The 144,179-nt window shown below is 36.8% G+C and overlaps 5 protein-coding genes, 1 long non-coding RNA gene and 1 pseudogene across 9 annotated transcripts; 6 read left to right on the top strand and 1 right to left on the bottom strand.

Annotated features, from left to right (window-relative positions):
- The first annotated feature begins 7,580 nt into the window (after window positions 1–7,580).
- LOC136254818 (integrin beta-like protein C) lies at window positions 7,581–8,806 on the top strand. Its single transcript, XM_066047849.1, has 2 exons — window positions 7,581–8,732; window positions 8,786–8,806. Exons 1-2 carry the CDS (start codon window positions 7,581–7,583, stop codon window positions 8,804–8,806), a joined length of 1,173 nt encoding a protein of 390 aa, XP_065903921.1.
- Window positions 8,690–23,495, top strand: LOC136253370 (uncharacterized). Its single transcript, XM_066046027.1, has 7 exons — window positions 8,690–14,145; window positions 16,568–16,867; window positions 18,002–18,058; window positions 18,585–18,710; window positions 20,905–20,937; window positions 21,687–22,652; window positions 23,317–23,495. Exons 1-7 carry the CDS (start codon window positions 8,817–8,819, stop codon window positions 23,484–23,486), a joined length of 6,981 nt encoding a protein of 2,326 aa, XP_065902099.1. The 5' UTR covers window positions 8,690–8,816; the 3' UTR covers window positions 23,487–23,495.
- A 2,829-nt stretch (window positions 23,496–26,324) lies between these two features.
- LOC136253364 (inter-alpha-trypsin inhibitor heavy chain H5-like) lies at window positions 26,325–28,032 on the top strand. Its single transcript, XM_066046022.1, has 3 exons — window positions 26,325–26,344; window positions 26,584–27,099; window positions 27,664–28,032. Exons 2-3 carry the CDS (start codon window positions 26,592–26,594, stop codon window positions 27,903–27,905), a joined length of 750 nt encoding a protein of 249 aa, XP_065902094.1. The 5' UTR covers window positions 26,325–26,344; window positions 26,584–26,591; the 3' UTR covers window positions 27,906–28,032.
- A 20,107-nt stretch (window positions 28,033–48,139) lies between these two features.
- On the top strand, window positions 48,140–76,437 carry LOC136253181 (alpha-tectorin-like). Its single transcript, XM_066046137.1, has 14 exons — window positions 48,140–48,418; window positions 53,189–53,515; window positions 53,885–54,170; window positions 61,514–62,491; window positions 62,923–63,090; window positions 64,007–64,915; window positions 66,648–66,821; window positions 68,424–68,570; window positions 68,620–68,826; window positions 69,162–69,353; window positions 69,409–69,789; window positions 70,628–70,796; window positions 76,016–76,143; window positions 76,193–76,437. Exons 1-14 carry the CDS (start codon window positions 48,140–48,142, stop codon window positions 76,240–76,242), a joined length of 4,395 nt encoding a protein of 1,464 aa, XP_065902209.1. The 3' UTR covers window positions 76,243–76,437.
- Window positions 76,438–80,613: 4,176 nt separating this feature from the next.
- Window positions 80,614–95,335, bottom strand: LOC136253356 (uncharacterized). The gene is made up of 3 exons (XR_010700090.1): window positions 95,062–95,335; window positions 83,122–85,170; window positions 80,614–80,978 (listed from the first exon to the last, which is right to left on the bottom strand). It is a non-coding gene; the product is annotated as an uncharacterized lncRNA (long non-coding RNA).
- A 24,254-nt stretch (window positions 95,336–119,589) lies between these two features.
- LOC136247968 (uncharacterized) lies at window positions 119,590–126,632 on the top strand (annotated as a pseudogene).
- A 53-nt stretch (window positions 126,633–126,685) lies between these two features.
- LOC136248045 (muscle, skeletal receptor tyrosine protein kinase-like) lies at window positions 126,686–136,008 on the top strand. Of its 4 annotated transcripts, none has more exons than XM_066040047.1 (4): window positions 126,686–126,811; window positions 129,173–129,347; window positions 131,515–131,809; window positions 135,672–136,008. In XM_066040047.1, the coding sequence occupies exons 3-4, from the start codon at window positions 131,566–131,568 to the stop codon at window positions 135,821–135,823; spliced, it is 396 nt and encodes a 131-aa protein (XP_065896119.1). In that variant the 5' UTR covers window positions 126,686–126,811; window positions 129,173–129,347; window positions 131,515–131,565; the 3' UTR covers window positions 135,824–136,008. The 4 variants fall into 4 exon arrangements, with proteins under 4 accessions (XP_065896119.1, XP_065896013.1, XP_065895957.1 ...); XM_066039941.1 differs by lacking the exon at window positions 126,686–126,811 and adding an exon at window positions 126,919–127,923 and having other exon boundaries at window positions 129,097–129,347; XM_066039885.1 differs by lacking the exons at window positions 126,686–126,811; window positions 135,672–136,008 and adding an exon at window positions 126,919–127,923 and having other exon boundaries at window positions 129,097–129,347; window positions 131,515–131,810.
- The last annotated feature ends 8,171 nt before the right edge of the window (window positions 136,009–144,179 follow it).

Raw genomic sequence — 144,179 nt, 5'->3', positions numbered from 1 at the left:
AGGAGGAGTTCTACTCTGCAATTGCAACTTCTGCCTAGCTTTAAGTCGAAGCTTTAAAAAAGGTACCTACCTGCTGACAATAGCTCCCCTACATCTCTCCACCAACTACATCTCCTTATTTATGACTACATATGTAGCTTGCTACACTGCTCCTCAGAAGAATATTGTGACTGCTCTATTAGAGTATCTCGATCTTGACTGCTCTTGGAGTATCTCAAATTAGAGGCTCTTCCAAAAGGAGAATTCCATGGAACCCTTTGAACCCCCTGGATCTGCCTCTGTGTTGGCTGCTACCGTTGATCCACAATATTTTCACCCAGGCTTTTTAAGGCCACATCTACTTGGCTTTTTTGTGGATTACATTAATGTGTTGTACAATAGGTTCTATATATATATATAGGCCTCTGTAGTATTACAAAAGCACAGTTTGATGGATTGGAAGGTGTGTGTATATAGCACCATCTTGCTTCCAAGAAATTCGATTTTATAGTGCCTCTACATATCAGTCCATTTTTGGTCAGGAGCATGTCTGGTTTACTGAAATTGGTTTGGCAGAAACTGCGTGTCTGTCCAGCACCCACATGAGCAAACAGGCTTTAAGCTACAGAAATAAACTTTGTTCAATGCTGTTTACATACTGTATTAAAACCCAACTTTATGTTTTTGTCATGTTTACTTGAAGGGGGTGTGGTTGGTAACTGAACTGAACCTGTTGAAGTAGTCAATCTGAGGCTAGCTTATGTGCTGTAACAGGTGCACAATTACAACGTAACAGGCATAATAAGCTACCAGGAATGGCCTATCTTCTTGGGTACATCCCCTATGTACACAAATGAAGATTAAAAGCAGATTTGAGACTTTGTGTAGAGCATTTGCATATGAAAACACGATAAACAAACTATATAAAACAATAATCTTTTGTGTGTAATATATGGTTTAAGGTAGTTTTCTTGCTTTAGTGATGTATAGCAACATAATTGATGAATTACAAAATATGTTTAATTTTTAATGTACTGCATGTATTGATACAAAGCAAGGTGAGAAAAAAGCTACAGCGTGCTGTGTGGTTAATTTAATTTATAAAGAGTTGATTATTAACTGGGCACCTGGTTTTTAGAAGTAGTACAGCATCAACTTGTTCTCCCTACTTTTCTTTCCAAGAATTCTTTCATTTTTAGCCATTAGTATAAGTCACCAATTATCAGCACTATTTCATCATGCAATTATAATTCCTTAATTCAATGATGTATGAACCACCAGTTTGAAGCATTTAACAGAGCAGTCCTCTGTCTCTTAGCACACCAAATTTTAAGTATCTCATGTGAGTGAGCATCTTGGTATAAGGAAAATTGAAGTGCCTATATATCGTGCACCAATTATTGACATGGGGTACCTATTATTGGCAACTATATTTCCGTGATTGATTAATTATTGGCATAATGTGTGATTTTGTATGTAAATCCATGATGCCTTGTTGGTTCTTTATGAAATTTTTATGAGAGGTGCAGTTCTCCGTTTCACAGAAGCAGAAGTTTTACAAAGATGAGACTAGCCGTTCGAGAGATATTCAGGTTGGACGCAAAAGCATATTGGTTTCCGCTATAACCAGCGTAGCTTGTATAGCGATTTAATTACTGAATGAAAATGATAGAAAGAAATGTTCATCAGTATAACAGCCCACTGTGATACTGGGTAGCCTCCCTATACCCAGTAGCTTCTATTCTTTACAACTGCCAATAATTGGTACCTGCTGATAATCGGTGACTTACACTATTGTATTTAGCTTGGAATTTACTGACAAGCACATGCAGGTCTAAATTGACTATCATACAGTACGATAGTAACTGTATAGTAGGGACCACAAAGGAGTAGGCGTGGCCCACGAAATAATAGCACCCAAAAACCAGCCTCGATTTTCCCTTACGACGATGAGGCAGTATTGGTGAGGTAAAACTAAGCCCAAACAAACTTTCAGATCGACCCGAAATACTTTCAACAAGTTGCTACGGAATTTTAATTTTTTTTTATTCAACGGAATTTTCTACTGACTGACTAAGTATTTGACTGACTGACTGACTGACTGACTGACTGATGCCTTCAGATAAGCGTAACTTGATAACGGCTAAGGCTACGGGCTTGATTTTTTCACGTTTCGACGTCGCTTCGGCCAGACAGGTACCTTTTGGCATACCGCAGTACGTACAATGCATTCTTCATGGACTTACCAGCAGTGGCGATTCTAGACCTGACCTACAGGGGGGGCCCAGTAGGGAACAACATAACTATTGTTGTTTGGCTATACTATAAAGTAGAATTTTCAGGGGGGTCTGGGGGTGCAACCCCCAGAAGCTGCAGGATTTTTGCAATTTAAAGGCTTGAAAACAGTCTAAAATTTGTCTTAAAACATGAAAAATGCTAAAAATAACAATGCCAATCTATACAGCAACTTTTTCCCAAGATTTTTTAAAAGTTATTTTTTTAACAGGGGGCACTGCTTGAAGGTTCTTAGTTTACTTATTTGTTAAGATGCCTTACTGTAGTTATACTGATAGTAAAGTGTCAGTAAACTTAAGTATATGGAACATAATTATTTTACTAAGTTTTAAACTCTCAGTAAAACATCAGTGAATGCGGGTTTACTGAAAAACTACTAAAATAACAAACAATTAACTGTTCCATATACTGGGGATATACCACTGTAGTAAACTAAGATACTTCAAGCAGTGGGGGGGCTTGGCCCCCCCTTAGAATCGCCTATGCTTACCAGTGTCCTCCTTTGTGTCTCATTCATCTTTGCTGACAGGGAAAGGTGTCGATTTGGCTCGAGCATGTGATGGCTTTCCTTCGAAATGGAAATCGTCCGTAGTTTTCATCGTGGCTATTTCGATTGCAGAGGTACTTTTCAAACAGTTCTTGATTCGTACTGCTGTGTAACGGGTTGAACTAGAGATTTCCAACCTACCGATTTGTCACATATATATTTGTTAATCAAATTACACCCCTTCAACAAGTGTTTCACGAGCTGCTGTTCTAGTATGTAGTAGCCAATGCTTCGTACTTCGTAATGCACTTTACCGAATTGAATTTCATCCAGCATTTATTGAATACGCGAAATCAAAGTTTGAGAAATAAAATTCCCCAATGGGAGCCCATACAAAAATCTGTACGACGTAATGTATGGGAAAACACGGGATTTTACGGCACCACTTGTCAAATGTTATCGGGTTTTCCGCGAGTTTCTGTGACCTGTAAGGCTGAAAGAAGTACTCCTAGGCAAAGTAGATACGCTGATTCTGATTTTGGCATCAGTTTTCTGATGAAAAGATGTTTTGTGGTGGTCAACGACGAAAATTTGTCTTGTGAAAGGGTATAGCACCAACTAGGACACTTCAGAATTCTGCGTTACAACCATCCTTGCGTTCAAGACATCCATCCACATCAATCCAAGTATAGTTTGAAAGTGAGCAGTTTGTTGTGTTGTGTGGAATTGCTTTGTAGCATGCAAGGTGATGAATAACTTTTGAAAAAGTAGTGTTTGGCAATTGATACCAATCTTGTAAGGCTTCACAACTACCTGTTGTGATGTTCTGATATGCACACTACTGTTATTGTCCATTTTGTTGCAACTGCATGACTGCAATTCTATTCAGAGACAGTTTATTGTTTCTCTTTGTTGTACAATGATGTCATCATATTATATAATAATTACTATCTTCTGTACTTTTAGTGTGGCAAATAAAGTGAAGTAGTATCAAACAATTGTTGCCTTACAATAATATTGAAGGGCAGTGGTCATATATGTCAGAATCCAATATTGTTATATTTTGCAAAGTAATTGTTAATTGTGCCCTGTAATGTCAAAGGTCACTCTGTAATACAATGTCACTAGTTCATCATTTGTAAATATGTGTGGGGTACACCTGTATGTAATTTGATTTACAGAACTCATGCTATTCTTAGTAAATTACTGACTCAAACATTAAATATTACAAGTGGTCATTCTACAAAGAGTGGTCACTCTTGAGAAGTCTTACCTAGCTCATGCATTTTACTACATTAAGTGGTTTATGTGGTGAAAATTTCATGTCATTAGAAGATTCATATTCAAATTTATGGCACTTTGGATATTGTACTGGTGCCATGCTAATGTACAGAAAAGTCCTAAAAATGTCGTACACAAAAATCACCGCTCTGCTGACTTCTTTTGCATGTATCTTTTGGCAGGAGCCACCGATTGAGGTGCGGTTTGCGCTAAAATGATTCTAATAGATAACACAATATTTTCCATACCAAAGAATTTAAGGAATGTAAAATTTTAAATTTGGTTGGAAATCTCTAGTTGAACATAGCCTGCAGCAAAGCGTAATGGATACTTCACTTTTCAGACGATAATTAATGATTGGGGCGCGCGGCACGATTTCTTTCTTTTGGTATGCGTGGTCTGTAGAGGTGCTTTTCGAACAGTTCTTGATTCGAAATACTGTGTAACGGGTTGGACATAGCTGACAACGAAGCGTAATGGATACTTCACCTTTCAGACGATAATTGATATAGCTGGGGCGCGCGGTGCTTTTTCAGATGCGGTATGCGTGGGTTCACCAGTCATAATAAAATTATTTACAAAAAAGTTAACAAACAAGTACACGAAAAAATTTGGAATTTTCAACTAGAGTAGGGACCATAGCACATCGATAAAAAATACTGAAACAAGTTGGAGTTGTCCATGATATTAAATCACTGTAAAACAATAAGAAGTGTTATATCCCTACTGTGCTCAAGATACCATAACGGAAATGCACAGTAGGGATATAACACTTCTTATTGTTTTACAATGACTTAATATCATGGACGACTCCAACTTGTTTCAGTACTTTTTATCGATGTGCTATATGGTCCCTACTCTAGTTGAAAATTCCAAATTTTTTCGTGTACTTGTACTCATTATGGTTTGCGGTGATTGTTCAGTTAGAGTAAACGCAAATGGTGACTGCTCCATTGGAATATCCTGATATCCAATGACATTTCTTTATAAAAATTCTAAAGGGCTCGCATAATTAGTCATGTCTTGGCTCAATTTTTGTAATAACGTGATGTGTTTATGCCATATTAAGTACAAGTGCAACTTTGTTTGAGCTTTGTACTATTATACCAGTGTTTTGCTCCTTGATTTGCCATCCTACTATTCCAAAATGATTAATGCATCCGTACTAGATACTACAGCTGTTTCTTTCAATCAAAAGTGTTCTGAGATACTCACTTAGCAGAAAGAGTGTATGTGAGCATATATAGAACTACATAACTGTATACTTCATAGCACTGAATTAACTTGTTCACATGATTTAAATGCATTATCGTTAATGAACAATATCCCCAATGACAAAAATTGTCGTAGTGTGATATCATGATTGGAAAAATGTGTGTCTTAATGAGGGGACTTTAGAGACTTTGTTGCACAGAAATTGAACATTGTTTGTAGTTTTTTCAGCTGGAACTAACACATAATAAAAGTCCCACTCACTATGGCAGCTATTTTGTTTTGTGACATCAAGAAATGTAACTGCAACATCAAGAAACGGATATCACTCATTTTGCTGGTTGCAGAACCTATATATATACTACTTTGACACCTCAGATCAAAGGAAACCACAGGGTTATATATCACATATTTCCTCGACCACAGGGTGATATTCCATATCACCCTGTGGTTGGGGTGATATGATATAGCCCTGACCACAACTGCCTTCGATGCTGAGGCAGCTACAAAGCATTAGTTCCCTTTGATTGTTTATATAGAGATGCTTAAAGGTTTGCATTGTGGGTTTGAATTAGAGCTGCTTAAAGTTTTGTATTGTGGGTTTGAGTTAAACATGTTGGTTTAGTTAGGGGCATTGTTGTGAAGCAAAAGAATTGAGTGAGTTAGCATTGCATAGTTAAATAATCATTTTTGTAATGTAGGGATTGTTTTTCTATAGAGTACATTTCAACTGCATGAAAAAATACCTCAAACATTCACAACCTATATGTCTAAGTGTTTATTTTAGCACCTTAGGTTGCTTTATTCATCCACAATGTGGTTATTTGGTTTAAAATGGTATCATTACAACCAGTGAAACCCACAATCATTTCATTTTTGTGCCCACAATTTAAACCCACAATAGATGTTTGCAAACCTCTTTATAAAAGTAATGTGGTGAATGCAGGTTTGTCTTCCTTCACCTATTACGTGAGCATGCCAGAGTACTTATACCATGGCCACTCGGGATTTGCCTGATATATATGCCAGCACCCTCGGGCCTGTGGCCCTCCTCAGGCTTGGGCATATATATCAGGCAAATCCCTTGTGGCTATGGTATAACTATTAAATATAGACTTAATTGTGCGCTACCTTTACAGTATGGAATCAGTAGCTACAGTACCACATGTGTGACTGGGCCTGCGAAAATAGGGTATATGTATGAATTTTAGACACATAAATTTTTCTTACTTTTCACACTTCCGTCACTCATAATTTTTTATGCAGTTATAGTATGGCCATGCAATTTTCAACCCTTATTAAAATTTTAATAGACCAGTTCATTTAAAAACCTTAAAATGCAATTAGTGTTTATTGTGTGTCACATAAAATCTGGATGATGTGGATGCCCATAAAATGTATTGAAGCCATTGGGAAACATGATAATTGATGGTTAAATCTCTATTACTTACAACGTATATGGAATGTTTCAATTGTCTGTACATAGTTTAAAACTACTTTAATTTCTCTTTCATTTTGTGGTTGTCCACTGTGTATAGGGGGTAAAGGATGGGAGAAAGTTATAGAGCTATAATATTTATGGTTTTGCTGAACAACGCTTTCCATGGTGAGTCTATACTTGAAAACCACTCAGAACTGATTGGCAAGTAAAGCGTTTCACAGATTGTGTCAAAGATAAAGGTTACAATTGACATGATGGGCCAACAAGTGGACATCATGTTTAGTGAGTTAGCGACTCTATCCAGGTGATCCTAGTGCTTGTTTTAATGTTGTTATTCCTTATAAACATAGAAACAATCACCTAGCTGTTCACATGCTTGTCACAAGAGAGAGAGAGATGTCTTGTTTTGTTAAGAAAATATACAACTTAAGTACAGGGGTCTAGACTCAGGGGTACCAAGCACTGGATGGACAGTACAGAAGCCCTGGAAAGACTTACACTATTAAATTACAGTACAAAAATAATAATTATAACATGCAGAAGAGTTCAGTTTAGGCAAACCGATAGATCCCAGTCCGGGGAGGCCCTAGAATTAACAATTCTGTATGAGCAGGAGACAGCAATGCAAGCAGCCCTGTCTAGAAGCAGCAGACAACTACCGACAATAGGGAAAGTTTTAATGAATCAAAAGATTGAGGCTTTTGACGAGTAAAATTTGGATAAAATACTACAATATTGTGTAAGAGAATACACCAAATGTGAAATTGACTGCAATACACATTGTCAAGTTTGTCTAAATTTTCCCTATCAAACTTTTGCATTATGTGGTATATATTATTTTATTCAAGCATTTCGTTGACTGATTAATGTGTAAATTTCTTATAGATGGAGATTTCCTATCATGTCTCATGGAGAAGAAATTCGGGAGCAGGTGGTAGTTGTTCTTCTCTTACAGTTAGCAATGGCCTCCTGCTCAGTGGAGGAGGCGGAATGGTGTGCCAGTATGGTTGTTCAGGTACTATTACTACAATGTCATACATTTGTACTGACTTCAGTATTGATGAAAATTGGTCATTTGGAGAGAACCGTCTTGCTTTTAATTTTACTGATCGTACAGAAGATACTATTGCAATTGGCTTTACAGGAGGTTGTTGGATTTCCCCATTAGGCTGTAGCTGGAATATCTCCACAACATTTTCTCTGAACATAAGAAATGATACTGGTCAAATCAATTCATCCCCACGAGCCATAACCACTCCTGTTCTACGTTTACAACAAGGATGTAACCACACTATTCCTCTAGCAGTTAGTGATCCAGATGGTGACATCATCAGGTGTAGGTGGGCTGTAGGTAGGGAGTGTGCAAGTGTCTGTAATGTAACTGCCTTTCCTGGAGCACAGCTTGATAGTGACACATGTACTATACACTATGAAGCTAATAGGGGAGCTAGATATTGGGCTGCTGCAGTGATGATAGAAGACTTTATCCCTGGATCACTGCAACCTCTTAGTAGTGTTGCTTTTCAGTTTCTTGTGCTGGTAGTTGCTTCCACTGACCCATGTTCTCAACAACCAGAATTGATTGACCCAACACCGCCACAAGGATCATGTGTAGCAGTTCCACCAGGAACAACCTTCACTACACAATTGACAGCTACTAGTGGTAGTTCAAGTGCCTCAATAACTGAAATACAAACTGTCTCACCAATTGGAACTAGAAGAGGAGAATTAGAGCACAACACAGGCACTAGTATTTATTATATCAATATTACTTGGACACCAGCAGCTGATCAACAGAATGAAACACACTCATTTTGTTACATTGCAGTGAATTCTGAAGGATTAGCTAGTGAGCAAAGCTGTATACAACTTCTGGTTGGCTACCATCCACCAGCACTACTTCCAGACACTGCTACACCTAACCAACAGCTAGTTCATTCATCAAACACCACCTGGTATATTGAATTTGATAGAAATATTCAACGTCCAGTGATTCCTTCTTACATCATCTTCTATGAGTTTACATCAGAGTTAGAGGTGTACAGGATTGATGCATCATCATCACCTGAGGTGAACTTTGATCAATCTAGGGGGATCAGCATTGTACCTAGTTATTACTTTATGGAAAAAAGCCAATTTTACATTAATTTTAATAGAGGAGTTGTGAGAGGTATTGAAGGATGTGGACCAGGAAATGCGCCTATGATAGAAAAAACATTCTGGACATTTGAAACACTGGATTTGACCCCACCTGTTATAACATTTCTGGTAAATCCAGAAGTCAGTAATACCAACATTTCTTTGTCATGGGAGAGTAATGAGAATGTAATGTGGGAATGTAGTCTTGTAGTAAATTCCATAGCATCTTCAGTTGATTGTTCAGGAGCTAACTGGAGAGGATATAATCTCAGTGAGGGCAGGTATGAATTAATGATCACTGCAACTGATGATGCTGGTAATGTGGCAACATTAGTACACACATTTGATGTTGATCTGACACCACCTACTGTTACTATAATAAACGCTCAACAATTGTCCAACGATATAACACGAACTGTAAGATATGCTTGCAATGAGGTGTGCACTGCAGAATGTCAGTTGTCAAATGATATCTCTCAAGAAAATTCAACCCCTTGTAACAGTGGAAGATATTTTACATCTACCTTGCAACATAACATCAGTTACACACTCTCCATAGTGGCCACAGACCAAGTTGGTAACACTGCAGAACCTGTCACTTATACTTGGAGTACAGATTTTGTCAGTCCAAGTTTATTTGGAGTTACAAACACAAGTGCTCCTTGTGGTAATACATCTCCAAATTATGTTGGCTATGCTCAGGTTACTGACGACATTGGAGTATCCTCTTCACCAACACCTTTTGATGCACAATTTGGGTGTACGTTGAGACGGATATGGAGGGTAGAAGACAATGCAGGAAATAGAGCTGAATTAGTACAGTACATAGACATATTATACACTTCAACATTATCCTATCTGCCACAACTATCATTCTTATGTGAAAGTGCAACAAACTTGATTCAGGTACCATCAAACACTGCCACAGCACCAAATCCATGTAGACTACCACTGGAGCTTTCCTATACTGACTCTGTTAGTGAATATACTTGTCCTGGAGAGTTTGCGAGGAACTGGACTATAAGCGTTTGCAGCATGACCACATCATTTGTACAAGATATTGTGTTGTATGATGTTTGTCCACCGTATGCTTGTGGGAGGAATGAAAGTACCCCAAGAGGTATTTGTTCACTGGGAGAATGTCAATGTAACAGACCATGGTATGGTGATAACTGCAGTCTGCTCATTTATGAACCAATAGCTGCAGAAGTGAATGACTCTGTTTTGCAAGAAGCTGAACAATACTCAGTAATGTTAACATTATTGCAAGGTAGCCCTCCATTAACGTGGACTTTGGTCTCTGGACCTCGCCAGCTGAGGGTCGATTCATTTACTGGATTAACTCGTTGGAGCAGGGTGCAAGCTGGTAACCACACTGTCATTGTGCAAATTGAAAACCAAGTTGGACAATCAGAGTATATGTGGAATCTGCAGGTAATCCCAGGCTACACTACAATATTAAATCCTGTTTCTCCTAGCCTTTATCCTTACGCACAACCAATTGTATTCACTGGAAGTGTGGAATATGCAGCAAGCAATTTAGTGCAAAATTTTCTTGCAGGTATTGTACCTGTTTTTGTTGACATTACAGAAAATGGCATTACTAGGACAGTTCAAACATTCTCTAATGTAAATGGTGACTTTTTAGTAACATTTTATCCTACCATTTTGGAATATGGCTATTATCAAGCTGGGTCGAGACATCCAAGTCAGAATTTTGCTACATCTCAAACAGAGTGGGGATTTCAAGGGTTGAAAGCTACACCAAGAGTAGTATCATTAACAGGAGAAGCAGTTAATGAATTTGAAGAAACATTTTACAATGTAACAACTTTGTGCAATGATGGTCCAGGAACATTAAGTCATTTAATAGCAACTTCATCATTAGATAGCACAGAACTTGTCAGTATAGAGTTAATAATACCATCCAACGTTACACTACAGTCAGGTGATAAGGTATCTTTACATATTCAACTGATGACATCAAAGCCAGTGCGTGGCTTTTTTACAATTACTATACAAGCCAGCCAAGGAACATCTTTACAATTAAGTGTTAACTTTCAAATTACGCCTATTCTTCCTAACTTTGTGATTGAGCCATCTTCAATTAATACCAGAGTTCTCAGAGGTAGATCACACATTTTAGAATTCAACGTAACCAATACTGGCAGAATTACTGCTAATGCTGTTCAAGTATTACTACCAAACAGCGAATTCATCTCATTTGTAAGTTTTGGAAATCAATCACAAAACATAACTGGGCTTGACATACAAAGAGAAAACAGTGCCATTTTGTCAGTGTTAATTCAGATCCCATCCATGCAACAACTTGGTGACATTACTGCCTCAATAGCTGTTATTAGCACTAGGATATCAACATCTATTCCCATTAGGTTAACGGTATCTTCAAACCTGTTAATGAATTTGACAGTTATTGTGGAAGATGAGTTCACATATTTTGCATCTGGTGAGCCATTAGTCAATGATGCAGCTATTACACTGATTAACTATCAACGTGGTATTAGGATCACACTAACAACTAAGGCTGGTAATGGTACAGTAGCATTTATTAATATTCATGAAGATCGTTATGAAATGTTAGTAGAAGCTCCAGATCACCTATCAATCCGTCAGATAATAGTCACATCAGTGACTGATCCAGTGATGACAGTGTTTTTACAGAGAGAAACAGTGACAGTATCATTTTGCGTGATCCCTGTTGCAATTGAAGACAACTATGAGCTAAGTATTGAAGCAGATTTTGTTACTCATGTTCCAGTACCTGTATTAACTGTGAGTCCAGTGGAAATAGATCTCGAAGAGTTGGAACTTGGTTTTGTAACTTCATTTCAAATTAATATAACTAATCAAGGCCTTATTAGGGCAAATAACACTAGGCTAGAATTACCTGATAACCATCCATTTTTAAAGTTTACCAGTAGCACTAGCAATTTGGGATACATTGAGCCTCTGTCATCAGTTGTTGTAACCATTCACTCATCCCGTAGAGATATACAAAAACGTCAGTCCACCACTAGTCAACCTTCTACTCCTAGACCTTCCACTCCAAGACCTAGGTCATCATCAAATAGAGTTCAAACTAGTGTTGAGTACGTTTTGTATGTTGCCAACGTAATTTATGACTTCATATGTGGTGATTTACAAACTCGAATAGTGAACTTCATTTTAATTTTAAAAAGAATTGTAGAATTATCAATAAATGATATGCCACGGCAGCCAATTTCAAGTCGTATAAGTTGTATTGGTTGTGGAGGTGGCCTCACACCTGCAATTGGCTTCAATGGATACTCAGCTGAAACACCAGCTTTCTGCAATAAGTGTACTGAATCAGTTTTGAAGTGTTTGGAAGATATATTACCTCCAGCAATTGGATGTATATCAAATGTAGCTATAATTCCTATATTACCCTTAAAAGCTGTGGCATTCTTAGGTTGCGTAGTGATTAACAACTGGATGGACATTTTGAACTGTGGTTTTAACATATATGAGAACTGCTTCATGGAAAGTACAAATCGTAGGAAACGACAAAGTATTGACAGGAGTGTGAATGAACTAGCTGAAGCCATGTATCCTGTCCTTCAAAGTATTGACCTTGCTATTGAAGTGCTTGGAGATGAAGCTTGGTTATCTGTTGGAGATTTCTTGTGGGTATCAAATGTTTTACAGCCAACATTGGATGACAGCAGTGAAGCAGGTATACTAATATCTACCACAGAACTCTCTACTATTATGGCTGCACCTCTTCCTAATGGAACAACAACAGAAATTGTTCAAAGATTAGTGGAACGACTAAACAATACATTACATGGTTGGAATAGTGGTCAGTTAGAACCAGTAGAAGGAGCAAACATGGCTTCATTTAGTACTGTTGAGGAGTTGAGCAATACCATAAGCACCTACAATGATATAGCTGTTAACAAGGGGTTCTCATCATACATAGAGGCTTACAATTTTGCCAGATCTGAATTTAATCAAATTGATGACATAGAAGCTGAAGCTGGTGTATGTGCTGTTGTTAGGATTCGTATTGAACAAGAATTAGCAGTGACTAGAACAGCATTCCTAGCTAGACTGGAAATTGAAAATATGGATGAATCACCACTTGAGAGAGGAGATATGGAGATAATTATAATTGATTCTGGCACAAGGGAAGTAACTACTCACTTGTTTGCTATTGGTGATGGAAGTTATTCTGGTTCACTGACTGATGGTGATGGAGGGTGGACACTACCTAGTGAAACATCAGGAAGTATAGAGTGGCTCATAATACCATACTCTGAAGCAGCTCCAGAATCTGATAGATCTTATGATGTTGGTGGTACTCTAAGGTATTCTTTGGATGGTGAGAATATCACCATTCCTCTAGTTCCAACATTAATCACTGTTACACCTGACCCTTCTCTATTAGTTCATTACTTTTGGGAAAGATTTGTAGTTGGAGATGATCCCTTTACTGATGAGATAGAAGATTCTGTACCATTCACTCTTGGAGTTGCTGTGAAAAATGCTGGTCATGGAGTAGCCAGTAATCTTCAGATCACTTCAGGACAACCAGAAATAATTGAGAATGAGAGAGGACTGTTAATAAATTTTATGATAATTGGTGCAATGATTGGTAATGGAAGTATTGAGCCATCTTTAACAGTGATGTTTGGAGATGTTCCTCCAGACACAACCAAAGTAGCAAGATGGCAGATAATATCAAGTTTACAAGGAGAGTTTAGGAATTACTCTGCAACATTTGAGAACATCAATCCACTTGGTGATCCAAACCTCTCAATTCTTGATGAATTGGAAATCCATGAACTAATCAGAAATGTAAGAATATACAATTCACCAGAAGATGATGGAGTACTAGATTTCCTTGTTAATGAATTAGATGATCTTCTAGCATTCCCTGATGCTTTGTACAGTAGTAAAACACTTGAACGTTACAATGTCAGTGTTGGTACCATATTGTCTGTACGTAGTATAACAACAACATTACTGGAGGTGAGGACATTTACTAACACTACAGGATGGGTATACTATAGGTATGAGGATACACAAGGAATGCTAAGTAATACAGCATTTTCCATTAATGCAACAAAGCAGGAAGGAAATGACACTATTACAGCACCAGCTGAAAACTTGTGGATCACCAAAGATAGAGACACAAACAGTGATACAGACGCTTTCTGTCTTCATGTGGTAGATTATGTGACCACAGATGGTGAAGTTGTGTTTAACTTGAATTTGTGTGTATCAGACTGCAATATTGTTGAGAGATCATTTCTGAGATCTGTACCCAGTAAGTGGTAGAAACAATCTATAATGCATATACAATATCAATAATTGTGGGTGTTACTTTCCTACTGTGTATATTAGGGATCATGAATATCTGGGTTTTTCTGGCCAAAAATATCATTCCAAAGGTCAGCTTCACAATGCCATCCACACCTTGGCAGTATGATTAGGTATATATAACCCAGCCCAATAATGCCTTTATATAGTATGACCCTAAATGCTTCCAATAGATTGCTACAAAAGTTTTATTCAATGAAATTTACCCATGACTGACCAACTGTCTGCCTGATGCTTTAAACAAGCACAACTCAATAACAGCTAAGGCTACAGGCTAGATTTTTTCTCTGTTCAACATTGCTTCAACCCGACAGGTGTCTTTTGGCATACCACATTATGTATGTACATTGCATACATCTCTTTGTCCTCCTTTGTGTCCCATATCTTTTCGTTGGCTGCTCAAGGTGTCGATTTACAGTAGCATGATGGCTTCCTTATGTTTGTGAATAGGAATCGTCCATATTTTTTGTGATGATTGCGGAGATGCTTCATCTACCGTTGTAACGCAGTAAAATGGGCAGTTGGGGCACACATTTAGTCAAACATTATCTTTGACGCTATTCTTTCTTTTGATATGGTATGCACAGGTTCAGCATCATATATAATATTGTTACGAAAGTAAACACACAAAAATAATGAAAATTAAGAATTTAAGTTCGATTAAGGAACATAGAAAAAAGTTGGGAAACAAGGAGGTTGCCTACACCTACAGATACAAGTACGTGTATACAGACAGTAATTTACGTAAGTGGGTGTGGCTCATGAAAGAAGCAGGGCTACGCTATGACATATAGTAACACATCCACATTATAGAGCATTCAGCTGTGTTTTCCCGGGATTTTTCCAAATGTTCATAGTAGCATGCTCTAGAACAGTCAGCTGTATTTTTACAAGATTTCTCCACATCTTTGTCATATGATGCTTTGGTGCTTTCAGTGGATTTCATACGTGAACCTGTCACATGTTTGTAATATTCATCAAGATGGCGCTGTGGTCTGTCTTCACTGTTGTAGTTTTCCTTTTATTTAAGAGTATGTCATCTTTGTGAGCTTCATAATAGACGATATTTTTACTTTTCCTTCTATTTCTCTGTGCCGCTTCCTTTGAAGGCATTATCGCTCTGAATATTACCTCAGAAAAAAAACACAAAACAATAATGACAATAAAACCCTATTTTTTCACACACAATAATAACAACAGGGTTTAGCAAGACTAATACTGTAATAGCAAAGAATGTGCTAGCTAGTCGCAAAGAAATACGTTTAGAAATGCAAGCAGTTAAACCTATCCGCTTAACTTTGCTAACAACAAACACACTAATACTAAACAAGATGTCTTACGTGCGTATTTTGTCAACAACATATGATAGGTCCTGTATAAACCAAACATCAAAATCACAAACATATTCTAAAAGTTTGGTGCGATAACATTTGTATTCCAACATATTACTACGTAATGTACCGGTATGATTATGGAAGCCCTACTGATGAGCAATGGCCACAATAAAGAAGGATCAAAGGAAAATCAGTAAGACAATAGCACATACATTGTAGGATATTTAAAATACAAAGGTTTCATCTCCATGAAATTCTAAACATTTTCGTGAAAGAAGTAAGGTTGTAGCTGTAGCCAATTTTCTGTTACACTTGGCAGAACACATCAGGCAGGCAGTGAGGCAGTAGAAAATTCACGAAAATAATATTTTAAAGAAATTTCGTAGCACTTGGTTGAAGATGCTTTGGGTCATTTTGAAGACATGTTTGGGCTTGATTATACCTGACCAATACTGTCAATTAGACGTGAAGGATTTGCGAAGATGATTTTTGGCTTGATTTATTTTAGTGGACCATGCCCACACCTTCATCGCTCCTACTATACAGTACTATCGTACTGTATGATACTAGTGAACATTTACTCCCTAATTTAGACATGGGTATATATAGACTGAATTAGGGATTAATGGTCACTAGTAGTGTGGGACACCTCCCTTGTTTCCCCACTTTTTTTCTATGATCTCTAGTATTGTGAGTGTTACTTTCCTACTGTACACCTACGTAGCTCTATATAGACTAACACAAATTATACATCTAACTATTGCTAATTATTAGTAGCCAATTGAAACGTGAGTTGCATGACAATTCATTTCCTGAAAATTGATGGTTTACCTTTAATGGATGGTTTACTATGTCTATGTCATACATTTATATTGCAGAATTAGTTACAAACTAATACTCTATATGCACATATGAAACTACGTAGTTATGTAATATGTGATACTTGTGTGCTTAAAACTTTATAATTTATTTGATACATAGCCATGTATGCATACATCTATATGCTCACCTTTTACCATGTACTTGTTCCAACAGCCATATCATTCACTCTCACCATTGTGAGCAACTCATCAATCAGTACTGATAATCAAGATGAAAGTAGTTTGGAATATGTTGCTGGATCTGATGTTAACCTAACTTGTATGGTCACACCTCCTCCTCCACCTAATAGTGAGTTCACCTGGAATTGTTCCACTGGATGTTTGGAAGGTGTGGAGATGGAGCAAACTATTAGTTTAGCCAATATTAGTAGAATTGAGAGTGGTTTAATGAATTGTTCAATGATTATTAGTGGTAACAATTTCCAAAGCCAGTTATTCCAGTTAACAGTACTTGGTACGTAAGTTTTTCATTACCACTGCGTGACTGTATTTACTGTAATATACACCACTTAATGGATACACCTGCAACAACACAATAATGTTTTATAGATTTTGTAATGGTTTAAATATTGTCCTTGGCTTTTGTGCACATTATCATTTAATTATCATGGCTAACCAAACTTGCTAAAATTGACATGGAAAATTGCAATCAAAGAAGTATTTCTAAATTTATCTGTCCTGGAGTTTTAGTTAGTAGTTTTTCTTGATAACGTATATAATATAGTGCAAAAGGTAAATTTCCAAGGTTTGATCTTTTACCATGATTACTCTTTCTACTGGATTTAGCAAAATCAACCAGGTGGGTGTGAAAGCCTTAACTGAGTATGAAGTTGCTGCACCATCAGACAAACAATTTCTGTATCAAACATGCCTTCAACTTGTCATCATGTCTGGTGGTTTTCTTGCGGCCTGTATAATCATCATACCCATAGATAATATCTCTGTCACGTCACTCACCAGACATCTGTACAGGTCTGTGAATGCCAAGGACATGCTGTAGAGAGTTTAAACACTCCAGACAGATGAGCAGGGAGCTGAATGTTTGATAAATATGTATTGTGGATTTCAGCCTATTTGCTGCTGTTCTGTGGTCTGCAGCTGGTGCATTAAATTACTGTCCTCATGCATTTTGCAGTCTGTCACTCCACCACCCCTTCCTTGTGTCCCATTTTAGGACTGTGATATGGCAACACTGGATCTAAAACGGTGGGAAGCTACCTTGGCTAACAGATGTTCTTAATGGTTATATACAAATGACTTGCTCCATCATTAGTGAACAATCTATACACATACTAGTACTGTAGCTGCCAGGGCCAGTGAGTAACAATGCTTTAAAATATAAATACATTTTTCTATGAATCAGCAATGTGCCAATAAGGCCCAATATACTCCAATATTCAGTCACAAATTTCAAAATATACTTCTTATAATGCAGAAACAATATGTATATGTACAGTAACTATGCAACTATAAATGTGTTCATTCTGAAGTATTATATGACATTTACTTATGCCAGCATATTACATATTACAATTTTTAATATCGTTGTAACATAACAACTAAATCCCTTTTTTATGGTTGCTGACAGATACAACCGATCAAACTGAAGTTGTTAGTCCAACTGAACCAATCATCCAGACAACAGGTTAGTTGCTGCACATCATCACAGGCTACACTACAACGGGTGTATGTCCAGTATTGTACACGGTTGATGTGTACTGCAATTACAGACAGGATTGATTTCTGCATTATATATATATATATCTTACCCCATATAGAAATGTTATAAAATTTTAAGATGGTCCTGAAATGAGAGCACTTTAGTATGATTACCATAAACTGTATACATTGATTGAAGTGAAGTTGGGCATCTTACCATGCTATCAACATTACTTTTCTGGATTTTTTTTAATAAATTTGCCAAATTCATCAAACTATATTCTTGGCATACTTTGTCATTTATCTATTGTGTGCACATGTGAGTTAAGCAACACAGGAACTATGTGTAGGCCTATAGTTTAAGTTATATCTGACACATAATAATGCTCCACTGCTGCATGACATTTTAATGCACTTTGCAATGGTTGTGTAGACAACAAAAATACATACATCATAAGATATATTGTGTATTACTAATGTGGCTTTTTTGTCACAATACTATATCCATATAGCATCGTCAACAGCTGCTGCTACTACAGTGGACGCTTCAAGCACTACATCATCATTTGTTCATACCATTACTACTACAGGCAGTGATACTACATCCACCACTAGTGTAGCATCATCCACCACATCAAGTGTGTTAATACTGTACATAGAGTGTGTGTGTGTGTATATATATATAATATATATAAAGAACTTTGCGTGGGAGGATCAAAGCAAAAAAGTGTACTATATTTGCCATACAACCACAGGTGTTCTATATTGGGCAGTTATAGAACACTTTATAGACCCACAGCTCTATATTAGTAGTTATAGAACTGCCAGGCCTATTTGCAGCCTAATAGCCAGCTTTGAGTGAGTGATTACTTACTCTTGGCCAGTACAACAAATCAACCAAGCCAGTCTAGCCTGTACTGTGCTGGCTGACCAGTCAGCCCAACCAGTAAAAGGAGAACCACTGCATTTAATTTATAGACTATAGACACACTTGAAGATTTTGATGATGGTTGCTTGTGGTCAGCAGCAGTGAGCGTTTTTACTATGTTTTGTTCACATAAGCAGACGAGTCCTAGGAATACCATGGAAATTTGTTTATTAAAGTACCACAATCAAAAAAGTTTAGTTGTTGAGAAGACAGACTAGACTCACAAAATGACTAATGCAGGTACAGCACAGCGCAACACAGGCAAAACACAGGTGCAATACCTATTCTACAGATGATAACACTACTCCATGAGTTTCTAATTGTTTCGTGTGTCTTGTGTGTATCTTAAGTTGACGATTCTCTATACCAGATAAAGCACTGCCTTTGCTCATGCTGTACACAAAATATAGCACTCATGTACCAAGTCTGGTGTTACTCTGACAAATATTCATTTAATTATGAGTGATTATTTGTGAAGGAAAGGACCAATTTCTTTGTCACACCTGCAGAGTAAACGACCTTCTTGAAAATTGGTTTTGGCATAAGTTTTAACCATCATAGCTTTATCCTTTTCTAGTTTAAAAGAAACTACAAAAACAGCTACAGAGTTACAAGGAAAAGCTAACATAATGTAAAATCTCAAGCAGATATTAGGTAAAATACAAGTCCCAAAGCCATTTGTGGCTGACTGGCTATAAATTATAAAAAGTGGAAGTGAAATCCATACAGCTAAACTGTGAATGGTAACAGCCTTCAAAAGCTTGAGCAAAAAAAAGCTGTGAATTCAAAGGCAGTAGCCAAGAAATGATTTTAATGATGTTAATGCCAATCAATTTTTTTATTCAGGCTTCTGAATGCTGCATCTTTTTTACAGCTTTGTTGTTTTTGCATGGATAACAATAATAATAATAATAATAATAAGTACACAATAATGTGGAATTTTCATCTAGAGTAGGGACCATAACACATCGATAAAAGGGACTGAAACAAGCTGGAGTAGTGCACAGTATTAAATCACAGTAAAACAAAAAAAAAATTATATCCCTACTGTGCTCACAATACCATAATGGAAATGTACAGTAGGGATATAGCACTTCTTATTGTTTTACTGTGATTTAACGCTGTGCACTACTCTAGCTTGTTTAAATACTTTTCATCGATGAGCTATGGTCCCTACTGTAGTTGAAAATTTGATAATTGTAATATTTTGTGTACTTGTTTGTCAACTTTTTTTTGTAAAATAAATATTATTATGACTGGTGAATCCAAGCATACCGCATTAAAAGAAAGAAATGGTGTCATGCGCCTCAGCTACTGTACCAATTATTGTCTGAAAAGTGAAGTATCCATTACGAATCAAGCGCTGTTCGAAAAGCACCTCTGCAATTAAAGTAGCCACTCTGAAAATATGGATGATTTCCACATTACAAAGGGAAGCCATTACATGCTACTGCCGAATTGACACCTTTTGCTGTTAGCAAAAAAGATTGGGACACAAAGGAGGACACTGGTAAGTCCATGAAGAATGCATCGTATGTACTGTGGTATGCCAAAAGGCACATGTCTGGCTGAAGCGATGTTGAACAGTGAAAAAATCAAGTGCATAGCCTTAGCTGTTACCAATTTACGCTTGTCTGAAGACATCAGTCAGTCAGTTACTCAGTCACTAGAAAATTCTGTTTAATAAATTTTTAACTCTGTAAACTTGTTGAAAGCATTTTGGGTCAATCTGAAGGCTTGTGTTTGGGCTTCGTGTTATCTAACCAATGTATACTGCCTCATGGAAAAGTGGGCTGGTTTTTGGGTGATGTTTTTTCATGGGCCATACCTAAACCATTGTGGTCTCTACTGTATGATGATGCATTGTTGTGTGTAGACTTGTAATTGCTACATTATTTTTATAGCTCATATTATATCCACACCGACGTCTTCACCAGGTATGTATTATGTATCTTCATTCTTCTTTTGTTAAATTTGTGACCCACTCTGGGAAGACCGGTCTTATCACCCATGTCAGCAGATTCAATTTTTCACCAAGAACACAAAGCTACATGAATAAACTATCTAATTTCACAATCAAAAATCAGCTAGATTTGAGTGGTCTGGTTTTGCTGGCTGCTTTTCCCAAGCTCAGTGGCAATCCGTACATGTGGTGTCTCATGCAGTCTGGGACGTTAATGGAGCTTTGGTCAGCCTGGGGATGGCTGTATGTGGCTGTACAGTTCTGTCATGTTGAATAAATAAATATCTCTGATATGAAATTCCTTTTGTTTTAGCCAGTTCTGAGACCTGGATGGCCCATAACTTGGCCTAGTTCATCCTACACCTTCCTTTTCAATTTTTTAAACAGCCTCTTGCCCTCCTCCCTCCCCTTTTGGAGCTCGCCTGATACAGTCAACCTCACTACAAAAACTACCTAAGATGGCAGGAATCTTAGCTGTTGGCTACTTGCACAGTAGATGCTCTGGAAGGTAAGGAATTGGTGTAAAACGTGTGAAAATTTGGTACACATAGCTTCAACCATTGGCGAACTGCAACACACTAAATACTTAAAATCAGCATTTCTTGATACTTTTAAATAGGCGATAATACCGGTTTTCTCAGACTGGGTCATATTTATCAATACAGTAAGACGTACATATGGCTCTGTAACTGTAGCGTAACATTTTCTTTGTCATTTTAACAGAATGTGAACATGATGGTCACTACTATCAAATTGGGGATCAAATTCAGACTAACTGTTCCACTCGGTGCTACTGTTTAAATAGAGGAATATTTACTTGTAAAACTGAACCTTGTTTCTATGATGGGCCAACCTGTCAAGCTATTGGTGACCCTCATTATGAAACATTTGATGGAGTTTGGCATCACTTTCAAGGAAAATGTGAATATATTCTCACTAAACCATGTAGTGGTGATGACTTTGTGATCTCTGCTGGTAATGTTGGACAGTGTGGCAATTTAGCTACGTGTATTGGTCTTGTAAGAATTACAATTCCTGGAAATGACCTTGAAATAGTATTAAGACAGGATAATTTTGGAAAAATTACCATCAATGATGTATTAGAAGTGAACACAGGTGATGGAGTTGTCTACGAATCAGAAACTATTACAGTAGTTCGTACTGGTGGATACCCTAATGTACTCCTCAAGAGACATGGTGTCAGGTTATTTTGGGATGGAGTTTATCGTGTTAGTATTACTGTATCCAAGACTTTGCTGGGGAAACTTTGTGGGTTATGTGGTACATATAATGATGATGCTAGTGATGACTTCCAGACTTCAGATGGTGTGGTAGTTACTGTAGTAGATGAATTTGGTGATAGTTGGTTAGTACCAGATCCTAGCACTCCTGGGTGTACTGGAAGTGGGGTGAGGAAAAGAAGTGCACCAGAAACTCTTAACTGTACAACTGATTTAGATATAATATCAGAAGGACAAACTAGGTGTAGCATTTTGAGACAAGACCCTTTCAACGAATGTAATAATGTTGTTAATGTAACCCAGTACATTACGAATTGTGAATTTGACTACTGCTGTTGTAATGAGACACAACGTGAAGATTGCTACTGTGATGCACTGTCCAGCTATGCTAGTGCTTGTGCTGATGCTGGAGTATTGATATCCAATTGGAGATCACCAACCATATGTCGTAAGTGCACTATGCATTACCAAATATGGATTTATAAGTAGGGTAGTGTGGTGGACTTGGTTCTTTTAAAAGATTAAGTGCACTACATATAATGGAATGGGTGTGATGCTCTAATGATGCATTCAGCTATACAACCATTCAACAAAGAAATTTTACCAAATTATATCCTCTGTATTATATCACAAAGAAGTGTATACTTACTTCTGTAGCGTATCTCTATGTCAATCACATGATAGATAATAGTACCTGGTCATGCACAACAATCCTAATTTTACAAAATTTATTTCAGAGGTACTTATTGTGATTGGCATTCTGAAGTGCTGCTGTGGAGTCACAGGTAGTTTCATAAATGTTTATGGATTATTTGATTGATTAATAAGGTGAAATATAGGACAATCTGAAACATTGGTGATAGGAATACAGTTGAATATTTAAGAGACGACTTGAAAATGGCTAGTCAAATTATTGGGGGAGGTGCATGGCCCCTCTCACCATTTCCTATGCCTATACTGTGAAAATGCTTTACATGCAAGGTGTGCTTTGTATGCCCAAAACTTGAAATGTCCAATGTTTCTCTGAACCCCACTAAAAATTCTCTATGAAATATTTTGTAAGTACGTGATGACAATAGTATGCATACTAACATATACTTATCTTTCTCTAGCATTAACATGTCCAGATGGGATGACATATCAACAATGTGGTCCATTGTGTCCCCAAACTTGTGACAACCTTGATGAACCTTGTGAGGGTGGATGTGTTGAAGGTTGTTTCTGTCCTTTAGGACAATTACTGATTGGAGGAAGTTGTATAGATGAATCGTTATGTGGTTAGTAGTTAGTATTGGTAGCACCACTGGTGTTTGTTGACGATTATGTGCATCAGCCATAAAGCACTAAACCAAATGTTGTCTCTGGTGAAAGATAACCATATTTATGTACATAATTCAGAGGTGTCAGAGTAGGTCCCAGTCAGACCGAAATTGTTGTGGAAAGATCAATATACTCTAATAGAGCAGTCAGACACTTTTATAATGACAGTCAGTTATTCTAGTGCAATAACCAAACCATCATTTGTGACTGGATTTTGGAAAAGTGATCCAAATCGCACATTAGAAGTTTTGAGATAAACGGTTTAAAGAATTCAAGTAACTTGCCAAGGATAGCAAGCACGCGTATGTAATTTACACAAAAGATGCATCAATATATTACCTTTCAGGCCACTTCCAGTACTTGTAGCTGCTTGTAAAGTTTCCCACCAAATAAGATAGAAAATATGAGTAGTTGGATGAGCAAAGTAGTATCATGAGTGCTCACAAAGGGGTGGAGGGTGGGGGGTGGTGGGGTGGGCAAAGGATAGACTTCAAAATGGAGGCAGACCACGATTTGAGTCCAGACACGAGATTACAGGGCTGTGCTGGCTCCTTAGTGGCTGATATGTAGCAAAATCAACACAAAAAATGTCTGGCCAACATTACGAGGCTGCCCGCCAGTAAACCAGTGATTCTTGCCAAGCCAGGTCCTTCACAAGACCGGAAACCACCATTTGAGCTCTACACACCACCCAGAAAAAACATCTGTTGAAACCAGCCTCGAGTAGTTTGAGTAGTAGTGAGGGTCAAAACTATTAGTACAATAGTGTAGCTATCCGCTGGGGGTGTTAGTTTGATTTGGCCTGATGTGCAATTTGGATCGGTTTTGTAAAATCTGGTCACATTTATTTAGCAAAAGGAACTAATAATTAAATTAAAAGACAACCTAAGAATGTGGCACCTCACTGCAATCTGTTTGATGGTTTTAACTGCCTGATTGAGCCAAGCTTTCTGCTCTCATTCAATTAAAACCACAAACATGTTATTGTGGTTATGGAATCTCAACCTTCAGAAAGTTTGTTTACATACTAATCCTACTATATACAAACACTCTAAGCATTCTAACACTTGTTAAAAGACATATATCAGTATGCATAGCAAAATGTGTACTAAAGTTACATATCTACAAAGAAGGCATGAGTGTGAGCAAATAGGACCCATCAAAGGAATGGTGTTATAATAATTAGAATATTCAAACGGTTATTTGTGCTGGGCCTTGAAAGTTTGTAGAAATGCAGCAAGCTTTGAAGGGCACATACTATACATACACTGTGAGTACATCAATGTATCTATTTATAGCAGTCTACATATTGTGGTTTTGGCATACATATGTACTACTGTGATTGTTCATGTAAAATAAGCTTGGTCACATGCATATACAGTACATACTGTAAATATACAAATTGTTTTCTTTTTTCATGTTGTGTACATTGGATGATTTAGAAAGAGAATGTAAGTAAATATGCAGTATATTTGTACATAACTACGTAATGTACTGTATCTTAGTTACAAATGCAGGCACATAAACATGCATGGGCACACGTGCACAGACACACACAGACACACAGACATACACAGACACACAGACACACACAGGTTTGCGTCAATTATTCCAGCATAATTTCGAGCATAATAGGCTATCAAACGCATCAAGCATTATTCCAGCATAATAGGATGATTTTCAAGAATTTTAATTAAAATGTGCAATGTGCGCACCAAAAATACTACACAACATGAACACACTGCACATTATTACTGCATTTGCATATCAAAATTCTTGCAGTGATATTATTTTACTATTTCTTGACTGATTATTCACACTTTATGGAAATAAGATTGAGATAATCTAATAGAGCAGTCACTTACTCTAATACAGCAGTCAGGAAATGCAGATATACTATAACAAAACAGTCAGCTCTCAAGCATAATCTTGATTTGAGAGCATACTTTTGAGCATAATAGGCTGGATTTATGAGCACTGCTCAAAATCCATAATAGGCAATTTCAAAGCATAATTGGCTCAAGCCTACACACACACATCCACGAACACACACACACACACACACACACACACACACACACACACACACACACACACACACACACACACACACACACACACACACACACACACATGTACTAAACTGAAGTAGGCATACCATATTATAGTTGCAAAATGAAGCATTAATATTAGTTTACATGCTGTGCATTGATTTTCCAACCTTATTTTATTGGCACTTGATCTGTGTCTGGGAGAACCTGTTTTATTGCAGATTTGATTTTGCATGCCAAACACAAAGCTACATGAAAGCACTATCAATTTTACATCAAAATCAGCCAGGATTATGTAGGGTGTACAGTGTAATTTTACTGGCTGCTTTTTCCTAGCACAATAGTGAGTCATAGTATTATAGGCCTGTGCTGCAAACTTCTTTTCATTTCCGCAAGTTTTGAGCCCTGATAAGCCTACAACTCATCTTTACATATTCCTGAAAGCAACTCCTTCCACCCATCACTATTATTGGAGCTTGTCTGTGCTATAATCAACCTCACTAAATGGCAGAGAGCTGAGGAATTAGCATAAAATATACGTATGAAAATTTAGTACATAACAACCTCACCCATGTACTACATTCTATATACTTAAACTTGCATTTTTCACAAGTAGGTGGTTAGACCGGTTTTCCCATGCATTGATTTTTATTGTATTGAGTATTGTGGTAATTACATGTACATACTGCATATATTGTTTACTCATACCATTTCTCTTCCATATGTATATGATGTGATAACTGTGACCAATCACTGTAAACACCAGTTGGTAAGTTTAATACATGATATTTACTGTAAGGTTGTGTGGTTATATATTATACAGTGTGTATTGTACTATGCATCTCTGTGTGCATGCAACACACATATACCACAAACACTGCATACACACACGCACAAATGCGCACTATACACTTTTGTGCACACATACTGTACACTCATGTAGTGACATTTGTAGCAGCGATTATGGTAATAAGTATATGTTCATACATACATGCTTGCTTTATACAGGAGTTGGAATGGACCCACATTTTGCCATACCATTGGTGAATGGTCTTCAGTTATGCTATAGCTTACAAGGAATACCTTACTTTATATTCAATTTGATATCTGACCCACTGATCAATATTAATGCCTACTTCATTCCACCTAAAGAAGGAAAGAAACTACAAGAATATGCGACATTCCTGGGTGATATTGGTGTAATGATAAAATCCTCTAAGTGTTCCATAGCTAAATGTGAACAAGAAATTATTACTAAAGTGAAAATTTCTGCTGCTGACAGAAGTGTTTTTGTTGATGGGAGAAACATTGCTGTCAAAGACAAGGCTGTGCATGTTGTGACAGACATGGATGTTAGGGACACTACTATTGAGTTTGGAGAAACTTTTAAGAAGAAACGACCGTATGTTGTTATAGAGCTAAAGCAGTCTGGTTTGGCTTTTAAGTTTCAGTTCACAAATGAACATCTTGACCTCATCGTGTTAGACTATTCTGGAATAAGCAAACATTCTCATGGTATTATGGGTAGGTTTACTGTATTTCTGTAAATTGTACAGTACAAAGTTACAAAAACCTTCTTGCTTACAAAGGTGTGGAAAACAAGTAAACAAACATACATCTCACATCTATTCACAGAATAATCTCCGTAGCTGGCTTGTAGCCAGCTGTGAGCTCATACTTACTTTAAATATAGTTTGCTAGCTTTTGGTAACAGTCATGTATTAATTCACATTGACAATGTAGGTGTATGGTTTACTGCAATTTTATACACTACGTACATGACTAATTGATGGGTTTATTTGGTTATAAGTTGAAAGAAGAATTGAAAATAGCCCGTGGTTGTCTGTTTATTTGGGTGATTGAGTCTATCTAACATAAAGCAACATTAAAGCATCAAAGTAATGGATGTGGTCATTTAAGAGCTCTGAAATGTGACTGCAAAAAAGAAACTCAAAGCGTGATACAAGAGAAACTACCTGTAATATAAAATTACATAGCTAAGGGATATTTGATGTCTAGAGTCCATAGACCCTTGAAAGAGTATGCATTTAAATTATAATCTACTACTGAATTTGTAAATTTCTATAGGTCAGTTTTTACGTAGAGAAGTGACAATCAAAGATGAAACTCTCCAATTAAATGACAGGAGCTTGAAGTTCAAACGAAGACCAACCTGGGACTTCCTGACCTCTAACAAGCTATGCTTACATGCCATATCATCACATGGTTATCAAGCTGAGGGGATCATTGAAGGATCCTACACTGACTACATTATGGATACTTTGTTCTCTACTAATTTTAAGTATAGGCAGTTTTATCTCAGTGTGTAGGCAGTCCTTAGTCTAGTATTTGTTAAGTTTTATGCGCCTTGTACTGTGTATACAGTATCTTGTTGTACGTATTGATATATATCTTGTATGTTATAACTTTTGGAAGTTTTCTTATAATCTTATGATCTAAAATGTCTTCCCATGTTAAATCTCTTCACAAAATATCTTTGGTTTCTTGTTAGTGCTTGTGCACAACATACAATTTCTTAAAAATCAACTGACATGTTGATGATTATTACACCAGGAGTTAATAGTAGAGCTAGAAGAGGAGAGTGTCTCTATATAGGGTCGTCTCTACAAATTATTCCGAAGGGATTCTATCACATGTACACACTGGCAGAACAAGCTAAGAAATGTGATATAATTAAAACAATCTTCACCTATATACAGCATTACATATTGCAAAGAGAATGGCTTTGACTTGCACAGAATTCGAATCATTCGTAGAGACTCTACAAATATTCTCTATTGTCAATCCTTGTTATTTCTAAGGTGGCTAATGTGATACTTTATAAGAATTGACAGCTGTTTTAATGCCTCTGAATATATTGCACAGCTGCAGGTTAAGGTTTCCACTTGTGGATAGCTACTGTAGCTGTAGGCTATAACATCTCATTGTGCATAGGCGGCGGAAAGGGGGGGGGGGGGGGGGGTGCGCTAGGGGGCTTAGCTCAGAATGATATCACAACGAAATTATCTTTCTTGGAGTGGGGCTGAAAACCGTGATAAAGATCGAGATACTCTAATAGAGCAGTCACTCTAATAAAGTATAGTCAATGTGTAGCGAGCTATGTAAGGATTTTATGTAGTTTATCAGCTAGAAATGGTAGCTGGTGAGGTGGAAAGCTCTTGTCAGTTGGTTGTGACCTTTTTTTTTTTTTTTTTTGGTCTCACCTTACCAAACTATATAGAAATAAGTCTGGGCTAGCCCAGCCCCCCCTCATATCAACTACTTCCTCCGCCGCTGTCATTGTGTAAACACTCTGGTCATGCACATTAGTAATTTTTGTGACTGAATTTTGCCAATCCAAATTGCTTATTTTTAAACAACTCTATGCAAGATGGTGAGCATGTGTAAAAAAGTTTACACCAGAGACCAGAGCTAAATGCATTGATTTAATATCTTTAAGGGGATCCCTACACTATTATAGCTGCTAGTAGACTTCACTCCAGAAAAGCTTATCAGAATCACGAGCGAAAAAATTCAGCTATACTACTGTAAATTTTTAATTGGTTAGCTTTTCAGTATACATATATTTCGTACACCGTAAACTATTATGACTAAACAAACACACCGATATACCTTGTTGTAGATTGGTCTCTAGTGTACTGCTTGATACATAATATACAATGCAGCCAATGGCGGATCCAGGATGGGGCATTTGGGGCAAATGCCCCCCTCCCTTCAAGAAATTGATCAACAACATGGGTTTAGACAAGGTCGCTCATGTGAAACTCAGCTACTATTGACAATCAATGACTTTGCTGAAAGTTTAAATAACAATGATCAAACCGATGTCGTACTACTAGATTTTTCAAAGGCATTCGACAAAGTGTCCCATCAACACCTGTTCCATAAACTCCACCATTACGGTATCCGAGGTAATTTACTTGACTGGATTAAAGACTTTGTACTGCAGAGATCTCAGTGTGTGGTGGTTGAAGGTCAACAGAGCCACTTAACAGCAGTTACCTCTGGTGTTCCTCAAGGTACTGTCCTTGCTCCACTTTTGTTTCTCTGTTTCATAAATGATTTACCAAATAACATATCATCCAAAATCAAGTTATACGCTGACGATGTATTACTTTATGCCACCATTCGCACAGAACAGGACTGCAATCAGTTGCAGAAGGATTTAGATGTACTGGGAAAATGGGCAGACAATTGGAAAATGGTGTTTAACCCACAAAAATGCGAATTTCTTAGGATAGCTAACAAGAAACACACAATACTAGCTCAGTATAATGTTCAAAATAAACCAATCAAGGAAGTCAACCATGCCAAATACTTGGGTGTAACAATAAGCCAAAATCTATCCTGGTCAGAACACATAAAACAAATAACTTCCAAGGTTAACAGAACTAAAGGTTTTCTTCAGCGTAACCTCCACAATTGTACACCAACAATTAAGGACAGGTTGTACAAAGCAATGGTTAAGCCAACTAGAGTATGCAGCTGTTGTCTGGGCACCTCATACTAAGAGGGATATTGATATGATTGAGAGAACACAACGACAAGCAGCTAGATTTGTGACCAGCGGCAACTACTCCCGTTACGCTAGTGTCACGCAAATGCTTACAGACCTTAATTGGCCTACACTTGCACGATGCATTATTATTATTATTATTATTTATCTGATTTGTCAAAAAAGACAGGGTGACACCAAAAGGCAGAGCCTGTACGAGGGTGTTTCCCTAGAAGATACAAAACCAAAAACGGAGGGGACAAATACAGAGAAAACACAGCTACAAAAAAACAAGAAAGAACACATACACATATAAATTAATTACAACAAAACAAATTATACACAGCTTGGCGAAACTTAGATGAGCTGAGATCAAATACATCACACGATAGAGTGTTCCATAAGAAAACAGTGTTCACAAAGAAAGAATGTCTATAAGAATTGATAGAAGACTGTAGCGGAACAAGGGTGAGAGGATGCGCTCGGGTACAAGATGTATTGAAATTACAGTAATTTGATAGCTTCAAAGAATCGTACCTACCTTTTAGGATGTCATAAAGCATAGCCACGCTCAAATAATTCCTTCGAGATGACAGTGTTGGCCAGTGTAACTCTTGTAAACAAGCATTAGAAGATTTATTCCAACACTTATGTAATGGTGACCAACGACTTCCACAGGCCCAACGTGCAGCACGTCGTTGGACAGATTCCACTGTGGACTTATCAGAAACAGTGTGAGGATTCCATACAGTGCAAGCGTACTCTAGTGAAGGTCGCACTAAAGACTTATAGACCATGGATTTGGCCTCAGTTGTAGCTAGCACCCCATAAAGTGTGACGAAGAAAATTCAAGGACTTGCTGGCTTTGGCTGCAACATACTTGCAGTGGTGTGACCATGACAAATTCGATTGAAAGAAAACTCCCAAATATTTCACAGAGGATTTCCAGGATAGAAGAGAGCGGTTTATGAAATAATCATAAGATATTTTCTTACGTTTATTTGAAGTAAGAAAAGCGTCACACTTGGATGCATTCAATCGAAGTTGCCACTTATCTGCCCAATCACAAATGCGATCAAGGTCCTCTTGTAACAATTTACAGTCAGATTCACACTTAATTTCCTTGTACAAGGTGACATCATCTGCGTAGAGTTTCAATTTAGAGTGCTTGACAACACTGTGCAAATCGTCAATATATAGTAAAAACAACAAGGGGCCTAAAACAGACCCTTGAGGAACTCCTGATTTAACACTTAACCAATCCGAATAAGCACCATTCACAACAACACGTTGCCATCTGTGTGTTAAAAAGGAGCGTATCCATTGGTGGGGACTATTCTACGGAACGGAACGGAACGGAACGGAACGGAACGGAATGATGGACTAAACTACGGAACGGAATGCTTTCTCAGATTGAAGCTTGCAGCTTACCATTGCTGTACAAGTTATCAGTGGCACTTCCAGCAGGTAATCAAACGTACTCCAAGAAAGATAAAACGAATTTAAGGATCGATTGTGGGTTCTTGTTGGTTGTCATTAGTAACGAAGTACTAATTGTGGGAATAGCTGACTCAGTAATTTCATCTTCGGATATATCAAGTAGGGAACTTAATGCATGACTTTTTTTTACTAGTATGTGAGTTCTTTTTCCTTACTTGACTTTAGAATGTACAGTCTGAGGCCCAGCCTTTCTAATCGGCATAAATCAGTATGTGTATAGCTACACTACAAAGGAAACAAGTATGGTGACAAGCTGAATCAACTCAGTCTAAGTGGAATTTTGTGCAGTGTGTGAGGAGCAAACATTCAGATACCTCAAGGAGGCTATATTGTGTGAACATCAATGATTCATTAACAGAGTAGTGGACTATTGTCAGATATCTCAGCCTGAGTAATGAGTTGAATTCTGGATGGGGTTTATTTTACAGAATGGAGTGCTTTCTGAATCAACTTGCAGCTTGGCTAACTGCTATCATTGCTGAAATTGCATTTTATCAGTGGAACCTCCAGGAAAATGGAATAGGATAATTATAAAACATTAATTAAGTGATTGTTTAGGTAATCATGACTTTATTCAGTCTAATAAACAGAATATATGGTTGATTGAGTGAGGTATCACTTTCAGAATGATCAGACGACCAGTGATGAGATGCATGGATTCATTGAATTTTTGTTGTGGTTGGAGACATTAAATATCCAAAAGCGAACTGACTGTATAATATTAATTCACTTTCTTTATATTTTCTCAATTTTGAGCCTGTATACAAATAATTGAATTTTCCTTGTCAATAGAAATCCTAGAATAAGATGGGAGAGAAACTTATCTTTGTTTACCTATACTGTACAACCAAGAATTCGTAATACTGATTTGTATGGGGGAGAGTGTCTAACTCTCAGTATGGCCTGTACAAACACCCTGTGTAAAGTTCACCTTTCATCAAATCAACACCTTTACTGGGGGATAGAAAACTGTTGATTAGAGTTGCTGAAGAAGGTAAAGCCTTTGTTCTGAAATAAGGCCGAGGTGTTACTTTAAGCAGGGTGTTTGGTGAATGCATTCAAGTTAGACACTCCCCACCTTATTATGAACTCTTGGTACAACTTCAAAGGAAATGAAGAAAGCATACAGATGAATCAATAAAATCACTACAGTAAGGTGAATTACAGACTAGTGAGATCTTGGTTAATTAATGACAGTGGTTGGAGATTAAGTGTGGTAGCTTCTTGCTCTTGAATATGTTGCAAAGTGGAAGTACAAATCAAAATGGGATATCAATTTCATTATGAAAAATTTGTATACATAAATAATCTAGCATTACTATTTCATTTGTCCTCCACTTAAACATGCTACAACAGTACTAGTGTCAGCAAATTGGCAGTGAGTCTACCTTGAAATCTCAACTCTAGAGTAGATCCAACACAGGACAGCCTGCACTGTAACAAATACATGTGATCCCATTGTAATTTCATGGACCAGCTGGACTGGGAATCACTTGAAAATAGACGAACAAATTTAACCTGTTTTGTTTGAAGTGAAGCATGTGAAATGTTACACTTAAGAAATCCTAGGATTCTTAGGTGGTATGTAATTAATGTAAGTGTTCCATTTCAGGTCTGACTAGATACATTGAAATTACACACACATCCTGGTCCAAATCACGTTTGCCTGGTGGCTACGGGCATGGTTTCACATGCGGCTTATAATAGAGATTTGGCTGATTTGGCTGATCTTGGAGTTTTGACATTTAGCCTGATTCAAGGCTAGCAGTCAGACACATCCTTGAATTGTGCAACAGATAAAATCAGCTCACTATTGAATACGGCATTAGTCCACTGCACCAGCTGTTAATATATAAATAACTCCATGCATACACTGAATCAGTGATGTTTGCAGAATATACCCTCCTTGCAGTCTGCCAAAATATTTGCTCCTCACACACTGCACAAAATTCTTCAAGTTTTAATTCAGCTGGCTCTTTCCTGTTACCAGTATCTTCCTGCTTGCTTTATTTATACACTGACTTATGACTTGAAAGACCGGCCCAGACTGTTTTGTAAAGTCTAAATAAGAAAAACAGCTCACATAAAGTTCCCTTCCGTATGGATGAACATCACTGATACAGCTCATCCCACAATAATACTTCGTTACTAATGACAACCAACAAAAACCCACAATCGATCCGTTAATTCTTTTTATCTTAATATGTTTAACCACCCACTGGAGATGCCACTGCTAACTTATAAGGGAAGTTTCAGCAATGGTAAGTTGCAAGCTTCAGTTTGAGAAAGCGTTCCGTTCCGTGGTTTAGTCCATCATTCCGTTCCGTTCCGTTCCGTTCCGTTCCGTAGAATAGTCCCCACCTATCCATTGCAGTAGCTTACCATCAATACCCAATAACTGTAGTTTAAGAAGAAGATGCTCATGGGCCACGGAGTCAAAGGCCTTAGCAAAATCTAGCAAGACACAATGTACACTACTACGTAGTTCCAAACATAGACTCCAATCATGTACAGCAGACAAGAGTAATGATACTGTTGAACGATGGGAACGAAAACCAAACTGTGCATCACTTAAGCGATTTGATTTTTCCAGAACTTCTGTTAGTTTCCTACAAATAATTCTCTCCATAATCTTCACCACAATAGATGTTAAGCTGATGGGTCTGTAATTTGCTGCAACTCGACGATCTCCTTTTTTGTGATGCAGAGATGAACTGAAAGCCATAATGATGTTTAAAATAATTAACCACCTTGTTGACATCCCAGTAAATCCGTTTCTGACATCCATATCCACTGTACATAGTACCAGAGGTCATAATATGAGATTTATGCAACCAATGACACGGATTGATTCTTACATGTACTCCTTTTTCCCTTCGGCAATCAAAATCTGGAATGATCTACCCCAAAATGTGATTGACTCCAATGATATTGATCAGTTCAAACAAAAACTAGCAATTATTTAATTTGTATACTTGTATGTATGTTGTGACCTGTGTACTATACTCTAATAGAGGTCTGCACAGTATTACCAATAATAATAATAATAATAATTGCATACAAGATCGAGATACTCTAATAGAGCAGTCGATTACTCTAATAAAGCAGTCAAAATGTTCATGAGGCAGTGTATAGCTTACCTATGAAGCCATAAATAAGATTTTATTTTACATAACAGACGTGATGTATTTGGTAAATAACTAGCTATTATTGTTGTGACATTTTTTTTTTTTTTTTTTGTTGGTCTGCAACTGTTTTTCAGCAAGGTGCCCCCCCCCCCTTTCCAAACTCTGGATCCGCCCCTGGCAGTGACCCAAAGTAATCTAACCAGGCCAAATGGTAGACCCTCTACAACTTGTTCCTGTGGTCAGGGATGCATGTTAGATATCTTATAAGCACTTCTTTCACACTGAAGACAAACTGTTCATTGTTTCAGCTGCTTTCTCACTAGCTAAAGATCTGCCATGTAGTATCCAATATTCCAACCCGAGTTGGGCTAAGGTCTGAGCATGCATGAGTCATTCTTCCATGACAGCCTTCAACAACAATGCAAGTTTGATGTATAGTGCTCACCTTAGGCAGCAGGTTATAGGATATTCTGTAGTTTGATTCAAACTAGTAGCATATATCTTATGGCGTCATCACAAAAGATCAGACCATGCCAGTGTGCTGCTATGGAGTTTTTTTTGTCAATTTGGAACTGCAGTGGCGGATCCAGGATGGGGCATTTGGGGCAAATGCCCCCCCCCCCCCCCCCCCCCCCCCTTCAAGAAATTGCATGCAAGATCGAGATACTCTAATAGAGCAGTCAATTACTCTAATAAAGCAGTCACAATGTTCATGAGGCAGTGTAGCTTACCTATGAAGCTACAAATAGGATTTTATTTTACATAACAGACGTGATATAGTTGGTAAGGATAACTAGCTATTATTGTTGTGACCTTTTTTTTTTTTTTTTTTTGGTCTTCAACTGGTTTTCAGCAAGTTTTTTTGGTCTTCAACTGTTTTTCAGAAAGGTGCCCCCCCTCTTTCGAAACTCTGGATCCGCCCCTGAACTGTAATAGTATTCCCTAATAATTCTATCTCTCCTTATGTAGCTTCATTTCATCTGGCTCTGTACTGTCATTATTTTTATATTGTTTTAATTGTCATTATATTGCTTACTATCTTTTTTTTATGTAGTCATTGGCACATATATGCATCTGTAGTTTTGTTTATGTGTGTGTGTGTGTAGTGTGTGTGTTTCTTATTGCAATAGGAGAAACACCCTTGTGCAGGACTTGAGCCTTTCGTGAAACCCTGTCCTTGATAAATAATAACAGTGTCATCTTGTTGAAGGTTCAACTGGTTTGTTAAATTCCTCAAGGAGTAATATGTACATAGAAAGGATACTTTGATATTTCCTACAGGTGGAGACAGTTGGGAAGTAATTTCACGAATATTGTTATAATTATTTTTTACCTAATAGAGCAGTCACCATAATACAACAGTCAAATAATGAAATCACCCTCACATTCAGTCATAGAGAATCTAAATCCCTCTGTGTGTTGGGGGGAACCTCCAAACCTCCTAGATAGGCATGCTGCTTGTACAATGTATGCATTCCCAATACTACCTAGCTATAGTGTTAAGTAGCTAGGTCTTGGCATCACCAAAAATCTCCTAGAAAACGGTAGGAAATTGTCACCTTAACTTGTCCCTGGTTAATAGGTTGCAACTAGGGTGCTTACACCCTGTGAGTTTTAAAGAGATCAGAACAAGCTTATACACAATCAAGTTGCCAGACTACAGCTCAGAAATCACAAGTGATTTTGTGCACGATTTCAAGAAGTGAAAATCCTCTTGAATTTTAACAAACACAAAAGTATCATTGTGATTTCTAAGGTAATACATAATTGCCTCCAGGGTGCTGGGAAGCTTGGCACATACTCCCGTTCTATGATCTTTTAACTCATGTGTCCATAATTCTGTATGTTGTAAGCACATTGTCAGTTAGTTATAAATTGTTGTACCCTGAATTAATGATGACCCTTTGTCGCCTTCTCTACTGCATCAATTTTTTTTGCATCAGCAGTGGTTGGATATTATTAATTTTGTATGACAAAAGTGTTGGTTTGGAGGAGGGTATTTATGTACCTCTTGCACGTCCTTTTGATCTGTCACTGTAATCTACTTTGTAGCTACTTTACAAGTGCTTTAGTAAACTTACAAGAATATTCAAAAGCTCGTTCATTGCAATCATAATGTTTGGTTTCCAATGATATGTCCCAGCACAGGTCTGACGCTGCATATGTAGCTAACTCATTTGGGAAACAGGTCTCATCACTAACGTTATAACTCAAAAAATCCTATGCATGTTATAATTGTCTTGCAAAATCTCCTCTGAGTTGGCTCTGAGTCACCACATCCATAAATAGGTAAGGTTGTGACCACAGTAGAGCGGGTTTTACAGATAATTAAAATACCAGTAGGTATTGAATTGTTATTGTTAATTCAAAACAATAGCCTAACATAGCATAATTGAATTTAAAAGGTGCTTTAAATCATTTGTTTTAAAAGGAAACTGAGATAAGTACATACATACATATATGTCAAATTGTTGAGGATACTGGGGGAAATTCTGTCATATATAATGATAAACACAGTTGCATGTGTTCTATAGCCATTACAATCAGGAAACAGGTTTGAATAATTATGGTTAAGGTAGTGTTTATGTACAAAAATGATGTAGCTGGTGCATAAGATTTATACCTTGTTTATAGTAATGCTAACAGATGATGTCATATCAGATTATCAGAAAAAGTTTAGTAACCTTCAAACAAATTCCTATGAAGCAGCTTAGCATTGAGAACACGCCAAGAAACAGGTACAATACTGTATACATCACTGACTCAGATATCCAGACTTCATGTCATAGGAAAGTCTGAAATTATGCAGTGACTAACTGGTCTTCACTTACATGTGTTTGTGTGTGTTTGTGTGTGTGTGTGTGTGTGTGTGTGTGTGTGTGTGTGTGTGTGTGTGTGTGTGTGTGTGTGTGTGTGTGTGTGTGTGTGTGTGTGTGTGTTACAGTCACATATGTAATACACAAATCTAATCACAACTGACAGTTTAGATTCAGTTGTGCATCTTTCATCCTGCAACTAGAAGAAATTTTTGATACATTCTACAACATTACATGATCATGTTTGATGTACACATGGTTATAATTTCATTTAATGTTCCTGCAATTTTCACCAACAACTAATTACTAGTAGATAATATAAATATACTCACAAATCCCTTTTTTATTTACTAGCCATGCAACTTCCAAGTAGTCATAGGATCACTTTAACAATGGATATTTCAAACAAATAATAGTTAGCTAAATAGATGAAAAATACAATAAATTAATAAAACTGTTTACCCCCCCCCCACACACACACACACACACACACACACATACGTACATGCACATATACATACACTGCATGATAGCTACATATATCATAATCTTCCAATGTGGTCACATTCAGTACTGATGCAGCATTTTGTACCATGATTTGTCCCAGTTACTATAAATTTATGTGTTGTCGTAGTGATGAAAGGAAAAAAGATCGAGGATCAGAGACATCATGAACGAGGATCAGAGACATCATGAAATGGCATACACTGAAAGCAGACTATTAGCTACTAAAATTCCATTCATAGACAACAAATTTTTTTTTCTAGTTAGTGCTTGCACAATGGGCTAAACATATTGGAACTATAGTCAGTACATGTTCACTAGTTTCTCAGTTGTTATTAACTCTTGTTATATGAACCAGTTGCCAAACATTCAGTAGCACTGTGAAGCCCTTTAACAGTCTTAAAATCCCTTTGATATGGGAAAGAACAAGTGAATTATGAGGTTTTTCATAATATCCCATACATTTAGTGTGGACAATTCAGGCACGCAAATATGTTTACAACATAAGACACTTTGTTCCAATACAGAACCAACACATGTTTTGTCTGATTGTTCACTCTTTTGATATGCCTATGATTACATAGTGGGGAACGTGAACTGATCGAGAACAATGGATACACACATACTGTACCAGACACATATGCAAGTATTCATATACTGTAGCTACTGCAATACAGTAGAAGCCATTAATGGTTAAATCACTATTCACAACTCATGACTACATTTTGGTGGCTTGTAAATGTGTAGGTAGCAACAAAGATGGTAAACACTTTAATGGCTTGTAATACCTTATCTCCTTATAGAGGTACATAACTTATCACCATAGGGAGATGGCCTACATTCCAAACAAGCAATCAAGCAGCAACTCTATAAGTGATCACATCATTGTTTCACCATCCAATTTACCATCAGTAAGGTATTAAGGCAAAATAATATTACAGGAGCACCTCTCTTAAGAAATTCCCCAAATTAAGGAAGCAATAGTAACACCTTCATAATTAGGGCAACAATTTTGGCTTGATTCCATCTGAAAGAGGAAAACTCTATGTTGTAGCAAAAAAGTTCATTGAGCCAAGTATTCTGTGTCCAAAAGTTTTTGTGACAGAGAAGTTCAACTGTATAGAAGAATGTGTACCTAAAAGGAGTCAGAGGACTCAGATAGCTAATTTGTGAAACAAAAGTCAAGAGCATATGGGGAGTAAAGTTTTAAACTGACATTTTCTGCTAACATCTTACAGCTTCTGGGCTTGTACCTCTCCCATCACTGGATTTATGTTATCTTGTCACCTCAGATCAGGTTATATAAAAAAATTTCTCTGATCACAACAACAATACAAATGCCTTTGATATTGAGCAAAGCCATAATTAAGTTCCCTTTTAAGTTTTACCGCATTGTGGGTTTGAGTTTTGCATAGACTCTAGTTTTAAGTTAGTTAGGCCAAGTGTTCTCTCAAAGGAAAAAGTTGTTTATGATTTAATATCACATAGTTTTGCTACTTACAATACGAGGATCATTTTCCTACACGCCACATATCAACTGCCAGATTAGTCTCACATATCTTGACCACTTTTGTATTGGGCCAGGAAGAAAAAAACCCAATAACAAAAGAAGATGAAGTGGTCAGGCTATGCAAGACTACAGCCAGATGACAAGATGGCTCAGATGTTCTCAAGGCAAGTAACCTATACTCTAGAGCTAGCACTGTAACATCTCAGCTTACTTTAGTGGGGTTAGAAATGATACCATTAAACCATGCTGCAAAACCCATAATTGCTTCTTTAGAGAGGTACTGTGCAGGCTGTGTAGCATATGAAAATATAGCTAACAACGGTTTCATGATTATGATAGTCAATGCTGTAAACCCACAATCAATGTTAAATACCTTTATAAAACTAAATGATGTTCAGTTGGTTTGTTTTCTCCTTGTTAAGTGAGCACAGTGCAGCTACATGGCACTGAACATGGCGTAGTCTACTCCCTCTAACATAGACTGATCTAGGAGACACTGTCAGGGGGGTCCAAGGGGGGGGCAAGAAGTTTTAGTGCACAACAGTGTTTATTCCACTAAGAGGATAAGAATGGAATTCTAGTACACAAGTTATATTCATTTATATAACTTTATTCAACATGTAGCTGGATGACCTAAATATGTCATGTGGGATTTAAGCAAAGGGCCTAACATGGGATTTAAGCAAAAGAGACATATAGTTTTTAGATTGTAGTTGAAGAAAACGTTTAAAAATTAGGCCTCCTAGGGATGAATTTGAGACTGATAGCACTTAGCTAACAAGTGTATGCTTTGTAATGCATGCAAAGATTGGTCAGCCTATCTGAGATAAACCTGTTTGATGGTAAAGTGTATACTTAATCAAAATAAGGAGTAGCTAGTTTTGTTATGATATGTAAAAATTGTAAATTGATGTATTAGAATTGTGACTGTTCTATTAGAGTATCCCGATCTTTGCACAAAATTCAAAATTTATTGCCTCACTTTCTTTACAGCGTACAGGTGTACAGTTTAGCTATAGTCTACATTTAAACCGTTGTCTTCTATTTGCCTATTGGCTTTCTATACTTCTGAATACAGTGTAAATGTATGATTCTAGCTTCTGGTATCAATATAGTACTCTAGGTCCAAGGAGGGAAAGAGAAGGGCTGGGGGGAGGCACCAATTGGCTCCCTCCTCAGATCTGCCTATGCCCTCTAAAGTACTTCAATTTTTTTGTGGTGTGCAACTATCCTCAAGGGAAAGTGTTGATATGGAAAATTAATGGATTATTAGCCTGAGAGTAAATGCTTGTATTATGAAACAGCAGACCTATAGGCAGTGTTGGGCAAGTTACTTTGTAAAAGTAACTAGTTACATATTACATATTACTTGGAACTGAACTATTTAGTTACAGTTACATATTACCCATAAAATAAAGTAACTGTAATAATATTACATAATTATTATATTACTTTGTGTCCACAGTCTTAAGCTGTCACGTGTGAAACTACCACCTTATCACGTGACATGATTGCGTTGTTGGACAATATGCAAATCTTGGTTATAAGTAAGAAGCTGGTGAATAAGCTTCATTCAGTAGGCCTCGTTACTTCGTTGTGGCTAGGCGTTACTCAGAGGATAACTAACGAGATTAGTAACTTCGTTACTTGTAGTAATAATATTACGTAATATTAGACTCGTTACAGTAACTATATTACTTAGGTAACGTGTTACATTTGTAAGTAAAGTAGCTTGCGTTGTATTACCTGTTTTTATAGCGTATTTCGTTATATTACTTTGTTACCACAAAAGTAATAATATTACATAACGCGTTACATAAGTAACGCGTTACTCCCAACACTGCCTATAGGTATTACGAAACACATCACAATTTTTCCTTCATCAACCCACCTTTATGTGGCAAACATACCATGAAAATATGGGCTATAATACTGTACTTTCTCCATGCAGTCTTACTATACACAAAATTTATTACCTTGCTGAAAATTGAGATGAATTGCATATGTTTGCACCAGTATGCACTTTAGCTACATTTTATGCCTATGTGTACATTCTGGTAACTTGTAAATCTATTAAATGCCATTAGTTAATATAATTTCAATTATTTTGTAATTGAAATTAAACTCACCGATGTCTGTTGGCAGCATAGAATGGCATCGAAAGGAACATGGTTGTAATTATTACTATCATCAATGAGTTGAAACTATTGTAAGGAAGTGTTTTCTTTATTATTAATTTGATGTAGACTCATGTAGTGAACTACATTTAGTCTAAGGTGTCTCATAATTAGTCCCATAATTGACTGATTAGCATGTTGCTGCAGGTTTGAGGCTACCCAGGTCCAGTCATGGAATTTTTTTCTCCTTTCTCCACCATTTCAAACACATTTTCTGCAACAACTTTAAACAGGCTGTAGGATCAGGTGTCCTACAGACATTCAGCACTTGTGCTGTAAAGTTTTAATAAATAAATAAACATGGCACTTGTGAGTTCATGAAATGGTGGGAGTGCACTGCTTCATTTGGACATGAGCCTTGCAACTGTGATTTGGCAGGCAGGAAAGCAGTCAGACCAAAAGTCGAGTTTATAGGTGCCTTTTAAATTCAATATTCAGCTGCCTGTGCTTTTTTGTTTCAATACTGTATTTAAGATTATTCCACAGAGGGGATTTTCATCACATGTATATGTTGCGTACGAGGCATTTTGGGCGGCACCCATCATTTTAGGGAGAACCTACTAAACAGTATACTACCATACTATTTGATACAAAACCATACTATTACGTTCGCCACTACTGTCTAGTATTATCATTGATATATAATAGAGAATAATGATGTTATCAGTAATGGCTATAAGATAATCTAATGCCATGATACCAGTTTCAAATACAATTTCAAGTGTTAATTGACCAACAATTACAGCAGATTTTGCGAATTATATGTTTTCCAAGAGTTCTCTTGTCAGTGTGTGAATAATTTCCCAACTTTTGATCATGTTAAACCTACTTCGTTATATAGAATTAAGACAAACTGTGACTGGATTTAACAGCTTAATGACATAATTTTCCCATTTCCTTAAAGATTTGTCATATAAAGTATGTAGTTATACCAGTTTCCTTTTAAACAAGTAAGTTAAAGTACATAAAATTTTGAAGCTTCATATTATTATGACCGTAGTCATAATTCCTACATCAGATCTACTACTTACAATACTATGCATCTCCATATTTAGCAGTAGGCAGGTAAAACAATCTTATTACAGTAGAATTGATAGCCATATATATTGTAGCCAACAGGTTAATCACACATAGCTACTTTCTGTACAGCCACAAGTCTTTCTGGATATTGTAGTAAATTCACACCTATGATATAGTGCTGATTGAGTGAGTTAACACTTTAGGGGATGGTGACTTGAGTAGAAAATTACTGTATGCAAGCTAAGGCATATTAACACCATTCCTGTAAATTCATGGGAAGCCTGTGGACCTGTGGCTATCATTTTTGATGACCCATACTGGAGTTAGACACTCTCTTTTTTATTATTTACTCTTGGTAATATACACACTGCTGGTGAGCACACATTATCTATCAACATCTTAAAATTCATGCTGGTTATTCTTTAATGGTCAAAACGCATTGAACCATCCTTGAAATATTACTGAAATTCCATTTCACTCTCTCTCTTGATATTGTTTCAGAAAAGTATAACAAAAAACTAGTAGAAGTTAGCTGTTATGTTTAAACTGCTTTCCTTCAAAGTATTTTACCTCTAAATGTCTGTATTATATGAACGAAATAGTAATGTATACGTACTTTTACTAAAATAGTATAGCTATGGCCTTGACAATGCACTAACAGTGGGTCACTATACATTACTGCGCAACTGTGACCATACATAATTCACAGTTTATATGGTCACTGCTTGCATGTATTTCAATGAAGACTGTGCCAAAATTTTGAGAAATTCATTATTCACTATTTCATCATGTGATCTCTTAAATCATTTTAAGCTTATAACATGTACATCAGCACAGCAAAATGGGGAAATCCCCAGGAGATTTTACTGGAGTTCTAGCCCTATCTAAAGTTTCCTTTCCTAAGCCTTAATTCTCATAGGTCTCTAGTGGGATAGCATTCACAGAACAGAATAAAGATTAGCAGAGTGTATATATACTCTAATAAAGCAGTCCAACACAGTAGAACCATGGAAATAAGAAATCATGCATCTGTATCACTCCTTAGCAAATATATTCTGGAGTGATTAGTACATACTTAGAAACTTGTTATTCGTATTTTACAGAGATTTGGCTTCATCTGAGACTGAATAAGCGGTACAATTAAGCCAAGAGGAGAAAAATCCTCTTCTTTAATAGACTACACATACAATTGTGTCATGCATACTGTTAGTTATGGCTAACTAGTAGTACAAAAACTAATTAGTTATATATATCATTTTATGCACAGATTAGCTTAGCTACGTCAATCATAATGCTACTGTATAGTAGATATGATACATAGATGTTATTTATAGTGTATAATGTACAGACCTCAATCATGAGTATAATGTACATGATCAGATAGCAAACTGTATATTAAGCAATAGAAACTTTAAAGTATCAATATTGATAGTTTCCACAAGGTGAACATGTAGCTAAATGATTCCATAGCTTGGGGAAAAGTATATTATGAGGGTTAGTGATTTAATTCAGTTATTGTACATGCCTGTACTGGGCTGTAGACACTGGTTGCCTGCAGACCTTTGGTTTCTTGCCATAAAACAACAATAAATAAATAAATAATTGTAGATTTCTTGCAGCTACTAGTTACAGGTGAAGCTGACAACTTTATGAAGAATATCATGCACAAGGGATATCTATAATAATTAATTTTATGAAACATAACTAATACAGAATCATCTCATCACTTTTCCAATGATTGCCAATCAAATTGATTCAGCATAATATAACTGTTACACTAGAATAATCACTGAACACAAATCTGGCAGTCTTTCTTTGAATCATCAGATTTCTATTTGGTGGATGTTAGGGTGACCAGATGACTATGGCACATTCATTGATAGGATGGATATATGTTTGATAGCAATTAATTTTGACATCCTGTGGACACTGCCCAAGATTCCTTTTAAAATGCAAAGGAAGAATTTTCTCAATTCCTGAAATATGTGCTGCATGTTTAATAGCTAAGGCCTATGGCTAGCTATGAGCACTGCAGTATAAAAATTTAGTTTTGTAGTGTTTCTTTTTATTAAATAATGTGCAGCCCCAGTTTGAGGATAAATGCACATATCATTACGTATACAGTAACTAAGCTATGTATATGTATTACTTAATGAAAGAGTTCTATTGAAGTTACGTATTACACTATACTAGAGTTAACGTTGCTACTATGTTGTTAGTTTTAGCATACTGTAGCTAGGTAGCTATGTACCGTAAATCTTCAGCATGGAAAATGACTTCCCGCCCACACAGCAAAATGTGCAAAGAATTGCGCCTTGTAAAATTAATAGGCAGTGGATACTGAACTGAAAGTCGGTTCAATAAGCCATACTATTGAACCAACAGTAAAACTTGGACAAAAGGGATCACTAAAAAAGTTATAATTTGCCAGGGCTGGAACTCTGAACTACTGGAGCTTTAGGCAAATGTGCTAACCACTGCGCTGCTGCTGCTCGCTACCCACTTTCCCTACTTTTCTATCTTATAAATGCATGTTACTCAAGTAGTAGTCTTAGTATATAGTAAGAAGAATGTAATCTAAAGGTGAAGAAGAAACCAAAGCTCAACCCGACCCAAGGGGTCAGCAACTCTGAAAAATCCTGTATGAGATTTCAAATCTTTGTAATTTGGAAAGATTTCAAACAATTTATGGTAAGATTTCTAGATTTCAGAGCATTTAAAATCTTAGATATCTGGAATAGTAGCATCACACAATAAGTACACAGACATTTGCAGAATCCTTTCTTGAGTTCACTGCAAATTAAATTTGTGGGGATGCTGGATATAGCATACGTGACACTGAAAATATGGAAGTAGAACTTTAATTTACAATTTTCAGAGATTTTAAATTTCAAAATTAGAGATTTCAAAGAGGGCTGTACAAGATTTCAAGGGAGTGGCGGACCCCCAACCCAATCCTAACACTAATAGTACTTTTCGTGGCCCCTAAAGTTGAATGCTTGGGGCAACCACTAGACGCACCTGTGATGTATAATGGATATATATACGTATATATATATATATATATATATATAGATAGTACTAATTGACCGTTGAAGGTCCCAAATAGAGGAGATGAAAGTAACAAGCTACAACACATGTTCGTGCCTTTCTAATGTATTAGAATCACACATGCGCATATTTACAAAGGATAATAGTAAAAGTCTACAACCAGAGAAGTAATGTCAATCAGTCTGAGACAGCATTCCCTAAAGTCGAATGCTCGGGGCAACTACTAAATGTGAAAATAAAAACCTTTCGGTTCAGTAATCACTTCCAAATTAATATCATCATGTATATATTCCTGTGTGAAAAAAAGCTATGTATGTAGCTACGCATTCACTATTAATTTTGAGGGATATTTTCGGGGTATAAACAACTGTGAAGAAAAAGAAAGGACAAGCTGTTTCATCAGGGACTGGGTTAATATGGCCATTTACCCCGCTTCTGAGGTGTTGTATGAGAGGACTTCTCCTCCTTCCTTGGCTACAGGATTTACAGTGGAGCCAGATCCTAGTCTACCTTCAATAACACCCTCACCTCCAAACCTTGTTCACCAAGACTCATCCATCACCAGCACTGATCCAATCATAACTTTTCTCCATCTATTTTGTCAGTTTCTCATGCAGCCCTTTCCTGTCCAACACTGCTATCTTCCTAACTACCTTCAGCAGCAAGCAGAGTTGATTTGGATGCCGTCTTTTCCTAATTCTAACAATGCTTCGATGCAGTGTCCACAAATTCAAGTGCAACGTTAACAATCCCCGGGCCACCACATTCCTCCCTGCTGCACTCTTTCCTTTCCCTACCGCTTCTGGTGGACTGTGTTAATGTTTAACATTAAGAATTTTAGGGGAAAATGTCGAGAACTAGACATTATGCCACATTGAGGGGAATGATGGTTTAGTTCGTGCGGTAAATATCAGAAACAACAACCGTGTTACGTCCAGGCCAATCAGTCGATTGTATCCTCTGGAAGTCTCACTTCCAAATCAAACCTGATATGAATAAAGAGGAAAAACTAAGAGAGCAAGTATTACTAAAGGAGCGTTGGAGCTTGATTTGTTCCGGAACTGACAAAAAGCATATTAAAATTCGTCGTGCCAAACTCTATGTTAAAGGCCAAATTTATGGTGAAGTCATTAATTCAACTTTCATACCTAATCCCAGAACTGAATCGTTGAATTCTTCCAGCGACAATTCTACTATGGAAGTTGGAAATGGATCTACATCCAACAATGATACACCTACATATTATGTCCAACCATTTACTAACAAATATCGGATGTACAGACCCTAAATGTCAAACAGTGTCAAGAATATAAACTCTTTTTCCTTCACTGTAAATTTATGGCACTTGGCTAATGTTTTGTAATTATGATTAATATCTGTGCGTTACAATCTTTTGTAGATTTCTGCACAGTACTTATATAATACTGTATAATATAATAATTCCACCCGATGACCGGGCAGAACTGAATGATGTGACTGAGACCGCAACTAGCAGCATGGAAGGTGATGTAAGGGATCGACCACAGCGAGCAGCAGCCAAAAGGGCAAGAACCCGTCTATTGGAGTGGACAACTACATTAAGCCGCCCCCCGGAGGATGTCGAGAACTAGACATTATAAGTAATTGTATGTAGTTATTACTCAGGCCATTTTGTTGTATTAGGTTTTTGGGTTCGCGCATGCGTGTAATTGGCGTTATGAATAATTAAGATGGCGTACAGAAAATTGCATTGTCTGCAACAACCGGCCATGCGCGGTTTGAGCATGCGCGTGTTTTGAATAATAAAACGCGCGCAATACCGGGTATAACAGTCCGCAGGTATCGAAGCCGTTCAATTCAGCGTCAGTTAAATCATTGTATAACCGGAATTATACACACTTTTACGGCAAGTATACCAGGAATGGTAGGATCATCACTAGTTAGCAAATACCAAAACCCTGTATTGCACGCATTTTATTATTCAAAACACGCGCATGCTTAAACCGCGCATGGCCGGTAGTTGCAAAGACAATGCAATTTTCTGTATGTGTATAACCGCGTGGCCGGCAGTTAGTCCGATTCTCGATCGTCGTGGACCCTTCGAACCCCGCTACAACAGAAAAAAGGAACTCATGACTCGAAAATTTTCAAACGGAAGGGCGCGGTGAGGTGGAAAAATCTAAGTGCATTAACGATATTAATCGAGATGCGGTTACGCACGGATACGCAACCTTGCCCAGTTACGCAACTGACATTGTTCACACATAGACCACACGGGTAGGTGAATCATCAAGAGGAGGAAGAGTGCTATAGAGAGTTTAGCATAAAAACAAACTTTCGTTGCGAACCGACACTAGCAGCAAATGTCGAAAGCAGTGGAGATGCAGGCGATGATAGCAGTGGGGCTCTTCAGTCTGTTGTGCGTATATTTGCACGTTTATCAAGTAAATAGTATACCAGTTGAAGACTTTTACACGTTTAACGCGGACACACAGGAGGAACAAATTATAACTCTGAGGAATGGTGATGAGTGTGCCGCTAATGATTGTAATGACGGCACATGTGATGGTCCTTGTGCTAAAGTCTCTCTCACCCAAACCACGGCATTTTACGTCTACAACCAGCCGCAGTTTTTTTTAATTGTAAGTGTTCATCTTTTTGTGTAGTTTATCAGCTAGAAATGGTAGCTGGTGAGGTGGAAAGCTCGTGTCAGTTGGTTGTGACCTTTTTTTTTTTTTTTTTTTTTTGTCTCACCTTACCAAACTATAGAAATAAGTCTCGGTCAACCCAGCCCCCCCTCATATCAACTACTTCCTCCGCCGCTGGTGTTCATAATAATTCAAACATATGTATAGACTAGTATGTAGCTATATGTAGCTAGCTATATACAGTAGCTAGTTATAGATAGCTAGCCTGTATACGTAGCTAGCTAGCTATATAACTAATTCTAGTGATTCTGCTAAATAACAACAACAGTAGCTAAATTTAATGTACAGTAGCTAAATTTATTGTACAGTTGCTGTACGTAGCTATAGCTACCTCAGTAGACAGTTAATCGATTATTTACTATAATACTAGCTATAATTAATCCGGCTAGCTTTATTATCATTCTTGCCATGCCTACGGTGGCTCATGACCCAACTGAGGGGTCCCAAACTTTGTCATGCACAGCTTGCTTTACACAATCTCATTCAGTTTTACATGCTATGTTTATGGTTTCAACCAATCATATCTCTGTACTTTTTCAAATACAGTAGCTACCACACGCTGCAAAATTTGTAAACTTCGTACAATAATTGTTAGTAGCTACACGACTGATTCTGCAGTTAATTGTCTGCGCCGTTCAATCATCAAAATTAAAGTGCAGCATCTACTTTGTAGCTATACAGTAGTCACATGCACAGTCACAATGCTGCAATGTAGCTACACGTAGCTATACAGGTTTAATACTGCTATTTCACTGATTTACATCGTAGCTATAAAATCTTCGCTAAATTTTAGTGTACAATTTCATTTTCGTACACCCATTTTTTGTGACCTTTGGGTTCCTTGCTTGGCCTTATGTAGTTGCATGTGTCTGAGGACTTGTCAATTGATGTCGTTTTTGTAGTGATGAGAAATTTTGTTGATTACCCGATTATCCAATGTTGAAATTCATATTATATGGCTGTTGATAACTAATCTGATGTTTATTGGTGTACTTGTGATCTTTATTGAATTCCAAAAGTTTAAAAGCAAAAAGACGCTGAGACTTTATACAGGTGGTAGCAACATTATACCTCTCAGAAACTTTCTCAACTTTTAATACTAGATAAGTGTAAGGGATGGGAGTGGGACGGAGCAATGGGCAAGAGGCTAGACTTCAAAATGGATGCAGACCATGATAACAGGGCTGTGCTGGCTCCTTAATAGCTGATATCTCAATTCACAGCATTGTACAATATCAGCTTGCCAAGCGTCTAGTCTTTGAAGCATTCAAAAGAGCTTTTGATTTACCAGTAGTTTTATCAAAATTTCCATTCTAGTTAATGAAAATAATTTTAGTTTTGAGTTTTTTTACTTATTACCAACTTAAATTAAAATATTTTTATTTGTGACCGGATTTTACAAACCGATCCAAATCGCACATCAGGCAAAATCAAACTAACACCACCAGTGGATAGCTACACCACCAGTCTACTGGTTTTAACCCTCAGTATTATGCAAACTACTCAAGGCTGCTTTAACAGATACTATAATTATGTGGATTCATGTATATACGTATGTGGACAAAGATTTTCTGTGTGGTTTTTGCTGCAAGTATGAACTTCATACTAAAGGGATGAATCCTGTGGCAATTGAGTATGAATATCACACTCAGTTGCCACAGGAGTCAGTATGAAAGTTGTGCTTACAAATTTGAACCATGTAATACCATGGATTCATGAGGTGCCATAAATAGAAAACTTTTTATGGCTTGACATCCTATTTCCTCAATATCATGACTTATACAGCAATCCCAGTTTCCTGGTAGCTATATTAACTAAAGTATATGTTAATTAATCCTTATACATATGTAATAATTATATGCTTCGTCTCAAGTAGTTTGTTTGTGAGTTTGTTTGTGATCATACAATTCGTGATGCAATAAAGCACACAAGAAAGGGTGTGTTTGTTATCAGGGGCAGTTTTAGTGAGTTTCTGAAAGCCTCCTTTCATTTTACTCTATTTGAAGTTTTTATTAAATGTTATCCCACTAGGGACCTGTGAGAAGGCTATAAAGCCTGTGAATACAGGGAGTTGTCCATGCAACCTGTTAAAAAAAGAAGGAAATTTTGGTGAAGAGTGTCAACAGGTTGAATAATATACCCACATACTCAGTGGCACATGTCACCAATACTTGACACTGTGGGTAAAAGCACTGGGTGCACTGTGGGATTGTGTTTCGAACAATATTTGATATACTAATAATCTATATGGTAAACAGACCAGATCTAGACTGACACACAGAAATTATTATAATATTATTAATTTTACTGATTATTCTTGTGGTTGAGAACAAGGCACACAATGGTGCTTTATGTGTCCAAGTACGGTACACAACAGATATGTATTTACTGAAATCTGAAGAAAATGCCATTTTCATGCATTCATAGCATGAACGAATATTAGCCATTTTTGCTGTGGAAAATCCCTTGAGGTGGGGCAATTCCTATTTCAAATTTAATTGAGCTGAATCTATCCAGCTATCACTGAGATATGCATCTTGAATTAAAGTTTGTATTATTTCCTTTGTATTTTTCTTCATAATTTTTTTGCTTTTCTTTTCACACACTTTAGAAAAATTTCTATAACTTGTGCATGATTTACAACTTATTTTGAGGACAGTATGTGTGCAATAGAGCACATTAATTTTACAGTACAAGTTTTGTACACATCAGATAATTTAAAAAACAAGGGATTTTTGAAAACTGAAAGAGCAATTGTTGTCACGCCTACAGGACTTTGAGGAAAAATTGAAAATTGGCCTGTACATGAAATAATTTACCATCATACTGCAAATATTTAGTGGTTTGAAAGATGTCGGGATTATGAGCATGGAGTACAACAAAACGGCAACCATGTGTAACAGACACACAATCTAGTTTCATGAATAAAAAAGCAACTCTTGTCTACCCAACAAACCACTGAAGAAATTAAGTTCTAAATTTGAATGTTAAGTAGATTATAATTATTAGAGCCTTTCTGTGGTTTAGAAGGAATCCTTTGAGTCTGTTTTAACCAGCTATAATCAGTACGTGAACAAGATACTCTATAATAGTGCTGTTACCCTATTAGAGCGTTCAACTGTGTTTTAAGTTATTCTGTAAAGAGTTCATTCGATAGCAAGTTATCCTTTAAAGAGTTCAGCTATATTAGTTCAGATAAATAACAAGCCACCATGCGTATAGAGAGTTCAGTTATGAACAAATCACCCTTTAGAATGTTCAGCTGCATAACAAGTCACATTGTAAAGAGTTACTGAGGTAAATGTTGAATGTAACAGCACAAGCATACAGAGAACTTCAATTGTAAGTGCTAAGCATAGAAAATTGAAACTCACGCTCATAATGACGTTTTAAGTACTGTACACTTATTACACATTTGTTGCAAGGCAATTCATATGTAATAAAGTGCATATTAAGAATGACTCTAAAGCTAGAGAGCAGCTAGTTTGAATGCATGTAGCTGTGCAACACTGTCATTCAAAGAATGGTTAACCTAGGCACTGCGAGTATAATAACAATCAATCAGACATGCAAAACTTCAATGCATTAATACATGCTAACATAGGTGGCAGAAAGGGGGGGGGGGGGGGGGGGGAGGGGGAGGGGGGGCTAGGGGCCGAATCCCCCCTCAGAATGATATCACGCCAAAAGTATCATTCCTAGGTGGGGCTGAAAACCATGATAAAGATTGATATACTTTAATAGAACGCTCAAATACCCTAATAGAGCAGTCAAGGCCTTCATAAAAATGTGTTCCTAAAAGTAGCTTAAAAGAAAAAAAGAAAAAGTTCCCTACAGCGGGAATCAAACCAGGTACCTCTTACTTTACGAATTGGTGTCTTCTCACTGTATCAAGTGTTTCCAGGTGGCTATAGGCTGTTTTGTATTACTTATAAATGCTATATGCTCATTACCCCTGTAGTCAACAACTAAAAGCTTTGCCAAAAAAGGTTTTTAACTGGCAAATAGCCTGTTTTAAATAAATAGTTTTGACTAAAAGTTGGTGTTTTAGTTGAAATGCTTTAAATTGTACCTATAAAATTAATTTTGGTGAGCTTTCAGACATTGTAAAAGCTAAAATGGCTACAGCTTCTGGGAGGCTGTGCCCCCCAGACCCCCTGCTGTCAGAGACTCTATACTCTGGTCAGCCCCCTCTCATATCAACTACTTCCTCTGCCACTGCATGCTAAGAAGAGTGTAACTATATGTTTTTTTACAATGTGTTTATGTTATGGATCAAACTAATACAATGGATCCTTCTTATCTGAATGTCAGTTATCCAAACACTTTGATTATTCAAATGCCAAAAATGAATGTTCTGTTAGTTTTTTCATTGGTGGCACTCTATGACTGTTTTATTAGAGTAATTGAACAGAGCTCAGTATATAAACCAGTGGGCTTCAGTTATCTGAACAATTTCACTTAGCTGTCTGAACACTTTTGGCTAACTACAAGAACAAAGGTATTCAGATTATAAATGAGGAACCACTGTGACAAGGTGGTGGACTTGATTTGTTGATTAATGGTTACCCCCTCTTAGTGCCAACACAGCTGTCTCCAAATTTCTTAACCATTAAACTATATGCACACAATTTTATATACACAATGAACTGTGTTAAATTAAGCACTTTATTTTAAAAATGGCTATTCAATGTAATACTGTAGGTGAGTGTCAATGGTGGAATAACTTTATGTGGTGCATTGCCAATTGGCTCTACGTGTAACCCAATACCATTCACAACTGAAGAATTTCCATTAAATGATTCGGAAGGTAGAGCTCTGATTGCTCCATTCTGGGCTGATGTGGATACAACCAATCATACTGGAGAAGTGTCTTTCTATCAGAATGGCATCCAAACTGATCCATCAGAGTTTAGCAGTATTGATGAAATGATAGCACAAGCGTTTCCATTCCAGCCAACATTTAATACTACCAGCTTTCTAATAGTAACATGGGATCAAGTTGGATACTACAATGACATCAATGGCAAAGTATGCATTTACTGTATATAACTACATGTATCCATGATGTCATCATTATTATTAAGTGTGATAGTACTTAATGGTACTTAGGTATCATGAAGTCTTATGTTTCTTCACCAACAATAGTGAGTCTCATACAAAATTTTGTTAGTATAAAAGGCTTGAATCTGACTTCAATTTCATCTGTGAAGCTAGCGTTATCTGGTTGTGGATTCCAAGGCAAGTTTTTGATGTGTTTTCCTGTAGATGATGGCTCTTATAAGTTTGTAACAATCCCCTTATGATGGTGATAGTATGACTTAAGTTCACATACAGTGACAGTTGTGTACATGTATGAATAAAACTGCATATATACATGTTACTTCAATTTCATTTCAGACTAACACTTTTCAATTGGTACTGGCAACAGATAGCGTTAATAGATCATTTGCTATTTACTTGTATGCTGATGATATGATAGAGTGGACTACTGGGGGTCGTGATGGTGGAGTTGGTGGATTGGGAGGAACTCCTGCACAAGTTGGTATTAATGAAGGAAATGGAGTTGACTTCAGTGTGGTTCCTGGATCACGTACAGATGACATCATTAATATTGTTAATAGCAGTAATACTGATACATCGGGAGTTTATGTTATTCGTATCAGTGATGGTGTGATACCAATGCGTAAGTAGAATTAATTAATGTTCACTCATCATACAGTACATGAACTATATACAACAATAAATGTAACTACTTGAATGTTTATCACACAAGACATCATAATGCATTTAGCAGGCAACTTTTTAAACCAGTTGTGCATCCACATAAAAAGTAAAAATGAAAGGAAGTCTGTATTAAACTTCCGAACAGGTGAACTTTGCCTGAGGTGGTTTCTTTCCAGTGGTCTGGAATACAGGTGTGATGACTCTCCTCAGACTTTGTGAATTATCTTTCCTTCAAGTTCTACAGGCATGGTGCAGGCTTCGTAGACTACCAAGAGTTGCCCCTGTGTATGCATGCTTGCATGTGTGTGCATTCATGTATGTAATGTGTGTGCATGTGTGTTCTTACGTGTGGTGTAAGCATGAGTATATGTGACCCAGTCTGGGAAAATTGGTCTTATCGCCCATGTCAGCAGATTCGATTTTTCACCAAGGACACAAAGCTACATGAATAAACTATCTAATTCCACAATCAAAATCAGCTAGAATTGAGTGGTCTGGTTTTGCTGGCCACTTTTTCCAAGCTCAGTGGCGATCCGTACATGCGGTGTGGGACCTTAATATAACTCTGGTCAGCCTGGGGATGGCTGTATGTGGCTGTACAGCCCTGTGGTGTTGAATAAGTACCTCTGCTGTGAATTTCCTTTCATTTTAGCCAATTGTGAGACCTGAATGGCCCAAATCTTGGCCTAATTCATCCCTACGCCTTCCTTTCAATTTGTGAACACCATCTTGCCTGCCTTCCAGGGCCACCCCTTTTGGAGGTCGCCTGATACAGTCAACCTTGGTTTAAAAACTATCTAAAATGGCAGGAAACTTAGCTGTTAGCTACTTACACAGAGGATGCTCTGGAAGGTAAGGGATTGGTGTAAAACATGTGAAAATTTGGTACACATAGCTTCAACCATTACAACACACTAAATACTTAAAACCGGCATTTCTCGATACTTTTAAATAGGCGATAAGACCAGTTTTCCCAGACTGGGTTACATATGCACATGTGTGTATGTGTGTGACATAAGGTAAGTGGGGGGTGTCTATTTTACTGACCGGAAGTTCCTGCTTAGCAAGCTAGGTGTTTAGCAGGTCTATTTTACGGACCAGACTGGAAGAGGTATAATTAAGGCATGTATGCACATGGATCGACTTTCATGATCGTGCATGCATTTTTGAATTCCGTGTGCAAGGCTCTAAAGGCTGAAAGCTTGTGAGAGCTGATGTTTTCGCGTGTTTTCGGGCCCCATCAAAGCTAGTGGTGTTCAGTAGCTATCTCAGCATAATGTAGTGTGCCATTGTTTCAAAGTGAACAAGAGTGAAATTTAGAAGTCATAAGATGGTTAATTTAAAGCTTCACTGAATGCAGGTGATTCAGGGACAGAGATTGCAGATTAGCCATGTGCAAGGCAATGTGTGACTTCTCTGGGGACTGGAGGCACATTTTTATGCCTATAAGAGTGTAGTCCATGAAAGTAAACTCCCTCTGTAGCTATTTGTTGCTAGTCTGTTGCCTAGCTATAGCTAGTTGTCACTGAGCTGTTGAGCAGTCTGAGGAAGAAATTTTTTGGAAGGATAGTTAGCTATTGCTGCATGCCGGAGCCAAAACATTGTTTCAGTGTGTAACCAATGGCAGCTTTGATCAAATTAATTTACATTTTTTCTTCCGATACAGATCAAGGGAAATTTGCCGGTTAAAAATAAACGCTTTGGCATAACACTTACAATTGTATACGTAGCTATAGCATGCTAGACTATAAAAAAACTGCTGTGATATTACACAGTAAGCTATACTGTAACATTTTCTTGGGATATTGGTTTGTACAATAATTGTACACAAAGGACTGGAAATCTGACCATGCAGCATTGTATACTGGTATGATGTGGTATCAAAGTGGAACAAAAGAACTTTCTGGCAGAAATCAAGAAGGTTCACAATGTGTGTATGTGACACCAGATGGAAGGACATGTGTGCAAGTCTTTTAAATGCTTGACTTGTTAAATATTGCCTAAGTGTGATTCATGAATACTACGTACATATAGCAGTCCAATCTCCATATGAAACTTATAGATCAGGGTGTTATAGTCACTCAAAAATTCAAATCACAATGGTTACAAAAAACACACAGATACATCCCCACTTTGAATGAGACACAACAGCATGAAACTACAGCAATTCTTACAAAACTGAAACTAAGTTGTATCACATCAAGGTGCATGTGATTTGGTGTAATTACAATTGATAATGTGCGTGCATTATTACAAGTCATTAGCTACATCTCCTCCTTTAATTGATGAAGCAATTATAATTAAATAGTAAATAATTCTGATACTGACCTTTCATAGGTTTGGTATACAATTACATCTTGGGTTACGATGTGGCAGAAGGGAGGAAACAGTCTCTGTTATTGGGTCTTCCACAGATGATCTAAATGGCTCAGTGACAGTGGTTTCTTGGTGTCGTCTTAAATGGTCTTGATGTCTCCTCCATATCATGTCCCATCTAACAAGCAAACTTTAAAATGCATGGGCCACTCATGATTGGATGTAATTACAATTAATAATAATAATGTATGTGCATTATTGCATTATTATACAACTCACTATACTCAGGGTTTCTGATAAAGCATGCAGTGATCACCACAGGAGCATGGCCAATTGCAGTATCATCAATGCCAGCCAGTTACCCTGTGCAATCAGCCAAGATGTTTATAATGGACTCACAATGAACCATACACACTCAGCAGTCAGTGCTAGTTATATCCAAAAATTTAATGCTACATGATGGTGACAGACATCACTGGCTAACTCTAACCAGGAATTACATATATGTTATATAGCATGTAGCTATAGCTCTCATGGTTGAGCTCAAATGGCTTGTTTACAACAGACAGAGAGTCCATGCATATTCTAAATTTTGTAGATGTGCATGCATAGTCCTAGTCCTGAATTGTATTAGGTAATCCTAAGGCTGCAGCACATGTTGCTGTCAGACCTTCAGTGCTGGTCACTGTAAAGTGTTAATAATAATAATAATGAGAATCTTGATGACTGTGACATATAAATTACTAGCATTACTTATTCTGTTGCTTTGCGCCTTGGTTGACAACCTGGATCTTTACTTTATGATCAGCCATGGGAAATGTCTTCAAAATCAACACTGTAGTTTTCAATGTTTCCTAGCAATGGAAACTTCTATAAGAAAAGGGCATTTAAAGTCTGACAGCAAAATAGTGTGATTCTATTATTCCAAGGCAACCAGATATCAGTGATCTGATGAAAAGTGGCACCCTCGGTGGTAGCTACTATGGCAACAAAGATGCTTGGAATAGATATATGTTCCTTGGTCAGTAGCTATTGCTTACAAATTCAGGCTGTGCTTCAAATCATTATGATTATGATTACATTATATTGGAAAGACAGCAATGTGATGATATACATCCAATAATATAAATTGATATCTATGCACATGCTTGATTATTTGGCTGTATGAAAAGCTTTCAAGCTGCTACATGTAGCTACAGACTGATAATATTATATTGTTGAGTAGTTACTATTTTCAATCATTTGATTTGTTCTATCACCTGAAAAGCGCTAGCATGCTCGACACTATATTAGCTAAGCATTTGCTGCTACCAGGTAGCTAAGGGCATTAGCTAGCAAGATTGCTGTCGTCTCTGATATGGACGTGCAAGCTTCACCCGTGAACAGTTGCTATCGAGGTTCACTGATAGATACTGTAGTTACATGGCTTCGTAGGGCTATGGCTTTGTAGGGCTATGGCTAGCCCGAGGGGTCCGCCACGATTCGGAATCACGTCGAAGACCTCAGGAATCACTGGAATCAATCAAGGAATCATGGAATTATGGGAATCTGAAGCGGAATCAACTTTGTAATTAGAAATATTTTGAAATAAATGTTATGAAAATTATATCGTAAATTACCGTTTAACACAGTATAACACACTCATAAGCTAAAGATGCTAACTCTCACTTGCTTTGCACCTGGTTTTACACTTTGTGTATACGCCTACGTGTATTACAGTGAGTGTTCCTGTGCGTTTCTAGTGAGGTTTAAGTCTTCGCGAGTGAGTGCGAGCCGTCGCAGAAGCAGCTAACTACAGCCACTATATACTAGCTAATTCATTCTCCGTCAGCTGGCTGTTGGATCGAGGTTTCCCGGATTCCAGAACATCCTGTAATCTAACAATTTTCAATAACAGCTCCTACAAGTTCTCAGTGGGGCCCGGATCCGGTGTTCCCAACGAGACTTATACTAACCCTTAGCTAACTAGCTTGTTAATGAGTTGCAATACATTCTTACTATAATTATTGCAGAACTCATATGGGTGAGTATATTACAATATAGATGTAAAATCATGAGGCTACAAATATAAGCTATAAAAATAAATTACAATGTAATATGTTTCAGAAGTTCCTTAAAAGTATCTATATTGTCACAATTTATATCACTAGGTAGAGTGTTCCACAATCAAATTGAAGCAGGAAAGAAACTGTATTTATAAGAATCAATAGCTGTGTCTGGCTGTATAAATTTAAGTTCACTACTTCTGGTATACCTTGATCTATGAGCTATATAATCAGGAAGTGATACATTCGCAATGCTATGAATAATTTTATGGAACATCTGAAGCCTTAAATGTTTGAAATGAGTTTCAATGGTGCTCGAGTTAAGACGTGATAACATGTTTGATACACTGCTGGTTTGATATTAATCATTCATTACAAAGCGAGCTGCACATCTTTGCACAGACTCAAGTTTGTTTTTGACCGTCTGCTGTAAGGAGCCCATGCTGCAGCTGCATATTCCATTGTGGGCTTGACGTAAGTAAGAAACAGGTCGATTCTTTGATTTTACAGGAGCAGTTTGCAAAATTTCTCCTCACAAAACTTAATACAGAGTTTTCCTTTTTGCACACATTGTCCACATGTTGGTTAAAAGATAATTTTGAATCAATTGAGACTCCCAGGTACTTGGCACAATGAACCACAGTAAGTTGTTCTCCATGAAGGTGGTAACTGGAGTATATAGGGTTTCGTTTAAGAGTTATAGATACAACCACACATTTGTCAACACATAGTTCCAATATCTGTAAATCATCTTGCAAATCTTTAACATCTGTTAAACTATCAATTCTCCTATATAGAATGCAGTCATCAGCGTATAAGCGACAAATAGAACTTAATTCGTTAGTGATATCGATTTGATTGATTGATTGATTTTTAAATTAGCCTCAAGTCAGTCGGCAATGCCGTTCTTCCCTGACTGAGGAGGAAACACAAAAATAGCATACATATACACATATAAACTACAACAGCACACACACAGACTGAACAAAAAATTACAACACACACATAGCACATACAAAACAATTAAGCAAACAATTTACAAACATAAAAATCATCAACAAATTTTACACAAATAAGAAAATAAATCGTCCTGAAAAGTTGGAGATGTTAACATGTCGTTAGGAACTGCATTCCACCAGTGGGCAGCTTGAGATCTAAAATGCTTTTGAGTAAAAGAAACTCTACATCTTGGTGGCTGTGCAAATAGCTGTGTAGTATGAGTAGCATATTGATATCATTTATGTATGTAAAAAATAGCAGAGGCCCTAGTACAGAACCTTGTGGGACACCACTCAAAACATCACAGGGGGTGGAAGTGCAACCACCACACACAACACTCTGTGTACGTCCAGTCAGGAAAGATGTGATCCAGTTTAAGGTCTTTCATCAGGGTTAGCTAGTGTTGTGACGGTGTCCACTGACACTTTTGTCAGACGCAGAAATATAGAGCTGCCTGCCCAGTAATGATAAAATAAATAAATAAAAATAGGCTATTGGCAGCGAATTTGCAGCGGCTCGAGTCCATGCCGGGTGGAACTTAAAATGACTTCGGTACTCACCAGTAGGTTCAGCAGAGGTAGCTAAAGTGATACACTGTGATAGTCACCATTCTGGCTCGCCTATAGTACAGAATCCATTCTATGGAATCGTGGAATCAACTTGGAATTACAGAATCAGCCTTGGAATCAGCCGGAATTATTAGAATCATATGGAATTATAGGAATCCCTTTTGGAATTAGACGGAATAAAGGAATCGCGAGGAATCGCTGGCAGAATCAGAGGAATCAGAGGATTCAACGTTCGGAATCTAGGAATCAACTGGAAGTACGCGGTGATTCCGAATCACGTCGATCATAATCCTGAGTGGCGGACCCCTCGGGCTAGCCAGATACGTACGCCCAGCACGAGAGTGACCAGACCAATGCGAAGCTACAATCATCCGAGTACTACAGAGCTGGCAAAATGTTCGTGGGCTGGCACACAGACTATTTCTAGTCTGGTCCGTAAAATAGACTTGAACGTATTAAACACTTGGCTTGCTAAACAGGAACTTCCGGTCCGACGGTCCGGTCCGGTCTGTAAAATAGACATTCCCGGTAAGTGTGCCTAATTCCGGACAGTTCCTAACTCCGGGCACTTCCAATGTTTGGCGTCATATCTCCAAAACTGTCTACAGCATTTACTTGAAATTTTAGGTGATTAATGCTTCGTATACAATTGTGTGGAAAATTATCAAAAATTCTTCGATGATTGCTGCTTATTCCCAAACTCAAAGAGCTATCTGGCTGATTTCAATACAGTGCAGAGGGACAACTATGACTTACCACTATACCAAGTTTCGTTTGCAAACAATCAGCCAAACACTTGCTATGGACAATTTTGTAAGAGCCAGTCTCATTGAAGCTGCATGAGTATTTACGCAATTACACCTAGATTTGAAATGCCCATAACTCAGCAACGAAAGGCACTATGACTCTCACAATCAAGCATGAGGTGGGTAATAGATGCAAGTTTAACGTGGTGGTGTTTACAATTCGAAATCAACCTTGGAAGTGCATGATAAAAGGTGTCTGGAGTTAGAAGCATGCACGAAAATTACACATAGTTGAATTTTGGAGCCCAGCTCCTTGACGGATAGAGATATTTTGATGAAACTTGCAGGACCGACGCACCAGAGGATAGGCTTTATCACCATATTTTAAGGATTAAGTAATTCACTTGCATGGCGGAGATAGAGTACTGGAAGCAAAAACTGTCCGAAGTTAGGTGCACTTACCTTAAATGAAATTTCCTGTAATATTGTAAACTGCTATGTAATGAATTATATTAAATTTTATTTAAGGGAAGAAAATGTGAAATAAGTTAATCTGTATGAGCCAATGTACAATCATACCCATAGTAACAGCATACTCATATTATATTGTCTTACTGTGGTCTTTAGCCTGCATGCTTAATGGAGTGGAATATAAATTTGAAGAGGAAGTTCAAGTAAACTGTACTACAAGGTGTATGTGTGCAAGTTCAGGAGATTTTGACTGTATTACAATGAACTGTACTTATGATGGGCCAACATGTACAGTTTCTAGTGATCCTCACTATAGAACATATGATGGCTTGTGGTATGACTTTCATGGAACTTGTGAATATGTTCTCACTCAACTATGTGATGGTAATGATGACTATGTGATCTCTGCTAGAAATTCAAACTGCGGACGGGGAGTGTCTTGTGTCAATTTAGTGAGAGTAAGAATTCCCGGTGAAAATTTTGAGATAGTCATGGCACGTGGTAGGGGAAATTTGTTCATAAATGGAACTCGTTTTCCTGGTAGTAGATTGAATGATCCAACTGCCATCCTGTATCAGTCAAATACAGTAGATGTGTTTAGAATTGGTGGACTTCCACATGTGTTTCTTAAGACATATGGCTTGAGAATATTTTGGGATAGTCAGTTTCGTGTGGAAGTGACTACATCCACTCTAAACGTAGGACAAATATGTGGATTGTGTGGAGCATACAACAATGATTCAAGTGATGACTTTCAACAACCTGATGGAACTTTGGCTAGTTCAGAAGATGAATTTGGTGATAGTTGGTTAGTACCAGATCCTAGCACTACTGGTTGTAGTGGTGGCAATATAAAGAAAAGAAACTTACCGAGCAGAGTAGTGCAGTGTCCTTGTGATCCAAACATAACAGCTGAAGCACAAACAAGGTGTAACTTTCTAAGACAACAGCCTTTTACCCCATGTAACAGTGTGGTAGATCCTTCAGTGTTTATAGCCAATTGTGAATTTGACTATTGCTGTTGTAATGAGACAGAACGTGAAGATTGTTATTGTGATGCACTGTCCAGTTATGCTAGTGCTTGTGCTGATGCTGGAGTGTCTAGGTCTATCTGGAGATCACATGATTTGTGTCGTAAGTTTATAAATGAGTTGTTACATCACAATTTCATTTGAAATTGAAGATGTAACTATAAATATGATACTTGTGTGTCCCTGTAACTAATTATCAGGGGCAGATCAGACTTTTTAAAAGGAGTGTTCTACTCTGGAAGTGAAACTTCAGTCTAACTGTGAGTCGAAGACCAAAAAAAGGTCATTACTTGCTGACAATAGCTGCCCTTCACCAGCTAGCTATATTGTATAACTACACAGACAGCTTGCTAGCTGCTCCTCAAATGAATACTGTGTCTGCTCCATTAGAGTATCTCGATCTTGACTGCTCTATTAGAGTACCTCGAGTAAGAGGTTCTTTCAAAAGAGGGGTTCTATGAAACTCTTTGAACCCCTCCTGGATCCGCCCATGATTACGATTTATTTCTTACATAAAATTTTCCTTTTGTGCAGCATTCTCATGTTCAGCTGGTATGATATATCAACAATGTGGTCCATTATGTCCTCAGACATGTAATAATCTTGATCAACTTTGTGAAGGAGGATGTGCTGAAGGATGCTTCTGTCCTGTGGGACAAGTACTGATTGATGGAGTTTGTTTGGACACATCAAGGTGTACAGGTATTGTATATATTTTAGTTAGATTTTTACTAGGGATAACACTTATACTTTCATAATTATAGATTGCAGGCAACCCAACCATGGTAATACACTCCATCCTTCATGTTTTAGTTACATGTTTCTGACTCCCTGTATTCACAGGTCCCTAGTGGGATACTACAGTCGGTTCACATTCACCTGAGCCCTCGTTCCTTGTTAATAACTCTTGTTACAATGGCCAGCTGCCCAAACATTTAGTAGTACTGTGAATCCCTTTAAACACCGGAACTGTTAATCAAAAAAGCGCTTTGGTATGGACAAGAACAAGTGAGTTATGAGGCTTTTAAAATATCCCATGCATAAAGTATGGATGATTTAGGCGCACAAACATGTTTACAACATGAAAACATGCTTGTTACAGTACAAACCATTGGGAGTGAGCACATGTTCACCTCTTTGATATTAATATATTTGGCGGGGGCTCAGGTGAACACGTACGCGTACTGACCATATGTATTTCACTACATACTGACTATTCTATTAGGATATTGATCTAGAGAACACTGTACAATGAATTTGTGTGCTCAACTACACCTTGCATTTTCTACTGGCTACTTTATTAGGAAGCACTTTATTTTCAAGGTCCATATTATCAGTATCCACCAAATATGGTAGCGTCATGGTGGCATAGCCTGCAGCTGGTTATACTTTTGTAATGCTGGCATAATATTAATTAATGCAAGTCCAATTAGTATTACATAGGCAGATACTGATAATAGTACTGGTATTGTCGCATCACTATTCCTTGCCTGTTTTACTGTAAGGATTTTTTCTTTGCATTTGGTAAAACTTTACTTTATGCCTTTGGCACAAGATGTTAAACAGGTATTACATAGTGATCACAAAACTGTAGTCAATTCATGTTTATTTCCTATAGCTTGTGTCCTCAATGATGTGATCTATCATCAAGGAGAGGAGATACAACCAAATTGCTCCACAAGATGTGTCTGCCTAAAGAGAGAGTTTGTATGTGAAGCTGTACCATGTGCAGCTGATGGTGCTACATGTGTAGTATCTGGTTATTCTCACTACCAAACCTTTGATTATCAATTCTTTGAATTTCAAGGAGATTGTGAATATATCCTCACTACACCTTGTGATAGTGATGAGTTCATTATCACTATACAAAATACTGCTCACAGTACATACGTGTCTGGTGTTGATCAAGTTAATATCACAATTCCTAGTGAGAGTATTTCCATTATATTGGGAAGAGGTGACATGATATCTATTAATGATGCATTACAGCCTATCAGTGATATTGGTGTAGTGATGTCATCAAGTGTAGTACAAGTGTTAAGAGTTGGTGGGAACATTTATGTGATTCTCCTTGTACAAAACGTTACAATATTTTGGGATGGATTATATCGTGTGGAGGTTACTGTATCAACCACATGGCAGAATAGACTGTGTGGGCTATGTGGTAACTACAATGATGATGATACTGATGATTTCATGGCGACTGATAGTGTTTATACAGCAAATGAGTTTGACACTAGTTGGGTCCCTGGTAACACTTCAGATTGTGGCTATCTCATGCAAGCACCATTTTGTGTGGGACCAACCAGAACAAACGCGATAAATGCTTGTAATTTATTAACGCAAAGAGTGTTTGCAGCCTGTAATTCTCTTGTTAGCCCAATATCCTTCATTAATACTTGCACATTTGATTATTGCAATTGTCATGCTAACCATGAGGAGTGTTTCTGTGAGAGCTTAGCCACTTATGCTTCAGCTTGTAGTAGAGCTGGACTTGTACTATCTACCTGGAGAGAGTTCTTCTGTCGTAAGTGTTTATAAACCCGTAATCTCTTGTTTGTGCATATACTTTATACTATATATGTAATTTGTGGTTAGATTTTGGAAAACTAATACAAATTGTACTGCAGTAGTTTTAATTTAAAACCATTATAACTTTCCAAGGGTAGCAAACACACACATGAATTTCACATCAAAAGTGTTTTATAGTAGATGTCTGTTGAATTTCCTGCAAGAAACTTTAGGTTACATAGGGGTGGAGGGTGGGGAGTGAAAGGTAGGGCAACACCTAATTTCCAAAATGGATGGGGATGATGATTAAAGATTGAAGATGAAATTATAGGACTGTGCTGGCTCCCTACTGGCTATTGTACTGCCAAATCAACACAGGAAGCATTTGACCATATGTAAAAGGCCTTGTACCACTGCTTCCCATCAAATCAGATCTTTACTAAGGCCAGATATTACCATTCAAACTTGTCACAGCACTCAGAACAGGCAGCTCTCAAAACAAACCTCATGTAATGTGAGGGCTAAGTCCAATAAAGTTGTATAGATATAGTAGTGTAGCTACTCAATGGTGGTCTTAGTTGACTTTTGCTTGTTGTGTGATTTGGATTGGTTTTAATCTGAACACATAATATTATACTGTAGATTGCGGTAAACATGTACAGTGTATCTAGGTAAATGTTTTGGTAATTTGTAATGGTATACTGAAATGGGATGTTATGATACTCAACCGTGACATAAAATTTCATGACATAGTATGTGTACTCTCAATTATGTCATGACATAGAAATTGCATGCAAATTTGGTTGCAATATACTGTATTATAAAATTGGGTATTGCGACCAACATGTACGTAGGTTGTAATCATTACTGTGTGCATTGTACCATCAAAGTTATTAAAGCTTTTGTTAAACTTACCAAAAGTAAACATGTTTTACTGAGTTTATACTAGTGTAAGTTATGACATAACATGATATACCATGGAATAATGTTGTGGCATCTCTAGCTGAAATGATAATATACTCTGTTACTATGTCACTACTAATTTTTCTAATTTTTAAAACTGTAAGTGGATAACATCAAATGAAAAGATGTATTTTATTCCAGTTGTGGTGTAAACTGTACTTTATTGTCCATCAACTGTACTTCATGTATAATATGTCAAAATGTAATAAAGTACAGTTATGACAGTATTAAAACCAGACATCAGTAGTTTTATTAGGAAAGCTAGAAATTATACCAGAACAGCTTAGTCCACAGAAAGTTACCGCTATTACATATCATTATGATGCAAAATGTGTTTGTGCATGTAAATGGTCTGAACCCAAGTAAGCAATTAGTTGGCACTATGTGAAATTAAGAGCTCAGCCAAGTCTGTATTAAACTTCCAGGTAGGTAAGCTTTGCTGTGAGGTGGCTGTTTTGTGTTGATTTGAAAAAGGAGGAAATAGATTTCCTAATGGGCTCTACAGGGATTTGATGAATGAAAACTGCACCGCTTGCTTCTTAGGATATCAGAATCCTTTTTAGTCAAAAGTAAGCATGTTTTATTTACATGTGAACAAAATTGAATAGCAGGCTTGAAGACTAGTTCACATAAGAAAACAAACAAAAAACAAATTAAAAAACAAGAAGAATTTATTTAAAATTTACACATACTTTATGCTGGAATAATTTTTATGCATGCATATAATTTTGTATGTACATGATGTACACAAAGTCCTATAATTTACTAACATTTGCTTCCTTTAGCAATTATTCAATGTCCAGCTGGATCAACCTTCCAACAGTGTGGTCCATTATGTCCCCAAACATGTGACAGCACAAATGATACCTGTTATGGTGGATGTGCTCAAGGTTGTTTCTGCAATGAAGAACAAGTTGTAAATGATCTTCAAGAGTGTGTTGCTTCAACCCATTGTCTTGGTATGTATACGTTATGTAAATGAGCTAAAAATATATATATATATAATAATAATAATTGTCGTAGACAGACCTTTCAGTGCTATAAATGGATTTGAGGGGTCTAAAACTTGGAGAAATCTAGTATGCTATTGTGGTAGACATCAAAAATCAAGCCTGTAATCTTTGTGTTTTTCTGTGCTGTAAATTAGATAACTTTTCCCATAAATGTGGGCTAAAATCATTAGAAAAATCAATTTGGAAATCAAAAATCATGTTGGAAATCAGGAAAGTTCATACATGTTGGAATAATCATAATGTAAAAACCAACTTGTGTAGCAAGTGTGTGATCAAGACATTCTAATAGTACAGTCAGCCTATTAGAGCATTCGGTTACATTACTAAATTATTTTTGGAACATTTAGCTGCATGATAAAGTTATCATGTAAAGAATTCAGCACCATAACAAGTCACCCATAGAGAATTTAGCTACTAACAAGTCACCCTGTATAGAAGTCAGCTATGCTACAAGTCTAGTGCTTTTGCAAATAGTTCGACTGCAAACAATTCATCCTATAGAGAGTTCAGCTACAGTACAGATCATTTCAGCTACAAACGGTTCACCTAATAGACAGTGCTGCTACTGTAAGTTACACACAAATCACCTTGTAGATAGCTCAACTACAGTGTGTACCTAACAAACCACCCTGTAGAGAATTGAGCTACAAACTATCTCTTTATACTTTGTAATTTTATTAATGGTTTTCTGTACATAAAATATATGTACTGAAAGTTACTGGCAAGTGCTGCCAGTGGTTCTACTACATGCAGTAACTAAATTAATTACAATACAAACAATTAGTCAACTACATTACAAGTCATCCTGTAGAGAGTAGAGAGTTCATTTACAAACAAGTTACCCTTTAGTGAGTTCAGCCATGATACAAATCATCCTGTATAATATAGAGAGTTCAGCAGCGAACAATATTCAGCCTGTTAAGTGTTCTGCAACTGTGCATTTTAAGTCATCCTATACAGAGTTAAGCTACAAACAATTCACTTTGTAGAGAGTTTAGCTATGTCACAAGTCACCCAGTACTGGCCAGTAGAGAGGCTATAAATGTACTTTAAGAAGTCACCCAATACATCGACCAAAGCACACAAGAGTGTTTCTATAGTAAAATGCAAAAAGAAAGAAAAAAGATTAAGAAGAAAAATACATGGAAAATTAGATGAGCTTTGAAGGTCTATACCTCCATGATGGTTGGGAAGATTTAACTCAAATTTGGAATGAGAGGTGTCCTACCCCAAGCGAGTGTCCACAGCAAAAATGTTTAATTTCCATCCAAGCACTATTGAGTTACGGAAATGTATTCTCTTGGTTATTGTAAAATACACACTTCATTGTCTGTCGCAAGCTCACACCAGTTGTACTTGACCACATGACACAATATTGTGTTTTTGGTAGTTATATAAAATTATAGGTATTTACTTATAGAATATTACAGTGTGTACATATAAATATGATGTGTGCGTAATGTAAAGTTCATCAGTAATTTTACCACATTGCTTCAAAAATTTGTGCCAACATTAATCTATTGTATTTATTTGACTAAATGTGTACAGAACATCCAGCTTCAAATGTCAGCTTTAAACAGTCAACATACACTACCTTTGAAGATGATGGATCAGTTAAAATTGTACTAATTCTCAGTAACCCATCAACAACTGATATCACTGTACAAGTGTCAACCACTGATGGATCAGCTACTGGTGAGTAGGTGATGGGTGAATTTTATGATACATTACAATACTATAACAGGAGGAGGTGTTGATTATGATTCTGGACCATACAGTGTTACAATTCCAGCTGGAAATACTAATGTTTCATTTGATATTAACATTACTATTGATAACTTAGTGGAGGATGATGAAGAGTTTTATCTCTCCATTGATCCATCCTCACTATCCAGTAATATTAATACCAGTTCACCTTATCAAACCACCGTGAATATTGTAAATACAAATAGTAAGTTGTTAAAATTGAGCCACCGTACGTACATGTGCAAACCGTTTCTAATAGATGACAGGTGGTGAGTTGGTCGGTTGTATTCATTTAGTTTCCTTATGCAGTTCAAATTCCCCAATTGGTGGCAACTGCATGACTTGCTGTACATGTTAGAGTTACTGTTTTGATTGTATAGCAGAAGTTTGTAGCTATTTTCATACTGGGGTCAGTTGATATCCTTATTATTTTTATTTCATTTGACTAATTCAATCCAAAAGAACTTTAGTTATGTATATAAATTTTAAACCGAATGAGAATTATCATGACCATAGCTATACTGCTATTTTTATTTTAAGCTCCAGGTGTAGTACACTTCACTATCAGAATTACGTCTACTACAGAAGTTACAATAATATGGTCTCCTCCCTCACTATCTGGTGGAATCATCATAGGATATCAGGTGATCTATTCTATATATGAAAACAGCACTACTACAATGAGTGATGTGTTGATTAGAAGTGATGAGAGTTTCATAATTAATAATCTTGGTAAGCATAATGATGCTAAAAATATTTCTTTGAATTATGTTATCCTCCACTACAGTACCAGGAATTCCTTATCAAGTTGTAGTGGTGGCACTGACTAAGGCTGGTAGAGGAGCGGTTAATAATTTTAAGCCATTCTTTAGCCAAGAACTTATTGCAACTAAGGAGCCAGAAAATCTGCATTTCACAGTCTTATCACCCACATCAATCAATGTCACATGGACTCCTCTAACACTTTTTGAAGCTAGAGGCTTTCCTGTGTACAAAGTGTCCTTAACACTCTCCAGTAGCCACAACAAGAGGCAGTCCATATCTCCAGTGATCACTACAGACAGTTTTGCTGTGTTTGATAACTTGGATAGCAATGGGTTGTATATTGTAGTAGTTGGTGTGAGGACTGGAGCATCAAATGAGTTTATGGATGCTGAGCCTATTACTGGTATTACTCATAAATGTATCATAATTTTTAAATGTTTAGGGCTGTTGTTCAAATAATATTAACAGTATATACATTGTTCTTAATGATAATTATGTAGATAAATTCAGGCATTGTGAAGAGTCAGCAATTAGATTATTATTAATTTTGTGCAAACATAACTTTTAGCTGTGGTGTAATACACAGCTGGATTGTTATGAATAATAAGGCCATTACATTTAGCTCTACTTTGTGCACAGTGCATAAATTGTATTAAGAGTTTATAATATACAGTGGAACCTGTCTTAGTGGCCACCTGTATAGAAAGGTCACCTCTTTAAAAAGACCATCTTTAAATCCCCCCTAGTAAGAAGTTTATACACTAATTTACCTGTCTAAAGCAGCCACCTGCCTATTAAGGCCAAGAAATCTTGGCCCGAAGGTGACCGGCTTAGACAGTTTCTGCTGTATATATATTATGAACTCTGAATTGTATGTATGTACATATGTTTATTTGTAGATTGATAAAAATTTGTCAACCTAAATAATATATACAGTGGTCTCTCCGTTATCTGAACTCATCGAGCCTTAGGTGTGTTTGGATAATGGAAAAGCTCTGATAAACAAACCTCATACATTTATCAGTTAAGTACTCTAATAGAGCATTCACTTCCACAATTTGAATAACGTACATTTGGATAATAGATCGCCGGATAATGGAGGGACCACTGTACAGTAAAAAATTCTGATCTTACTGTATACTGTAGGATGTTTGTGTAGACTGATCCAGTTATTGTGATTGTATAATGTACAGTGCATGCTAATAATTCTACTATACAATCAAATCATTGTCTTATGACAGGTCAGGTTGCCATTGATGGTGGTGATGGTGATGGCAATGGTGATGATGGTGGTGGAAATGGTGATGATGGTGGTGATAGTGTTAAAGTAATCATTGGAGTTGTTGCTGGAGTATTGGTGGTCACTGTGCTGGCTTTATCATTCGTCATCATTGCAGTATACTGTGTAAGGTTAGTATATTACTGTACTATTGCAATAGTACCAGTAGATAGTGTGACCAGGCATGACAAAAGCCTAAATTTTACAGTATAAAATTCATTACACAATTGTACATATACAAAAGAATCTGTTCTGTTTTAAATGCCTGGTTCATGATCCTGAAAACAAAACCCTGGATATTATCATGTCCACCACCCTTGTTTGAGTAGTTCAAAAATCTAACTTTCATTGTAGTATATACACCAAAGGAATCACATAATACAAGCATATTAGAGTAATGAAATGCTGTTGATTTCAAGATTCTTCATGTATGGTAAAAGGAGGTACACGGAAATATCTATCCCATTTTGGAATTGTCTTTTCATGGAAAAGATGATGGTTCAAGTTTCCAACTCTGTATCAGTGGTAAGAATCATGAAGGTCTGGGCTTTGATGGTCAAAAATATCACCATAACTTCAGCTTTATTTTTCCTTCATAACAGCTTGGCCAGGGGCATATCTAGGATTTTTCCAAGGCGATTTCCAGATTTGGTATTAATGCACGGGTCTGGGGGCACAGCTCCCAGCCACTGATGCAGTTTGTACATTAAAGCGCTTCAATATAGGAGACACTGTAAAGTAGTAGTAAGAATAAGAATAATGTTATGCTCTATGAATAATACAAACAATTTATATATACTACTTCCAATATACACTTAGTTTCCTGGTTCCCTTTAGTCCATGGTTTATGTGGCTGGTCAGAGTTCTGTAGTGATCCAAAATCCAAATTAAAACTCAAAATTTTTGATTTAGGCGCTAAACGTTTCAAGTTACTTTTGTACCCATTTTAATTGCAATCTATTTATTTATTTATTTATTTATAAGGCTTTTCAGCATGGGTACAACTACATACAGATACAGTGGTTACACATTCATGAAAGCAATATTAGTCCATGCTGAGGGTCCACTAGCAACCTGTGCTAGTGGCCTGAGTATGTTACAAAAATTAATTATTTAACTAATAACAGTAAGTTACTTATTTATTTAATTATAAATTAATTAGTATGTAACTACAAGAGATCAAAGTTCATGACAAGATGATTGCTGACACAGTTACCACACGGACAGAGATAATGATATTTGTGTGGGTCAGTAGAATTGAAGTTTGTGATAAAATGATTCCAGAGAAAAGATTTGATGCGTCTTTTGATGGTTTCTATAGGCAAACTTATATCAATGATTGGTAGGGAATTCCAAAGGCGACAGATTCGGTTGAAATAAAAATGACGCTCTTTATTAGTAAAGGATATGTTGTGGTGTAGCTTGACTGAATTGGATCTTGTAGTACTATGGGAGAATGAAATGTAGAGGTAGATATTGAAGCTTGGAGTGGGATGTTTCAGAGAGTTGACAAAAAAGATTATGTCTGATATTTCAAAGATGTATATTAATGGAAGAAAATTGAGTTTTGTCAGCCGTGTTTTGTAGTCTGAGGAGAAGTCTTGTAAAATATATTTAGTTGCCCTACGTTGAAGTTGTTCAATTTTGGAGATGTCTTTTAAGAGATGAGGTCGCCACACTGGTGCACAGTATAGGAGCTGCGATCTTACTAAGGATATATATAGTTTGAGCGTAACCGAAGGCACAATGGTTTTACAAAAGGTTCTACGTACAAGTCCGAGAGTCTTATAGGCTTTCTTTAGAATGTAGTCATGATGCTCGTTCCAATTGAGATTGTCACTAATCAGGACACCTAGGTCTTTATGCAAATGGGAAGTGTTTATAGGATTGCCGTTGATGTTATAAGTGGATGTAAATTTACATTTAAACGACAGATGGGTACTTTTAGAGGAATGAAATGACAATAGAGATGTTGTGCTCCAATTTGATAAGCAGTTTAAATCATGTTGTAAGAGCTGCATGTCGCTTGGTACTTTGATATGTTTAAAGCATTTTGTATCATCTGCAAAAAGAAAGATTTTACTGTAAGTGATGGCACAGGAGATATCATTCATGTAAATAATGAATAATAAAGGACCAAGTATACTACCCTGAGGTACTCCTGATTCAACAGGGGGAAGATTGGAATTACAGCCATTGATTGATACAAATTGAGACCTATTAGTAACATATGCCAGAAACCATGACCAGAGTTCACCGCCAATATCGAACATACGAAGTTTGTGAAGTAGATCTATTATGAATGTTCTATTAGGGTAATTTTGATTCCTCTATTAGAATACACCTGACTGCTCTATTAGAGTATCTCAATCTTCATTAATGATTGTGATTATGAATACTGAGAAGTACATTTATTTATTTTTTTATTATTAACACTTTACAGTGACCAGCACTGAAGGTCTACAGCAACATATGCTGCAGCCTTAGGATTACCTAACCTAATTTCAAGGACTTAGACTTAATGACTTATAGCTGGAAAGGTGTGACAGAAAAGGGGCCAAAGTAAGGAAAAAAATCATGTTTTGTCTTGTAGTTAAATCTTACTCCCTTTTTGAGTATGTTTCCTAATACACTGTAGCTAGTTATATACTGCTCTGTGGCTCTATTCCCATGTTTCTGTATAATTTGTACAGATGGTTTGGTTTGATGCTTCTGCTGCAAGCCTGCAAGTTCAAATTTTCAAAGCGGTTACCAGGACACCCCCTTAAATACACCACTATTGGCTTCACTACCAACTATTGCGACATTATATCACAAAGACTGTATACCAACTGTAATACAATTTATATGTACATTTCCAATCCATAAAATAAAACATGAACAATATTTAACCAAATGTGCACATGGTTACGGTAGATACAGCGCAAAAATGGCTGCAGAGTGATAAACCCTTCCAACAAGTTTCTACGGAATTTTAAAAGTTTCTTATTTAACTGAATTTTTTTCTAACTGACCTTCAGCCATTGACTATAGTAAATGCTATGGGCTTGATTTCTTCACTGTTCAATGTCTCTTTGGCCTGAGATATACCTTTTGGCTAACTGCAACTGCTAGACTTACCTTTGTCTTCCTTTGTGCCTCCACTACTGCATGGGTATTGATTCACAGTGAAGTGTCAGCTTCAATGCAGCTGGAGAATCACTCGTAATTTTTGTAGTGACTGGATTGATCAGAGAGGCATTTCTCATACTGTTCTTCATTTTCAATGCTGTGTAATAGGTTGAACATGCTGTACCCAAAAAAAGTGGAATGGCCACTTCACTATCCAGTAGCTGATAGTTAGGGTACATGTATAGTTGCAATAGTGATACTTCTCACACTGTTCTTTGTTTGCAATGTTATGGAATTCCCTCCCCCTATATGTGATCGCGTCAAATAGTTTAATTAAGTTTAAGAACAATTTAGATAATTACTGGCATTAAATTGGATATGGACAGACTAAAAGACCCTCGGCGTATTAACTTTAAGTTACCTGTAATGATTGTACATTGTCCATAATATAAAACTAATACCAATAATGTAATGGGTGGAACATACAGTAGCTGAAAATAAACTGGAATGGCCACATTGCTTTCCAATAATTGACAATAATTGTTTGCATACCACATCAAAGTGGTGTTTCGATATACAGTGGAACCTCAATTATCCGGACCCCACTTATCTGGATTCTTGGTTAGCCGAAAATAATCTCTATTTGAATAGTGAATGTTTTATTAGGGTAATTGAAAATGCTGATATTTTCAAAAATTTTCCTAATGCTATTTTAAAATATACACGGTTTCAGAGATATGGACTTTTCAGACTTATGGACCACCTGCTTCGTTTTTCAGCTACTTTGTGTTCTGCCTATTATGCAGTGTTACATGCTGAGTACAATGGAACCTCAGTTATCCAAACCCCTTGGGACCAGGATATCGACACTGTAAGCAACTACATACACTGAGTGTACTATAAGTCATTGCTGGAGAATATGAAATAGCAAAACCCCACTATGGGCTAAACGAGAGATTGAATTTAAACACCAGTAGATGATCTGTCTTGTTTCAGCAATTTTGTTGTCACTACTGTTTATGATACCTACTGGTTATGAAATTCAAACCAGGCATGTGTCCAATGCTGGCCAAAGGCTGGCTGTATGTGCACACCTAGGTTTTGGAAATTGTTTTACAAGAAATATGTGCGCATAATTATTATATGTTTGTATGTATGTCTGTATCTATCTAGTATTTATGCACCTATGTAAACAAAATGTGTTATGCTAAAAACAGCCAGTATGTGTGAGATAGAGTTTGTAATGAACTTTCCAGCAGATATATAGCTGTAAGCTTTGCCTTATGAGCTGGTTTAAAATGTGGATGAAGCTAAAAATGTAAAACATGTTCGACTAATGATAACTCTTTGTGTGTTTAATCTGTCAACTGTCACCTTAAAAATACACCCAGAAATTAATAGTGCTATGTTAAGGGGCAAGCAACTATGTCCTATGGCTTCTGTGAATAACGTTATGTGTTTTATATGAAGCTGTAAAGCCAACACAGATACTGTTCTCCACCTGATGAATACAATATGTTGTAGTTGAGACATTGAACTTCGTTTTAGTGCAAATCTGAGTGAAATCCTCTAAAGTATGTACAAATTATGGCGTAGTTACAAAACACTGTGATATTAACACTAAAAATCTCCTACAGCAAATTGTGAAACTCCCCAAAGAATCTTGTAGTGGTTTGTAATAGTATTATCTTTAAAAGTATGGAAACAGATTTTTAGGAATGACTACTATGGCTTCAAAGGAGGAGATGAAAGCATTTTGTACAAAATTTAGAGAGTTCAATAGCTCATTTGATCAAGTACTTCAAAAAATTACTCTGTTACTTGGGTAGCAGATGACAAAGTTTAAGAAGTATAGAATTAAAACTGTGATACTAGATCCAAAAATTCTAGAATTTCCATTCTTTAGGTATAAAATACTAAACTGAGTCTTAAAGTCAGTACTTCTAACTGGGGATGGTGATTTTTAAGTACCACAAACACATTTGATATAAAAAGGGGTGGAAAGCAAGCACAGATCAATGAAAAACAAGATTTTGCATGTGAAGCCATAGGAATTAGTAGCGTGTACCCTTAAGTTAAAATAAAGGGACCAAATTTTAGGATGGTATATTTTCTCACATCAAGTTATTGGTTATTACCAATTTAAAAGGCTATAAGACTCCTTTTTCCAGATCCAGTCACAATTACACCTGAATGCATGCAGTATTTATTCATTATTATACACATTATCTACAATTAGGTCACAGAAAAACAAACCTGTGTATGTTCCTGAGAAAACTCAAGTGTATTGTAATGATGAACAAACTGTTCCACCAGTGGAAATGTTGGTTTTTCAAAACAAGGATGTAGCATTGAAGAAGGATGAAGGTACATACATGAAGGTATGATATGTGTCATTTTGCTCTTGTATCAACAGTGGAACAAGAATTACCAACTATTGCTGTGAAGGATTCTCAGAACACATAACAGTGTTACCCCTGTATACACAGTAATGCTGCAACCTTTATTATAAGATGCATTTGGATTACTCCAAATCCATTTGCATCTTGCTGTGTGTCAACAAAACTTTTATTTATTTTGTGTGGGAACAATTATTTAAATACAACATTACTGTGTACTGTATATAGTGTAAAGTGTGATTATAACAAATATAAATTTTAGTGTTAGTGTTAAAATGAAAAACCTGTACATGCTGTACACGAGGTATGGAAGATTTAGTGAACAGACTGGGCGCTGGCGGAGTGTAGGATAACACTAAGAGCTGAGAACCCAGAAATATCATACATTTCTACCGTGTAATTTCTTTGCACCATATCTACCATTCAGATTGCACAAAAAAAACCTTCAGAACTGACAACTATAGCTGTATATACGCGGTTGACTTCTTATCCACTAAGTGTTCAGATCTCTACAACGTGCAGTAGCTACGTACATGTAACTGACTTCTATAGCATTCCTGTTTGTTCTTTACACTTACTGTTGAATTCTTATCAACATGTGCACCTGTTTAACAATAAATACTTAATATATGGCTTCGGTTGGATTTTAAATTAATATATGTGATGGTAGTGTGTGACATGTACATACAGTAATATATAATATCAAATTGCTGAGACATTGTGAAGTAGGTAATCTGTAGAGAGGAAGTTAGTATGTTATTGATGGCATACATTAATGAAGTTACACTGAAACATTTTATTCATGCTTATAATTTATATACAAGTACATTTTCAAGAGTAGATCTGCATGCCTCAATTCAGTATCTACATTGTACACCTACAGCAGGGGCGGTGGAGCAGGCCAGAGAGTGAGGGGGCCAGGTCAGCTGTAAATTGAAAACCAAAAAAAAAAAAAAGGTCACAGCCTGCTGACAATAGCTGTTCTCTACCGGTTATATATAACTACACATACATAGCTAAGTAACTTAATTGCTACACTGCTTCTTTGAATACTGTGACTGTTCTATTAGAGTATCCAGATCCTGACTGATCTATAAGAGTATCTCGATCTTTTCTTGCAAACAGTGTCCCATAAAAAGTGGGAGGGCCATGGCCCTCCTGTCTCCATCGCCTATGACCTACAGTATTAATCGATCACATGATGTATTACACTCTTACAGTATATACCTCCAACCATTCAGCTACGTATGTTGGTACTCACTATTGACCAAATTTTCAAGTCATTAGCTTCTGTTATGAATCATCAAGTTGATAAATTGGATGTGTGTGGAAGACCCTTTTTTGCAAATCAGATCACATATACCAAACTAAAGAATGACTTTAAAATTTGGTTTTATTGTTGACAAGTTGTGAAATCAAAAGAAGTGACCAAGAAATGGCTGCAATAATGTTAAGTCATCATTCCAGCACCACCTTTAATATCACAATAATTATTTTTAAACTCTTGTTATCATACACTACAATAGTAGGGACCACAAAGGAGTAGGCATGTCCCACGAAATAAAATCACCCAAAAAAGCCTCAATTTTCCCTGATAACGATGAGGCAGTATTGGTTAGGTAAAACTAAGCCCAAACAAGCTTTCAGATTGACCCGAAATACTTTCAGCAAGTTGCTACGGGATTTTAAAAATTATTTATTTAATGGAATATTCTACTGACTGACTAAGTAAGTAACTGACTGACAGATGCCTTCACTGAGACAAGCATAACTCGATAACGGCTAAGGCTACAGGCTTGATTTTTTTACTGTTCGACGTCACTTCAGCCCGAGAAGTGCCTTTTGGCATACCACAGTACGTACAATGCATTCTTCATGGACTTACCAGTGTCCTCCTTTGTGTGCCATTCATCTTTGCTGATAGCAAAAAGTGTCGATTTGGCAGTAGCACATGATGGCTTCCCTTCGTAACAGAAATTGTCCATATACATAGCTGACAACGAAGCGTTATGGATACTTCACTTTTTAGACAATATAGTTGGGGTGCGCGGTGCCATTTCAGATGCGGTATGTGTGGGTTCACCAGTCATAATAATTATTTACAAAAAAAGTTAACAAACAAGTGCACAGTAGGGATATAACACTTCTTATTGTTTTACTGTGATCTAATAATATCATTGATTACTCCAATTTGTTTCAGTACTTTTTATTGATGTGCTATGGTCCCTACTCCAGTTGAAAATTCCAAATTTTTCTGTGTACTACAGTAGTTTATATGCCATACATGTTTCTCTTTTCCTATATACAACCGTGTAGCTAGTAGTAAGTAAGCTATTCAGTGATCATTTCATTCTAATAGAACAACACCCAAATGTACATAAGAGAAGTATGTCATTGTTAGTCCTGTTAGATTGCCATTCTGGGTAGAACTTCACGTCTTTCAACTATATAAAATTATACATCATGTCAGGTAGAAATACAAAACTGGCAGCAGTGGCTCAGTGGTTAGAGGTAAGTTATTGAAGTGTGGAGACATCCAGTAAAAGCATTAAAATATCAAAACATCTTTAATTTTACAATGTGGATGAGTGTTTTATTTCATTATTTCTATCTAGCATTTGCTATGCATGTTTGCCTGATTTTTGTTTTGACTGTAAAATGGAATACTATAATTACACTGTACTAATTGTACTTTTGAACTACACAACATTATGACTTGATAGTAAAGTAACTTGCTTATACATGTAGTATGGCAAACAGCTAAGAAAGTAAGTGGATGTTCTTCCACCTCAATGGTGTTGTCAATAATCAGGTAACTAAGAACTTTACAGATTTAATTACATCACAGTGAGAGTCTGTTTGTGATATGATGATGTTTTGGAGACTTTTAATCACTATAGGTTTACCTTGAGATAGCTACCTGAATTTAAGATGGTTTTAGTTCAAGAGCAGATGACCATGGTTGTCTGTGATTGTTTTTACAGGTAATAGACAAATACTCTGTCTATATGAGAATAATCCATTTTTCTTAGTCTATGTGGATCATTTCTCACAACTAGCTAGGTTTATTGACTTAATTATATAAGTATCACAGATCACATAACTCCATGGAGGTTCTTACACTGACTAGGTACATTACATATGCTGTATTGTCTACTACTGCAAGTACTAGGTACACCGTAAATGACGAAAGTTTGCATGACTGAAGTTTGGCAAATCAAAAGAAATTTGTAACTCTTTTATTTGTCAATTAATTATGTTATATTGTTTAGTATTAGCTACACGATGAATTCACCAAACTTTCATCTGTGCCAACCTCCTTCGGATACTGATTGCCAAACTTTCATCATTTACAATCAGAGTTGGGGGTAATTAGTTACTGTAAAAGTAACTAGTAATATAACTATAGTCAGTACGTGTTCACCTGAGCCCCCACCAAATATAGTAATATCAAAGAGGTGAACAGTGTTCACTCCCAATGGATTTGTTATGGAACAAGCATGTTTTCATGTTGTAAACATGTTTGCACACCTGAATCGTCCATACTAAATGTATGGGATATTTTTAAAGCCTCATACAGGTAACTGACTTGTTCTTGCCCGTATCAAAGCACTTTTTTGATAAACAGTTCTGGCATTTAAAGGGCTTCACAGTACTACTAAATGTTTGGGCAGCTGGACCATGTAACAAGAGTTATTAACAAGAAACGAGGGTTCAGGTGAACGTAAACCAACTATATTTACTTGCTTTGTAACTAGTAACTTGTAACTACTGTAGTTACAACTGCCTGAAAAGTAACAACAGTGGAACCCAAACCCTTGGGACCAGTAGTCCATAAGTCTGAAAAATCCATATCTGTGTAAAAATACCCTTTCAATAGCACAAAGAATTTTTTTAAAACATTAACATTTTCTACTACCCTAATAGAACAGTCACTACTCTAATAGAGCAGTCATTTCCATAGTTTGGTTAACCGAGAATCCAGATAAGTGGGGTTCCACTGTAGTAACTATTTACAGTAGTTACATTGTAACTATACATAGGCAATTATGTTTTATAGTAAGGGCACTTCAATTTTTGCACTACAGCCACATTAAGTATAGACACTTTCTGTGTACTGTTCTTCATGATTCTGCTTGAACAACAGATGTAACTGTTGAAAATGAGCTGAAACGGCTACAGAATTGTTATTTTTCAGAAAGTGCACATATTATTATTATTATTATAGTTCTCTTCCCTTGCTCTGAGCAAAATAATCATGTTACAAAAGTTAACAAACAAGCATAACTTATTTATGAAAGTAACTAGTAACTAGATAAATAGTTACATTTTAAAAGTACCTTTGACTGTAATTAAGTTACATGAAATAAAAGTAACTAGTTACATTTCTGAAGTAACTACCCCAACTCTGTTTACGATATAATTCTATACACTTACATTATTGAATTCTTTAACATTCCACACATATTAATTACAGTCAATATACTTCAACTGTACATTCAAGTATTCAAACATGTAACACATTCCCTAGATTTTCTCCTTGTTATTAATTACTTACATTATTATCAACCAATCGATGTATATGTGTTTTAAAATACACTAGCAAAACAAAAACATTAGTTTCAAATATTCCTAATATCTATACTGCAAAATCATAGAAAATGTAAGGTAGAAGCATATAATAAGTAATTGCAACTTTTCATGATTCTAGCATGTTTAGAAATGTTTCACACACACAAATTGCCTCACACTTGAGATGTTTCTGAAGTTGATCTTGATTCTTGATTATCACTTCCCTCAAACCTATTTTGAAATAATCATATAAACAGCATTACATTGTCACTCTCTTCAAGTATACTTCATTAATACAAGCCATGTACACATGGGTCTTATTAACTATGTAATACTTTACAGGGTTTTACTATTGAATTCGGCACCTTTGCAAATGACTTCACCCCATTTGCAGTAGAGTTCATCACTCATTAGAATTCATCCCATTTGCAATTGAATATGCCGGTTTTGCAATTGAATTTGCCACTTTTGCATCAGAATCCATCACATTAGCACAAGAATTCATCATAATTACATTGACTACAATGAACCAGCTGCTCATTACAAGGTGGATCATTTTTACTATAGAAAATACCACTTGAGACACTACAGGGTAACTGGAGCTGGTTACATGCGAAGCCATTCAAGTTAAGGTAGCTACTGACCCTACTTATTTTATATGTAGATATTGTAATGAAATTGTGCATAAATAAATTGTGGGTGGGGCTCCATAGTGCTGAGCCACTCAGCCGAAAACTGTATTTCTACTACCTTTGGTTGTTTATGTAATAATATCTTGCTTTTTCCTACAGAGTCACACGTATATAATTATAGTTTTATAATGAAAGACCCTATGCATTAAAAAGTCAATTAAGTTTTTTTTTGCAATATACTTTATCATGTCATATTATATGGCATCTAATTCAGTAATTTATTGGTTGTATGATTTAGTTAGGTATGTGTTTTTGATATACTTGTAGCTAATAAATAAAGCTAATAAAAGGTACCTTACAATTTATTATTGTGACACAAATTGTGGTCAAATGTAGTTGAAAAGTCTGGTTTTTGACAATCTTTGGCTATAATTAATTTTGCGTCAGAATTTAATTGTAAGCTATCTTTTATTATTATCCATGCACAAGCACAATGAAAGCCCTATGCATAAAAAGCAAACTTAAAACCAAATCATACGACCGATAAATGACTGAAATAGATGCCATAATATAATATGACGTGATAACGTATCTTGCAAAAAAGTTAATTGAATTTTAATGCATAGGATTTTCCATTATACCAATAAAAGCTTTAGCAGGATATGATTCATCATTGTGACATAAATAACAACCAAAGGTGGTAGAGATACAGTTTTCGGTTGAGTGGCTCAGCACTATGGAGCCCCACCCGCAATTTATTTATGCACAATTGCTTACAATATCTACAGCTGTTACTAGCTATTTAAATTCCCAATGTTACAGGCACATAATTGTCGTGTTCTGTATCGCCTCAGAGCGTGGTCTCTATTGGACATGGACATGGCTCTACAGAATTTAGAGACCACGTTTTCAGCCAATCAAATTTCAGTATACACTTTTTGTGATCTAAATTATCAAAAAGTACAATAGCACTGTTTAGTAGGGTTCCACCCTAAAGTGAATAGTGGCTACCAAAATTCTGCCATTAATATAATAGCTAACCATCATAAAAATATCACGTGACAAAATTACCTTTAAAAAATAGTCTTGATGAATCTAATGTCAAATCCAGCGTTGAAAACAAGAAAGCACTTACAGAAAGAATTTTAAAATACAAATGTCCGAACCTGAATTTTAGTCTGCTTACCAGCCTGACCACATTCTCAAGGCTACAGGCAAAACAAAGCAGCGTATGCCCACCATTTCATGCCCACAATAACACACTCATTGGTGACACATGCCTTTTCTAGTTCTGATGAGTATCTGCTTTCTACATTTTGTATTTCCAATTTACTGGTTGTTTTAGTTTTTATGCAAGGAAACCATACCAAGCATTCATTTTTCATATCAACACTTCCTTATAGTAGCATAGTAGATTACACATTACTCTTTGAAGTGGTCAGTAGGAGTCGCTAGATGTAGCTGTAGCGATAAAATGATCATATGGGACCACACCCTAAACAACCAGAATAATCACCTGCAGATTCACTGTAGAAAATTAGACAGAGCATTGAACCACACCCCTATTTAATTAATCTATTGCATAGCTCAACACTAGGATACTCTAATAAAGCAGTCACACCACACGTGTGTGTCATAGCCACATAATACAGCACTGAACTAACATACCTTTCGGGTGCATGCATGAGTAGTACAGGTTATGTACTTGTAGTTGACATTTTACGTGAGTGAATACATCATACCTTCTTTCCATTACTTCCATACTATCATCATCAGGCTCATCTCCATTGTTGTCAGGTTTTTGACAACAAGTTCTTTTTATGTACTTGATTAGCAAATACGATGAAATAAGTACAAAAATCAGTGATATGGTGTCAATATAAATTTTAATCATACACCACAGACTGTATCCAACAATCAAAATGCAAAACAATGGAAGCAACATGTGTTTTAGTTTAGTAGAATGTGTCATGTAACACACAAAGATAATCAATGGCAATATCCATAGTAACCTCTGAGTTAAGTATGAAACAGTAAAGTTAGCAACTATAGCAAATACTAACGTTAGCAAGATAATACCATCAAACATGTTTAGGCTTTTCTCTTTATAAGGTTGAACCCAAATATGAATTATCATAATAAGAATACAAATTACCAGAAGGGATAGATACTTATATAAATAACGATCAGTGTAGTAGAAATCAGCTGATGTTGACACAAATTCAGTTAATATGTCAGCAATATATATCACCTGTCGACACAACAAATAATAAGCAGCAAACCACCGATATTTTTCCTTGTAGCATCCCTGAAGTTGATCCAGTACATGTTTTATTCTGTTGAAATCAATTTTTTCAGTGATAAATTTTACATGTTGTGCCAGCAAAAATCATAGGAAATCCAAAGGCAAAGAATACCACACAGAGTACTGAGACAAGCAAATACCAAAGATGCTTGCCATGGGCAAACTTCAAAGCTGGAGACCAGTAGGCGTGCCAACTGACAGTAGAGTATGACGGATGACATTGGTACACAGCTAGTGGCCTCAGCAGTTGTATCGATGTGTAAGAAACGGAATTGTATGAAAGCAAAAGAAACAAACAAATGAAAACACTGGCTTGTTTCTGGATTATGAGAGTTATCCTTTTGGACCATTTACTGATGATGATAACAACAGTCATCAAAGATAAGACAAGTAAAGGATGAATATATGCAAAGAACACATGATCTATCACTTCAGTGTGTAGACATAATCCCATATACCGAAGAAAAGGTGGTTTAAGGTTTCCAATGCTGGCCAGTGATACAAGTAGTCTGGACCTTGTTCCTAGTAAATCAGAGTAACGTTGATATGGCTCTGATCCACAATGGTTTTGGAGATATAGTTGATAAAAATGATATTTTGTGTGCTGGTAACCACATGTTCCAAAATGCTATAATAAAAGAATATGTGACCGGGCCTGCAAAAATAGGGCATGTGGGCACATAAAAATTGGCTACTTTTTCAAACTTTAATTTGTCATAACTTTGTATTCCAATATTGCTTGGCCGTGAAATGTTCAGCACTTATTACAAATTTAGTCAACTGTAACATACAAGTTACAGAATGAATATATTGTATCTCATTACTGAGATATGAGATGTTATGTGGCAGGATGTAGTTTGTGCCCACATGCCCTATTTTCGTAGGCCCGGTCACATATGCCATAGGCATACCCTATTTGGACATTAAACTTTAACAGATGGTAGAATATAATGATCACTACCACTACTAGCACACACCAGTATATCAAAATTGTACTGAATAACAACAGATACCCACTTGAGCCACTTAGCAAACATATGTTCTCAGAAACACAACCTGTTGTATCAAACAGAATATAACTAGGGTCATTATACTCTCCACAAATGATCCCAGTCCAATTTTGATTGCATTGTTGGTCCCTTTCTGGGTGTGATTCACTGGAGTCCTCATAATGAGACTGACAGTACTCAACAGGACAATTGACTGTATAACTAGCAATGTTGTTGTCATACCAGTAACCAGTTGCTGCTGCTACTACTCCATATTCATAACTTGAGCAGTCAAATTTAATGCAGAGCTGAGATTACAAAACATTGGTTCTTCATTATGCACATGGTCACAAACTGAAGCACATCTTTCATCATGCCAGACATGTAGTATATCATTACAATCAGATGACTCCTCCAATATTGTCATGGATGTACCCGTAATTGTAGTGCAACTGAGAATGGCCAAGGAAAGAAGAGCAACTGTTTGAATCAACATCCTGTGATAAACACAGCAGTTATGCACATTCACACAAAAGAAATTGTGGTGTTTAAAAATTCATCATGCATTGGGTATGAGTATTTTATCTGTATATCTTAAGGGTCTGCAGGACTAAGAACAGCAGATACTGTAGATGCTACACTAGTACAAATTTGGCTTTTCACAATTTATTTTTTGAGGACCACCCATTTTTACACAGACTACATTATACTGATTGTTGTTATAATGTTTGAGGACAAAAATTTCATGGACATACAAGATGAACATCCCACAATGGTAGGGGGATCAATTTGAAAAATTGATTATTTGGATTGTGGACACTAGCTTATACATACAAATTGTGAGGAACATAATTTTTTGTGGATTAACCCAACTCACCACCATGATATTTGTAGAGGCTCCAATCTACTGTTTCTAGACCACTATAACTTATAACCGTACAATAAAACTATATATCAAATTCTTCACTATAGAACAAGGAATTCAATTGTCAAGTTGTTGTTCACACAACGGCAAGCACAAAGTCATTATAGTGCAAAAGTCAGCCTGGGTAAAATTACACACAGATTTCATGATTTGTCAGTCTAGTACTGTTCATAATAGCAAAATTAACATTGCTAACCTCGAAGTGATTAAGTCTGGTTTTAAATTATGGGTATTTGAGCAAGTGCGCATACTTATGATGTCACTAATTAGAGACATAAAAAGAAACACCACTCTAATCTATATAATTCATCTCCTTACTGTTAGTAGTGCTGATATCACTTCAAAAATCATCTGCAATGCTTATTATCAACCATCAAAATGTGCACAGTGATATCATATTTCTCACAATCATGTGTGAGGAACCAGTTATTCCTGTTCCTAAGGTAATGTCCCATTGCAGGATAAGTGCAGGGGCCACTATAATGCTCAACAGAAGCTACAGAGTACTTAGAAAGTTATGCTACAACCATTTATAATTTATTCTGCCATATCATGGTTGTGGCGTTGAGTGGGTTTAATAAATTTCAAGATTGTCACATTCCATTTTGTGGATCATTCTTTTTAGTTGCACAACTTGGGAACTAAGTTCAAAGAGTGTGTTGTGAATTTCAGGTCATTTTACAAACAGAGGAATTGTATTATCTCATGTGTTCTTTTTGCAGTTTTTAAATTATTGTGACATCAAGGGTGTCGAACATTAATTTCTAGGTCAGTCTATGTACTAAAGAATATTGTATATTATTCAGATGTTTCCAAATTTCCACATACTGTCATGATAGACAGGGGCGGATCTAGGATTTATAAATGGGGGGGGGGGGGGGGGGGGGGTTAACTCAAGGTACTAATCTCTTGGGTAGAGGTGTGCAAAGCACACTTCCCAGCATGCAAAGCATTCTGGAACTAGGGGGGTCTGGGGGCATGCCCCCCCCCCCCCCCCCCCCCCCCAGGAAAATTGTGAATAAAATACTGCAATTTGGAGACATTTCCACTTAAAATTCATAATATTTTCTGCCTGTAAATATTATATATACTGCCTTTAGATTATAGGTATGGCTCTCTGAAGCATTTTGCTAATGGAAAAGTATGGGTAGGTACAGACAACCAAGTACATGATGCACCCCTCTCACAATTGCACAACACTGAATAGGTGCATGTTAGAATAAGAATGTTGAAAGTGGAAATTTTTGAAATTTGAACAATACAAGATTGAGTCTGAGAACATTTACAATGGAAATTGTGTACCTGAATTAAGTATTGCCGTACATATTAACTACACAAGTGGATGAATGAAGCCCTTTAAACAGACCAATGCACTTCATTGTATGTATAGGTGCAGGCAGATTTGGAAAAATTCCATAACAGAACCAACTACATGCTTCCAGTGAATGTTCTATTAGAGTAGTTATCTGACTGCTCTATTAGAGTATCTCGATCTTAAACACCTCCAATGCTGATCCGGGTCCTTGTTACATAATTTTTAGCATAAATCCACTGATAATACCTTGGAAAGATGTTTATAAGGTGGTTTTATGATTATTTGTATTATTAGTGATCATATATGTTAAGACAAAATTTCATTATAATACTCAGCATATTGATCAAGTAAAGCCTAAATATGAAGGGGGGGGTTTCAGCCCCCAAAGCCCCCCCCCCTGGATCCGCCCCTGATAGAACACCAAGGTCAGTTTACTGTAGTAATATTTTCCTAGTACCCAGATTTTAGGTGTATTGTATTTGATGCCCACCTGTCAGCTTTGCGGGTTGCTGGTCATAGAAGTTTATCCACTATGGTATATACAAGTTGAGCTGGATCCTGAAAAACAGCTAAACATTAAAAGTGGCATGGGTGTTTTCTCAAGACAATTAATATTTCAGCCAACCAGGTAATTAGTGGTGACAGTAAAAGTGTGTGGTTTGGCTTAAAAGAGCTGTAATGGATACTGCATTTATGGCTTCTTTACAGTAAATGTACAGTGAAAATATTGATTAACCATAAATATTGCATCAGGAATTTGAATGAAAAGATTTTGAAAGTTTGTTTAGCTGGTCAAGCAGTGCTACAAATTTCAAGATCATGTGTAACTGCATCCATGAGTTATTAAATGTTTCTGAGGATCCAGCTCAATGTGAACATACCATAGCAGTTGCACGTGGAGATGGCACATACTTGGGACCATATACACCTGTAGGAACTAAAGATTAGAGTGTCATAAATTTCAGGTCAGTTTACGTAAGAAGAATTATTATTTTATGTGTTCATTTTGTAATTCTGAATTGTCACTATAGTAAACTGTATTAGTACCAACGATGTCGTGAATTTCCAGGTCAGTGCACAAAATTTCCTTCAGAATTAATCTTGGAGTGCTTTTTGTGGGGGCATGTCCACAAACTTTCCTAGAGAGATTATGCTTCACATGCTACTGTAAGTGTGCACTTTGCACACTGCTGTAGCTACCTAGCTTGGAACAGAGTTTGGATATCTTGCTGTGCCTATGTTTCTGGATAGCATATGATAGTGTACCACATAATGATCTTCTGGTTAAATAATTGTGGTATTTAGCATCTTATGGAACTGCTTTACTTTAGTTTCTACCTAAACAACAGAACCCAGTGTGTTTCTGTAGACAGCCAACTATCTAACTCTACTGGTAATCACGGGTGTACCACAGGAAGCATACTAGTTCCCTTGCCAGCTGTTCTTAATATTTTACCATATAACATCAATATTAATGTTGAACTTGCAGATGGCACAAAGTGCTTCAGACAAATTTCATCCACACTTTCCATCGAACTTCTTCAAAAACCTCAATTCTTTATTTTACTTGGTCTGTTAACAGTTTTCTTTTATTCAAACTGTCAGAATTTGTGTTAACGGGTATTCATCACAACTCCAACTCTACTTATACTGTCGACATTCACACAATTATTATTAAGTCCTCTAGTTCCAAATATCTAGATATAACTCACTTACATGGCAAGAGTATTACAAAATGATCACCTCTAAGGCATATTATACAATTCTCTTGGTTTATTGAGTAGGGTATTTGAAGACTCTCAATGTGCCCAGGCCAGAAAATGCTTGTACATCTCACCCTTGTCAGATCACAATTATATGTGCTGTGGAGGTCATATCTGTTAAAGAAAATTAAATCACTTGAAAAAGTTCACCAAAGAGCCACAAAACTTATAGTGTGTTATCTTTCCAATGACAGAACAAGGTTTATCCAGACTGGTATATAGGGACCTGCCTATTATCCTCAAATTTTTACCTATTATGCTATGCTGCACTGCTCAAAATTTTTACCCATTATGCTCAAATTATGCTCAAGCTTTATGCCTCATTTCCCATGTTTTGCTAATAAACTTAAAGTTATGGGTACATAATAAGTGGTTGAAGCACATCTTTACTCTTCAAAATGCATGTAACAGAAAAGATCAATGTACTCTAATAGAACAATCAGCTGCCTGATTGTTCTATTAGAGTCATCGGCTGTTCTATTAGAATATATCAATCTTTTTCTGTGGTATCTATTTTAACCATCAAAGATTTATAGTATGATTCAAATATTATTTCTATTATGCTAGTATTATGCTTAATATTTTCAGGCACCTAATATGGTCATAATTATGCCGGCATAATCGGTGGCTCCCTACTGGTATACTACCACTAATTTACGACATCACTGACTTCTTATTCTTTATCACATCCTGAAAAATTCGACATCCTAAACTATATCAATTCTTCTATTGGTACTACCAGATCTGCTGGCACAAAGCCCCATTTTGAATGCATTATGGTTATCGCTCACCCAGATTACAGAACACTCTACTAATAATTGACCTTTTCAATCATTAGATATATCAAAGTAAAAGTTAAAGATGGAATCATTTTATAGCCAAATTCATTGCCTGTGTCTTTGTTCTCACTATTCCAAGACTTCTGCACAAAGCAATTATAACTTATAGGTAAGTGTACCGTAGTTTGTAATCAGAGATCTGATAAGTTAATTTATTGGCAGTGAGTACTGAACTGAAAGTTAATTAAAAAACACACCAGCTATTGAACTGACAGTAAAACTTAGACAAAAAGGTTGCTAAAACAGGGGAAAATGCAAAATATCCAGGGCTTGAACCCTGGATTCAAATCCTGGACTACCAATGCATGCTACCCACTGTGTTACCAATGCTATATAGCTACCCATCTCCACTACTTTCTATCTTATAAATGCAACTCAAAAAGTAACCTGTGTACTAGTATTAAAGAAGAAGTGTAGAAGAAACCAAAACTGAACCCTAATCCTAACTTGAGGATTGCCTGTTAAACATAATTCTGTCTTTCACTGTCTGTATGAAAATAAGTTTTTGGTGAGTTTGAGGCAATAGGGTCGCTCCAACCTTAGCTCGCCTTGAATATATTTACCTTCATACAACCAGTGTGCTTGATACTAGAGTAGTTTGAGTTATTCATGAAAACTTTCGGTTCAGTAACCACTTCTCTGGTAGCTAGACTCTCAGAACAGAGGCATAGCCAGAACCCAGGTCCAGGCCTGCATGGGCATCAATAATTGTGCACTATAATAAATATCATGATCAAGCAACCCTAATAAAGCAGTCACCCTGATGCAACAGCACATTAATAATTATAATGCTGAAATCACTCTCAGATTCACTGCATTAAAACAAAACAAAACTTTCAGAGGGTCTAATTTTCCAAACTTTCCTGGGGGCCCAAACCTCGCATTTGCAATAAATATACAGCTAGGCCCTGGCATCACCAAAAGTCTGGCTATGTCCCTGCCTCAAAAACAATGTTGCCTCAGAATTGTACATCCCTGAGTTCTTTGGATGTAAAATAAGTATGTACAGCAATTTAGAACGTAAAACATATAGTTGTTGTGTACATTATATAGGGTTTCCCCCCACCAATAAACAAATCCAAGGGACGGTTTTATAAATTTAAGCCACCTCAAGTGGTAGTCTGGTTTCTGGTCCACCGCCCGCATCCAATTTACACAGTTGCAAGATTTCACCATTATTAGTGGTGCGCATGCATAATGATGTCATAATTGATTGTAATAGTTTAATACAAGTGTATGAACAGGTGGGATATGTTTTGGAGGTAATTTTGTAATTTCAAGAGTATACATCGCTTACTGTTTGGTGTTTTATAAGCATTTCAATGTGTAATTGCCTAAAGTTATGTGGCTAGTTTAATTTTTAATGGTGTTCTTCAATTAGAGTATGGTTTACTTTTATAGGTTTTTTTACCATGGCTATGGTTAATTGTAGTGTGTATAATCTAACTACAAGTAGAATGGTTGTACCATGGAGTATTCATTCAATGGTTATGCCTGATTTGTCTGTTGAGGAGTTTTATTCTACTAAAATAGTTTGTAAAGTTCAGAAAAAATGCTCCACTGATGATGGTGTTGAATTAAATTTTGCAAGTTTGGGTAAGTCCAAAGAAACACTAGACTGAATAGAACTGTACACCACTAAGTGCTGCTAGTCAAACATTTGGTCCAGTTTTACGATACTATGTAAAAAGTGTTATCCAACCATCACCATTACGTGTTAATGCTTTTGCTCTGATGATGTATAGTCAAAGACAACTCTCTCAGCCATCACTTCCACATTTAACAGGGCACAATAAGAAGGACAAGCTACATAATTCTATTTTAAATTTCTTTAAAAGCAAACAGATGTCGTTTCCCTCTAACACAGTTCACTCTAAAGGAAAAGGTTTTGTAAAAAGTTTATCTGATTGCTTATGGATATTAGATGGACATCATGCCACTCTTCGAAAGCAATCATGTCCTATTCCTGAAGTATTCAATCAGTTTTCTGGCTTTAACATGCCAGAACTACCAAAGCACAGAAAGAGGGAAACTACCAATATAAATTTACCAATACTGAAGGCTTCAGCAATATCATTGTTTCAGCATTTTCAAGATTCATTTTGGAAGAATCCTGCTTGGTCGGAATTTAAGCAACATGTTGAAACTCTTGCTAAAAGTACTGTGAAATACACAGAGTACCTTACGTCTCAAAACAAAACAATGAAGGAAGTACATTCACATTCTACCCCAGTCCGTCAGTTTTCAGATGCTTTATCTGTAAAGTATGTTCCTTCATGTGGTGGAATGCAGTCTCGCAATTTTGATGAATTAAGTGGAGTTTGGAGCAGAAAAATTACAATGAGTACATTTTTTTAAAATGACTGTATTCCTTGTGATACAAGGAAAAGGTAGAATTACCTACAAAACAGATTTCCTATTATGTATCTTACATATTCACCTGGTAACAATGTTGGCAACTCACATTTTGTTTGGCATGTTGCAGTAGAAGGTTACCATGACTTCAGTAAATTTAGTATTGTACCCTCTGTGTCACTTTTAGTAGACATACTGGAGAGGATTGAAGATCCATGGTACAGGGGTCAAGTGTTTGTCGGTTACAAGGATGCTGCATTTGAACCTTAAGACATGCTGCAGAGCTTTCAAAAACAATGCTTTCTAATGAAGTAAATAAGTGTTCTGTTTTTGTATACTGATGGTGGACCGGATCATAAATTAACCAATGTTTCAGTACAGGTATCATTGATTGCCTTGTTTCTAAAATTAGATTTAGATTTCTTTTGTGTTGCATGGACAGCACCTTCACACTCGTGGCACAATCTTGTCGAGCGGGTATAATGCCAACACTCAATTTGGGTCTGCAATACTTTGGCTTAATGCACGAAAAAATGGATCTAGCCTTTGAAGGTGATGACGAGTGCAACACGTGGAGACTACTTTACTCACCTCACAAGCTGACTACAAAGGAACGGACTGACCTTCAGGCTGTTATCTCTGACGTGTTATTTACCTGTGGAACGCAAATTCAAGGTTTGAATTTATCAGGACGATTTCATGAAGTATACACGTCAAATTGCATGCTGGGAACCAATTGAAAAATTATACTACACAGCCAAATTCTTGCCCATATGTGTGTAATGTGCTTCAGATGTTGCTGTTGTTCCCAAGGAGAGGTATCCTCTAGTGCTTTGGTTGTAGTGACAGATCTGTAATAGTTATGAAGTAGATTTATAGAGCTACAATGCTTTTTTTTAATATGTTGTAAAAAGTATGTATTCAGTAGCATAAGAAACATTTTTAACAAGAATAACGTAATGGCCAAATCCGCCCGCCCGCATCCTTATTTGGATGTGACAGGACCAGAAACCAGACAACAACTTTTATTGGCCTTATATAGGGTCCGCAATGCGAAAAATCGATATCCTCCAATCAACTACGTACTATTGTCATGTGTTAGGCTAAGTGTAACTTGAATAACACCAGCGTGGCAGCCAAGTTTGTCACTTTCTTCTGGTAGAAAACGATACAAATGTTTAAAATCAAGTGATTTTTCGTTGCAGCAGTTCGTAGGGTTCTTCGTATGCCACGATATTCACTCTCAACATTGTTCAAGTAGTCTATCGTCAACTCAAAGTATCGGTAGTTTGATTTTATTGGTCAGTTTCTGGTGGCAGCACGATCTGTGCAGCTTTTTGGCGACAGACAAAATGTTTCTTCCTCTGGAGCACAGGACAAGCAGAGCAACAACTGCGCCGTGTGTCAGCAATGACCAGTACTAGGTAAAGTGCCTGCATGCGGAGTATGGTTATAATTGAAGCTTGTTAGCCATCTGGCTGAGCCATCTGGCTGAGCCATCTGGCTGAGCCATCTATATGCTGAAATTCGGCCAAAATGACGCGATTTTTGCAAACAAATACCAGAATGATTGATACATCAGTGAGACAGTCTCCAACAGCAAGGATACGAAGATTATAAACACCTAACAATACGGCTATCTCGCCCAGTGAACGCATAGAGCAACCCAATGCATGAAATAAGCACTCACGTGATCGATATTCAAATCTCGGAAAATACAACCATAATCTATTCCAATGACCTTAAAATCACTTGGAATCAAGTGACAATCAGTTTGTGTGCATTGGGTTCAGCATCTCGATTAGCCCAGCAGTCTAAGACCCTCCCTATGATGCCATCACAGCATAAAACACACCTGCACTAGCCCACACCAGGCCTGAGTGAACAATTAACACAAATATTTACAAAAGGAGCACACTACATGGTTCCTATTCAGAAATGAAAGCAATTTCAGGGTATTTCCGCGATTTGAATTTCGATCACGTGAGTGCTTATTTCATGCATTGGATTGCTCTATGCGTTTACTGGGCGAAATAGCCATATTGTTAGGTGTTTATAAGCTTCGTATTCTTGCTGTTGGAGACTGTCTCACTGATGTATCAATCATTCTGGTATTTGTTTGCAAACATCGCATCATTTTGGCTGAATTTCAGCATATAGATGGCTAACAAGCTTCAATTATAACCATACTCCGCATGCAGGTACTTTACCTAGTACTGGTCATTGCTGATCCACGGCGCAGTTGCTGCTCTGCTTGTCCTGTGCTCCAGAGGAAAAAACATTTTGTCTGTCGCCAAAAAGCTGCACAGATCGTGCTGCCACCAGAAACTGACCAATAAAATCAAACCACCGATACTTTGAGTTGACGATAGACTACTTGAGCAATGTTGAGAGTGAACATCGTGGCATACGAAGAACCCTACAAACTGCTGCAACGAAAAATCACTTGATTTTAAGACATTTGCATCGTTTTCTACCAGAAGAAAGTGACAAACTTGGCTGCCACGCTGGTGTTATTCAAGTTACACTTAGCCTAACACATGACAATAGTTAGGTAGTTGATTGGAGGATATCGATTTTTCACGTTGCGGACCCTACCTTTAATATACATTTTATTGATGTTCGCGTTTTTAATCCACTTGCCCCATCTAACAGCTCTTCATCACTTTCTTCTACCTTTAAGAAGCATGAGAATATCAAGCGTCGAGCTTATGGTCAGAGAATTCGTGAGGTTGAGCATGCTTCTTTTACACCTATCATCATGTCTGCAACAGGGGGGTTGGCTCACGAAGCCACAGTTTTCTACAAGCGTCTGGCTTCCCTCCTATCAGCTAATTAGGGTGACGAATACTCTGTAGTCCTGGGTTGGCTTCGGTGTTGTCTTGGCTTTTCTCTGCTCCGCTCGGCTATTCAGTGCATTCGAGGTGCACGTTCATCCATTGGTACTTACACTAGGGCTCCACCACCAATGGATTTAGTGCAAGTGGAGTCCCGCTTGTCAGAGTAACATGCTGGCTGTGTTATTCTGTTTTTCTTATCTTTTACAGTTGTCCAGCACGTGCCTTTCTTTGTGCTGGGGGTGGTAGGCAAGGGCAGTCCATCAAGCCCGGGAAAAAAAGAAAAGCCGGAAAAAAAAAACAAAACCTTATACATGTTATAGCACAACACGAAGTCGAAAAGCTACCTCATACCTGCAATGGTCCCGTATTTAATCATGTAACTGCCCGTCCTCAATCAGCAGTGTCTACCCGCTGCCTCCCTCGCTGCCTACGTGACTCAGCAAATTGGCACTCAGATCATGTAATCCCAGCAAGTGGACTGGCGTCTGGCGAAAGTTTGTCGGAAATTCGTTCCGTATTTTATAAACAACCTTTAGGTAGCAGGGGTGACAGCGCTAGCTGAGTTTCGCTATATAAGCGAGTTGCAAGTTGAGGTTTTACCGAAAAAATCACTGATGCAAGGAGACGTCCATAACGTACAAATAAGGCGATCGCGTGATCACTAGAATGTTGGCAGTACCCTCCCCCGCTCTTCTTTTGCGAAAGGGATGTGTATTTAGCTACTTCCTGATAATTACAAAAACCATCAATAATATTAGCTACTGTACTGATGTGGCGTAGATAGTTATAGCCATGTGCCTTGGCGCATGACTGAGAACCATTGTCAACATGTGGCTGCCAGAAAGATTTTACAGTACGATCATGTGTCGGATTAGCTATAAGTCTGCATTCAGCCAGCAGCTATAAAAGCATGAGTGAGCTATGTAAAAGGTACATACACTGTAGATAATTATGGAAGGTCAACAAGTCATGTGCTGTGTGCACACCTCATATTAAATGACTGTTAATGACACAACTGAATGATAAATAAAACATTGAAATAAAAAAAGTCGACAGTCAAGTTGTAGCTACCTCTTCCGGAATCTGAAATTAATTCATCAAGTGTAGAACGTTTTAAATCCTTACTTAATTACTATAGTGTGCTCTTATACTCTATTTTGAGGTCTTGCACAGTAATAAAATATATTAACCTCTCCTTCAGCAACAGTCAGGGAAACATCATTTTCCAGTACTGTGCACACCTGATGCATCCCCACACTTGGCTTGTATGTATGGGTGGTGTAATCAGTGTTGGGTAAGTTACTTTGTAAAAGTAATTAGTTACATATTACATATTACCATAGATATTACTTACAACTGAACTATTTAGTTACAATTACATATTACCCATAAAATAAAGTAGCTGTAATATTATTACATATTATATTATTACTTTGTGTCCACAGCCTTAAACTGTCACGTGTGAAACCACCTTATCACGTGACATGATTGCGTTTGTTGGACAATATGCAAATCTTGGTTATAAGTAAGAAGCTAGTGAATAAGCTTCATTAAGTAGGCCTCGTTACTTCGTTGTGGCTAGGCATTACTCAGAGGATAACTAACGAGATTAGTAACTTCGTTACTTGTAGTAATAATATTACATAATATTAGACTCATTACAGTAACTATATTACTTAGGTAACGCGTTACATTTGTAAGTAAAGTAACTTGCGTTATACTACCTGCTTTTATAGCGTATTTAGTTATATTACTTTGTTACCACAAATTAAAGTAATAATATTACATAACGCGTTACATAAGTAAAGCGTTACTCCCAACACTGGGTGTAATGTATGCTATTGTCTTGTTTTGTGTATGCTTAGCTAGTTGTTGTTTTTATATTCTAGTATCACTCCAACAAGGAGGAATGGCACTGTGTCAATTGTTGTGAGTATAAAATAATAAATCAATTCAATCAATCAATCAGAATCTTCAACACTGTAATTGTAGCGACATTGATTTTCCCATGTCAGTACATTAAGCATGGACATCAGCTGCATGATTGTCTGTCAGTTATGTTGGTCAAAATGGCAAGACCACTGGTCAGTTTAACATTCACAGAATTAACTAATCCTCTCAGGGACCATTCTGATAAATTTCTTTTGACTTTAACAAATTAATACTTTTTTTTTAAAATTTGAAAACATGCATAGAAATCAATCAACAATTTCAAAATCTTGTACGCAATTTTTGGTCTTTCCATACATACAAAAGTAAAATCCTGTACTTAGCTCATGTGTTCTTAGTCCATAGTCAGATTGCCTATATACAGCAGCTACTGTATGTTGTTGAACTTGCATTTTAATAAAAAGTATCACTGTAGATTTAAATCCATGTATAACTGTTTTTTTTATTTCCAAAATAGCTGATAGCAGCAATTTGCGTTAATTTTTTTTTGCTAATTAAGGCATCACAATTAATTATTATTGGCTTGTTTTTATAGGCAGCCATTCTATGTCACATTGTCTATGTCACATTCACTAATTTAAATTATTTTGCTACTGACAGTTCAAGATGGATGCGTACATTATAATAGTACATTTTTATAGTGGAATTCTTAGTGTACGGATAATGTGGTAGTTGGCATGTAGTTAAAGTGATGTTACCTATAAAATTGTAGCCACAGTGGGAATATATAAAGCATGGGGAGTAGTGGAATGGAGAATAAAAGAATAGCATAGAATTGCACTGAAAGACTTCTCTAACCATCGCAGCATATTTTAGTCTCACCAGCCAGCCAGTCTTCTTCTGACCAAATTACAAAAGAAGTACAGGCTGGCAGGTGAAGCTAGGAATGTCTAGCTGACAGTGACACTTACGGGCTGGCAGGTGAAGCTAGGCATGTCTAGCTGACAGTGACACTTACAGGCTGGCAGGTGAAGCTAGGCATGTCTAGCTGACAGTGACACTTACAGGCTGGTAGGTGAAGCTAGGCATGTCTAGCTGACAGTGACACTTACAGGCTGGCAGGTGAAGCTAGGCATGTCTAGCTGACAGTGACACTTACAGGCTGGCAGGTGAAGCTAGGCATGTCTAGCTGACAGTGACACTTACAGGCTGGAAGGTGAAGCTAGGCATGTCTAGCTGACAGTGACACTTATAGGCTGGCAGGTGAAGCTAGGCATGTCTAGCTGACAGTGACACTTATAGGCTGGCAGGTGAAGCTAGGCATGTCTAGCTGACAGTGACACTTACAGGCTGGCAGGTGAAGCTAGGCATGTCTAGCTGACAGTGACACTTACATACAAAACTGATTACAATATGTTGCAGAACAATTAAGTAACATACAGTCTGTTTTAATAAATATATTTTGCTAATAACTGTAAAAACCTTTTGAGTTACCACTTCTATGAAGTGGTTTGTGGGATGTGAATCATCCAACAACTACAATATTTTATTTATGTAAAATCAACAGTCTCAGATCATAAAAATATCTGAAATGGCTCTAAATTAAGATGATTAGCAAGTAACTAAATAATAATTATGGTAGTACTGTCACATAGTCAGTGTACGTAGTTATATGGTAGATGTCCTTTGCAAAGACTCCAATTCTGTCAATTTATGCAGAGTGAATTATCACTCCAGTACGTAGATAGCGACCAAAATCAGCAGAAAAAAAGACCCTGTTGAGTTTGACTCTAATCTGACTTTGTGAGAGGTGTAGAGTGAACTTTTGGACATACACATTTATTTTGTTAGGCTAGCCTACACCCATTATTATATGAAAAAAATACTGCTCTATGGCAAGTCAAACCCCCATAGTCACAGTATCAAGCTGTGAGTTCTGTGCTAAAATACTGTGGAGGCATAAGGTTCTGGTTGAGTGGGAAGTGAGATACATTAAGGAAATACCATATGTATTTGAGTACACTATGAATACTAATTGACCACAACTGGAACTTTTAATCTATATAACCTTAAATGGCACATTGAAACTATCCCTAATGGTTTCTAGGAAATACAGGCTTGTGGTTTGGAGGCAAAATACAGTACCTTTTGTCATCTCTTACTTGCCACATACCCTGCAGGAAGAAACATTGTGCATAATAACTGCATATCACCCAAAAGGGTACATGCTGAATATGTAGTACTGTATAATTGACAGAAATTATTGGTACGCTGTTGAGTATAAGGTTGTTCATCCACTGACAATATTTAATTTTCACGAGCGCACCTATATAATTTTGACAAACTAAATTCCTTGCAACATATTCAATAATATTATGTCCAAATACATCGTTCACTGTGGTATGTTTACCAAAGATAAAATAGCGTGTGCAGTATTATAGTACTGTAGGTGCAGTGCTAATAAGTAGAAAAATGTAAGTTTGATGGCAACTGTAATCATAAAAGCATGTTAGACTCGTCCCTACTACAGATCCATACTTTTCCCAAGAACTAATCTGCAAGCAGTATTATCCATCAGTAGCTAACACTGAGGTACGTAGAGCAGATCTTCTCTTGTTAAAATCATTGAGCTACCTACTATTATGAAAGATGATGTAATCATGGAATTCCATTGGCTTTGCAATTTGGTCCAAACAAACCTTTTGGACTATATTTTGTTTAAACAAAAAAGCCTTGGTAATTGTGTAGCTAAGTATAACATATGACACTGTAAGTACAGTGTAGTATTATTTCAGTGATGTATGTATAGGCAGCTGCAAAACTAACTTATATGTGCATGACCATCTCCACATTAAACATTTTAATTCCAGGAACAGAGAAGAAACTTTTACCTACACACTGGACAAGCACACAGATAGACAAATATGTTGGCAGCTCGCCTGCCCTACCACAAAAGTACTATGAGAGTCCTTATGATGTAAGGCAGTCTATGCTAGTACCAGTGCTGAAAAACAGAAGGTTTCCATCAATGTTCAATGCGGTAATGTTGCATCAATAATGGAAACAATTCCATCAACACATATATAGGATTGAGCAGAATTTGCTTCTCTGTCCACAGTTTGAGCAAGGAAAAGACTTTCTTTTGAAATGTAAATGTACTATTATTTGCTGAAAAACTGTGGGCATAAGAATTTGTGGATTTAAAAAATGATGGAATAGATATAACAAAAATGTGACCCAGTCTGAGAAAACTGGTCTTATTACCCATGTCAGCAAATTCGACTTTTCACCCAGGACATGAAGCTACATGAATAAACTATCTGATTCCACAATAAAAATCAGCTAGACTTGAGTGGTCTGGTTTTGCTGGCTACTTTTCCCAAGCCCAGTGGCGATCCATACGTGTGGTGTGGGGCCTGAATGGAGCTCTGATCAGCCTGGGGATGACTGCATGTGGCTGTACAGCTCTGTGGTGTTGAATAAGTACCTCTGCTGTGAATTTCCTTTCATTTTAGCCAGTTTTGAGATCTCAAGGGCCCAAAATTTGCATAATTCATCCCTACGCTTTCCTTTTCAATTTTTGAACATCATTTTTCCTGCCTTCTAGGACCCGCCTCCCACCCAATTTGCAGCTTGCCTGATACAGTCAACCTTGGTTTAAAAACTATCTAAAATGGAGGGAGCTTAATTGTTGGCTACTAGCTTGGACAGTGGATGCTCTGGAAGGTAAGGAATTGGTGTAAAACGTGTGAAAATTAGCTTCAACCATTGGCGAGCTACAACACACTAAATACTTAACACCGGCATTTCTCAATTAGGGTATAAGCCTGGTTTTCCCAGACTGGGTACAAATGTGCATCAAAAACAACATCCCAAAAGTTATGACCTAAGCGGAGATCAAACCCAAATTGGTTTTATTCACCTAAAGTTAAGGGAGGTGCACAACAGTTGTTTGTCTTGACAGGAATGTAGCTCAACTTTACACCAGTGCCTTCATCGCAAAAGCATGCATTGATTTGCTACAACAACACTTGAGTTGCAAGATCATGGGTGTTTAATTTTACTAAAATCCCACATTGATATGTGCTTTGCATGTCAAGATACTGTAACATACTTTGAGCTAGAAGTTGATTTTTAAAAAGGTGTGCACAAAAGGGTGTTGTTTAAAAAGAAAATAAAGTGTGCCAACACATGGATTTGAACCCAGTATGTCCTACATAGTCACTCACAGACATTCTATCACTTGAACAGCTTGTGCTGTGGTTTTCAAAGGAATGTTGCTCAAGTTTTCTCTACACCTTGATCTTCTATGTGCTGTAGGAAATGAATGGAAGCGCACATGAACTCATGATAATAATCTTAGGGTAGCCAAATACAACTAAGAGAAAAGGGGATTGTCATCAATATCAATGCCCTGAGTGCCAATAACTCAATATCATTCTGGCATTGTTCAACCATTACCCAAAAGAAAGTTGCTGTAGTATTCTACAAGTAGGGATCCCCCCAAAAGATGACAAGCACCACCTAAAATGTTGTCTTTAAATAAAAATCATTCTAGAAACATCTTACATGACGAAAATCACTTTTACAGAATGATGTTAGTCCAACTAACATCAAATTCAGCATTAAAACAACAAAACACTCACAGGTAGCCAGATATAGAATTTTAAAGGATCACCATAACTCAAAATTTCATCTGCCTGCCAGCCTTCCTGACCACAGTCACAAGGCTGGAGGCCAAAAGAAGCAGCATATGGCCATCATTTTACTCCAAAGTGGCAAGCTCATCAGTGGGGTGTTCCTTTTGGGGTTCTGATGAGTGTGTGCCATCTGCACTTTGTCTTTCCTTTTAGGTAGAGGATATAAAGCCAGCAGAAGGAATGTTAAATGAAACAAGTTGATGTTGTGCTACTTCTAAAAACCAGGCGCCATGCAGCTAGCTAACTCATCTGAAATTAACTATAGACAGTATTACTACTTTACAACCTTAAGTAGCTAATGTCTTTGAGCAGGCTGTAGGACCAGGTGTCCTACAGACCTTCAGCACTTGTGCAGCACTTGTGCTGTAAAGCTTTAATAAATGAATAAATTAAAAATAAACAGGGTAGTTTTGGGTTGTGCAATAAGGCCAATGAAACTTGATTACCAGTTTCTCGCTCAGATTTTTGAAAATTTGATGCGGGCGGGCGGTTATTATTCATTATTCATTATTTTCCAAAAGGCACAACACACATCCCAAACATGAAGATTTCTGCCAAAAAAGTCAGTCTACATTGATTACTCCTGCATTAAATAGCTAAAATACGTTACTAATCCATATAACAAGTGACTTTTCCATTAGAGTATAGCTCATTGCTCCATTAGAGTAAAAGTGACTGCTCTATTAGAGTATTTCAATCTGAAATACCAATAATGAAATTCCATGCGGGTGTATCAAAAGCATGCGGGCGATGACGCGAAACTGCTAATCAAATTTCATTGGCCTTAAATATTATTAGCTAATTCTCGTAATTCGTTCAATTACGTTACTATGCACCACTAAGGCCACTTCACCTAAATTTCTTGTTTCTCGGACCCGACCGACCCATAAAATTTGTAAATGAAATGTTTTTGTTCATTTTTGAAGATCACGTGTTTGATCGCGTGAGTTTGAGGCATTGATGTATTGTTGGCCATCCATATCTGCTATGCGTGGGGCGAGCTTAGTTAATACAAGAAGAGTTGTAAAAGCAGACTTTGGATGGATGTTTGATCATTTAGATGTACTAACCATAACTAATAGTTTGTCATCGAACGCTATCAAACGCCATACTTACATGTGTCGCCATAACTTCAGTTAAAAAAAAAAATTAGCTACCACCTATTATTATTTTATTTATACCTACCTACCGACCCACTTTTCAACTAGTCTCAGTCCGAGAAACAAAAGATTTAGTTGAAGTGGCCTAATAGTCTGGCGTAGCCGACCCGCTCGCGTAGCGCGAGGGTCTGGTGACAGCCGCATTGAGTACCTGTGCCAACCTTACGGAAAATTGGTGCATCCAATCAGATCGCTTAGCGACCAATTAACAAAATTCTATGACGTGATTTCCAATTTAGGCCACTATGACTTCAGATCGAATTCCGGCTCCTACTGAATCTGCAACATTATCACTAGGGTATTCTTCCTTGAAACCAGAACAAAGAGATGTTGTAATGGAATTCGTTTTGGGGAGTGATGTATTCGCCATTCTTCCCACAGGCTATGGGAAAAGTTTGTACTCTGCTTGTCTTCCCCGAGTGTATAACTGCTTGTTAGATGCGACTTCTTCTATAGTTGTTGTAACTCCACTGACAGATAATGAAAGATCGGGTGCATTCATTAATAAGAATATGGTACACGTGTTTCGCGCGCATTTTCAAATTATAATTGCATTCCATCTGCACAGGTATTGAATGCGACTGTCTATAATCTATGACCAGACCCTCGCGCTACGCAGCGCGGGTCTGCTACGCCAGACTAGTGGCCTAAGGAAGCGCTTGTTAAACAAACCGCTTTTTTACCAACATGTTACGCACAGAACTGTATTCTAAACTGTTTTATAGTGTGACTAACGTGCTTTTTCCCACAGATTCTCTCGACAAAGCCTCAAAGCTGCTCTTCTTTTTCGTTCGCGTACGTAAGGGATACGCCCCCTTTCAACTCGAAGCGATAGGCTATTCCTGGTAGTGTACGAGGCCTGCACCGTTGTTTTTCAGTTGCTAAATGCCTGAAAACCTCAAGGGGAAGGTAGTCTGAGGAAAGTCACCACACCCGTATTTCAGTCCGCCGAAAAGAGACCACCTCAGAGCAAAAGTTCACCTGTGCAGAAGTTTAATACAGACTTCATTTCACTTTTACTTCTTACGTAAAAGCTGCTTTTACCGTTATTAAACGATTTTGCTCACGTGGGTGCGCACGGACAAACTTAGCTAGATAGGTACACACACACACACACACACACACACACACACACACTTTTGCAAAAACAATTACAGTGAACCAGGCGAGTGGGCGCGCGCCTGGTTTAAAAACAAAAATTGTCACCGAAAGGGTACTAAATGAAAACAAATCCATGGTGTATTGGGGTTTTGAACCTGAGACATTTCGTCTATCGTTGTGACCACTGTACCACAGTGTTTTCATCTCACCTACTCAGTTTCTACCTTATAAATGTGAAAATGAAGAAAACTCTATAATTTTGTTAGTAGCAAAGGTGATGAACACCAAGGCTGAATCTGACCCTACTCTAACACCAAACCTAGGAGTGCTGTTCCTAACTTTAAGGGTACTGTTCCTAGTCCTAGGAGCACTGTTCCTAATCCTCGGGGCACTGTTCCTAATCCTAGAAGTGCTGTATATAAACCTTTCTTAGCCATAGAGAGGGATTCCTAATGTTAGCAGGTCAAACATCCATTCCTAGCTTGAAGGAAACCTACTGTATATCCACTTCGTTCCTTTTATCTTCAGTCAGGCTGGTCTTCTCCTTCCTTATGCAATGAAACCAAACTCAGATGTTAATTTTCCCTATCAATACTTTCCTTGAGCAGCATAATATTATTTGATTGTCACAAACTTAATAATATTTAAGTGCCTGTAGATACTAGCTTGTAATTTCAGGTTGATTAATCGTAATGATCAAGCACTGAGACCACACCTCTTAACAATCTTTACTTGATCACAATGTCACACACTGTTATTATTTATCCAGCTGTATTCATAATACTAGCACAATGCCTGGTAGGTGCTAGGTGCTTAAGATACTCTAATACAGCAGTTACCTTAATAGTCGAACAGTCACACGTGTATCGCTGTATAGGCTAATAAAACAAAAAGGTAGGCTTGAGCCAACTCTGCTTTGAAATTGCCTATTATGCTTTTAATCAATGCTCAAAATCCAGCCTATTATGCTCAAAATTATGCTCTCAAAATCAAGATTGTGCTCAAGAGCTGACTGTTTTATTAGAGTATATCTGCATTTCCTGACTGCTGTATTAGAGTAAGTGACTGCTCTACTAAAATAGCTCGATTTTATTTCAAAAGTATGAATAATGTGCAATGTGCAATGCAAAGTATGAATAATCAATCAAGAAATAGTAATAATAATAACACTGTAAGGTTTTTGATATGAAATGCAGTAATAATGTACAATGTGTTCATGTTATGCAGTATTTTTGGCACACGCATTGTGCATTTTAATTGAAATCCTTGAAAATCATCCTATTATGCTGGCATAATGCTTGATGCTTTTGCTAGCTTATTATGCTCAAAATTATGCCAGCATAATTGGTGCAAGCCTACAAAATACGAAACAAATTAAGTGTATTAAAATTATTAATTTAAAAACAAAGTAGGGATCCAAGTGATAAAAAGTAGTGAAACAAGAGACAAATGATGGTATTACAGCATAGCTGAGTGGGAACATCTCTACTTTGGCATTGAACATAATTGATTGTTGCAGCATCCCTGTGTAGGTAAACTATGTTGTAATACCATCATTCATCTCTTGTTTCACTACTCTTTATCACTGGGTCCCTACAGATCTCCCTTGCTTAACAATGTCACTACTAGCTGGTCAAGTTCCTAAGCTTTCTTTACACACACACATAATACACACATACACGCATATGCATTTTTTCAACTCAGCCTGTTACACAGAATTATGAATGAAGAACAATTCCAGAAATGCTTCTGCAATAAATTTATCCACTGTGGAAAAAATAGACGATTTCCATTACAAACCTAGGGAAGCCATCACACACTACCACAAATCAACAACTTGTACCATCAACAAAGATAAACATAATCACACACAAAGGAGGACACAAGTAAGCCCATGGGTATGTATTCCAAAATGCACCTATCGAGTTAACACAATGTTGAACAGTGAAAAAGTCAAGTTATCCGTTATTGAGTTATGCTTGCTAGGGACATCAGTTAGTCAGTCATGCAGTCAGTCAGTCAGTCAGTAGAAAATTCCACTGAATAATAAAACATTTAAAAATTTTTAGCAACTTATTGGAAGTGTTTCTAAATAGGTTGTACTGAAGACACTTTTGGGCTTGCTAACCAATACTGTCAGAGCACCATGAAGGTATTGTGAGGCTGGTTTCTGGTCAATAGTTTGTTAAAAAAGTGCATACCTTCATGACCACTAATACATGTACAGTCACAATCATACTGTATGATGATAAATATCAAATATTACTATATTTATGACTGGATTTGCAAAAAGGTACCTTTTTCATACACAAAATTGACCCATCTTTTGGACTTTACAGCTTCCTAACTTTTTGATCATGGTATATAATTGCTTGAAATTTTCAATGAATGTAGCTACTAGGGCTCAAACAAAAAGTAGTTTTCTGTATTTGAATAATTTATTCACTCAACTATTATTCAAATACTCAAATAGTTGGTGTAAGATTTCATTGCTATGAATGCAAACCAGTAATTAAGGCGGCCACTACCAAGAAGCCTATAAATAACCAAAAACAGGTATTTGGCTTTGTATGAATAACTTACTGAGAAGAAAAGGATAGCTTAGTTCCCTTTCTGAAAGGATTACAGTAGCAATGTTGTGATAGAAAGTGTTTATAACAAAGTAGAAATACCTGGAATAAGTTATGAATCCATACAAAGTCTTGCACTTACACGATTTGCCACTACATTGGTACATTTTTGCCAATTAGTGGCTGCCTAATGCTATTTCTAGCCTTTGCTTTTCACCACCATCCTTTCCTTTCATTAGCATTGTCTTCCACTGTGTTAATTGCTGACAGCTAATCACATACCTTTGTATAACGATCACGTACGAATAATTGAGGGTTAATTTTATTATTGGAATACAATTCAAACGAATATTAATCCAAATAATCGGCTATTCGTTTGAACCCAAGTAGCTACAGTATCTGGCTACATTTTGATACTAAGAGCAAGTTAATCAGTATAAGGAGTCAAGTGTTACATCATTTTGTTTGCTGGTATGTCGAATGTGTGGAAAATGTACCTTTTCACAAATCCAGTCACATTTTATGCATATTGTGTGTGTGTCTGTGTAAGGCAGTGTAGCCAAATGACTAGAGCATTGGCCTGGTAATCAATAAGTTCCAGGTTCAATGCCCAATTATGCCAATTTGGTGCTGCTGTTGTTACCTTGAACAAGAAAGTTTACTCACTTTACTTCAGTCTGTCCGGCTGTATAATGGGAACCTAGTGGCCTGGTGTCAACTGAGAATGGTGCTGGAATTCCTGTTTTTGTCTGAACATGTGCCCTAACTATCAATTAAGACTACTGACTTGAAAGTGAGGTGGCCATTACACTTCACTTAAACTACATTCAGCCTGTTACAAACAAAAAGAAGTGGAAATATGGATGATTCCTGTTTACCAACATAGGAAAGTCATCATGCACAATTGTGAATTGACACCTTGGGCTATCAGCAAAAATAAATGGGACACAAGGAGGACAAAGGTAAGTCCATGATGTGCATTGCCTGTACTGCGGTATACCAAAAGGTACTTTTCAGGCTGAAGTGATGTCAAACAAAGAAAAAATCAAGCCCATATCCTTAGTCATTATTGAGGTAGGTGTAAGGTAGGGTAGGGAAATTTGGATGTGGGGTGATTTCGTAAGTTCAACTTTGATGAGTTGTAACTTTTCAATGGTTTTATCAAATTAGTCAATAGTCAATATTTATGGTGAAGATACATTAGGCTATGGGTATTAATTTGCACTAAAGTGGTATAGGTTCTGGCTTTGCTGGTTATTTTGAAAACTCAGTTTGATTGAAGCAGTGTAGCGCGACTTTGCTGCAAAACTTTTAATTCATACCAAAGCTCACTCCAAGTTTTCTTTTTAATCATTAGTGTCATTGTAATATTCTACTTGCATAGCTTTAATAATTAGCAACTACCAATTTCCGAAACCAAACTTAATTTGTGGTTCAACCAACGCAACTGAATGATTGCGCATTGAAATTAATTGAACAAGAAATGCAGCGCTGCAGAGTATCTGTGGTAGTTGTAAGGACTAACTTTGCTCTGTAGTATGTTTCGTACCAAAGTAAGATAGTTTTGTTAGGATTGGTGATCTTCATAGCTTGTAGCAGAAATCTACAAAACTACCCCACAAGTATTTTTTGACGCCTCCAGAAATTTGTGGCATATCTCCCTAACAGATATACCAAATCATTTACAATTTCGTATGCATAGAGTTCATAAACATATAGTATTTGTAATCAAGTTTGGTAGCAATTGATCATGATGATCACAAATTGTGAATGCGAAAGCAAATTATCTATGAAATTACCCCACCTTACCTTACGTTAGTGACACCTTAAGCTGTCATAAAAGAATGGACACAGAGGAGGACAAAGAAGTCCATGATGCATGCATTGTCCATACTGTGGTATACCAAAAGGCACCTATAAAAGCAATGTCGAATAGGGAAAAATCGAATCCATAGCCTTATACCAAGAGTTAATAATAAGAGAGGAGAGTGTCTAACATTGTATAGTTCTGTAACAGATGATTGTGCAGAAGTTAAACAGTTTCTTTTCCGTGTATTGTATAGGCTTCTAGTATTTGGTCGTTTCCTTACTGCAATTAGTTTAGCTGCACCGTGATGAATCCTTGAGAATATTCAAAGACTGAGCTGGTATGTACAGGGAACAGTGCACCTTCAACTGAAGAATGCTCAAAGGTAGGGTGACATGGCGACATGGCGACACAGTGAAAATTCAGTGTTATTGGTTTCTCAGATATGTTCCCCCAAAGTTATCTTTGAGATTAACAGTCACACTTCTTTACACAACAGAGCGATGCTCTTTGTGGTGAACTTGAACATCGAGTTGAACACATGCCCTTGTGCCTGAGATAGTCTTTGTGGTTAATGTGAAAATATACTAACCAATCTGTATGTCACATGGAAAGGAATCCATTTAATGTCTGCGCAATCATCTATTACAGGACTATACGGTATTAGACACTCTCCTCTCTTATTATTAACTCTTGCTTATACTCATTATCAAGTTATATGCATGCAGGCAGGCAGGCAGGATTGAATATTTTTTGAAATTTCATTGCTTAAAGGATTTAGCGTACACTGCATGAAGGCACTTTTGGGTTTGGTTATACCTAATCAATAATGCCAAGATACTAGGAAGGTGTTGTGAAGCTGGTTTTTGGGTGATATTTTTGGCCAGAAAAACCTTAACTTCCATGATCCCTAAAATACAGTACTGCCATACTGTATGATATTGCTTTCTGTCACAGTTACCAGTAACCACATTATCCACATGGAAATAACAATATTGAAGTTGTACATACAAGTAGACGAACCATTGTGATCCAAATCTTTAATTTGTGATTTACAAAAAAAAATTACATAACAGTTAGCTACAAGTATCAAGCAAGTTTAGGATCACTTATTTGAGGTTTGAGATACTCTAATAGAACAGTTACCAAGTTGTTGAAAGTACACAAAAAATTGTCCAGGCTTTGAACCAGCTAGTAGACCTCCACACTTAACTCAAATCTTTTACCAAGGCACTAAGTTGCCATGGCTGTTATTTCCTGCACTTAATTTGTAATGAAACCTCTGTTTTTAAATTTGCACATTCATAGATCAGTCAATTGAATATTTTACATTTGTTAAACCTCATTGTAAACACACACATACACACACACACGCACACACACATACACACACGCACACACACACAGAGCCTACAGTTTTTTTTAAATTCGTAAGAAATGCAAACACAGCCAAGCTGTGATAAGAGGGTGCAGTGCAGCCTTCTGAGTATAAACATTTGATATCAATGGTGGCAACCAAGAAATGATGTGTCGTGCGGCCCAAGAAGCCGGCGCGTAACACCCGTGAGTATATTGACAGGAAAAAAAAAAAAAAAAAAAAGACAGGAAGAAAGAAAACGCAATTTTCGCACCTCCGTAGCTCTGTGCTTTCTTGATGAAACAAGACGATTTTTACTATGGACATGCCCTCCAACTTCAGCACTCGACATTCCAAATTTGAGCGAAATTGCTTAACGCGTTCCCGAGATATGCGACTTCAAAATTGGCTTAGTTTCTTCGTTTTTTTTTCTTCTTATTTTTCTTCCTCTTGTCGCACACTTACAAAAACTGCTATAAAACGCGAACGCCATATCCGATTTCCTTGAAATTTGGCACACAGAAGGGGGGATAAAGGCACATCTTAGTACCAACTTTGGCTGGGATACGATAAACAGGCAAAGAGTTATGAGCGATTATTCACGAAAAATAACACCAATATGTTGTCACGCCTACAGGGTAAACCGTGTATGGGAAGAAGCTGAAACTCGATGGGTGAATAGGTTAACTATTGAACCTCAAACCTTTTGTGGTTTGAAAGAAGTCGAGCTAAAAACCAGGAAGATACAACGAAAAAACCAAAAGTGTGTAACAATTACGCAATCGAGATTAGCTAATAAAAAAACGACTGCTTGCCACGCCTACCAGATAAACCGCTTGGGGTAATGCTTTGAAAATCGTTGTACAGATGGAGTAATCATCTTAGAAAGGCTCATCAATGGTGTAGAAGAATCAGATTTAAAGCCACGGAGTTATAACACAAAATCCAACTTGGTGAAACAAGTTCGAGATCGAGATACTCTAATAGAGCAGTCATCCTAATAGAGCAGTCACCCTGAAGAGAATTCAAGGGATCAGCTAGAAACGAGAAACCTGTATAGAGATCATCTACACACAAGTCACCCTGTAGAGAGATCAGCTAGAAGAAGTTACCTTGTATGGAGTTCATGCAACTATGGAAAGAGATAGTTCAGCTAGAAGAAATCACCTTGTAGAGTTCAGCTACAAAGAAACCACTATGTAGAGAGTTCAGCTACAAACAAATCGCCTGTAAAGAGATCAATAGAAGAAGTTACCTTGCAGAGAGTTCAGCTACAAAGAAACCATAATGTAGAGAGTTCAGCTACAAACAAATCTCCCTGTAGAGAGATCAGCTAGAAGAAGTTACCTTGTAGAGAGTTCAGCTTCAAACAAATCAACCTGTAGAAAGATCAGCTAGAAGAAGTCACCTTGTAGAGAGTTCAGTTACAAAGAAACCACCATGTAGAGAGCTCAGCTACAAACTAGTGACCTTGTAGAGATATCAGCTAGAAGAAGTTACCTTGTAGAGAGTTCAGTTACAAAGAAACCACCATGTAGAGAGTTCAGCTGCAAAGAAATCACCCTGTATAAAATTCTGCCAGAAACAAATCACCCTGTAGAAAGATCAGTTAGAAGAAGTTACCTTTTAGAGAGTTCAGCTACAAAGAAACCATTCTGTAAAGAGCTCAGCTGCAAACAAATCACCTGTACAGAATTCAGCTACAAACAAATCACCCTGTAGAGAGATCAGCTAGAAGAAGTTACCTTGTAGATCGTTCAGCTACAAACAATTCACCCTGTAGAGAGAGCATCTAGAAGAAGTCACCTTGTAGATTGTTCAGTTACAAAGAAACCACCATGGAGATTTCTGTAATCAATATATGTATTATATATATAATTTGTACATTTACAGATAAAATATTTAAAGTACATCTACTTCATCTTTTCTTCTTCCTGTGGTAAAGAAAAAAACATAGGTTAAAAAAGTCCCAAAGCCAGCCATAGGCCGGCTTTGGGGTATACAAATACAAAAAGTTTTGAAATCTAATCCAAAACAGCCAAGCTGTAAAAAAAGTGTGCGGCCCTCAGAAAGGCTATGTTGAAAAAAGATGTGAAATCCAAGGTGGCGGCCAAGAAATGGCTGTGATGGTAGGTTAATGGTAAAAATTTTAATTATGACAATTCAGGTGAATTTTGTGCCGAGACCAAGCGGCACAAAAATTCACCTGAATTGTCATTATTAAAATTTTTACCATTAACCTACCATCACAGCCATTTCTTGGCCGCCACCTTGGATTTCACATCTTTTTTCACCATAGCCTTTCTGAGGGCCGCACACTTTATTTACAGCTTGGCTGTTTTGGATTAGATATTAATTTCAATAACAATTACTATTAAAAATTATTGACATAGTAGCCATTTCTTGGCTACCATGTACCACCGTTGATTTTACATTTTTGTGCCCTGGCTTTTGAAGGTCGCACCCTTTTCTACAGTTTGGCTATTTTTGTGTGCATTTCACTTCTTTTGTACTTTATAACCAGCCTACAGATTTCAGGCTTAATTTTTCCTACAATTCTTCCTTCAGGGCTTAACTTTCTTTTCACACACTTTGCAAAACCTGCTATAAAATACAAACATAGGTAACTCAATTGCTTTGAGCTTTGGAGCAAATAAAAAGCATATAGAGTTGAGTTCATGTACCAAGGTTGCTATAAATCTGATAAAATACATGGTGTTATGCTCAAACTTTTGTCATGGCTACAGGGTGAAACAAGTATAGGGATAACTTGAAGTTTGGTGTATACATAGGTTCTTCATCATAGCAGTGCCTTTTGATGGTTTGAAGAATTAACGATATAAAATGTCTAAAAGTTATAAAACAAACCACACTTAACATCCAGATCCTTAACCACTGAGCCACTACTATAAGTCTTGGCTGTTCAGCTCTACTTTAAAAATGAAAATCTGCTTATTATAATCCATACAAAAACAGCAAAGCTGTAAAAAAATGAAACAGACTTAAAAAGCCAGTAGAGAGTTAAGTTATAAACAAGTTAATTTGTAGAGATTTCTGCTACAAGCCAGCCAAGTTGTGAGCCAATCTGTAGGAGAGAGAACATGTGTGATGGTTTTCATACAGTATAAATTTTTTTGCAAAAAAAAATGATCATTATAAAAAATAAACCCACAGAATCCAGGTCTTGATTTCTTCCTTCTTTCTGCAGTAGAGAAAAAGACAAGTAAAAGCTGGTCACAGGCTGGCTTATACAAAAAGAAGTAAGATATCCATACCGAAACAACCAATTAAGCTGTGAAAAAGATGCAGGGTGAAAATGATGTGAAATCAAAGGTGGTGGCCAAGAAATTGCTGTGATGGTACGTAGCTTGATGGCAAAAATTTTAATAATGACAATTTAGGTTAATTTGTTGCCGAATCCTAGGAGAAAGCAACACAAATTCACCTGAATTGTTGTTAAATTTTTTGCCAGTAACCTACCATCACAGCCATTTTTTGGCCACCACCTTTGATTTCACAACTGTTTTTACACCACAGATTTTTTTGGGCCACATTGTTTTTTCACAAATTTCCCTGTGAAGATTTCAGCTACAAACAATTCAAGTCACCCAGTAGAGTGCTCATCAACAAACAAATCACACTGTGGAGAGTTCAGCTGCAAGTAAATCATGCAGTAGAGAGTTAAGCTGGAACCAAGTCACCTGTAGAGAGTTCAGCTACAAGCAAATCAACCCTGTAGAGAGATCAGCTAGAAAAAAGTCAAATGTAGAGTATTCAGCTATATACAAACAAATCTCTCTTTGGAGAGTTCAGCTACAAACCCTGTAGAGAGTACAGTTATAAACAAGTCAAATATAGAGAGCTCAGCTACAAATAAATCATCTTGTGGAGAGTTCAGTTACAACAAAATCACCCTCTTGAGAGTTCAGCTACAAAAAGGTCACCCTGTATAGATTTATCAGCTACGAGTAATGAGTTCAGTTGCAAACAAATCAGAGTTCAACTACAAGCTAGTCACCCAGTAGAGAATTAAAATCTGTCCCTTACATACTGTCTGTCTGCCTGTTTATTTATATAAAACTTTGTATAGTTATAAAAAATGTACAAATCTAATCCACAACTGCTCCCTTTTCCATCCTGTAGTAAAGGAAAAAATAAAACCCCAAAACTGACCTAAGGAGAACTTTGATACAAAAAGAAGTGACAGCCAAGCTATAAAAAAAGTTGTGGCCCTCAAAAATGCCATGGTGAAAAAAGTTGTGAAATAAAAAGTGGCAGCCAAGAAATGGTTGTGATGGTACTGTAGGTTGACGGCAAAATTTTAATAACGACAGTTTAGGTGAATTTTGTGCCAAATCCTAGTTAAGAAATTCACCTGAATTGTATAGTTATGCCATTAACCTACTGTCACAGCCATTTCTTGGCTGCCACTTTTGATTTCACAACTTTTTTCACCCTGGAATTTTTGAGGGCCACACCCATTTTTCAGCTTGGCTGTTTTTGATTAGATATAACACCCTTAGCCCTCTGGCCTGTGGCCCTCATACTTCAGGTGTATATATCGGCAAAATCCCTTGCAGCCATGGTATAACTATTAAATATATAGCACAAATATTCAAAGAAAACACACAATACAATTATAATTATTATTATTGTGTCTTCAACAATCATTTTTGCCTCTGTATAAGTATGAAATTTTATGTCTCACAAATGGCTGGTGCAAATTTTCTTTGTGGCCTACTTTACTTGGCAGAGAAGGCTATGCATACATAAATCATGGTTTCTTCAATATACACATGGTGTGGCAGGGCAGCTTTTTTGGCCGCTATAGGTGTCTGGATAAATTTAGAATAATGGCTGTGCGTTGCATTCTCTTACATACATTAGAATCACTGCAGCCATTATTTGGTTAATTTTACAACTGTTTAACCAAGTATGTATATATTATATGTATATTAATTTTAATGTATAATGAATGTGGACTTTTATGTTAATTTTCTGTTTTATCCCAATAGATGGAAATTTCATATAATGTTGCATGGCGGAGAGATTTCTATATTGGTAATTACTTTCGGAGAAACTATATCTACAGATGCTATTTCAATGGTAAGAAGCTTAGTGCTCAATCAGGGCATAACTTAGAATGTCTATATGGTTGCTCTAGCACTTTAACTATTACTGCAATGTCCTTTACTTGCACTGATTTCAGCATAGAAGATAACTGGACATTCGGGGAAAGAATCCTATCATATACTTTTACCCAAACTGTTGATGACATCATTACAATAGGGTTTACAGGTGGTGATTGGATAAAATTTAACAGAGAAACAAGTACCAGAAAATGGAATGTATCCACAACATTTTCTCTGGCCACAAGGAATGATACAGGTAAAATCAATTCATCACCGCGAGTCCTAGCTACACCTGCTCTACGTTTACAACAAGGATGTAATCACACTATTCCTCTAGCAGTCAGTGATCCAGATGGTGATATCATCAGGTGTAGGTGGGCTGTAGGTAAAGAGTGTGGAGGTATATGTGGCTTATTTCTAGGAGCTGATCTTGACAAAGATTCCTGTACCATAAAGTATTCAGCTAACCGTACTAGTGCTGTATTACTAGCAGCTGCAATAATGGTAGAGGACTTTGTCAGTGGATCACTTCATCCTCTTAGCAGTGTTGCTCTTCAGTTTCTTGTTAAAGTAACTGCATTCAATCGACCATGTTCTCAACAACCAGAATTCATTGACCCAACATTACCACAAGGATCATGCGTAGCAATTCCACCAGGAACAACCTTCACTACACAATTGACAGCTACTAGTGGCAGCCCAAAAACGTCTATTACAGAAATTCAAACAGCTTCTCCACTTGGTACAATTAAAGGAGAATTACAGGCCATACCACAGCAAAATGTTTATTATGTTAATAATACTTGGGTACCTACTGCTAGTCAGCAAAATCAGACACACCAAATGTGTTACACAGCAATCTCTTCTGAAAGATTAGCAAGTGCACAAACTTGTATTGGTTTGTTAGTTGGCTATTATCCACCAACTCCAATTCCCATTACTGCTACACCAAACCAACAACTAGTTCATCCATCAAACACCACATGGCATGTTGAGTTTGATAGAGATATCCAACATCCAGTGATTCCTTCTTACATCATCTTCTATGAGTTTACTTCAGAGCTAGAGGTATACAGAATTGACACATCATCATCACCAGAGGTTGCTCTTAGCAGTTACATATTAGCATTTACACCAAGTTATAACTTCACAGAAAGAAGCAAATTTTACATTGCCATTCAAAGAGGAGTTGTGAGAAGTACGGAAGGATGTGGAGCAGGAAATGAACCAGTAACTAACAAAACTTGTGGACATTTGAAATACTAGATGTTACCTCACCTGTTATTACACTATTACAGAGGCCGATATTCAATAATGAGAATGTTTCTTTGACATGGGAGAGTAATGAGAATGTAACATGGGAATGTAGTCTTGTAGTAAATTCCATAACATCTTCAGTTAACTGTTCAGAAGCTAACTGGAGAGGATATAATCTCAGTGAGGGTAGGTATGAATTAATGATCACTGCAACTGATGATGCTGGTAATGTGGCAACATTAGTACACACATTTGAGGTTGATCTGACACCACCTACTGTTACTATAACAGATGGACCTCCGCCATTGACTAATAAGGTCACAACAATCTTACAGTTTACATGTAATGAGTCTCTAGGATGCTCTTACCACTGCCAATTTTATTCTGACAATATGAACATGCTTGTCCTATCTGTGCAGTGTGATAGTGGAGTATTTACTACACCTTATCTACAAAACAATGTCAGCTATACATTGTCTGTAACTGCTACAGATTATGTTGGCAACAAAGGTCAGCCTGCAAACTATCAATGGGAAACAGATTTTATTAATCCACAAATTTATGACATTGATGATACAAGTATTCATTGTAGTGATACCATTCTCAATAACACAGGCCAACCTCAAGCATCTGATGACAGAGCAGCAATTCCATCGTTGGATTATTCTGACATTAGTCTTGGATGTTCTATTGAAAGAATATGGCTAGCTACAGATGGGGCTGGCAATGTTGCTAGCCTGGTACAATTATATACACCTTGAATATCTCCCATCAATATCCTTGCTACCTACAGTGTTCTTTCCTTGTGCCAACTCTTCAAATTCATCTGGGACAATTAATACTACTATTTCAACTCCTAATCCATGTGGACTTCCTTTACAAATTGCTTATGAAGATCCTGAAATTGTGCATGTGTGCCCCAGCGAGTTTGTGTGTAACTGGACAATAAATGTTTGCAACAATACTGCAACACAATCACAATCTATTGTTCTCTACAATCCTTGTCTGCCAGATGAGTGTGGAAGAAATGAAAGCATCCCAAGAGACATAATTTCATTTGGAAAATGTCAATGTAACAGACCATGGTTTGGAGAAGATTGTGATATTCTTATTCATGAACCAGTTATTGTACCAGTGGATAATGCCATTTTAGATGAAGCTCAACAATATTCTATTGTGCTGAATGTATCTCAAGGCAGTACCCCATTGTCTTGGATTCTATTATCCGGGCCACTCCAATTGAGTGTAAATCAATTTAGTGGACAAGTTAGTTGGGCTAGAGCTCAAGCTGGTAATCACACTGTTGTAGTGCAGGTAGAACATCAAGTTGGACAGGCTGAAGTTGCATGGAATCTGACAGTAATCCCAGGATACAAAGCCTCGACTCCCCTAACATATATTCTCAAGCCCATCCAATTGTACTGACTGGAATGGTTCAGTATATAGCAAGTAGTTTAGTACAAGGTCTTCATGCAGGCATGGTACCAGTATTCATTGATATCACAAGGAATGGAGTCACAAGAACAATAGAAACACTTACTTACACAAATACTACATTCTCGGCAGTTTTTGTCCCTGCTACAATGGAACTTGGTTTTTATCAAGCAGGATCAAGACATCCAGGGATTACAGAAAGTACTCCTGAAACTGACTGGCAATTTCTAGGACTAAGGGCAGCTCCAAGTAGAGTCCTTTTAGCTGGAGAAGTTATTGATGAATTTGATGAAACATTCCACAATGCAACTACTGTGTACAATGAAGGAACAGCAGTTGTGTCTGAACTAACAGCAACTCCACTTTTGCCAAACACAGGGTTAATTGAAGCAGATGTCAGATTGCAGGGCTTGTCCATAAATGGCTCATTACAGCCAGGAGATCATGTTACTGTAGATGTCACACTTACCACATCACAAGCACTAACAGGATTATTTAAGATTGCTCTAAATAGCACACAAGGAACTTTACTAGAAATCATTGTTTATTTTGAAATTGAATCAGCTATGCCAATCTTTTTGATACTACCTTCCTCACTGCATGCTAGAATTACACCAGGAATATCAAGGGTGTTTGAATTTAATGTTACTAATGTTGGCATGACTTCATTTGGTGCTGTGCAAGCTTTACTTCCTAACACTGATTTTATTTCACTTATCAGCTTTGGGATCCCACAGGACAACAATCAAACCTTGAGGGTAGGTAGTGGAGAAAGTACTACTTTGTCAATACTTGTGCAAGTTCCAGAAAGTCAACAGCTTGGTGATATCATTGCTAGTGTATTAGTGCTCAGTTTGCAAGTATCAGCTTTCATCCCCATAAGGTTAACAGTATCTTCAAATCTGTTGATGAATTTGACAGTTATTGTGGAGGATGAGTTCACATATTTTGCATCTGGTGAGCCATTAGTCAATGATGCAGCTATTACAATGATTAACTACCAACGTGGTATTAGGATCACACTAACAACTGAGACTAGTAATGGTACAGTGACATTTATCAATATTCATGAAGATCGTTATGAGATGTTTGTAGAAGCTCCTGACCACCTATCAGTTCGTCAGGTCATAATCACATCAGTAGATGATCCAGTGATGACAGTGTTTATGCAGAGACAAACAGTGACATACACATGGAGTATGACTCCTGTTGAATTTGAAAACAATTACATACTAACTGTTGAAGCTGATTTTGTAACTCATGTTCCAATACCTGTAGTGACAGTTAGCCCAACAGAAATTGACCTTGAAGCCCTCGAACGTGGATTAATATCATCTTTTCAACTAAATATTACTAACCATGGTCTAATTAGAGCTAATGACACTGCTATACAGTTTCCAAACAATCATCCACTGCTAACATTTAATACTAGTATAACTGAGCTAGGTTATATAGAACCACTTTCCTCTGTAATAGCCACTGTTGAAGTAAATTTTAAAACCTCTGAAAAATGAGCAGTTCGTTCTTTTATAGCATGGATCACATATATAATTAGCATTGGATACAACTACATTTGTGGAGATGTTATTTCACGTGTTGTTCCAGTTGTGCTGAAAAAACCCACACGTATTGAGTTCACCATTAGAAAATCTGTTTTTAGAAGAGTAAGTTGTCAAAACTGTCAAGGTATAAATGGATTTCAAGCTAGTTTCAATCGATATGTTGGTAATGTTGCTCTTCCAGACTATGAAATAAATTTACCACAATTTCAAAGACTTGAAAACACTTTGTCTCCACAATTCAGTTTTAGTGGATATACAGCAAGGACTCCAGCATTTTGTAACGCATGCATTCAGTCAGTGCTGGGATGTTTGCCTACTCCAACATTTCCATTATCTGGTTGTATACCACTGATTTTATCTGGATCATTACGCCTGTAAAGTGTTTCAGATTCTTTAAGTTGGGTACAGTGTACACTTGGCAATAGATGGACAGAATTAGCCTTGTGTGCATATGACTTGTATTCTAACTGTAGAAATTTAGGTGGAAAAAGAAGAAAACAAAATATTGACAGAGCTGTGAATGACCTTGTTGAATCAATATACCCTAAACTACAAAGTATTGAACTAGCTACCGGGGTGCTTGGGGATGAATCATGGCTTTCCGTTGGAGATCCATTATGGTTAACCTATATGTGTTGAAGCCAACATTGGATGACAGCAGTGAAGTAGGTACACTGATATCTAATACAGAGCTCTCTACTATCTTGACTGCACCTCTCCCTAATGGAACTACAACAGAAATGGTTCAAAGATTAGTGGAACGACTAAACAATACATTACGTGGCTGGAATATTGGTCAATTAGAACCAGTGGAAGGAGTAAACATGGTTTCATTTAGTAAAAGTAAAACGTTAATTCAAACAATAAATAATTTTAATGAAAGAGCAATTGGAAGGGATTTACATCGTATTTAAATGCTTACAATTTTGCCAGTAGCGAAGTCAATAAAATTGAAAATTGGGAGGAAGAAGCCGGCTGTTGTTAGGATTCGTATTGAACAAGAACTTGCAGTGACAAGAACAGCATTTTTAGCTAAAATAGAGATTGAGAATATGGAAATGTTTCCACTTGAGCATGGTAACCTGGAAATACTAATAATTGACTCTGGTACTGGTGCACTTGTTTGCTATTGGTAATGGAAGTTTGTCTGGTTCACTAGCTGATGGTGAAGGAGGGTGGACACTACCTAGTGAAACATCGGGAAGTATAGAGTGACTCATAATGCCATTTCTGAAGCAGCTCCAGAATCTGATCGATTTTACGATGTTGGTGGCACTCTAAGATATTCTTTGGATGGTGAGAATATCACTATTCCGCTGCTTCCGACATTAATCACTGTTACACCTGACCCTTCTCTATTAGTTCATTACTTTTGGGAAAGGTTTGTAGTTGGAGATGATCCATTCACTGATGAGGTGGAAGATTCTGTACCATTTACTCTTGGAGTTGTTGTGAAAAATGCTGGTCACGGAGTAGCCAGTAGTCTTCAGATCACTTCAGGACAACCAGAAATAATTGAAAATGAGAAAGGACTGTTGATAAACTTCATGATTGTTGGTGCAATGATTGGTAATGGAAGTACTGAGCCATCTTTCACAGTGATGTTTGGAGATGTCCCTCCAGACACAGCCAAAGTAGCAAGATGGCAGATAATATCAAGTTTACAAGGGGAGTTTAGGAATTACTCTGCTACTTTTGAGAACATCAATCCACTTGGTGATCCAAACCTCTCAATTCTTGATGAATTAGAAATTCATGAATTAATCAGAAATGTAAGAACATACAATTCATCAGAAGATGATGGAGTACTAGATTTCCTTGTTAATGAATTAGATGATCTTCTGGCATTCCCTGATGCTTTGTACAGTTGTAAATCACTTGAACGTTACAATGTCAGTGTTGGTACCATATTGTCTGTACGTAGTATAACAACAACACTACTGGAGGTGAGGACATTCTCTAACAGTACAGGATGGGTATACTATAGATATGAGGATACACAAGGAATATTACAAAATGCTGTATCTATTGCAAATGGCACAAAGCTGAATGGCTATAATGTATCTTCTATCCCAACTGAGAATACATGGATTACTACTACTTCAAGTAGTAATTTGAACACTGGTACTGTCTACATTCACATGCTAGACAACATTTCTTCAAATAATGAAATTATTTTCAACATCAGTTTATGTTATGTGAACTGCATTTCAACTGAACGACCTTATTTGATATCCACTCCTGGTAAGTTTTCTACTGTTTATGCCTACACTGTATTTTAACATAGAATTCAAACATTATGCATACACTGTCTAACTCTATTACTCTTCCATATATATAATATTTAATAAGTATCAAACAGTATGGTAGTACTGTTTAAGTAGGGGTCCATTGAAAATGACACACGCCGCCTAAAATGCTGCTTTTAAAAATCATCCTAGAGACATCTTATGTCACGAAAATCACCTTTATGGAATAATATTAGACCATCTAACATGAAATACAGCATTAACAACAAGAAAATACTTACTGGTGAACAGATATAGAATTTGTAAAAATCTTTAAAATTTGAAATTTTGTCTCACTCACTCACTCACTGACCACAGTTGAAAGCCTAGAGCCCAAACGAAGCAGCACACAGTCACCATTTTATGCCACAACAACAAACTCACTGGTGAGATATGCCTTTTGGGGTTCCGACAAGTGTGTGCCCTCTGTGCCTTGTCTTTCCTTTTTATCTTCAGTCAGGTTGGTTGTCTTCATACCAAGGCATTAATTTTGTGTATCAACACTTCTGTAGACACCACAAAATTATTTCAGAAAGTGCTTATGCTGCTGAGAGAGCGGGGCACTTATAATTTCAAGTATGGCATGTGAAACATTAAGGCTGCTGAGTTGTCACTTCGACTTTTGCCAATGCCTGGACTGCAATCGACGAAGAGATGTGTTACTTAATAGACAGACTTATACTCAACAGCTTGTTCTTCTGAACACACTGAGACTCAGTCACTCAGTGCCGGACGGCAAGATAGGCAAGTGATTGGATAGTACTTGAGTGGGAATTGTCCTGTTAGTCAAGACTAAGTTCCAGACAACTGAAAGGGCCTGTTCGTTAGAACAGCTTCCGGCCCGGGTAAATAGAATGCAGACCATCATACTGAGACAGGTCATAGATCTGAATGCCACTGCTACTATGATCAAAGGTAAGCTATGCACGCTACTACAGGCCTATGTGCTTCCAATTTTGGCACAGTACGTACTTTAAACTGTACAGGAACTTAATAGCTAGCTCACAAGTTACATTGTAACTAGCTGTGCTACAAAAAAACTAAACAAACTAGTATTTTAAAAACTGTTAATTTACAAATGAAGTAGGGATTTATGCAATGAAAAGTAGTGAAACAAGAGATGAATGATGGTATTATAGCATAGCTTGATTGGAAAGTCCCTAATTTGGCAAATTGGCTATAATTTTGCTCAATGCAAAAGTAGGGACTTTCCCACCAAGCTATGCTGTAATACCATCATTCATCACTTGTTTCACTACTTTTTATTGCATAGATTCTTACTTTATTTTTAATTTAACAATTTAAAAAAAAATATTTATGGAATTTTTTTTAATTTAAATAGTAAGTAGGAATCGTGAATATAAAAAGCAACACTGCCTATAGTATATTAGTGCACATTTATTTCCTATGTCAGTCAAGCAACATATCAGAACACAAAATAGTGTGTCATGCAGAAAAGTACAGTTAGTGTAGACACATGACAGACAAGTGTGTACAACTAAGAAAATGCCATTATGTTGTTGATACTTCTTTGGGGTAGGGCACCTCCTATTCCAAATTGATTCAAATCCACCCAGCCATCACTGAAAGTTTGTCTTATTTTCTTCATATTTTTCTTATTATTTTCTTATGTACGTTTTCTTAATTCTTTTTCTTTTTACATGCTTAGAAAAATTATAATAACTTGTGTGTGTTTTAGACAATTGACTTCACATTTGGAGGGCAGCAAGAGCATAATTTCAGCACATTCACAGTCCAACAGATTGAATTAAGAACAAATAAGGGAGTTATGTGCTTTGAAAATTGAAAAAGTGTTGTCATGCCTACAGAGTAGCTGATCCAGTTACAAACATGGCTCTGCTTGATCAGATCCTGTGCAGCTAAATTCAACTGGTAAATATCCCAGGTCCTTTAACTTCTGTTCAGAGAACCTTGTGTAGGACAGGTTACCAGTTGATCTTTAAGTTTGAATTTTGTCACTTATAATTCCCCTCACTGCCAGGTGTGATTCTTGCCTTCTCCATGTAGTGTCTAGCATGGCTACTGGGAAGTGTGGGAATCCTGCTTGAAAGAGGACTACTTTGTCCCCTGTCTATTAATCTATTTTGCTCTCTGTGATTCGTATCTTCATTTGAACTCTATGTCACATAGTCATATGTTGATGCCTTGCTGTACCAGCAAAACAATAAAACACATAGGTGACCCTATTTTGGAAAACCATACATTTTGGCACATTGGTAAAATATAATCACTGAGTAGTTATCTACCTTGTGTGAAAATTGTGCGATGATACAATAAAGCATTCCAAAGATATGGCTGATTTACTGTCTAATACATAACAAACTAACTTTTCATTATCAGTCTATAGTACTGTATAGTGATCAGGTGGGACAAATGATGACAAATCACTTTGCTGACATAGATTTCCATTCCTACAATCTAGAATGAATAAAAAGGGATCCTATATAGTTTAATCATGTGGTCTTAGTGCTTTTCTTCAATTAAATCACATGTATTATGGTCTAAAGAGAAAAAAATGTTTGGTTTTATAAATGAACAAATCGCCCAATTTTTAAGTTAATTGTTGTCCCACGCAACATGAAACTGCTACATAGTCTGATATATTATGTCTCCTGGATAAAAGAAGCTATGGGTATGAAACTTCATAGCAAAAAGGCTTAATAGTTGCTTCATCAGAATGTACAAAAAATTAATTTAAAAAATCTTGAAATTTTCAATTGAGTTTCCCCACAAATTATGCTTGTTGTGCCCAAATGTATGGTTTTCCACAATATGGTCATATGTCTTATTAGCTGCCAGGCATATACTGTCTAGGGATTAAGTTTTAAAGTTCCCTAACCAAGCCAATTAACTAAACAGTCCCATTCTTTGGAGGTATAATAATGATTTATAAGATGGCTGTCTAACCAGATTGAACAAATGGTCTACCATCGGTGACATTACTCCTACGATGGATTGCATTATCCGCTTCATCTTTTGCTGCCTTTGAACTCTTAGATCACCCCAGGTGGTGAGAATTAAGGAACACACAGCAGGGAATATAGGCAGTTTGTACTCTTGTACTCAGCTGTCCAGAGTTTCTCAAATACATAGTTGTGTTTGATCTAGCCTAATACAGAGCCTTGGCAAAGTTATGCTAGTCCAAAAAACTCACTTTAAACTACAAAGCAATACCTGTTTAATATTCCTAACTGTTTTGTAATAGCTTGAAGGCTGCTCTTAATTGCGATAGGATCATGTTTCTCTTATACTTATAACACAGTTTAGATTATTGATAGTGTTTATCAAAACAGGTTTGTTATGTAACTTATATTATACTGCAGACGTTGTTCCTCACATTCTCACTCATCCTACTGATACAAGTACTGCTGCTCCATTCAGTGTGTGTTCACATGTTCTGTTACTGGATGTGGTCACCGCAACATCGCCTGGTACAGAAGAGGAGGTTCACTACCTACCAAGTCAGAATCTACTGAAGTATCCTCCTCAACAGTCACAAATAGTACACTTGTCATTCCTAATGTGACTAGTGATGACATTGGTAAATATTATTGTGTGGTATGGGATGATACATGCAGGAAGGGAACACGGTCAAATGAAGCCACACACTTGCTTTTACAGGTAATGATGTATTCATGTAATCATGTAGAGTGCAGGAAATTTGTTACTTATAGTGGAATTGTAGATTCTAAGAATGCAAATACTAGATAGTTGTGACCTGATTCCAGATAGTTTTAAATTATCAAGTTTCTTTTTGTCATTACTTTTACTAGAACAAAAGACCAAATTTCAGCCTTATTATAATTTTGTTGAACACACTTGGAGTAATAGCAATAAAAGCAGAAACAGCAAAACAATTGAATCATACAGCAAAAAAAAACTGCAGAAGCTTATTTAAATGTTTGTAAGTCACGAGTGCAACAGTATTATGGAGTTGTGACTTGTCTCATTGCGTTCACCATGACCTGCCAAATTCATCAAGGTACAGTTTACACTCATGCTTGCAAGCAAAAAGGCTATACAAGCTTAGAAATAGGGACAATAATGTTAAATTTTATTGCAACATAAACAAACACATGTAACTCACAAATTATCTAACCCAAAATAGCCAAGCTGTAAAAAAAGTGCTGTCATTCATATATGGAAGAGCATTGTCATTTCCTGACATCATGAAAGTTTAATGTTTGTAAGACTATACCAAATTGAAGATATGTGTCATGCACATTTGCCATCTAGTAGTGACCTGGTAGGTAGATTGAAAAATAAAAATAAAGATGGAGCTACAGCTGACTGAGTATTTATGACCGCTCTATTAGAGTACCTCGATCATGGCAGATGCAGGGGCTAGTCAGACCATTAATACAGGCTTTAGCCTAGCATTAAAAAGCATTTAAAGAGCTGCATCTCCCTATTACACATATGTACTACTGCTTGCACAGAGTGTACAGCTACATGTATAATATAATAAGCATTTAAATAAAAAATATTTCGTCATTAATTTTACATTTATGTTGAAGTTTGCCAAAACAGTGACCCACCACATTCATGAAACATAAGATGAATTTGTCATGGCCTAATTAATGCACTAAGGTGTTTGTCATGTCAAATAGGTTAACTGTCAATTACTAGGTATTGTAGAAGAATATTTATGACTTGCTGTGAGAAAACCTGAGTTGTTTACATTCTGTTTGTTTAACTACATTGGGTTAAAAAAAGTTCTATAATTAATAATTTTACACATGCTTTAATTGCTTCAAAATATGTAATTTACCAATGGAATTGTCTCTTCATGGAGAGTAAGAATGTCTTCGTTTTTTTGTTGTTTTTTTGTTGTTTTTTTGTTGTTTTTTTTGTACCATGAAGCAAACCTAAGTTATGTGTGTTTGGCTATGTTGTGTTAAAACGTAAATTTATCAGCCTAGTGTCAGGGGTAGTTAGCACTTTCATAGCTGGTGAAATTTTTATGTAGACTAATGTCCATAATCCAAAAAACAAACATTTTACAAATCAATTTCCCTACCACTGTAGGATATTCATCATAGTATACCATTGTTTGATCCACCATGAAACTTGAGGCACAATTGTTGTCTTCACAGAAATATCACTTTTACTATCTGAAGTTTTTATTTTTTTATTTTTAAAGTTTTGTGCTCCACACAATTACTGTGCCTCGTGATCAGGTTTCATGATGGATCTAGCAATGGCATACTATGATGAACATCCCACAGTGGTATGGAGATTGATTTGTAAAAATTCATTCTTCAGATTGTGTACCTTACTAATAGAGATTTCACTGGCTTAGAAAGTGCTAGCTACCCCCAACGCTGGTTTATATGCACCAATGCATATGTATAGATGCAACACAGTACATATGTAGATCAGCTAATTTTGTGTATTTTGTATGTATTAAACAGCCATGCCTCCAATTTCCACTCATACAAGTGATTAAGAACTTCATCCCACTTAGATTGGTGGAAGGAATGCACAGATCTTGATGAAACTTGTGCTGTGCACAAAGCAATACCTAAATCCTCTGCCATTTATTGAAGGTTTGTTGATGTTTCTTACACTAGCTGCTAGCTAAGTTGCTTGAAATTCATAATTTTTGGCATTTTGACTATGAAGAGCAGATCGACACCAAAACCATAGCTACAATCTTATTTATTTCTACAGTGGGTTTGAACCAACTAAGGACCTGGAATTCATACACCAAGCATGGGAAGATACACGTGCTTTATGCAGATCACATGTAATTCTGTTTAATCGTGTGTGGAAAGGAAATGCGATTCCTGTCACATAAAGAAAGATAAATTCATTTGATGGTACATAATATTATAATAACTTGTAACTATATACCTAGCATTTTGAAATGGTTAGGGAGCAATTTGGTGAAGTCGATTTTTTCGATTGTGGACTGTGGTAGTGTAAATTGATTGTTTTGCTCTTCTTGTTGTCTATTGCTATATTGTAAATCGAAAGCACTTACCTGAAACTTTAACAGTCCATTTATTTGTCCCTCTATACAACAAAACGTCATAAAATGAAGTCCAAGGAAATGCAAACAAGTTGGATTTTTGCTCAGTGGGTCACATCTACTGTTGTATATAACTGAATCACTACAAATCAGAGCTTATGATAAGAATTTTCTGTTATCCTGTCACAATGTCCTGACAAACCAGAATTAGCAGGACAGTTGCTTAAATTGACTGGACATGTTGAAAATTAAGCCTGTTGTGTCCACTATCATAGCAGAAGGACCATGTGTCACATGGTTTGCTGCAGTTGTAATGTGGTTAAAGTACACAAGAGGGTTGGAAATGGTACATCTGTTGTCACTTTGATTCCTTGGGTTGTAAGAATTATACTATCTCCTAGCAACCAACTGACTTATTGATAAAATTAACAGACATACCAGCTCAGTCCTTAGGCTCCCTTTTTGTGCTTTGATGGGATACTGTATCCGGACAAATTGCATTATGGTCAGATATCTACTTTACGCAAATTTGACCAGATTTTGTCTGATGTTGAGACATTATCATAATCTAATTCTATTAATCACAGAACTGAGAGATAAATATGCAGTGCTACTTCAGTAGTATGCACCACTGTATACTGACTGTGTAATGCACAAGTGAACTTTCCTATTAAAAGTATGTAGGCACACCTCCTTCACCAATTGTAGTGATTTCTGGTAATGTAGTACAGCTTCAAACAAATAACCAGGAACTATCAATGAAATGTGTACCAGATACTAAAGGTGTCGGTTACACTTGGGAGAAGAGATACAGTACTCTTCCTTCAAGAGCACGAGGAGTGAACACATCTAATATAATCATTGTTAACATTACACCAGAAGACTCTGGAGAGTATCGGTGTATAATGAATATCTCTACTGGGAGAATATTTTCTAGTTATGAATCAGTTTCTGTGAAAGGTACGTATAAAACATAGATGCATGTAGATGACACATTATGTGAAGAGCAGACTTTTGTCTTTTTAACTTTGTTTTTGAGTATTGATAACATATGGATCATTGTAGTGATAGCTTTTGAGATTTGTATGCTTTCAAATCAGCGTAATAGGAATTCTGCCAGCATACTTTCAAGCATAATAGGCTAGCAGAAGCATCAAGCATTATGCCAGCATAATAGGACAATTTTCAAGAATTTTAATTAAAATGTGGAATGCGCGTGCCAAAAATACTGCACAACATGAACACACTGCACTGCATTTCATATCAAAAACCTTGCAGTGTTATTATTTTTACTATTTCTTGACTGATTATTCACACTTTATGGAAATAAGATCGAGATACTCTCATAGAGCAGTCACTCTAATACAGCAGTCAGGAAATGCAGATCTACTCTAATAAAACAGTCAGCTCTTGAACATAATCATGATTTTGAGAGCATAATTTTGAGCATAATAGGCTGGATTTTTGAGCACTGCTCAAAAGCATAATAGGCTATTTTCAAAGCATAATTGGCTCAATCCTACAGCTTAACATGAATTGCTTTCTCTGATTGGAAGTGAGCAAACAACACTATTAGGCTAAGTTGTCAGATTCAATCATTAAGTTGAGTTATTTGTATATTCCACAACTCGGATAGACTAATGACTAGCTGCTTACAACTGACTGACTCATATCTACTGTAGTATATGATAAAGCAGATGAAATGTAGGACTGATTACGTTTCACTAAAATCTTTGTTTGCTTGTGTTCATTTCCAACAACTAATCATAATGCTTATAATTTTGGAAAGCAAAGTTTAGAAAATGGCCAAATTTTACTGAATTTTGGAAAATCACCCACATGGTCAATTAAAATGTTTGAAACTAGCATGGTGCTGTTGATAGCAGAAAGCACTTTTCAAACTTTTCTAAAGATTTTCTTGTAATTCAAGGTATTTATGGTTTATTCTACCCTTAAATGTGTAGGAATTTAACTTATAATGCTGTGTTTTAGAACTAAACATTTAATGTGTCAGATGTTCCCATAAGGGTAATGATTATTTTCCAAAATTCGGTAAAATTAACTAATTTTACATTCATTATCAGCCAATCATTTTCAGCTTAATGTTCATTTCCTGTGATCGCTGTTTTCTAGTAATTTCACCAAAAATTGTTCATCAACCATTTCCAATATTTGCTAACATTTCATCAATGGTTGTTTTCAAGTGCAGTGGCAAGGGATATGGACACAAGCGAGTGACATGGCACAAATATGGATCATTAAGATTACCAGTGAATGCTGTAGCATCTGTATCTGAGTCATTAAATGTGATCACTGCATATACTGTTGTGTTGCCACCAATGATTATGGAAGTGTGGAGGAATGTGCCTGGCTGGAAGTAAATAGTGAGTAGGTTTATGTACTGTAATAATGTACTAATATGTGTGTGTTGTGTGTGTGCCCACACCTTCAACTGTGTGACCTGGTACAGCCTCCTGCGGATTACTAGTCCTGCCCCAGGAGGGCATGCCTGCGCTGACTCATAGCACCTGAGTAGTGCACAGGTGCCCCAGTGCTGGCCACTGGGCAGCATGACCGCATAGTGGCAGCTGAAGGCTTTGCTTTAGCTTTGCTTTAGTGTGTATGTGTGTGTGTGTAATATTGTATGTTGCACTGATATTACATAATTATGTTCTGGCCAATACTATCCCTAATATCCCTCAGCCAACAAGTTTGTGACAATAGTCTACATACTTATATGATCACATTCCATCATAATTATTCCTGTACATTTCCATTCTTGTTCTTCAAATGATTTCCTATTTATTATTGATCGAGCATTCACAAGCAAATATTAAAAGAAAAGTCGCCTATTATCAAATTAAACAGTACATATTATCAAACTTAGCATACTTGGTGGGCTACTCAACAGATCAAGTCAAATAAAGGCTAACTAAAGACATATTGAGCTGTAATAACCAGCATACAAAATTTACAATAGCATCCTTCAGTAGTTGATTTTGGTAACTGGCTCCAGCGGTTCTAGTGGATATGTGGTGGCATGAAGTGAACAAAATTATAACGTCTTGATAAACGCCTGTAACTTCTCACCACATCAACATACATAATTCCAATTTGTGCTATACAATAGATTCTGAAGAGATGTTGTTCTTGAGTTCGAAGATTTAAGTAATTTGAACTAGCAGGCCTCAAGTTATAAGCAAAATGGTAGCACCTATAACAACCATGGTTTTAGTCTAATCTGAATAGCTCACGAATGACCCATTCAATCTCTTCAAAGTTTCTGTCATAGGTTGTTATCTAGTAGTTGGATATTCCATAGAAACTTCCAATGACAGGATAACTCCCTATTAAGTTGTTCATTAGAATGTGTGAACTGTTTGAAAAATGATTATTGAGTGAAATAGTACTGTTTGATAATACAATACGTACCTGTGTTTGATGTGTGGTAAATGATAAGCTCTACTGTTTCATGCATAACTTGTTACTATTTAGTAGATTTATAAAGTAGAAAGGAAGTGATCAGCCATGATAGCAGTGGCACAATAGTTAAGGAATTGGGTGTTCACTATGAAAGCCCCTGGTTCAAATGCTGATAAGTTTTTCCTGACATTTTCATGCATCTTTTTACCATGTGGTGATTGTTCTATTAGATTATTTTGACTCTGCAATTTACAGTTATTTGCTTTTGCCTTGTAACTCTATAGCTGTCAATGCGATTTCTTTTAAACCATAAAAAGAGATTTGAACTATGATGGTTAATCTATATGCATACTGATTTTAATTGTACACTGTAAGCAATTTACCCTGTAGGCATAACGAGTCAGCCTTTTTAAACGTAAATAATTGTCCATAGTTCTATGATTATTAATCAGATTTGTACCAAACTTGGTACGTGATTGTGCCACAACGCATTCTTGAAGAGTATCAAAGCCCACGATAATCAAGCTATAAGTTAGAATTTTATAATAGTCTTTGTAATATGTGTGAAAAGAATATTCTAAGCCCCCTGGATGAAGAAAAAACTGAAGAAACTAAGCCGAATTTTGAAGGCTTATAATTCACAATTGCATTGTAATCAATCTTGCTCAAATTTGGTATGTGGGGTGCTGAAGGTGAAGAGCATTTGCAGCATAAAAATTATTGCAATTTAAGAAGGTAGTACGAAGCTACATGTACATTAATATTGCATTTTATTTCTTCCTGTAAATATACTCATGGTTGAGTGTACCAGCTTTCTTGGCTGCCCGACACACTACCATGTGTCTTGATATTGTAACTGCAGTAAATTCATTAATAAATAAATAAAAACACCTAATCTGTCTTTAATTTCCTCCAGATACCATCTCAAAATGCAATTTTTTTTCTGGGGCTCTGTACCACTCTAGGATAGCTGCCTTTGGCAGCATTAGGACTAAGCCTTACCACTTTCTAATGCCCTTGTTAGACAAGACCATTGTTTGCAGAGTTGTTAACAATTCAGTTACCAACATAAAATTTACTATAGTAGATATAAACAGTATTGAGTTATATCACCTTAACTTTCTGTAGCTACTGCCATTATCATTGTCCAGCCATTGTCAAACACATACAGAGCAATTAATGGAAGAGAAATTGAATGCATTACATTGTGAGGCTAAAGGAATAGGTCCCATTTCTTACAAGTGGGAGAAGTACCAACCATCCAATGATAGCTGGATAAGACCTTCTGATAGAGCTGTTAATATCACATCAACTAAATTGATATTTACTGTGATCATGCAAGAGGATGAAGGTATCTATCGTTGTGTTGTTACCAATGATGATGGCAGTGTGGTGTCTGATAATGCTACCATTACTATGTTGGGTGAGTTATTACTTGCATTTTTTACTGTGATATATGACACTTCATTATTTTTGGTTACTGGGTTGATGCATTGACCATAACTATAAGGAATAAACTCACTAATTTCCCAATGGTCAGTTTATCAGGGGTAAATCTCGGATTTTTTCCAGGAGGGTGACTAGCCAAACTTCTGTGATTCCAAGGGGATGTGATGAATGCAGAAGTCAGGTGATAAGTGTCTATAGTAAAATTATGAGGTATATATTTTGTGCAAACTAGGGGACTGGGAGGTATGCCCCCCCATCCCCAAGAAATTTTGAAAATATGGCTCTCTGTAAATCGAAAGTATTTTCAGAAATGTTATATACAATTGTCATTATTTTTAAGGCTGATTTTGATGTGAGCATCACAATCATTGTGACCATCTCAGCAAACACCCGACTTGTTCGCACAAGCATGCATATAGAGCAGTTTCAAAACCATGGTAACCAAAAATTATGCAATGGACCACACCCAAATCGCCATGTTTTGTACCAGACTGTTTCATGTTGCAAGTTGAATTCCTCGCTAAATTCATGCTAAGACTTACTAATACGTAAGTAAAATGATAGAATAAAGTATGTAAGCGAGTTATTAGGCATTAAAAGATCCGCACTGCCCCCCAACAGGGCAGTTTCGTAGGAAAGAGAACTGCGTGAAGATGGATTTAGCCAAATTGCGACCTATTCACCGCCCAAAGGCGGTTATAACTAGGGGAAACTTGCAGTATAGGTCTTTATCCAGCACCACAGCATCGTACAGCCACATCCAGCCATCCCCGAGTTAGCCAGAATCGCTCATGTGCTGGGATTCCCACTTCCTGGTGTGTGAAAAAGCAGACAGCAAAATAAGACCGCTAAAGTTTAACTGATGGTTGATTTCGACAATAAAACTTAACTCTAGCAAAATTCACCACTAAGAGTCTTCTTTTGCTGGCGTTTTATCACAGTTTGGTAGTATGCCATCACTGGTCTCATGCCTTTTAGAAGCTCTGGCTAATCCTGGGATAGCTGGATGTGGCTGTACGCTGCTGTGGTGCTGGATAAAGACCTATACTGCAAGTTTCCCCTAGTTTTAACCACCTTTGGGCGGTGAATATGTCGCTATTTTGCCAAATCCATTTTTATGCATTTCTCTTTCCTACGAAACTGCCCTGTTGGGAGGCAGTACGTACCTCTTAATGCCCAATAACTCACCTACATACTTTATTCTATCACTGGCATCTATTTTACTCACGTATTAATAAGTTCTGGCATCAATTTAGTGAGGAATTCAACTTGCAACATCAAGCAGTCTGGTACAAAAACATGGCAATTTGAGTGTGGTCCATTGCATAACTTTTGGTTACTATGGTTTTTAAACTGCTCTATTGAGAAAAACGAAATTTAAAAATAATTCATAAAATTATGCATGCTACAAAGAAAAATATGCAAGTTATTATCGGGCCAGTTTTCAAAGAAGGAAGACGCACATAGATTAATACTATATACCATCTTATTCGACTGCTCATGGAGAGTTTGAAAATCTTTGTTTCGGTTCTGTAGACTGTAGCTTCAATGGTATGCATGTCACGTGCGTTTGTTTACGATGTGGTAAACATAAACAAGATTGTCATCATTTATTCTACCAAACCGCTTTCATATCCCTATGTGCAAGTGTCTACAGGGCTAACACTATACCGTGGCTGATGTACTGATCCATGGGGAACATTTTAAGCCAAATTGTAATGCTGTAGACTAATCCAAACGGAAGTTATGACTGCGAATGTAAGCGCCTGTAGTTTATTTTCAGTATAGTCGCTGTACAAATCGATTATCTTACTCTTCCTACTGGCTAGTGCTATAATTTCAAAACTACATACCACAAAAGGCTGAAACTTTGGTGATCCATTCCTTGGACACTGCTAATAATGCTGAGTGAATAAATATATTTTTTAAATTGTGTGAACAAGTCGGGTTTTTGCTGAGACGGTCACATTTATTAACTGTACTATACCAAGCACTGAACTGATTTAGCTAGACATACGATTATTTATGAATTATATAGTTCTAAATTAATCTGTAAGATGGAAACAGGTATATCTAGTTAAGGAGTGATTAAAACGTGATGCTGATGCTTTTAGAGATCAGAAAGTCATATAGCATACACACTCACCGATACAACCACTTTATTATAGGACCAATTAACACTTGTTGCATAACTTTATAAGCACTGTCAGCCACTGTGCGTACATGTGTAGCTTCTGTAGAACCTTTTAGTAGCCCATGCTTTTACTTGTAATGGTCACATCCTTAAGTGAACATGAACAGGGATGATCATTCCATCATTTCCTTGCACATGATTGCGGGAAAGATGACAAGGTGGTGGTCACCTCTTGCACCTGCAAAACTACAGTATTTTTCTAAAAATCAAATCTTATTGACAGAAGTCTTTGCAATAGGTCACTAGTATTTAATCATAAAACAACTCTTGTATTAAATGAATGATAATTAGGCATGAGGCTATTATGCTCCAAAAATTGAGCATTATAATCACCTATTATACTTTTGAGAATTGTCCATTATTCTCAAAATTATGCCACCATAATTGGCGAATAATGCCAATTTTTATTGCTGTATCAGCCCATTTTCATTGATGGTCAAGCTTCAAATAGTCTTGAATTCTTTAGCTGGTTGCTGTATTAGAATATTTCGTGAGTAAATAATAATCAGTGACTGCTCTATTAGGGTTTCCGACTGCTCTGTTAGAGTATCTCGATCTTTTTTAACGGAATTGTGTAATCTGCAGATTTTCCTACTGTTAAAGCTTTATAATCACCTCAAAATGCTAGCATAATTCCTGATTCCCACACATGCCTATTATTCCCAAAATTATGCCGGCATAATCGCTGCATCCCTAATGATAATGTCACTGCATAATCGTAATCGCCCGAGGTATGGCGATATATAACTACACGGGTAACTTAGTGTCATTTTACAAGCAAGTTTACGCTTACTGCACACATTAAGTTAATGAGGTAAACAACATTAACCATGATAGCAGTGGCTCAGTGGTTAAGGCTACACTGATAGAGGTCTCTGGTTCAAAAGCTGGTAAGTTTTTAAAATATATATGCACCTTTTTTTAACCCCCAAAGTGACTGTTCTATTATAGTATCTAATCGCCTCTATAGCTGTTAGTGCAATTTCTTTTAAACCACAAAAAGCTTTGAGCTATTATGGTTAATTTATACTTGGTATTTTTAACCCCAAAAGTTTACCCTGTAGGTATGGCAACAAGTTGGCCTTTTAGCGCAAATAATTGTCCGTATAGCTCTACTACTATTTATCAGATTTGCACCTAACTTGGTATGTGATTTTGCCACAATACATTCTTAAAGTGCACCAACATTCACGAAAATATTTACATTTTATGATGGTAATTGTAGATAAAGTGTGAAACAGAATAATCTGAACCCCCCAAACCCTTAGGCAAAGGAAAAAATAAAGAAATTAAGCCAAACTTTCAGGGCTTATATTTCATGATTGCATTAGGCAACCTTGCTCCAATTTGGTTTGTGGGGAGCTGAAGATGGAAGTGTAAAATTGATTTCAAGGGAACACGGAGCTACGTATGAGTAAAATTTGCATTTCTTTATCCCTGTCAATATAATTATGGTGTGGTACACCGGCTTTCTTGGACACTTGACACACTACCATGTGTCTTGATGTTATGTTCCATTTTACTTTAAAAATTATCAATTACTGAATAAATAATGTATACAATTATGTTCAATGGTAGTGGTAACATTTAAATGATGTTCATTGGTAGTAGAAAGGTTTACAGTTAATATTATCCATTTTAGAAAAAGAGATACCAAAAGTGTGCCCTCGTCTTAACAATCCAGTGAATGGACAAGTATTCCCAGTGAGTGATGGAAAGACTTTTGTCTTCACCTGCAATACTGGGTACACTATTGTTGGACCAACTCTTCTTACCTGCACTGATCGAGCATGAAGTGCAAAAGAGCCAAAGTGTGTTTCTGTAAAATCATTTGAAGATGCATATGGGAAATAGACATATACTGCTTATAGGTTTTTTTTTTTTCCTAACTGTTAGTATGTAGTTAGTTACCCACATATAAAAAATATGTGGCTTTGCATTCTCATAGAACTACAAATTCTGATTGTTTTTCATTTAAAAGCTGCATCACTGTTAATGTGGTTTGTAAGTGCTGCAGTCTACACATATTATTAATTCTATTTTGCATGCATGTTTTTTTTTATGTTGGCATAGCAGAAGAGAGTTATTATTACTATTATTATTAATGCTTTATAGTGACCAGCACTGAAGGTCTGACAGCAACTTGTGAGTTGGGGGGTGAATACCTGTACTTTGATTTCAGAGGCACTGTTTCACTTCCAAGCTGTTGAAACACTTTGATGCAGTAGTTTCATTCTTTAATAAATCAGTGAACTGTGTTTAGAAAAAAACTACTTAACATCAGTAAATGCTGGCTAAGTTTTTTTATCAATCAGCTGTAAATCACTTCACTCTGTTGGTGCCTTTCGGAGATGTGTCATCATCCACTAATGATAGCAATGCCAAAAATAATCTTAATGAGTAGATTTTGAAGCATGATATAAAGTCAACCCCAGATTCAAAAATGAAATTCATGGCTAGGTCTGTGAAAACAGGCCTTGTGGACACAAACTACACGCTGTCACTCAACATGTCATATCTCAGTATTGGATGAGTAGCACTCTGTAAATAAAGTCAAGTAAATCTTCATTTAATAAGGAGAAAAATTGAGCATGATGACATGAAACACTAATGAGTCATAAAACTTTAAAAACAGTGAGTAATTTTGTGGACCCATGAACATGCCTATTTTTACAGTGACACACTATTTTATTTATGAAATGTTCATAAAAATTAACACTGCAACATTGCAAACCTAACTAGGATAAATAACATAACAAGAGTGTATTTAGGGGGTTCTTTGGGTTCCAGAACCCCCCCCCCCCCCCCCCCTTTGAAATTTCAACTTGTGGACAGCTTGCAACCAAAATACCAGTTTATCGTAGTTTGACAGCACTGATAAATATATTACACGATGAATTTAAAACAGCACAGGGAGTATAGTAATAGTGTAATAGAAAAATGTTGATCTCTCTAAAGTGGATGAAGGGGGAAGAAGTGTACAAGTAATGCCTATGCGTTGAAACATATAATATATTAATTATGATCGAGATACTCTTAGACTATCAAAACTACTCTAATAGAACATTCATAATGGAATACAATCTTTAATATAGCTAGATAATTACAGCTAAATTAAATGATTTCAATGAGAATTGGAGTAATCATTGTTCATACAGTAGATCACTACAGCACCTGGCAAGCCATATGCATAAATCATAAAATTAATGATATTTAGGACTTAAAAAAAGAAACATTTTATATAAATTTACTATAGTTTCAAAAACATTTTAATACTCAAAATCTATCAGCAGCTGGGAGTTGCACCCCCAAACCCCTACAATTATACATAATAACATGTATACTACCATTGAAATCTGGAAACTGCCCTGGATATGCCCCTACATCAGGGGCGGATCTAGGATTTCAGAAGGGGGGGTGCTAGTATAATGGTTGGTTGGTTGGTTAAGAAAAGTGACAACTGGTTAATACAACTAGCTATAGTGTGCAAAGCACATTCATCTAGGGGGGTCTGGGGGCATGCCCCCACAGAAAATTTTTGCAAATTTAGCCTAATCAGTTTAAAATTTGGCAATACTTTTGACTGAAAATGATGCCATTTTGTTTAAGTGATTGACAATGTTTGTAAAGCATTGTGAGTTACCTAAGTGTAATAATAATGAAATGACACCATTATTCCCAAGCAGTTGTAATACTAGCTGTCATATAAGGGCACAGCCAGTAACTATATAAAAATATATTCTTTACATAAAGAACAGGAAGGAGAAGGATGCAGCCATATATGATCACTTCCCATTAATTTTGTGTTTGAAATACCTTAATTTAGCAGTACATTAAATTTAGCAATTTTAGAGTTTGGTTTTTTTGCTAATTGATTGCATCAATTCACGAATTAATAAAATTTATATGGCAAATTCATCAATATAAAATATCGCTAAATTTAGTGTATTGCTTGGCTTAAGGTATAGCTAGTGTGCTTTACAGTCTCATGGCTCAAACTATAATGTCCAAACAGTAAGGGCAAATATACACTCACCATGCAGTGTGTAGAGTATATACATAATATGTAGAATTTTCCAGCTAGAGGGGTCTGGGTGATGCTTCCTCTGGAAATTTTTGGAATATAGCTATCACAAGATTGAATCTGGAAGCTATTTTTAACCAAATACTCTATTGTACTGAAAGATTGTGGGGTACAAGATGGATGAGTTCAGTTGTAAGCAATTTTAGAAAAAAACAAAACTACTGTACACCTTTAATGCTATTGGATGCATAATAGTGGATTGTCAAAGACATACACAGGATTGGATCTTAAGGTCACTGTAGAGATTTAAAATGCACACAAAAATAACTTCAACTTTGTAGTATATATAGCCACGGTCTGTTCTGTTACTATTTCAATCTGACTTTTTCAACTATATGGCCCCATCACCATATTAATTTTTACAACCAGAGTCGAAAGTCATTTACATATACAACTAGTTTTGGCCACAACTAACCCCTTATAATGTGACAGCATCAATGCTGTGGTATCATTAATTGAGCTTATAAAGTTGAGCTTCAAGGGGTTTGGAAGTGCAAACCCTGTATGACATTAAATTTTATTAGCTTCAATTGATGCTAGATTCAGATAAATGCAGCATGGAACTTTGGTACTGATAAAGCAAAAACAAACAGTTCTCAGATAATACAGCCTTATACATGCCATGAAATTAACTGTTTTACTTAAGCATGTTAACCCAAGCATCAATGTAGCTACAACTGAAAATACCCACTATAATTAAACTATTTGACAGGAGTTGCTCTCAGACAGTGATTAGTATATGGCAGGATGTTTGGAGCAATGGTAAGATAACGGTGCACAGGTCAAGTAAACACTGGCAACATCTTGAAAAAAGTGAAATTATGATGGATGTTCTATTAGAGTAGTTGACTGTTCTATTAGAGTATTTCGATTTTTAGCAGCTTTTAGGTTAAGTCCCACACCAAAAAGTATAATTTGAACCCCACTTAGTAATCTTAAGTAAAGATTAGCTATTCTCCCTCCTATTTCCATCTTTTCATTGCCCATACATATGTATAAGATGTAATTGCATCTATACTGCAACTTCTAGAAGCTTCCTAGCTTGCACATGGTAAAATTTTGGAGGGGGAGTGCTTCAGCACCCCAAGCACCCCCCCTAAATCCGCCCTTGTACATAAACCAGTAAATCATGATTTGTACTTGGAAAAATCACACTTTTGGGAGTATATCCTTGTTGCAGGATATCTATGTTATGCCTATGCAGCAATATTTGCCATTTTCCATTATGCCATCACTGCTTGAAACTTCTTTGTTTACTAGAGTGGTATATCCCCAGTATATGGAACAATTAATTGTTTGGTATTTTAGTAGTTTTTCAGTAAACCACAATCAAAAGTTATGAAGATTGAAAGTTCAAAAAATGGGTCAAAATTTGTGTGTGTAAAAGGTACCTTTTCACAAATCCAGTCACATAAATAAGAAACTGAAGTATAGCTGAGGTTTCTATTGCATCATTCCAACACCTGCTATGAAGCATTATGCCTTGAGTTGCTGCCTACATGTTTTAGAAAATGGTCAGCCAGTAATGAAAAGGACATTGTAGCTATGCCTCTTGCCACTGCTTTGCTAAGTCAGTGAAAATGCATTAAGTACTTTTTATCAGTTGTAAATTTATGGTCACACTCTTATTAGTGTGATTGATATGGTGTGCATACTACCCTTGTAAAGATGTGCCAGTTTGGACAGCAATATCACACCTGTGCTGGTGTGTTATGACCACTTCTGTATTAACAGTGAAGAGTGGACATCCTCTAAAAGCTTGAGAGAGTTTTGGCCCAAATAAATAACATTGCAAATTACGACGGTGAAAAATCGATCAAATTCAAGGTATTTCGCGTTATTTTATCTAGAAGAAATGGACGAAAATTGCTGCCGCTCTAGTGTTTTCTTGATTAGACCTACTGCTACACATGACTATAGTTTGTAAGTTGATTTGAAAATATCAATTTCTCGGTTTGCAGACCCTACCATTTGTGTTGTACCACTATTTTGCTGTGATTTCCTTCCATATTGGTGAAGCATAACTGTGGTATCTAGCATCGGCAGGTGAATTAGGGCTGAGGATTAGATAGAAAACTGAAGGATTAGTAATGGTGAATCTGAACATGTATGCAGGTATGCCTCGCTTCCACTAAAGCATGCGGGCGGAAACGGGAATCTAGTTTAAGGCCTTAATTACCACCAATCAGGGGCGGTGAAGCAGGCCAAAGAGTGAGGGGGCTAGGCCAGCTGTAAGTTGAAGACCAAAAAAAAAAAAAAAAAGGTCACAGCCTGCTGACAATAGCTACTCTCCACCGATTATATATAACTACACATACGTAGCTAAGCAACTTGCTACACTGCTTCTCTGAATACTGTGACTGCTCTATTAGAGTATCCAGATCCTGACTGATCTATTAGAGTAGGGGGGGGCTATCCACCGCCTATGCCACCAATGCAAGCGCTTACTAATTACCACGATTTTGCACATTCCTGTATTAACACGCCTCACCTTCTTGTACTATAAAAGTACGTATGTTTCGACATCAAATCAGAATCAGTTATTCTCAATCAACATTACAACTACTGAGAGCTGACTCGGATCAAAATTCTCTCACTTGAGTCCCTCAATATTGCCGGTGTCATTATTAGTAGTTGAGACTAAGTTATACGCGCCGGTTTAGGCTGTCAAGATGGAGCAAACTGTCAAGGATAAATCTTCTGAGTTGTTTATTGACCACCCCGCTCTGTTTACTTTAGTGGCTCTTCCAATAGAGTTGCTAGTGTACATATTCTCTTTTGTTACTAGCACACGTGACAGAGTGAAACTACGCTATGTTTCACAACTACTAAAAGCAGCAGTGGAAACCCCGTCGTTGTGGAGGGACTTTATCTGGCCACATTATGATTTTCGTGAAAAACGTTGTATTGAGAATGTGTTGAAGTCGTGTGGTAGACACATGAAACAGTTATCATTTCCGAATCACGCCATACATGTGAAATCGTTACAATATTGTAATAACGTCCTACGACTTAGTTTGCCTTCAGTTAAACTAAGTGTCAACCAACTGAGGACCATCATGCAATCTATGAAGAAACTGCAATATTTAGATGTTTTGTGGGTGTCAAAAAATGATGTTAAATTACTACTTTTGATAGTGGGGTATCCTGTCTATGGTTGCACCATCAAAGAACTTACAATTAGAGAACAAGTGAAGTATTCCTCACGTACTGAAGCATTAGTGTTTTTGCTTAATGAGTGGACAGCATCAATGCTAGTACCACATACATTAAATGTTGTTAGTGATGGTAAAATTGGTCATGTACTTCATTATTGGTGGATGTTGTTCAAGAACTCCGTATCACAACCACATCATCATGTTGGCTATTTTAATTTGTATTGTGCATTTAGGATCATCATTGATTTGGTTCCTGTATTTCCTCTATTACGCATTGAGATTAGCTTTATGCCATCCTTTAACACTTCATTTGTTATTGCCAAAAACTGTGGATTGTCAGGATTGGAACAAGATCATATATTGTTAAATGAGCATAGTACTGCTAATGGTTATGTATTGCACAAGGGTGTAGTGAAGAATAGCCACCATCTTCACCGTACTCCTATGAACATTAATAATATTGAATTTTTGACACGTTTCAGTGCTACTAAATGTGGCTTCTTTTCTGAACATCTAGAGCAACTAGCTATAGCTTGCCCCAACTTGCAACAGTTAAACTTGAAGGAAAATGTTAACTGTTTAAAAAGCTTGCAAGGTTTACGTGCAATTGCTACTCATCGAAAGCTAGAAGGTTTAAACATTTTAGAAATTTCACTTGGAGAATTGGAAAGCTGTGTAAAATTGTGGGAAATTTTAGTGGATTTACAGCTGACTTATTTAGCTATTGATTTATGTTGCTTGTTATGTTCTGAAGAAGACAACCACACTAAGGAGAGTATTATCAGCCTACATCAGAAATGTTTAAAACTAAAAGCATTGGAGTCATACGCTTCCTGTACCAAGTGTTTTGAGGTTGAAGATTTGCTTGAGACTGAAGAACTGCTGTTGCAATTCAACTTTCCGTCACTTATCCATTGTGTTACCGATATTGACAATGTCAATATTGGTGATAGACTTAAATATTTGTACTATGTAAGTGATAGACACTCTTGGGAGATGGCAAACTGCAACTTGGAACAGGTGTGCATTGTAGCAGATTCATTTTCTCTGCCTGACAATTTCATGATCACACTGTCTGCTCATGGTGGACTGGTGCATGTATTTTTGTGTGCCAAGTTTGTCACACAAACTGGAATTGCAGCTCTTATAGGAAATTCTCCAAACCTCATAAGTTGTCATGTCTATAGTACTAGTTTGTGTATGTCAAGAGATTTCAGATTAAGGCTAAAGAAGAAATATGCTCATAGGAAATTATTTTTGTGTGGCAGTTACTGTTTTGTCAAAAGAAAGGAAACTGATAAAGAGCTTCGTCGTTTAGTTTTTCGGTAGAACATGGACTGTGTGTCATTATGGTCATATTCCCATTAGTTTGTATCTTTTGTATACTTTTATTTGGTTATAATATTTGTTACTTCACTTCATACATAACATGGTGACAGATTGCATCGAGCCCCATGTCATAGAGTTCCTTATCTCTAATGCAGGGCCACCGACGGGTAGGTGGGGAGTGGCCACTGGCACAAGGTGGGGGCCCATAATACCTACATTGTTCACACATGCAACAACAATTGCAAAGTGTAAATCTTTCCCTGTCATGAGATGCCTCAGTAAAAACTAATTAATCAAGTTGTAAAAAAAGGGTGCAGCCTCTAAAAAAGCCAGGGTGAAGAAAGATGTGAAATCCAAGGTGGTGGCTAAGAAATGGCTGTGATGGTAGGCTAATGGCAAAAAATTTAATAACGGTAATTCAGGTGAATTTGTGTTGCCTCCTCCAAGGATTCGGCACCCTGAATTGTTGTTATTAAATTTTTTGCCTTTAACCTACCATCACAGCCATTTCTTGGCTGCCACCTTGGATTTCACATCTTTTTTCACCCTGGCTTTTTTTAGAGGCCAGACACTTTTTTTACAGCTTGGCTGTTTTTGATCAGATATCACTTCTTTTTGTAATTTCATACCTAAAGCCAGCCTATATGGCCAGCTTTGGGTATTATTTTTAACTTGTATGGACTTGGGGAATACTTTGGTAATCATAGTGAATTGCAGTAATGTTGATTCTTGGCCACTGCAGATATTAGCTCTTTCAGTTACCAGTTAATTTCATAGAGTCTTTTAACATGGGGTTACAGATACTTGTAGTTTCTTGGGCGTGCCTTTTTTTATAGCAAAGGTGTTTTTTTTTTGGGGGGGGGATACTTGATATTCCAGATACTACATATAAGCTAATTTTTTCAGTTACCAGGGCTGATGCAATAAAACAATTCAATCAAGAGTTTATAACTGTTGATATAATAAAAATAGTCAGCCGTTTATATTTGGTATCTAGTTACATTAATTAAACCACTTTAGCATGGGCGTTCAAAGGAACTACTCAGGGTTTAACTGGCATACTGCGTGGGCAATATCATGAAAATGCGGTTTGCTCATGGCTTTGATGCCCAACCAGTTCAAATATACGGTATGCTTTGACTCGTTATATTGAGTAACACAGAGCATTTAATTATGGGTTTGGGTTTTGTAAATTAGGCTAGGCTCAGTGAAATTGCTAAGTTTAGATTATTTTAAGACAAATGATCTGTATAATGAGCACTTGGGTGATGTGTGGATGTGTATTTCTACCCACTGCACGAGGAACGTGTCAGCTATTGAGCAATCACGAAACAAGAAGAATATGACAACCCAGGTGAGTAGCATATAGTCCTAAGTACTTAACTTAACATATTAACTTACTTACTGCCACAATAGTGAAGGTTTAATGCAGTATTAAATACTTTACACTTCAAAAATCAATCTCACAATGGAAGTTTTTGGAGTGTGTTGAACATACAGTAACTGTTGTTATTGTTATTATCTACTTTACCAGTTAGGCACTGGAGGGCAGTGGCGTATCTACACCCAGGCCTGGGCC

Source organism: Dysidea avara, chromosome 1, assembly GCF_963678975.1.
Source record: "Dysidea avara chromosome 1, odDysAvar1.4, whole genome shotgun sequence".
Classification (NCBI taxonomy): Eukaryota; Metazoa; Porifera; class Demospongiae; order Dictyoceratida; family Dysideidae; genus Dysidea; species Dysidea avara.
Note: the sequence above shows the minus strand (reverse complement) of the source record. Positions and strands in the feature narration are given on the sequence as shown.

Coding starts and splice junctions, on each gene's coding strand:
- LOC136254818 (XM_066047849.1), top strand. CDS start 7,581: ATGGAGATTTCCTATCATGTCTCATGGAGAAGAAATTCGGGAGCAGGT. Junction 8,733..8,785: donor AGTTTACATCAGAGTTAGAG/GTGTACAGGATT, acceptor TGATCAATCTAG/GGGGATCAGCATTGTACCTA.
- LOC136253370 (XM_066046027.1), top strand. CDS start 8,817: ATGGAAAAAAGCCAATTTTACATTAATTTTAATAGAGGAGTTGTGAGA. Junction 20,938..21,686: donor CACACCGACGTCTTCACCAG/GTATGTATTATG, acceptor TCATTTTAACAG/AATGTGAACATGATGGTCAC. Junction 22,653..23,316: donor GAGATCACCAACCATATGTC/GTAAGTGCACTA, acceptor ATCTTTCTCTAG/CATTAACATGTCCAGATGGG.
- LOC136253364 (XM_066046022.1), top strand. CDS start 26,592: ATGGACCCACATTTTGCCATACCATTGGTGAATGGTCTTCAGTTATGC. Junction 27,100..27,663: donor ACATTCTCATGGTATTATGG/GTAGGTTTACTG, acceptor AAATTTCTATAG/GTCAGTTTTTACGTAGAGAA.
- LOC136253181 (XM_066046137.1), top strand. CDS start 48,140: ATGTCGAAAGCAGTGGAGATGCAGGCGATGATAGCAGTGGGGCTCTTC. Junction 54,171..61,513: donor TGATGGTGTGATACCAATGC/GTAAGTAGAATT, acceptor TGTGGTCTTTAG/CCTGCATGCTTAATGGAGTG. Junction 69,790..70,627: donor GGATGCTGAGCCTATTACTG/GTATTACTCATA, acceptor GTCTTATGACAG/GTCAGGTTGCCATTGATGGT.
- LOC136248045 (XM_066039885.1), top strand. CDS start 127,722: ATGAAATGTGTACCAGATACTAAAGGTGTCGGTTACACTTGGGAGAAG. Junction 127,924..129,096: donor TGAATCAGTTTCTGTGAAAG/GTACGTATAAAA, acceptor GCTGTTTTCTAG/TAATTTCACCAAAAATTGTT.